General features: G+C 57.1%; 4 protein-coding genes across 12 annotated transcripts; 3 read left to right on the forward strand and 1 right to left on the reverse strand.

Moving 5' to 3' along the window:
* Positions 1-3118: 3118 nt before the first annotated feature.
* Positions 3119-16818, forward strand: GPAA1 (glycosylphosphatidylinositol anchor attachment 1). 3 transcript variants are annotated; one of them, XM_073329816.2, is made up of 13 exons: positions 3119-3184; positions 5477-5585; positions 6018-6197; positions 6649-6760; positions 7412-7559; positions 8196-8297; positions 8528-8724; positions 9009-9205; positions 9551-9704; positions 10088-10183; positions 10715-10911; positions 14068-14238; positions 15884-16818. In XM_073329816.2, the coding sequence occupies exons 2-13, from the start codon at positions 5512-5514 to the stop codon at positions 16125-16127; spliced, it is 1872 nt and encodes a 623-aa protein (XP_073185917.1). In that variant the 5' UTR covers positions 3119-3184; positions 5477-5511; the 3' UTR covers positions 16128-16818. The 3 variants fall into 3 exon arrangements, with proteins under 3 accessions (XP_073185917.1, XP_073185916.1, XP_073185918.1); XM_073329815.2 differs by lacking the exon at positions 3119-3184 and adding an exon at positions 3945-4050; XM_073329817.2 differs by lacking the exon at positions 3119-3184 and adding an exon at positions 4349-4422.
* A 2726-nt stretch (positions 16819-19544) lies between these two features.
* CYC1 (cytochrome c1) lies at positions 19545-28415 on the forward strand. 2 transcript variants are annotated; one of them, XM_073329821.2, is made up of 8 exons: positions 19590-19678; positions 20680-20748; positions 24655-24848; positions 25189-25315; positions 26448-26605; positions 27049-27209; positions 27720-27820; positions 28053-28415. In XM_073329821.2, exons 3-8 carry the CDS (start codon positions 24661-24663, stop codon positions 28155-28157), a joined length of 840 nt encoding a protein of 279 aa, XP_073185922.1. In that variant the 5' UTR covers positions 19590-19678; positions 20680-20748; positions 24655-24660; the 3' UTR covers positions 28158-28415. The 2 variants fall into 2 exon arrangements, with proteins under 2 accessions (XP_073185921.1, XP_073185922.1); XM_073329820.2 differs by lacking the exon at positions 20680-20748 and having other exon boundaries at positions 19545-19678.
* Positions 23135-79406, reverse strand: SHARPIN (SHANK associated RH domain interactor). 3 transcript variants are annotated; one of them, XR_012157050.2, is made up of 15 exons: positions 79102-79406; positions 67934-68108; positions 62306-62422; positions 61552-61693; positions 60972-61062; positions 58888-59167; positions 56680-56816; positions 55913-56086; positions 37626-37786; positions 37207-37318; positions 36402-36581; positions 32544-32642; positions 30764-30907; positions 29915-30051; positions 23135-24868 (listed from the first exon to the last, which is right to left on the reverse strand). XR_012157050.2 is itself a non-coding variant. In XM_073329819.2 (15 exons), exons 1-15 carry the CDS (start codon positions 79348-79350, stop codon positions 29971-29973), a joined length of 2193 nt encoding a protein of 730 aa, XP_073185920.2. In that variant the 5' UTR covers positions 79351-79406; the 3' UTR covers positions 28275-29970. The 3 variants fall into 3 exon arrangements, 2 of the variants coding, with proteins under 2 accessions (XP_073185920.2, XP_073185919.2); XM_073329819.2 differs by lacking the exon at positions 23135-24868 and adding an exon at positions 55385-55435 and having other exon boundaries at positions 28275-30051; XM_073329818.2 differs by lacking the exon at positions 23135-24868 and having other exon boundaries at positions 28275-30051.
* A 2138-nt stretch (positions 79407-81544) lies between these two features.
* Positions 81545-121206, forward strand: MAF1 (MAF1 negative regulator of RNA polymerase III). Of its 4 annotated transcripts, none has more exons than XM_073329825.2 (8): positions 81545-81799; positions 108623-108766; positions 113319-113447; positions 114042-114207; positions 116476-116597; positions 117171-117290; positions 118229-118348; positions 118695-121206. In XM_073329825.2, the coding sequence occupies exons 2-8, from the start codon at positions 108684-108686 to the stop codon at positions 118714-118716; spliced, it is 762 nt and encodes a 253-aa protein (XP_073185926.1). In that variant the 5' UTR covers positions 81545-81799; positions 108623-108683; the 3' UTR covers positions 118717-121206. The 4 variants fall into 4 exon arrangements, with proteins under 4 accessions (XP_073185926.1, XP_073185923.1, XP_073185925.1 ...); XM_073329822.2 differs by lacking the exon at positions 81545-81799 and adding an exon at positions 84840-85146; XM_073329824.2 differs by lacking the exon at positions 81545-81799 and adding an exon at positions 84840-85142.
* Positions 121207-121896: the final 690 nt, after the last annotated feature.

A 121896-nucleotide genomic window follows, 5' to 3' on the forward strand; every position in this document is an offset into this window, starting at 1 on the left:
TGGAGTCAGCTGAACCTAATTGGTTCTCTAGCAACCCCTTTTCAGCTGAACCTTATTAACCTGTGGTTACCTCTCCTCAGTGGATAGGGAGGGGCCTCATCCACAGAGCCAGTTATCTTGTCATCTAAGGCAATTAGATTAGTCAGGCATGACCTTCCCTTGGTGAATCCATGCTGACTGTTCCTGATCACTTTCCTCTCATGTAAGTGCTTCAGGATTGATTCTTTGAGGACCTGCTCCATGATTTCTCCGGGGACTGAGGTGAGGCTGACTGGCCTGTAGTTCCCAGGATCCTCCTTCTTCCCTTTTTTAAAGATTGGCACTACATTAGCCTTTTTCCAGTCATCCGGGACTTCCCCGGTTCGCCACGAGTTTTCAAAGATAATGGCCAATGGCTCTGCAATCACAGCCGCCAATTCCTTTACCACTCTCGGATGCAACTCGTCTGGCCCCATGGACTTGTGCACGTCCAGCTTTTCTAAATAGTCCCTAACCACCTCTTTCTCCACAGAGGGCTGGCCATCTATTCCCCATGTTGTGATGCCCAGCGCAGCAGTCTGGGAGCTGACCTTGTTCGTGAAGACAGAGGCAAAAAAAGCATCATGCTTGCTGGAAGTTCACCCCAATAAACATTGAATTGTTTGCACCTTTGGACTTTGGGTATTGTTGCTCTCTGTTCATGCGAGAAGGACCCGGGAAGTAAGTGGGTGAAGGAATAAGCCCCCTAACGAAAGACAGTAAAGAATTGGAGGGAGCTCTGAGAAGAGGAACAAAATTAATCCGGAGGCTGGAGGGGGTCTGGTCTCTGAGGAAAGACTGGAAATGTGGTTCAATACATAGAACTGGGCTAAGGGATGGCTAAAGTGGGGTGGGTGGGCATGAGGAAATGCTGCTCATGTCTGAAGGGTGTAAACCCCAAGGAAGGAAAGGGATTATTGACCACAGTAAACAGGGAGCACCCAGAGGGCTATAGGAGGAAATTAAGAAGAGAAACGTTCAGGCTGAATATCAGTCAGTGGGAGCTGGGGATGCTCAGCGCCCTGGAACATTAGCCTGAGGTGTTGCAGGATTGGTGCCCCAAAATGGCAACTATCCGGGCACTTTTTGAAAATGTTTTATATTTGATCCGTCAGTTGTGGCTTTTCCTTCATCATGCTGGGCAACCATGAGTAGGGTTACCACCTTTGAAATGCAAAAATCCAGCAGTTCCGCCACCCCCCACAAAACAAGCCCTATGCAACCCCACCCACAAGGCAACTCCGCAATCTCCCTCCCCCTTCAACAGCCACTTACTGTGTCTAGAGAGCTAACGCATGTAGATAAGTTTGATGACATCATTTTCTTAAACTGCAGAAGTGGGAGCATTGCAGCATCATCAGCTGGACACAGAAACTTTTAATATCAGGTATCCCAATATACTGTGATAATAATGGAAATCTTTAGACCCATGTAAAAAAACCCCAGCAGATTAAATTATTTTTCTGCCAACTGGCCATGCCATAAAAAAACTGGCCAGACCAGTCAAATACTGGCCCTGCCAGGTGGTAACCCTAATCACGAGGGACTCAGTAATACAACTGTAAGAGTCTGGTTTCCTGTTCATCTCTCAGAATGCGGACAAAGGATGTAATTGGCTGGAGCAATTTATTTCCAGGTAATACAAGGTCCTCATTTTAATCCAGAAAGTCCATTCATTGGGATGGCTCCCGAGGAGTTCATTTTTCCACAGTGTCTGTGGATTTTAGAAACTTTGTGGCGACCTTTTCTGAAGCTTAGTGCTGTTCTTACTGGGACTCAGCTGTTGTAAGGCTTGTGACAGGAAACTGACCTCTTTGGGAGATCTTCCTGTGTTACAAAGTTTATGTATCATTGTGAGCCAGGGACTGGATGTAATTCCATTGGGGAGGGTGACCACAGCTCCTGCAGGAACTAAGAATGGGGGGCAATTTGGCAAATTCACTGAGGGTGTAACACCTTCAGAGAGGTGACCCCACGGGAGACACTCCAATATAGTAGTTCAAACTGGATTCTCCAGAGACAAAGAGACAAAGAACAGACTTTCGGATGAAAAGCCTGACTTTGAACTGACTCCGGGCCGTCTTTGCATTCACTGTTGTAGCCATGTTGGTCCCAGGATATCAGAGAAACAAGGTGGGTGAGGTATTGTCTTTTATTGTACCAACTTCTGTCAGTGAGAGAGACAAGATTTTGAGCTTACAGAGAGCTTTTCTTTGGGTCTGGGAAAGGAACTCAAAGTGTCACTGCTGAATACAAGATTTGAGTAGATTGGTTAGCAAAAGTAAACTCCTGTTGAACGGCCCTTTGAAATATATGTTACCTGCTTGTGCTAAACCATCTGTTCAAACCTTGTGACACTTTGAGTTAGTTTTCCAGACCTGAAGAAGAGCTCTGTGTAAGCCCCTAACTCAGGAGCAGAGGGAGGCCCAAGGAACAAGGAGGGGCTGCCAGGCCAGTTACTGTTTCCCAGGGAGTGCAATGCCCCACTGTGCCCGGATAGCCCTGGGGGGCGTGGGGCAGGGCAGCGTCCCAGCTCCCTGCACCCCGGCCCGGGGACTCTCCCCACAGGTGCACGGCTGCACTCGGGCCCAGGAGCCCCTGAGTCACGCTGGGTGGCCAAGCCCCGGGTTTGCGCATGGACCCGTAGACCAGCTCCTGGGGCTCAGGGCCCAGCTTCCACCCCGGGACAGGTCGGGGAGGGGAGCGATCCTGGCTCCTCCTTCCGTGCCCTGGGTGGGACGGGCTGAGCTTGAAAGGAGGGGCTAGAGGTGAAAGTAAGAGGGTATGCCCGGGTACGGCCTACCAGCAAGAGCAGCCCAGCTTCCCCGGGGGACAATTTAAAGGGCCTAGGGCTCCCAGCAGTGGCTGGAGCCCCAGGCCCTTTAAATTGCCTCCAGAGCCCAGCTGCTGGAGCCCTGGGGGAGCGGCTGCGGGGCTTGGCGGCTATTTAAAGGGACCCGGGCGCCCCTGCTTCTACCACCCAGGCCCTTTAAATAGCCGCCGGAGCCCCGGGCTGCTGCTGCTACCCTGGTGGGGGTGGGGGAGGGGGGGGCACTTACCTTACAGGGTGGGCTGGGGCTGGCTCTGGCTCTGACCCTCCTCAGCCCCGCCCCTTTCGCCCGAGGCCCCGCCCCTTCTGGGGTCCAGAGCTCGCCCCAGCACACCGGTAAGTCACTCCACTTACTTTCACGCCTGGCCCCTGTGGGGTCTCGCTGGGCCCGTGTCGGCGGGGAACAGCGCAGCCAGCCGCCGGGGAGCTACTCGGCAGCGGGGCCAGCCCCGGCGAGCGGAGACTCTCCATGGAGACCCGGCCCCTTTGCCGGGCCACGTGCGCCGGCTCCGGGGTTTAGCCCCAATCCAGCGGGGGGGGGGGGCTGTTGCCCTCTGGCTGCCCCCCCCGGGCTGCGTCCTCTGTGTGCCATCGGGACCGCCTGGGGCGAGCATCTCCGCCCCCTCCCCTTGCACCCCCATCTCCGCCCCCTCCCCTTGCACCCCCATCTCCGCCCCCTCCCCTTGCACCCCCATCTCCGCCCCGCCCAGGAACAGCAGGGGCAGCCTGAGCGCAGAGCTGTGCCGGGGAATCTCATTTCCATATAGCCATGGTGCATTGCGTGCAGGGAAGCAAGTCCCTGGCCAAGGGGCTGATTTTGCTCCCAATGTCCCCGATTCCGACGATCAAACCCGGGATTTAAATCGGTTCAATTAAATCCCCCCCCCCGCGCCCACCCCCTGCGCCCACCCTCCGTGCCCTGCGCCCTGCGCCCACCCCCTGCACCCCCTGTGTGCACGCCCATCCCCCGCCCCCCCCCCTCCGCGCCCCCCCTCCGCGCCCTGCGCCCAGCCCCCGCGCCCCCCCCGCCCCCCCCTGCCCCGCCCCGCCCCGCCCCGCCTGGGCGCCCGCGCGCCCCCTCCCGGCTGCTGGGAGCGAGGCTCGTCCCGGGGCGGGTCCCCTCGGTGGCTCTGAGCTCGATTGCTCAGTGGAGCGGCCGCTCGGCGCTGGATTGAGCGGCCTGGGCCCTCGCGCCGCGGCCGGTAGGTGCGGGCCGGGTGCAGGGGACTGGCGGGGGGAGGGGCGCCCCCCCCCCTCGGGCTGACCGCGGGGCTCGTGCTGGAGCTCGGCTCGGGGGGGGGGGGTCGCTGCGGCGCGACTCCCCCCCCCGGAGACCAGCCGAGCGCGTCTCCCGCCAGGCGGGTTCCCGAGACCCCCCCGGCACTCGCCCCCCCCCCCGGGGGCCCGGCCCCGCCCCCCTCCCGCCGCTCGGGGACCGGCCCCGCCCCGCTCTAGGGCGGAGCCCCCCCCCCCCCGTCCAGCTGCGGGCCCCGGCCCCGGCCCCGGCGAGCCACACGCCGCGGGGGCGGCGCCTGTAGGGCCCCGGGGGGGGCACGGACCGACCGGCGGCGCCTGTACGTCCCGGGGGGCGTTAAACGTACCTGCGGCCCCGGGGGGGGGGCACATGGACATGCCTGGGGGGGGCGCGGCCCCGGGGGGGGGCACATGGACATGCCTGGGGGGGGCGCGGCCCCGGGGGGGGGCACATGGACATGCCTGGGGGGGGCGCGGCCCCGGGGGGGGCACATGGACATGCCTGGGGGGGGGCGCGGCCCCGGGGGGGGCACATGGACATGCCTGGGGGGGGGCGCGGCCCCGGGGGGGGGCACATGGACATGCCTGGGGGGGGGCGCGGCCCCGGGGGGGGGGCACATGGTCATGCCTGGGGGGGGGCGCGGCCCCGGGGGGGGGGCACATGGTCATGCCTGGGGGGGGGCGCGGCCCCGGGGGGGGGCACATGGCCATGCCGGGGGGGGGGGGCGCGGCCCCGGGGGGGGGCACATGGCCATGCCGGGGGGGGGGGGCGCGGCCCCGGGGGGGGGCACATGGCCATGCCTGGGGGGGGGGGCGCGGCCCCGGGGGGGGGCACATGGCCATGCCTGGGGGGGGGGCGCGGCCCCGGGGGGGGGGCACATGGCCATGCCTGGGGGGGGGGGCGCGGCCCCGGGGGGGGGCACATGGCCATGCCTGGGGGGGGGCGCGGCCCCGGGGGGGGGCACATGGCCATGCCTGGGGGGGGGGGCGCGGCCCCGGGGGGGGGGCACATGGCCATGCCTGGGGGGGGGCGCGGCCCCGGGGGGGGGCACATGGCCATGCCTGGGGGGGGGGCGCGGCCCCCGGGGGGGGCACATGTACAGCCCGGGGGGGGCACACGTACCTGCGGCCCGTGGGGGCGTTGTGCACATGTGGGGACGGTGCACCTAGGTGGGCAGGCAGGAGTCCGGGTGGGGGTCGGGGTGTCCCCGGGGGGGTCAGCGAGGGGCATGGGGGGGCTGTCGGGAGCTGGGGAGCAGGGGCTCGGCCCGGGCAGGGCCGCTGGCCGCATTGTGCCCTCGCCCCTCTGGCCGCGCCTGCCCCAGGGGGCTCCCGGGTCCCTGCCAGCTGGAGACGCTGCCCTATTCTCCGCAGTGCCCCCAGGAGTCCGTGGGCCCCGGCCGTCCGCCATGGGGCTCCTGTCGGACCCGTACCGCAGGCGGGCGCTGTCCCGGCTCATCCTCCGCCTCAACACCCCGCTCTGGTGAGTGCCCGGCCCCTGGCTTCCTGGGCTCCCTGCCGCAGGCTCTGTGGGGAGCTCTCTCTGTTTCCTCCCATCCCCACGCTCTGCTCTCTCCTTCCGTCCCTCTTCTCCTCTCCCTCAGGGCCACCCGTCAGCAGGGCGGGAAGTGGCACACAGCACGATCTCCCCCAGGGCCCGGACACAGCCCTCCTTGCCCTAGGAGTCCAGGGATGGGGGCCAGGCATTGAGCCAGCATTGCCTGCCTGGCAGTGCCAAGTGCTGCACCCCAGAGAGGGAGGGAGCCCAGCTGGGGCTCAAAGCCGTGGCCCCCACGTGCACAGATATCCTCCCTGTTAGACCTGACCCCTTCTCTCATGGGGCAATGGGGCCTGGGCAGGGAGTGCGGAGGGGAGCAGCCTGGGGTCTTCACCCCCTTGTGTTTCCTGTCTGCAGCATTCTCAGCTACCTGGCTGGACTGGGCTGGTTCTTGGGCCTGGCCTCCCCACCCTTCACCCTGCGCTCATACATGTCAGAGAACGCCATGGGCTCCACCATGGTGGAGGAGCAGTTCGTGTTTGGCGAGAGGGCACTCTCCTACGCCCGGGAGTTCGCTGGCCACAAGAAGAAGGTGGGGTGAGTTCAAGCCGCCAGTAGTCGGGGGAGCCCTGGCCAGGGTACAGGCCAAGCACTTCTCCGAAGGCCCCAGGCCAGCAGGGGAGGAAGGGTGGCACCCCGTGCCAGCTGCCTTTGTAATACACAGGAGTGTCCTGCCAGGGCCCAGCCTGCAGCACTCAAGGCAGGTGAACTGTATGCTGGGAGTTGTAGTCTCTAGGTGCTAATGGAGGGGGTGGCTCCGCAGGGCCCTGCAGTTTGCTCTCCTTGTGCATTGCGCTGGTGTGTCTCACTCTGCAAGGCCGGGCAGTGGCACTGGGCAAGTCTGTGCCTGTGGGTGGGTAGAGTGTGGCCCTGGGCTCTGAGAAGGACAATCTGGGGTTTGCTATGCGCGCTGGGCTCTAGCGTTACCCGTCCCCCCGGGCAAGAGGGCCCCGTTCCAGCCCATCATGCTTCCTGTCTCCTTTCCCAGGGGGATCCCCGTGGCCTGGCTGGAGAAGACCATGTGGAACCTGGGCCTGGAGGTTTATAAGCAGCCCTTCTCCCGCACTCTGCCCTTCCCCGACGAGACACGTGAAAGATACGTACGTGCCAGGCTGGGACCGCAGTCCCTGGGAGCTGCCCCATCTCTGTCCTGGGGGTAGGGCACAGATGAGCTGCAGGCACTGGGGGTTGGGGAGTTTCCCCCCTGGGCTGGGGGTTGGTGCAAAGGGACAGATGCAACCCCTACGCCCCGTGGGCTAGCACCTCTCCACAGAGCTCTGGGGCTTCTCGCAGGATCCTGGCCCTTCCTCATCTCCATACCATGTGTGCTGATCCAGCAGGTCTGCTTCACAGAAAAGGGGTAGCAGAACTGAGGGGCTGACAGCACTTGAGGGGCCAGGGCCAGTCACTGGGCAAAAGGCAGGAGCTGAACTAGCTCGCTGCATGCAGCTCTGCACCCAGTCCCAACCCACAGCCTCTGCTATCCCAGTGCTGGGCTCCCCCCTCCTCAATCCCAACCTGAGCCCCCTGCTATCCCTGCCATGGACTTCCCCCCTGCCGCCAGTTGCTGGTGCTCCTCAGCCCCCTGCTCTCCCCATTCTGGGTCCCTCCTCAGCAGACACCACGATGCTGTGTTTGGCTCTGGGGTGGGAAGAAGCCCCTTCCAGGGCCTGGCTCCCTGCAAAGCCCACTTCTTTTGTGGGTGGGGCTCGGTTCCACTGTCCTGCTGAGCCCTGGTTCCCTCCCTGCAGATGGTGAAGGGTACGAATGTGTACGGGATCCTGCGGGCACCACGTGCGGCCAGCACAGAGTCCTTGGTCCTGAGCGTGCCCTGTAGCATGGGGCAGCACAACAACCAGGCCGTGGGTCTCATGCTGGCCTTGGCTTCCTACTTCCGGGGTAAGTGAGTACATGCCTGGGGGGTGGGGCCTGTGGGAGTGGCAGGGAGGTGCTGAGTCAGGTGCACCTGAGTGTGGCTTGCTGCTCAACAGTGCATGGGCCAGGCCTTTGTGTGACCTGGTGACGGAGGTCCTGTGGCCCAGGAATCTGGTGGGGTTCCTAGGGCTATATCAGGCTCCCGGGCAGGGCGAGGGGGGTTCCCGGGACTGTATTGGGCTCCCCCATGGCCTGACGAGAGGGTTCCCTGGCCCATATCAGGGTCCCTCCCACCCCTGGCCCAGTGAGGGGCTTCCTGGGGCTGCATTCCCCCCGGCCTGGTGAGGAGGGTTCCTGGGGCTGTCAGGCTGTTCAAATCAGACTCTCATGTCTCAGCCCCTCCCCTTGGCATCTGTGCAGTGTGTAGAGCACGGAGGCCTCTGCCCTGTTCACAGACGCCCGGGGGCCCAGCTGCAGGTAAGTGGCGGGTTCCTCCTGGGGCTGCTTCAGGCCAATCGCCCTGTGCAGGACGGGGTGTGTGGCTGACTAGGCTGTAGTCCCCAGGCATCTGCTGACACGGGCCCCGCCGTGGTGCATACTGCTCCCTGGGGCCGGCTGGCCTGGCCCTCGCTGACACGGGCAGTGCTTGTCTGCTTGCAGGTCAGATTTACTGGGCCAAGGACATCATCTTCCTGGTGAACGAGCACGACCTGATCGGCATGGAGGCCTGGCTGGAGGCCTACCACGATGTCAATGTCACCGGTGAGGCCAGAGGAGCTGTGGGGGCAGGGCTGGGTGGGGCGCAGCAGGGGGGCCCTGGGCTAGAGTGCAGCACTCTGGTGAGTCGCAGCCAAACACTCACTGAGCAGGCACAGCTGCTCGCTGCTCTGAGGGGCTGTTTCCAAACCGGGGAGCTGGCTGGGGCTTTCTCCCCGCAAGCTGGGTTCTGGGCAGTGGGGGCTGCCTGGTCTGAGCTGCTGCTGTGCTGGCAGAGGTGCTCTCCTCGGGGATGCTGGGCCGGGCCGGAGCCATCCAGGCGGCTGTCTCGCTGGAGCTGAGCAGCGACGTCATCACCAGCTTCGATGTGGCCGTGGAGGGGCTGAACGGGCAGCTGCCCAACCTGGACCTGGTCAACCTCTTCTACGCCTTCTGCCAGAAGAACGGGCTGCTGTGCACCATCCAGGGCAAGGTGAGAGTTGGGGGTGGGGAGCCCAGCACCATGCATGTCAAGGGGGTGGGGGGTGTTCCTGGCACCATCAGGGCAAGGAGGCAGGGGCAGCACCATCCAGGGCATAGTGAGATTGGGGGTGGGGGGAGTGTTCACAGCCAGACTCCTCTCCCTGCTGGTTTCTCCTGACCCCCTCCCCCACTTTCCCAATTGCACCCCCGGCCAGGCTCCTTGGCTGTCAGGGCAGGGGTGGGGTGGACTGCATGGGGGGGCAGGGGGCAGGCCCTGATGTCTCTGCCCTGCAGCTGCAGCGCACGGACTGGGACACGCTGCCGGCCTATGTGCATAGCCTGCAGACCCTGCTGCTCATGGTGCTGAAGCAGGGCTCCGGCCGGCCCCAGGGCGACCATGGCCTCTTCCTGCGCTACCATATCGAGGCCATCACTGTGCGTGGCATCAACAGCTTCCGGCAGTACAAGTACGACATGGGCACCATGGGCAAGTGAGTAACACCCCTGCGGGCAGGGGCCCCTGCTCCCCCAGTATGCAAGAGCCGGGACGGAGGGGCTGGCCTGGGCAGCAGGGGCGCTGCGGGTCAGGACTGAGGAGCACCAGCTGGGCTGGGGGATGGAAGGAGCCCAGGGTTGGGATGGCCGGGGGGCTGTGGATCAGGACTGTGGGCTCTTGGCAGAGCCAAGGCCTGGGGAGCCTAGGGGAATGCTGGTCTAGCTCAGTGTGGGGACTGGCCAGGGATGGGACTGAGAGGCTGTGCCCCCCGTTGTCCCACACTGCCACCCCTGGGCGAGGACGGTGCCAGCATCCACCCTGCTGAGGGCCTGCCCCGCAGGACGCTGGAGGGGATGTTCCGCAAGCTGAACAACCTGCTGGAGCGCTTGCACCAGTCCTACTTCTTCTACCTGCTGCCCTCGCTCGCACGCTTCGTCTCCATCGGCGTCTACATGCCGGCCGTCGGCGGCCTCGTCCTCGTCCTCGTCCTCAAGATATCCCCGGTGCCGCAGCTGCAGGGGGAGTGGGAGAGCTCTGGGCTGCAGCAGGGTCAGGCCTAGGGACGGGGGCGCAGGTGGAGTCTCTGCTCAGACTCAGGTTGGGGAGGAGCCGGCGTTTTCCACGAGGCCGCTGAACTGCGCAGCCCTGCCTGATGGGGGAAGGGGGCGCGTTCCCAAGGCTGACAGGAGGGGACCCCTCACCACTCTGCAGTGCCCCCTCTCCACAGCCTGGGTCCCGGTGAGGAGCTCGCTCTGGGAGGCAGGGGCTGCGCCTGTCTCTGGGGAGCAGGGATCTGCCCGTGGCTGGGTGAGGGTCGGCGCAGGGGCCCAGTGGGTCAGGGGGTGCTGTGTGGTTGGTTTCCTTGACTCTGCCCCACGCCCTCGACCTGTGGATGAAGCTGAGTAAATGTGATGCGGGTGCCGAGGAGCCGCTCTGCGATGGAGACAAGGGTGCTGCCCACGCTGCCGCCGAGGTGAGGGGTTGCAGGGCCCTGCCCTGGCCGCTCCTGGAGCTCTCCAGGCCCAAGGGCAGCTACTGCCTTCCTCCCCTATCCCCCATGGACTCCCCCGCCGTGGGTTCTCAGGTTCCTGGCCATCTAAAGGACGTCTATGGTACCTGCTACCGCAGTATGCAAGCGCCTCCCAATCTTTACCCTCATCACCCTGCACAGATCAGGACCGGGGACCTGCCCAGGGTCCCCAGGGCGTCTGGGGCAGGGCAGAGAGCTCCTAAGTCGAGCGATCACCCCACTGGGCTGCCCTGCTGTGTAACCCTCCCCACCACAGCTCCTGCCCCTTGGTTCGATGGGCCCAGCCCCTCAGGAGATGCTGCTTTGGGGCTGGGCTTGAAGTTGCCCAGGGCCCTTTCCCCGGGGCAGGGAGGAAGATTTGGGGTCCCCTTTGCCCCAGAAACTGGGATTCCTCCAAGGCTGAGGCCTGATGGGGTTGGCTCTGGCCCTGGTTCAGCTGCCCCTGCTTAGCTTCCTCCCTTCCCCGCCCCGCAGGAGTCGCGGCCTGGCCTGCTCACCCTGGTGCCACCTCTGCTGATCTGCCATGCCACAGGCCTCACCCTCTACTTCCTGCCTGTGCTGGGCCAGCACGTGGCCACCCAGCACTTCCCCGTCTCGGAGTCGGAGGCCGTGGTGCTGACGGTCACGGCCGTCTACGTGGCCGGGCTGGCGTTGCCACACAACACGCCCAGGTACGTGCGGGTCCCGGCAGGGAAAGGCAGGGCGATGCGACGAGATCCGGCGCTCACCCAGGGCCAGCAGCAGGTTGTGCTCTGGGGTGAAGTCAGTGGGCCAGCAGGAACACAAACAGGCCTAATACGCATACACAATGACTCCAGAGCTCTCTCCCCCAGCAGGGGGCGCTGTGGGGAGCAGGGCGCTGGCTGTGGGAGCCTGTCCCGGGGGGGGCCCTATGGCATTCTCCAGGGTACAGTCTGGACTGCTGAACAGCTGTCCCCCCTCAGTTCTCCAGCCTGGGGTGCCTCTTACACCGCCACTCCTGGTCTGCCCACACAGCCTCCAGCATGTAACTCACTCCCGGCTGAGTTACATGAGTGCTCTAGCCAGCCACTCCTGAATTATATAACAGAACAACACAAGCAAATTCCCAATCCCAGACTTTCCCCACAAATGTGCGTCTTGTACTGCCCAGCTCTTTACTCCTAGACAATACAAGCTCATAGAAAGTCTGTCATTTCATTAATAGAAAATGATATGCACAAATCCTGCTATCTCAAATGGAGTACCCCAGACACTTCAGTACAAGCACACACTGGTTTAGATAAAACAATAACACAAGTTTATTAACTACAGAAAGATTTTAAGTGATGAGGGATAAAAGTCAGAACTGGTTACAAAGAAATAAGATACCTAACTTAGCAAGCTATGCAAACTTAAAGCAAAAGGTTTTCTCTCACTATGTGTTCTAGCAATCTTACAGCCAGGATCTAGCTCCAGTCCAGTGATGCTTCCTTTGTCTTTCAGGTGTTGTTGGTGCTGTGAGTAGAGATGAAGGGAGAGATAATCTGGGGAGTTTGTTCCCCTTTCTTACAGCAATTCTCTTCTTTGAGAATCCTCTCCAGCTGGGGTCCAGGTGGCCAAGTCCCTGGGATGGGAGCTTCCAGCTGTGTCTGTGCCAAGATGTAAATTTCTCACTCACACCCTTTTTCCTGATAAAGAATGCCTGCTTAGCCAGGTGATAGTCCATTGGAGTTTGTTGACACCTGACTGAGGCATCAGTTGGCCTTTTATCTTTGAGGAACTGGTTTGTGCCTGCTTTTTTAAATTTGGAGCGTATCTCAGTAATGTCATACAGTAGAATTTTATAATCGGACTTTATATAAATGACTGCCTAGCAAGGAGTACTGCAGAAAGGGATCTGGGGGACACAGTGGATCACAAACTAAATATGAGTCAATAGTGTCACACTGTTGCAAAAAAAAGCAAATGTCATTTTGGGCTGTATTAGCAGGAGTGTTGTAAGCAAGACACACAACGTAATTCTTCTGCTCTATTCTGCATTGATTAGGCCTCAGCTGGAGTATTATGTCCAGTTCTGGGCATCACATTTCAGGAAAGATGGGGACAAATTGGAGAAAGTTTAGAGAAGAGCAACAAAAATGATTAAAGGTCTAGAAAACATGACCTCTGAGGGAAGACTGAAAAACTGGGTTTGTTTAGTCTGGAGAGAAGAGAAGACTGAGGGGGAACAAGAGTTTTCAAAAACACAAAAGGTTGTTACAAGGAGGAGGGAGAAAAATTGTTCTCCTATCCTCGGAGGTTAAGGAGAGGAAGCAATGGACTTAAATTGCAACAAGAGGGGTTTAGGTTGGACATTAGGAAAAACTTCCTAACTGTCAGGGTGATTAAGCACTAGAATAAATTGCCTAGGGAGGTTGTGGAATCTCCGTCATTGGAGATTTTTAAGACCTTGTCTACACTTACCTGAGGATCAACGCTGCGGCAATCGATGCATCAGCAGTCAATTTAGCGGGTCTAGTGAAGACCTGCTAAATCAGGGGCGGGCAAACTTTTTGGCCTGAGGGCCACATCGGGTTTCAGAAATTGTATGGACGGACAGTTGGGGAGGCTGTGCCTCCCCAGACAGCCAGGCGTGGCCTGGCCCCTGTTCCCTGATGGCCTCCTGCCCCTATTCAACCACCCCTTCTCCCTGACCGCCATCGGACCCCCCCGCCCCTAACTGCCCCCCACTGCCCCGTCCAACCCCCCCCGGACTTCTGCCCCATCCAAACACCCCTTCTCCCTGTCCCCTGCCTGCCCCCTGCCACCCCATCCAACCCCTCCTCTCATTCCTGACTGTCCCCCAGGGACCCCTGCCCCATCCAACCACCCCTTCTCCCTGACTGCCCCCCGGAACCCCTGCCCCCATTCAACCCCCTTGTTCCCCGCCCACTGATCGCCCTGACCCCTATCCACCCCCTGGCCTCTGACCACCTCCCAAACTCCCCTGCCCTCTATCCAACCCCGCTCCCTGCCCCCTTACCATGCTGCCTGGAGCACTAGGACAGGCAGCTGCGCCACCCAGCTGGAGCCAGCCACGCAGCACAGAGACCGGGTCAGGCCGGGCTCTGTAGCTGCACTGCCCCAGGAGCTCAGAGCTCCCCCGCCCAGAGCATCGCGTTGGGGGTGCAGTGAGCTGAGGCTGCAGGGGAGGGGGAACAGCGGAGGAGGGGCCGGGGGCTAGCCTCCCCAGCCAGGAGCTCAGGGGCCAGGCAGAAAGGGCCCGCAGGCCGTAGTTTGCTCACCTCTGTGTTAAATCGACCGCCAATCGCTCTCTGGTTGACTCCTGTACTCCACCTGATGGAGAAGGGTAAAGGGGAGTTGACGGGAGAGAGTGTCTCGTCAATGTTGCGTAATGTGGACCCTGCAGTAAGTAGATCTAAGCTACATTGATTTGAGTTACGCTATTCACATAACTCAAATTGCGTAGCTTAGATTGACTTTTCCCTTTAGTGTTGACAAGGCCTAAGAGCAGGTTGGACAAACACCTGTCAGGGATGGTCTAGGTAATACTCAATCCTGCTGTGAGTGCAGGGGACTGGACTAGATGGACCTCTCAAGGTCCCTTCCAATTCCATGATTCTATGAACTTTACCTACAATGTTGCCACACATTTTACCGGGACAATAATGATCAGCACATGATGAGTTTTCACAATACCTCATAAGGCATGCTTTATACAGAATTGTGTAAAAAGGGTGAACATAGCGCCCTGTGACAGTCTATAGAAAATGGTACCTTTGGTTCTCTGCTGTTTCTCAGCCCTGGCCAGAGCGGGGGCTAGGCAGGTGTCTGTGGGGCCTGACAGTCATTTCTCTGCTCTGCAGGGTGCTGACTGGCTGTGGGAGTGAACGCGGCTGGATGACCCTGAAGCTTCTGTCCCTGCTGTACCTGGCCATGCAGCTGGGCTGCATTGCCCTTATTAACTTCTCCCTGGGCTTCCTCCTGGCTGTCACCATGGTGCCCGTTGCAGCCATCGTCCAGCCCAAAGGCCCCAAGTAAGTGGCACCTGTGCATTTCCCATGGTATCCAGTGAGGCGGCCCAAGGTCACCTAAGCCAGGCCTGTCCATGAGTGGCCGGGGCTCCATGGCCAGTCTCATCCTTGGTGGGCTCGCTCTGCAGGTGCCAGGATCCTTATTCTTTATCCTTTATTCTTGCCAGTAAGTTAAAGAAGTATGGGCTGGATGAATGCACTATAAGGTGGATAGAAAGCTGGCTAGATTGTCGGGCTCAACTGGTAGTGATCAATGGCTCCATGTCTAGTTGGCAGCTGGTATCAAGTGGAGTGCCCCAAGGGTCGGTCCTCGGGCCGGTTTTGTTCAATATCTTCATAAATGATCTGGAGGATGGTGTGGATTGCACTCTCAGCAAGTTTGCAGATGACACTAAACTGGAAGGAGAGGTAGATACGCTGGAGGGTAGGGATAGGATACAGAGGGACCTAGACAAATTAGAGGATTGGGCCGAAAGAAATCTGATGAGGTTCAACAAGGACAAGTGCAGAGTCCTGCACTTAGGACGGAAGAACCCCATGCACCGCTACAGACTAGGGACCGAATGGCTCGGCAGCAGTTCTGCGGAGAAGGACCTAGGGGTGACAGTGGACGAGAAGCTGGATAGGAGTCAACAGTGGGCTCTTGTTGCCAAGAAGACCAATGGCATTTTGGGTTGTATATGTAGGGACATTGCCAGCAGATCGAGGGACATGATCGTTCCCCTCTATTCGACATTGGTGAGGCCTCATCTGGAGTACTGTGTCCAGTTTTGGGCCCCACACTACAAGAAGGATGTGGAAAAATTGGAGAGAGTCCAGCGGAGGGCAACAAAAATGATTAGGGGACTGGAACAGATGACTTATGAGGAGAGGCTGAGGGAACTGGGGATGTTTAGTCTGCGGAAGAGAAGAATGAGGGGGGATTTGATAGCTGCTTTCAACTACCTGAGAAGTGGTTCCAAAGAGGATAGTTCTAGACTATTCTCAGTGATAGAAGATGACAGGACAAGGAGTAATGGTCTCAAGTTGCAGTGGGGGAGGTTTAGGTTGGATATTAGGAAAAACTTTTTCACTAGGAGGGTGGTGAAACACTGGAATGGGCTCCCTAGGGAGGTGGTGGAATCTCCTTCCTTAGAAGTTTTTAAGGTCAGGCTTAACAAAGCCCTGGCTGGGATGATTTAGTTGGGGATTGGTCCTGCTTTGAGCAGGGGATTGGACTAGATGACCTCCTGAGGTCCCTTCCAACCCTGATATTCTATGATCCTTGCTTGGGTACAGGCAGGGTGCCTTGAGAACCAACAGCCAGTCCAAGGGATGGGCTGGAAATCCCCTCCCCAACCAGGGACCAGGCCCATATGCTGGTATTGGTAATCTGTCTACCACCAGCCTCTCCCAGCATGGGGAGCTGTAGGCATAGGCGTTCCCTGCTCCTCCATCCTCTCAGAGCACCCCCTGCTCAGGGGACTAGGGCAGGAGCACTGGGAGTTGTTGGGGAGCTCCTGGCCATTCCAGCCCCAGCCTCTCCCAGCAGGGGGCGCTGTAGGGAGTGGGGCAGGAGTGCTGGGATTTGCCCCTTTTCAGCCCAGCCCTGCTGGCTGGTGCGCCCCAGGCTGCCCCACTCTGATCCCTGCCTGCGTCTGTCTCCCAGGTATCTGTATGCAGTGCTACTGGTCCTGGTCACTCCAGCTGTCACCCTCCTACTCAGCATCATCCTGTACCAGGAGCTGATCGAGTACCCCGTCTCAGCGCTGGAGTGCTGGCAGCTCTTCCTGCAGGCTGTGTCTGAGGGCCTGCTGGACCACTACCTCTACGGCTCCATAGTCTTTCCCTTCATCGCCCTCTTCGTCTACCCCTGCTGGCTGCTGCTCTGGAATGTGCTCTTCTGGAAGTAGCTGGGCCCCTCTGCCTGGCCCTATGTCTCCTGGGGGAGGAGGCTGCTGACTGGGCCCCCGCCTGGCAACTGGATCCCAGGATCTGGGTCTTGCCCTGGAGCCATCCCATGTTCTCAGGCTGGAGCCTTGCACCTTTGTTCTGGAGGGAGAAGGCTGTTCTGGGGCCTGCAGCAGGAGTCAGTTCCCCTCCCTTGTGCTCAGTGGCCTCAAGAGGGCCTGGGGTGCCCACTGCCTGCACTCCACTGAACTCAGCTGTCCTTGGGCTTCGCATGCTGGGACCTTTGCCTTCGGGGGGCATCTGCCAGCTGGTGCACAGGGGAGGGGACACGGCACCGGGCTGCGGGCATGGGAGCAGTGATGCTTTGGCCTTGCTTGTTCCCACAGACAGAAGGCAGATGGCGGGGCTTAAGCTGGGAGAAGCAGGAGGCAGTACTGGAGAGGCAGGTCCCCTTGAGTCCACATAGGTAGGGGAGTGGAGGGTGCTCCCCACTCTTCCTCATGCATGGGCTGGATATGCCTTCCTCAGCATTGGGGGAGGAGAGGAGTGGGGCATTCAGGTTTGCATACTCCTCCACTGTATACAGGTGGGCCAGGCCCCTACAGCAGACTGGGCTGGGGGAATCCACAGGGATTGGAAAGGCAAGTGCGTGCCAGGAGTGTTCATCTTTGTAATAAAATAAGAAGAAAAGCCTTTGGCAAGTGTGGTGAGGGTGGTTCATAGCTGGTGCTGGCGGCACCCACAGGCCTCCATCCTTGGGCTGGGTCCTGACCAACTGTAGGTAAATAAGATGATCCAGCCTTGGGGAGCTTACGAGTTAGGAAGGGAGCTGCTCAGCAAGGGGGGAGAGAGTCCAATTCCGCGTACACTGCAAGTGAGGGGTAGGGGGTTAGGACAGCAGCGCTAGCTCTCCCCATCTGGCACGTGACAGCAGCATGGCAGAGGCAGACCTTGGAAGGACAGGTCAGGGAGGGGGGTTCCTGCGGGAGGTCAGGCAGAAGGCAAGGAGGTGGTTGTGGAGGTCTTGTGTCAGCAGAGGAGGCCGGGCCAGATGCAGTGAGAGATGTGGGGTGAAGTCAAGTTTAGGGGGCAGCCCAATTTACACTGCAAATCAACATCCCCCATGAAGCCACTGCTGTGGTGGTCCGAATGCAGCAACACCAATCTCTGTGCCCAGCTTCTCTGTGCCTGGTTGTGAACTAGGTCCACGCTGGGGAGTACAGGCCCCCCCTTCCGATGTTCAGAGCTTTCAAGGGCATTGGCCCCCTCTCCTCAGAGGACACCTTTCCCCCTGCTGCTGTGGCCTTCCCCCACCCTGGAACCACTGGCTGCGAGGGGGAGGTTCATGAGTGCAGGAGCCAGAACTTGCCCCGGAGTTGAAGCGAGGGAGTGGACTTCTCCCCAAGCCTCGGCGACACTGAAAACTCAAGTCGACCTTGAGTTGGTCAACTTACAGCCACTGCAGTTCGTGTGCGCACTGATGGTCTGTCGGGTGCCTGTCCGCACCTGGCGTGAGGGGGCAGTGTGGGGATGAGACCCGTGGCTCGCAGCTCCCCCCCGCCCCCGGAGCCTGGCTATCCCCCCCTGGCTGGCAGCTCCCCCTGGCTCATAGCTCTCCTCCTACTGTCCCAGGATCCTGGCTCTGCCCCCCGGAGCCTGGCTATCCCCCCCAGGTCGCAGCTCCCCCCCCCCCCGAGCCTGGCTATCCCCCCTGACTGGCAGCTTCCCCCCCCCGACTGGCAGCTCTCCTCCTACTGCCCCGGGAGTCTGGCTCCGCCCCCCGGAGCCTGGCTATCCCCCCCCAGGTTGCAGCTCCCCCCCCCCCCAGAGCCTGGCTATCCCCCCCGACTGGCAGCTCCCCCCCTGGCTCATAGCTCTCCTCCTACTGCCCTGGGAGCCTGGGTCTGCCCCCCGGAGCCTGGCTATTCCCCCCCAGGTCGCAGCTCCCCCCCCCAGAGCCTGGCTATCCCCCCTGACTGGCAGCTCCCCCCCCCCCGGCTCATAGCTCTCCTCCTACTGCCCCGGGAGCCTGGCTCCACACCCCGGGAGCCTGGCTATCCCCCCCAGGTCGCAACTTCCCCCCCCCGAGCCTGGCTATCCCCCCCGACTGGCAGCTCCCCCCCCCCCGGCTCATAGCTCTCCTCCTACTGCCTCAGGAGCCTGGCTCCACGCCCCGGGAGCCTGGCTATCCCCCCCGGAGCCTGGCTATCCCCCCCGACTGGCAGCTCCCCCCCCCCCGGCTCATAGCTCTCCTCCTACTGTCCCAGGAGTCTGGCTCCGCCCCCCCGGAGCCTGGCTATCCCCCCCAGCTTGCAGCTCCCCCCCCCAGCCTGGCTATCCCCCCCCGACTGGCAGCTTCCCCCCCGACTGGCAGCTCTCCTCCTACTGCCCCGGGAGTCTGGCTCCGCCCCCCGGAGCCTGGCTATCCCCCCCCCCCAGGTCGCAGCTCCCCGCCCCGGAGCCTGGCTATCCCCCCCGACTGGCAGCTTCCCCCCCGACTGGCAGCTCTCCTCCTACTGCCCCGGGAGCCTGGCTCCGCGCCCCGGAGCCTGGCTATTCCCCCCCAGGTCGCAGCTCCCCTCCCCCAGAGCCTGGCTATCCCCCCCGACTGGCAGCTCCCCCCCCCGGCTCATAGCTCTCCTCCTACTGCCCTGGGAGCCTGGGTCTGCCCCCCGGAGCCTGGCTATCCCCCCCCCCCCAGGTCGCAGCTCCCCCCCCCCCGAGCCTGGCTATCCCCCCCGACTGGCAGCTTCCCCCCCGGCTCATAGCTCTCCTCCTACTGCCCCGGGAGCCTGGCTATCCCCCCCCAGGTCGCAGCCCCCCCCCCCGGAGCCTGGCTATCCCCCCCGACTGGCAGCTCCCCCCCCGGCTCATAGCTCTCCTCCTACTGCCCCGGGAGCCTGGGTCCGCCCCCCGGAGCCTGGCTATCCCCCCCCAGGTCGCAGTCCCCCCCCCCGGAGCCTGGCTATCCCCCCCCCAGGTCGCAGCCCCCCCCCCGCAGCTCCGCGCTCGCCCCCGGGCTCCCCAGCGGGGCAGCCCCTGGAATCTCCCCTCCCTGCCCGGAGCGGGGGCCGGGGCCGGGGCCGGGGGCAGGGAGCCGGGCGGGGAGGCCCGAGGACTCTGCTGGGGGGGCCGGGCCCAGAACGGCGCGGAGGGGGAAGGGCTGGGGGGGCGGAGTCCCATGGGGTGGGGGCGTGGCCCAGGCCCGACCCGGCCCAGCGCTGCCGCAAGGCTATGACCCCATGACCTCCAGCGCGGGGGCTGTTTCCGGTGGGGGCGGTGCTTCCGGCTCGGCGTCGCGATCCACGTGACCGGATATCAGTTGTGCCCAGAGGCGCTGCAAGCTCCGCCCTTTCCGCGTCTCCTGCCGAGCCCCGTCCCCTCCCCACTCGGCCGCCGTAGGCCCGGCCCGCGCGGTGCACCCTGGGAAGGAGGCGGACCCCGGCTCCTCTCCAAGATGGCGGCGCTGTCGGCGGCGCGGTGCCTGGTGCTGCGGACCCGGGGCGGCTCCCTGCTGCCGCCGCCACCCGGGCCCCGCCTGCGGCCCCCCCAGGTGAGACCCGCCGGCCGCGCCGCGCCCCGGGCCGCGCCCCCCAGGCTCTGCGCCCTGCCCGGCCCTGAAGGTCACCGGGGCGCGGCGCCCCCGCCCGGTCGGGCCCGGGGCCCCGCAGCTGGGGAGCGGCCGCTGGCCCTCGGGGCGCTCCGGGCTGGGTGTGGCCGGGCGGGGACCCCCGGCGGGCGCCTCTCTCGCCTCGGCAGGCCGCGGGGCGGGGGCGGGGGCGGGTCTCTCGGCGGGGGCCGCGCTGCGCGGATCTCGCCCCGCAGGCGGCTGCCGGGGGGCCCCGCAGGAGCGCGGCCGCCTCCTGCTGCGCGCTGGGGAAGCGGGAGCCTTCGGAGGGGTCAGGTCGCCGCCCTCAGCTGCGGGCTCCGGCTCCCTTTCCCTTCCTAAGCGTGTCTGCGAGCCTTGGCTGTCCCCTCCCGCACGGGCCTGGGTCTCCCCAGGGAGCGAGCCGCGGGGCTGCCCCTTTCCCGAGAGCCGCATCTGTTACCGGGGCATCGTCCCCTGTACGCTCCTGCAGCTCGTGAGAAGGCATTTGGCCTTCCCAGCACTGAGGAATTATGAACGAACCCTCCTCTCTCTACTAAGGTGTGTCAAGGTCATCACTCCCGTCTTCCAGTCAACAGGGTTTTATTGGAAACTGGATGTAATTAAACCTGAGTTTATTCTTTTCATCGATTCCAAGGTCCAAAAGGATTGTTGTGATCATGTGGTCTGACTGCCCGTGTAACACGGGCCAGACACCTGCCCCAAGATCATTCCTAGAGCAGAGCTTTAGAAAAACAGCCAGTCCTGGTTTAAAAAATCACCAGTGATGGAGAATTCACTGCGACCCTTGGGAAATTGTTCCAGTGGTTAATTACCCTCCCTGTTAAAAATTTACGCTTTATTTCCTGTCAGAATTTGTCTAGCATCAGCTTCCAGTGACTGGATCATGTTAGACCTTCCTCTGCTAGATTGAAGAGCCCGTTGTTAAATATTTGTTCCCCATATAGGTACTTACAGACTGATCAAGTCACCCCTTAAACTTCTCTTTGGGAAGTGAGATTGCAAGTTTGATAAAGGTAACTACATAGCTGTAATAGACTTAAATTTTTGTAAGGTTTTTGGCTAAGTAGCAGACAACATTCTGATAAACCAGCACTGTATGGGATCCGAGTACGTGTCCTGTGAAAACATACAGAGAAAGACAACAAAATGATTAGGGATATGGAACAGCTTCCATATGAGGAGAGATTAAAAAAACTGGAATTTAAAAAGTTAGAAAAGAGATGACTAAGGGGGGATATGATAGAGGTCTATAAAATCATGAATGGTGCAGAGAACATGAATAAGGAAGTGTTATTTACTACTTCGTATAACACAAGAACCAGGGGTCACTCAATGAAATGAATAGGCAGCAGCCTTAAAACAAAAGGAAGTATTTCTTCACACAACGCACAGTCAATCTGTGGAACTCGTTGCTTGAGTTGTTGTAAAGGGCAAAAGACTGACTGGATTCAGAAAAGAAAGAGAAGTTCCTGGAGGACAGGTCCATCGATGGCTATTGGCCAAGATGGTCAGGGATGAAACCGCATGCTCTGGGTGTCCCTAAACCTTTGTCTGCCAAAAGCTGGGGTTGGACAACAGGGATGAATCACTCAATAAATTGCCCTGTTCTGTTCATTCCCTCTGAAGCATCTGGCATTGGCCACTGTCAGCAGACGGGATACTGGGCTAGGTGGACCATTAGTCTGCCCCAGGATGGCCGTTCTTATGTTAAATGGACTAACAGCGGGCTAAGTGAGAGATCTAAGAAAGTAGTTGTTAGGGAGGGAACCACTCTTAAATGGGAGAGTCTGGTGGTGGTCCACAGGGATTAGTACTGGGCTTGATGCTATTCAACTTGTGGGGGATAGCTTAGTGGTTTGAGCATTGGCCTGCTAAACCCAGGGTTGCGAGTTCAATCCTTGAGGGGGCCATTTAGGGATGTGGGGCAGAAATTGGGGATTGGCCCTGCTTTGAGCAGGGGGTTGGACTAGATGACCTCCTGAGGTCCCTTCCAACCCTGATATTCTATGATAAGTGTAATATAAGATCACTGCTAATAAAACTTGTGGATGACACAAGGGTTGGCAGAGTGGTAAATAGTGCTGAGGACAGGCCAGTTGTACAGAGATCTGGATCGCTTGGTAAGATGGACCCATTCAAACAAAGTGCAACCAAATGGAAAGTTACACATTTAGGAAACAGCAATGCAGGCCTGACCTACAGGCTGGGGGATTGTATCCTGGACATCAGTAACTTTGGAAAAGATCACAGGGGATGAGCAACTGAACAGAAGTCTGCTGTGTCAGAAAGGGCTAATGCAATCCACGGATGTATAAATGGGGAGTAGAAGTGGGGAGGGGATTTTACCTCTAGCCATGGTGTTGCTGAAATGGACCCTGGAACGCTGCAGCCACTTCTGGGGGCTACGTTTTAAAAAGGATGTTGAAAAATTGGAGAGGTGCAGAAAAGAGCCACAAAAATGATTCACAGGCTGGAGAAAATTCCTTAAGGAGCTCAATCTGTTTAGTTTACAGAAGAGTGAGAGATGATTTGATCACAGTGGGTAAGGACTGTCACAGGAAAAAACACCAGGTGCTAACGTGCTCTTTGATCTAGTAGGGTGGCATCTGGAAGCTGGCGCAAGATAGTTAGATGAGAAACTAGGTACAGATGTTTAGCAGTGAGGGTGGTGAACCACTGGGACAGACTCCCCAGGAACGTATAGAGTCTCCACCTATGTCTAAGTCCTCACATCCATGCTAGTTGCCTTTCAGGAAGCATCAGCCAATCAGTTTACTGGGCCCAATATTGGGTAACTGGGTGGGATTCCCTGGCCTGTGCTATACGGGGGATCAGACTGGATCCCTTCTGGTCTTAAACTCAGAGAAGCAGCAGCATGGTGAGACACCATGACTTGTCCAGGTCCAGTGCTTAAATCAGCATGAACTGGGTTCCTGGCTCCCAGTCCCCATGCTCAGATTAGTGCTTTCTGCAGAGGTGTTGGCGTGTGGTGTGCTGCAACAGGCATCGCTGTAGTTAGTGTGGCTGCAGCTGGCTGTGAGGTGGTCCGAGTGGGTATTGAATGGTGCTGAACTCTGCTTTGTGGTTCCTTGTGTTGGCATGGCTGCTTCCCTTGCCATATTGGTGACAAGGCGCTGCAATCAAACAGCAGCAGCTGCCCCGGAGCTCAGTGGGACTTGCTGAGATGGGACCATGTGCACTCATGTGACACTCCCAGCGCTGGCCTCTCTGCCTGTGTCCACTGGCCTGCAGTCGGGGTGGGTAACAATCAGTGATGACAAACATTGGATTTTTTTATTTAAATTAAATACCTTTGTTTTAAAAAATCTATTTAAAATTAAATTTGAAATTGACAGTCTATGTTAAGGCTTAAACTTACTGTAATCTATTAATCGTTTAATCTAAATATAAAATATAGTGTTAAGCTGTACACATTTATCACTGAAGTTTTAAGGAATATCAAACCACTGAACTGGTGGAGTCTCTGGCTAAGCACTGGAAACCAGAGTTTGTCGAAGCGCTAAACCTGCTTTTGACAGCGGCAGCCTGTTTTGCAGGTGCAGAGGGAATATTGTCTTAATTTCAGTCTATTCCTCGAGTTCAGTTCAGTGACTAGTTCATTCAAAGGTAAGAAACCAATTGGGAGCTGAAAAAGCAGGAAAACTTTTCCCCTCTTCCAATCTATGAATAAAAACAAGGTGAGAGAGGATGAGATCTACTAGCTCTAAAATCCTGACTGTTTCTGGTCACCACATTCATCAGTTCAATTAATTAACTACAGATAATACGTCCTTTGTTTAACACCTGAGTTAGTTTTAAATACAACACATACATAAGGCAAACAATTGATCGAGGTGTCCACCACACTCAAGTTAGTTTTATTTAAACTAATAAAAAGATTAAAAGTACTGTTTTGTGCACTTCAATTAAATTCCAAATTCTATCCAAATCGAGCTTGATCCAAATCACAATACAAATGTAACCTAGTAAATAAATGCACCATTTGCAATTTTCTAATTTAATAAATCAGGAAAGGTAGGGTCTGTTCTGGGTCTGGCGTGGAGCACGGTGTAGTGGTTATAGACAATCTAGCCACTCCTGTGAATGTGGCACATGCCTTGTGAGAGGCTGTGTGGCTAAGAGTTGAGCCCGTCACCTGCTGTCCATGTCTCACCCCTTCACTCCCGCCGATGTGGAGGGCTCCACTGTGTGACACTGCCCACGAGATGCTGTGGGGCTGGGCCTGGTTACTGTCCTGCCCTGCTGTGGGAGCTCTGTGCCCCCTGCTCACTCCCACCATGGATGCACATGGGTCAGCTCCCTTGAGGGCTATTGGGCCTGGGCTTTCCGTAGTCCTGCCCACTGCTCCCCTTGTAGAGAAGAGGGGAAGTTGCTTGTCCCAGTGCCCCAGAGACCCCCATCTCTGTGAGGGGTGGGCTGAGAGGCCTGGACTCGCCCCATGTGCCTGGTCCTGGCTGGCTGGCTTAAACAGAATCCATCCAGCAGGGAGCTCTGGAGAGCCACAGCCCACCCACCTGCTGCTTCCCACCCGTACCCCTCCGGTGCAAGTGCTCCAGGGCCCCCGCTGGGGGCTGCCGCTCAGACAGCTGAAATTTCAGCTCCAGCTCCTGACCCCGCTGGGCCCTTCCCAGTCTGTGTGGAAGGGGGACTCTGCTTCCTTCTGCTCGGGCGGGAGCAGGCCAGTGTCTCCTGCCTGTCGGGGGAGATGGAGGCACCCGGCTGAGCAGGCTTGGAGGCATGTTGCATCCTGTGCGCCCACAGGCTGCTCCCCCACCCTCCTCTCCTGGGGCGTGGGAAGGTTCCAAAGGCCCCGCCGGCGTGGACTCTGGGGAGTGTGGCTGGGGGCGGGTGCCCCTTGCTGGAGCTGGCAGGCTGACCGGCGCTCGTCTGTGTTCCAGGCCAGCATGTCGTCGCTGTCGGGCATGTCCCGTGGCAGGAAGGTGGCGCTGTCCGCGCTGGGCGTGCTGGCGGCCGGCGGGGCTGGCCTGGCCCTGGCTCTCCACACGGCTGTGAGTGCCAGTGACCTGCTGCTGCACCCTCCCAGCTACGCCTGGAGCCACAATGGCCTGCTGGCCTCCCTGGATCACGACAGGTCGGTGAGGGGGGCGCCGGCTGTCCTGGGGATGGAGTGAACCCATGGCTGGAGGGAGGGCAGCCCGGGGGTGAGCTGCCAGCCCCCTGCAGGGGGTCAGAGCACAGGCAGGTGGGGAAGCTGCATCCCAGGGGTGACAGGTCAGCCCCACAACTCTTGGTTCTCGCTGGCCCTTGGCTGATGTTCAGGCTCCCCCAGGGAATGCTGGGGGCTTGGGGTCTGGCTATGGCACAGGGGCTTGCTGTGACTCTCCTCCTCCAGCCCCCTCCCACTCAGAGCCATGGGGAGCAGATAAGGTTAGGCCAGGCAGAGGGGCTCACGGCCTCCTCCCTCTTCCCAGCATCCGGCGCGGCTACCAGGTGTACAAGCAGGTGTGTGCCGCCTGCCACAGCATGGAGTACCTGGCCTTCCGCAATCTCATCGGCGTCTCCCACACCGAGGCTGAGGCCAAGGCCCTGGCCGAGGAGGTGAGACTGACAGCGGTGGGGACTCTCCGAGGGGGGATCCACACCCCAGTTCTGGCAGCTGGCTCTTGCTAGCTGGTGTGTGTTGGAAGTGGGGGGAAGAGCTGGACTCGCTGCCATGTGCCCTCCCAGGCCCTTGGTGATGGGAAGCTCGCCCCTCACAGTCATGCACTGTGGGCTGCCTGGGCCCCAGCCCAGTGCTCTGCGTCTGTGAGAGACAGAGGCCCCAGCCTGGTGCTCTGTCTCTGCGACCTGGTGGGATGCAGTGGGCCCCTGACCCCAGCTCAGTGCTCTCTGTGGGATGCGTGGGGGCCCCTGGGCCCCAGCTCGCTTCTCTCTGTGGGGTGGGAGGGCCCCTGGCCCCAGCTCCGTGCTCTCTGTGGGGTGGGCCCTGGGCCCAACTGTCTGCAGCCTGGTAGAATGCTGGGGCCCCAGGCCCTGGCTCAGTACTCTGTGGGGTGAGCTGGGCCCCAGCTCAGTGCTCTCTGTGGGACGCGGGGGCCCCTTGGCCCTGGCTCAGTGCTCTCTCGTGCCAGGCGGGACGCGGGGGCCCCGGGCCCCGGCTCAGTGCTCTCTGTGGGACGCGGGAGCCCCGGGCCCCGGCTCAGTGCTCTCTGTGGGACGCGGGAGCCCCGGGCCCCGGCTCAGTGCTCTCTGTGGGACGCGGGGGCCCCTTGGCCCTGGCTCAGTGCTCTCTCGTGCCAGGCGGGACGCGGGGGCCCCGGGCCCCAGCTCAGTGCTCTCTGTGGGACGTGGGAGCCCCGGGCCCCGGCTCAGTGCTCTCTGTGGGACGCGGGGGCCCCTTGGCCCTGGCTCAGTGCTCTCTCGTGCCAGGCGGGATGCGGGGGCCCCGGCTCAGTGCTCTCTGTGGGACGCGGGAGCCCCGGGCCCCGGCTCAGTGCTCTCTGTGGGACGCGGGAGCCCCGGGCCCCGGCTCAGTGCTCTCTGTGGGACGCGGGGGCCCCTGGGCCCCGGCTCAGTGCTCTCTCGTGCCAGGCGGGACGCGGGGGCCCCTGGGCCCCGGCTCAGTGCTCTCTCGTGCCAAGCGGGACGCGGGGGCCCCTGGGCCCTGGCTCAGTGCTCTCTGTGGGGCGTGGGGGCCCCTGGGCCCCGGCTCAGTGCTCTCTCGTGCCAGGCGGAGGTGGTCGATGGCCCTGATGAGAACGGCGAGATGTTCACGCGCCCAGGCAAGCTCTCCGATTACTTCCCCAAGCCCTACCCCAACCCTGAGGCGGCGCGAGCAGCCAACAATGGGGCGCTGCCCCCAGACCTGAGCTACATCATCAGCGCCAGGTGAGGCCCCCTCCAGTGCGCCCTTGGGGGGCTGAGCAGCTGGTAACAGGGCAGCCGGGGAGGAGCGCAGGGCCCAGCTGGCTGGGCCAGGTCTCAAAGAGATGCTGGAGCAGTGCATGCTGGGACTAACTCAAGCGGCTGGAGCTCCCATGCACAGATGGTGCTGGGGACAAGCTGAGCCCAGGTGGGTGCTCTGTGCTGCGGGCCCTAAGCACACCTAGTGAGGCCTAGGGCCCACCCCCAGGAGAATCGGAGGCTCCTTTCAGGCCCTCCCACTTCCTCCCCCATCTCGGGGTGTCAGTGGGTCGGAGGCCGGGATTTCACTGCCGAGGGCCCATCGCCCTGGCCTGAGGGGCAGGGCAGCCACACAGCATGGCTGCTCTGGCCTGGGGGCAGCTGGGTCTCAGCCAGGGCCTGGGATCTCACCTGGCCTTGTCTTTCAGGCACGGGGGTGAGGACTACGTGTTCTCCCTCCTCACCGGCTACTGCGACCCGCCCACTGGGGTGGTCATGAGGGAAGAGCTGCATTACAACCCCTACTTCCCGGGGCAGGCCATCACCATGGCGCCCCCCATCTACAACGAGATCCTGGAGTTTGAGGATGGTAAGAGGTGCTCTGTGCCGGGAGGCCCCCAGCCTGTCCCGGAGCGGGGTCCTTTCCAGCCAGGGGCTTGTGGAGGGTCGGCTGAGGTGCCTGTTGCCTGCACAGCTGCAGCACAGAGCCAGGGCCTCGTGCCCCAAGCAGCCTGGAGTCCCTTCCTTGTTGGCTGTGCTCTGTGCTTCTCCCCAGGGGCCGGCCCCAGCCTGCTCTGGGCCTGTGCTCGGGGCACCATGGACCCTGCTCTGGGCCTGCGCGCGGGGTGGGGCAGGGCAGAGCGCCCGCGGACCCTGCTCTGGGCCTGCACGCGGTGGGGCTGGGCACGGGGTGGGGCTGGACACCCGCAGACCCTGTTCCGGGCCGCACGCGTGGGGTGGGGCTGGGCGCCCGCAGACCCTGCTCTCAGCCTGCACGCAGGGGGTGCCCGCAGACCCTGTTCCGGGCCGCACGCGTGGGGTGGGGCTGGGCGCCCGCGGACCCTGCACACGGGGCGCTGCTGACTCTGCTTTGTCCCAGGGACCCCGGCCACCATGTCCCAGATAGCGAAAGACGTGTGCACGTTCCTGAGGTGGGCAGCAGAGCCGGAGCATGATCACCGCAAACGCATGGGAATGAAGGTCAGTGCCTGCCCCCAGGGTGCTAGGGACAGGGGCTCCTCTCTGGGGAGCCTGGGGAGTGCCCTGGACTGGAGGGAGGAGCCCAGCCTGGCCTGCTGGCAAGGCTGGGTATGTGTCTGAGCGATTCCTGCCGGCCCTCACCCTGGCCAGTGCCTTGGGTCCATGCACTACTGGGGGAAGGTGCTCGGAAGCAGGGCAGGGCCTGGCCTAACCCCTTCTCTTCCCTTCCCAGATGCTGATCATGGTTGGCCTCCTGGTGCCCCTCATCTACTACCTGAAGCGCCATAGGTGGTCTGTACTAAAGAGCAGAAAAATCGCGTACCGGCCCCCTAAGTAAGAACTGGACCGGAGCCTGCCACCCTGTGGGCCTTGGCCACCCAGCCGCCGCGCGGCACCTCCCTGGACAGGAATGTATGTACAGCTGGACAGACAGACGGGTACAGCCCACTCCTCATGACGTGTTACTCTTATTTAATGTCCTCTCCCTTGGACACAGCCGCTCGTCTGCTAGGCCTGGGAAAGGACTCTGGGAAGGGGGGCGGCTGCTGTCTGCACGTGCCCGCTGCGGGGGGCAGAAATAAACCTTCAATCTTCAGTGGGGAGGTGTGGTGTGGTGTGTTGGCCTAGGCCCTGCCCGGGGGGCCCTCACCTTCCCCTGGCCCTGTCACTCCCACCTGCTGCCCTGCCCTGCCTCCTTCCCACCCCCAGGGGAGCCCAGTACAGCCCGAGGGGAAGGCCTGTGCCCTGCAGCCCCAGCTTCCGGGGGGCCTGTGTGTAATGGTGGCATTTATTCAATGGTTCTGTCCCCAGAGCAGCATCTGTCTGAGTTGTGTGGGGGTCAGCGGGGGACGCAGCACTCACTTTACTGAGGGAGGTGCCTGATAGAGGCTGATTCTCCCCCCCCCCTCCCCACACACACACATGGCAGTGTGGAGGGGCCCCTCTCCCTCCCTCAGGCTTCATGGAGAGCTGCCCTGTCCCTCTCCCTAGCATGCTGCATGGTAGGGCACTGCCCAGAGGCCTGGCTGGGGTCCTCCGTGCTCCCTCCCCGGGCAGTGTGGGTGGGGCAAATCAGTTACCCCAGCTCTTGGCCACTGCCGCTAGCATCTCAGGGGCTGCAGTGCCCTGCGGCATGGGCACCAGCTGCTGCCCCGGTGCCTCCAACAGATGTGTGTGTTGCTGTGCAGTGGCCCTAACTGCCTCCCCGAGCCAGACCAGCCTGGCACAGGCCCCATCTCCACAAGCGTGGGCTCTCCTGCCATGCCAGCTGGGGGTGGCACCGTTCACAGCCTGAGCTGCCCAAAGGGGCAGAGAGCCCAGCTGGGGCCTTTTGGGGCTGCTTCCTTGTACCAGCTCCGGCAGGCCACAGCCACCCTCAGGAAGTAAATCCTTCAAGCAGCCTGGCCATGAGCTGGGCAGTGCCAGGCTGCCCCCAACAGCTCAGCCCGAGGGGTGAGAGGGAGGCCAACCTGGAGCAGCTTGTGCTATGCTGGGCATGGGGGGACTGGGCCAGGGCCGAGGGATGTCTCTGCCCCCCACACATGACAGTAAGGGATAAGTGTGCAGCTTTCCTGGGCCCCGCGGGGCTGGTGGCTCCTGGACCTGCCCCTGCAACCCAAGGATCCTCCCAGAAGTGGGGAACAGCCAGCCTCTGTAAACCCCTGCCCCCCGAGGTTGTCACGGGGAGCTCCCTGTGTTGGGGGAGGCACTCAACAGCCACAGGAGAGGGTACAGGGCAAGTGAAGGCAAGGCCCAGGTTAAATTGCAGGGGGGCTGAGGACCTCTCTACACCAGGAGCATTTCCCCACCCCCAGTTACCCCAGCCCTGCATAGCTCCAGAAGCACAAATATAGCCCTGGGGCCAGGCAGGCAGGTGCAGAGGCAGCAGCTGCTCTGAAATCCTGACCCCAAACAGCTCCCTCCTGGGCCTGCCTGGAGCTGCAGAGACAGGCCCAGCCTAGGGCTCAGCAGGAAGAAGGCCCTGGGCCAGGTTCAGAGTGGGAGGTGAAAGCCCCCCAGAGCAGGGAGGAGCCCCTCAAGGCACTGCACGGGCAAGGGCTAGGCGCTCCCCCAGGAGCAAGGCACCTGCCTGACCTGTGCTGGGGCTAGGGGGCTGCTGCGTGGGGAGGCCCAGGCTTGGCTCCGCGTGCTCAGTGGCAATTCTGGCAGTGCGGGTGGCACCTCTGCCCATTGACGTTACAGCGGCATCCTCCACTGGTGTCACCAGGGCCCTGGAGGGGAGGAGAGTGTCAGGGGGGGACGCCGACGACGGACAACAGAGACACCTGCCCCCAGCTGCCTGTGGGGGGGAGGGTTCAGCAGCATCTCCCCACCTCTCCCTGGGGGGCTGCATTCAAAGGTAAGAGGAGCCAGAGCCAGCTGCCCCCCTCCAGCCCCCAGGAGCAGCATGCCAGGGCCAGGGAGGGTCCCACCAGCAGGAACAGCTCTGGAGCCAGGGTGGGGGCTGGGGGAGGGGAAGGCTGCTGCTCCCACATGCACGAGCCTCAGGGCTCCCTCCAGGGGGAGGGTTGGGGGCACCAACTCTAGTTCTGCCTGGCTCGAGGGGCGGCTCCCCTCCTGCCCAGAGCCCAGGCTTCTAGCCCATGTGCTGCCCTGAGCGCCCCTCTTCTAGCAGCTGGGGCAGAGCCTCGGGCACCGGAGCCCCATGGCCTGGCAGGGGGCCAGGTCAGCTTTTCCCTGCCTGGTGCAGTAGCTCACGGGAGGGGAAATCTCCCTCTGGAGCCAAGGGGAAGGGGCAGCCACACAGCCAGGCGGAGGAGCCTGCTCCTTGCACAACCTGCTACTCCCCCAGCCATGGCCCAGCTTCCCCCACATGAGCTCCTGGGGGAGGCAGCAGAGGCCCAGCCTGGCACGGCCGGTGCAGTTCCCTGCCCTGGGGACAGGCGCTCGGGGGCCAGGGCTGCCGGTCCTGTGACAGCTCACCCCAGGCCCCCAGCGTGGCCCCTTGGTCACCCAGCAGATCTCCGTCTGGCAGACGGTGCAGCGGATCCAGTCACAGCCGTCCTTCTTCTGCACGATGATCCGGCATACGGGGCAGTGCATGGCCTCGCCCATCTGCACCAGTGTCTGCGAGGGGAAGGCAGCAGTCAGAGGAGACAGAGCTGGGGGGAGCCCAGGGCTGGACAAGCAGGGGGCTGTGGGTTGGGATGAGAGGTGTTGGGAGAGGGGGGAGCCCAGGGCTGGGCTCGCTGGGGCTGCAAGTCAGGAGTGAGGGGCCCTAGTAGAGCTGAGTGACAAAGTGGGACTGTTCTTAATGTTTCCTCTGAATAGTGTGGGGGTGCCTCAGTTTCCCCTAGGCAGTTCTTAAGTATCTAGGTGGTGGGATAAGGGTGTATGATTGCTGCAGAGCCCTAGAGGGCAGGTGTGTGCAGGGGTCTGGACACAGAGAATGGCCGACACCCTGTTTCCTGGCAACTGATGGCCTGGGCCCTTCCCCCTTGCAAGGTGAGAGCTAAAGGGTTGAAGACAAAGAGATCAGGTGACCTCCTGGCCCGAGAAAGGGACAAAGTCCAGAGGAGGAGGGGCTGGAGAGAGTCCGTTTGGGGCTGGCTGGGGACATGGAGTGAAGGGCAGACATGGTTGTCTGGCTCACAGCCCCCCAAAATGGACCCGGCTGAGGGGTCCTGTTCTCTGCACCTACAAGCTCTGTGTCAGACCATGTTCCTGTCGTCTAATAAACCTTCTGTTTTCCTGGCTGGCTGAGAGTCACGTCTGACTGCGGAGTTGGGAGGCAGGACCCTCTGGCTTCCCCAGGACTCCACCTGGGCGGACTCGCTGTGGGAACCACACGGAGGGGCAGAGGAGGCCGAATGCTCCGAGGTCAGACCCAGGAAGGTGGAAGCCGGGTGAGCTGTGTGTCCTGCAGACAGGCTGCTCACAGAGAGGAGACTTCCCCAGAGTCCTGCCTGGCTTCATGGGGGGCAGTTCCAGAGCATCGCCCGGGGGATGCTGTGACAAGCTGTGGGGGTGCCCGGGGCTGGGCTAGCAGGGGCTGCGGGTTGGGAGTGAGGGGCACCGGCAGAGCTGTGGGGGTGCCTGGGGCTGGGCTAGCAGGGGGCTGTGGGTCAGGAGTGAGGGGCACCGGCAGAGCTGTGGGGGTGCCTGGGGCTGGGCTAGCAGGGGGCTGCAGGTCGGGAGTGAGGGGCACTGGCAGAGCTGTGGGGGTGTCCGGGGCTGGGCTAGCAGGGGGCTGCAGGTCGGGAGTGAGGGGCACTGGCAGAGCTGTGGGGGTGTCCGGGGCTGGGCTAGCAGGGGGCTGCAGGTCGGGAGTGAGGGGCACCGGCAGAGCTGTGGGGGTGTCCAGGGCTGGGCTAGCAGGGGGCTGCAGGTTGGGAGTGAGGGGCACCGGCAGAGCTGTGGGGGTGCCTGGGGCTGGGCTAGCAGGGGGCTGTGGGTCGGGAGTGAGGGGCACTGGCAGAGTTGGGGGGCAGAGTGTAGGGCTAGGCTAGCAGGGGGCTGCGGGTTGGGAGTGAGGGGCACTGGCAGAGCTGGGGGGTGCCTGGGGCTGTGGGGAGCCCAGGCTGGGAGTGAGGCTGGGACCTGCTAGCCCTCTTTTACAGGTGGGGCACAGGCCTTCCCCAAGACCATACAGTAAACCATGCCAGAGCCGGGAAGAGACCCTCGGTGCCCCGCTCCCCCTTGACCTGCAGCACGGCCAGGGGGTCTCCTGGGCTGGGCCCGGCGCCCGGAGCCATGCTCCCACCTGCAGCATGTCGCTGGTCTGCCGGGCCGCAGCGTTGTCCTGGGCCTGGAGCTGCAGGTCGTCCTGGTACTGGCGGCAGTCCTTCCCCTCGTGGATGGCCTGGGCGGGGGATGAGATGGGCAGCAATCAGCCCCTGTTCCCCTGCAGCAGCCTCTGCGTGGGTAGGCCCTGGGCCGGCTGAGAGCCCCACACAGCAGCTCCCAGCTGGCCTGGCACTGCGCCATGGGCCCCTGCCTATGGTGCTTGGTGGGGGGGAGCCAGGGAGGCTGGGCTTTGACCCTGGGGCAATGGCCAATCCCCTCTCAGTCTCCAGGGCCCCCTCTGCCATGGGAGCTCGGCGCCCCGCCAGGGGATACAGCATTCTCCCAGCCACAGGGCAGGACCCAGGGCTTGGATATTAAGTGACTGACTCACCCCCTGCCCCCGCAACGCAGCAGCCCTTGGTTCTGCTCAAGCCCTCCCCCAGAACCTGCACCTCAGCCCCCCATGTCACCTCCTCCCATGCTGCACCCTGCCCCAGAGCAACCTCCCACCCTAAAATCCTGACAGGGCCCTGGGATGAAGTAGGAATTATTTGTATAATTTTATGATGCCTTTGTGTGCCTCAGTTCCCCTCTATACTTTGATTCACTCCCCAGTGGAGGAAGTGGGTGACGGCTGCTCATGCGGGGCAGCACAGAACAGGGTGGGGGTGATGCCTGGCTGTCTGGGCCAGGAACTGGACCTGCTGGAAGCAACCCCATGTCAATGCAGAAGCTCACAAGGCGACTAGGAAGCCCCAACGACTCAGAGGAAGGTGACATCTCCACTGCTCAGCAGGGAAGTGGAGCAGAGACCCCAGCTCCAGCCGTGAGCAGCAGGGGATGAAGCCTGGGGCTCTCCAGGGGCAGACTGAAGAGGTCAGAGAGAGACGGTCTGGGACGCAGCCCCTGCAGCTTGGCTAGCTGATTGCTCCAGCTCAGCAGACAGATGGTGCTTTTACCCTCAGTTCTTGGTGCTGAGCTAGGGCCAGCCCCAGCTGCGTCCCAGCTGACTAACAAACCCTGCACTGCCTGGTTACTGCAAACACTGGCTGGTGAACTCATCCCCCCCAGACTCTCTCCCAGGGTCTGTCTCAGTGGGACTTGCAGGCCAGCACTCCCGGCATGACGCAGCAGAGCTGGAGCCCCCCGGGAGCTCAGTCCAGGAGGTGGTGAGACTGCGGGGGACCCCATCACACTGAAGGGCGCCTCCAAGGGACTGTTCCCAAGCAGGGGCATAGCACAGAGCCTGTAGCTCCATGACAGTCCCAAAATCCGGAGATCACGAACCCCTCTGCGTTAGGAAAAAAGTCATTCTACTTTTTGCCCAACAGAAGGCGCTGGCGTGTTGTGTGGGGAGCCCACGGCTTTGCCCCGTTGGAGCGGCTCAGTGTCCCTGTTTCACAGCCGGCTGGAGCAGGCACAGCTCAGCTAGATCCTAAACTTGGTGGTCGTGCTGAGAGGACCCTTCTTGAACCCTATGAGCGTCTTGGCCTTCACAACATCCGCTGGCAAACAATTCCACAGGTTGACTGTGTGTTGTGTGAAAAAATACTTCCTTTTGTGTGTGTTAAACCTGCTGCCTGTTACTTTTACTGGGTGACCCCTCACTCTTGTGTTATGTGAAAGGGTAAATCACACTTCCTTATTTACTTGCTCCACACCTGTCATGATTTTATAGACCTCTATCATATCCCCCCTTAGTCGTCGCTTTTCCATGCTGAAAAGTCCCACTCTTATTAATCTCTCCTCATATGGCAGCTGTTCCAGACCCCGAATCATTTTTGTTGCCCTTTTCTGAAACTTTTCCAATTCCAATAGATTGTTTTTGAAATGGGGTGGCTACATCCGCACGCAGTATTCAAGGTGTAGACATACCATGGATTTATACAGAGGCAATAGGATCTTTTCTGTCTTACTCTCTATCCCTTTCTTAATGATTCCCAACTTTCTGTTCGTTTTTTGGCTGCTGCTGCACAGTGAGTGGATGTTTTCAGAGAACTCTCCCCAATGACTCTGAGATCTCTTTCTTGAGTGGTAACAGCTAATTTAGAGCCCGTCATTGTATATGTATAGTTGGGATGATGTTTTCCAATGTGCATTACTTTGCATTTATCAACATTGAATTTCATCTGCCATTTGGTTGCCCAGTCACCCAGTTTTGTGAGATCCCTTTGTAGCTCTTCGCAGGCTGCCTGGGACTTAAGTATCCTGAGTAGTTTTGCAAAAAAGAAAAGGAGGACTTGTGGCACCTTAGAGACTAACCAATTTATTTGAGCATGAGCTTTCGAGAGCTACAGCTCACTTCATCGGATGCATACTGTGGAAAGTACAGAAGATCTTTTTATACACACACAAACCATGTATAAAAAGATCTTCTGTACTTTCCACAGTATGCATCCGATGAAGTGAGCTGTAGCTCACGAAAGCTCATGCTCAAATAAATGGGTTAGTCTCTAAGGTGCCACAAGTCCTCCTTTTCTTTTTGCGAATACAGACTAACACGGCTGCTACTCTGAAACCTGTCATTGAGTAGTTTTGTATCATCTGCAAATTTTGCCACCTCACTGTTTACCCCTTTTCCTAGATCATTTATGAATATGTTGAATAGGACTGGGCCCAGAACAGACCCCTGGGGGACACCACTATTTACCTCTCTCCATTCTGAAAACTGACCATTTATTCCTACTCTTTGTTTCCTATCTTTTAACCAGTTACCAATCCCTGAGAGGAGCTTCCCTCTTATCCCATGACAGTTTACTTTGCTTAGGAGCCTTTGGTGAGGGACCTTGGCAAAGGCTTTCTGCAAATCGAAGTACATTATATCCACTGGCTCCCCCTTGTCCACATGCTTGTTGAGTTCTCTGGACACCTCCCCTCCCCTCACTCTCCAGACCCCCTCCTCTCTTCTCTCCCCCTGTCCTACCCCCCACTGCTCTGGGCCACCCTACCCATCCTGTATGTCCCACCCCCACTGCTCTGGACCCCCTCCCCATCCCCTGCACAGCTCCAGTGCTCTGGACCCCCCCCCCCATGCTCCAGACCCCCCTGCTTCAGACCTCCCCTCCCCAACCCCCTACTCTGCTGCCCTCTCCTCCCATGCTCCTGCTGCTCTGTATGTAGCCCTGGTACAAGGGCTGCTGGAATCTTGGGTCCAGTTCTGGTGTCCACAATTCAAGAAGGATGATGATACATTGAGGAGGGGTCAGAGACGAGCCATGGGAATGATTACAGGGTTAGAAACCTGCCGTACAGTGAGAGACTCCAGGAGCTCCGTCTGTTTAACATAACAAGGAGCTGGTTAAGGGGTGACTTGGTCACAGTCTATAAGTACCTACGTGGGGAACAGAGATTTGATCATGGGCTCTTCAGTCTAGCAGGAAAAGGTCTGACCCGAGCCAATGGCTGGACGTTGAAACTAGACACATTCACACTGGAAATAGGACGTACGTTTTTAACATAGAGGAATTAACCACTGGAGCAATTTCCCAAGGCTCATGGTGGATTCTCTGTCACTGGCAGTTTTTAAATCCAGACAGGCTGTTTGTCTAAAAGCTCAGCGCTAGGAATGACCTGGGCCTGTTCCCGGGCCTGTGCGAGGCAGGAGGTCACTAGAGCATCACAATGGTCCCTGCTGGCCTTGGAATCCCTGCTGCAGAAATGACCCATCCCAGCATGCACCGTTCCACCCAACTGCGCAGGGCCTGGCTGCTGGAGCACTGCGCGGCAGTCTCAACAGGATGGCAGCAGCTGCAGGCAGGGCCCCACGTCCATCCCCACCGGAGAGCAGAGCGGCCTGCCCCCCCGGGCCTCCCCCGCAGGGCCCCCGGGGGCTCACCTTGCAGAGCAAGCAGTTCAGGCCCCAGCAGATGGGGCAGCGGAACTCGTTGACGGCGTCCTCGTAGATGCACCAGCCCTGGCAGTCTGCGGTTTTGCAGTGATAGCTGTTCTGGGTGCGTCTCTCCGCTGCCACCAGGCCCCGCTCCAGGAACCGCTTGTACTCCTCTGCTGACACCAGCTGAGGGCCCAGAGCCCTGAGGAGGTCACGCCACTGCTGGCCATGCCCACCCCATCCAGAGCCGCCAGGGGCAGGGACAGGCTGCAGGGGCCCCTTCTGGGAGCTCTGCCCTGACAGAAGGTGGCTGTGGGGCAGGGGCTAGCCTGGCTTAAGTGTGCAGGTCCCCAAGATCCAAGGGGGGAGGGGAGAAGGGGGCCAGGCCTCTGGGATCTGATGGCGGCGCGGGGGGGTCAGAGCCTCCCAGCAAGTCCCTGGGGGCCCAGGCATTTGTCTGATAACATTTCATAGAATCATAGAATATCAGGGTTGGAAGGGACCCCAGAAGGTCATCTAGTCCAACCCCCTGCTCGAAGAAGGACCAATTCCCAGTTAAATCATCCCAGCCAGGGCTTTGTCAAGCCTGACCTTAAAAACCTCTAAGGAAGGAGATTCTACCACCTCCCTAGGTAACGCATTCCAGTGTTTACCCCACTCCCCCCATCTCCCGCTGTGCCTCCCCTCGAGCACTGGGGCTGGTCCTATGGAACCAGCCGAGATCCTGCCCCACACCCGCTCGCCCACCCGCTGGGGCCTGCAGGCCAGCTCTTGGAAGCTGGAGCCCTCCTTGCCCACTGCAGGGACTCACCGCCCGGACCTCCCGTTCCTGGAGCTTGCTGCTGCAGGCGTAGGTGTCATCGCGGAAGGGGCAGGACACCTGGGGTTCCTGGCTGTAGATGATCACCTGCCGCAGGCAGTCTCTGTGGGGACAGGGTGCAGTCACCCCAGGGAACCCCTCCCCTGACCCGGCAGCTGTGGCCCCATGGTCTGAGCTCTCAGCCCTCGCAGCCCCGCGAGGGCCCAAAGTCTGGCTCAGACGCAGGCTCCCAGCACAGGGCCTCAGGGATGGAGTCCAAGCGCTGCATGGCAGGGACCAGGGAATGGACACCAGGGAGGAGCTGGTGGCTCCGGCCCGATCCCACCCTCTCCATCCCCCGGCTCTGCAGCAGTCTCTGCCTCGCGGCGCCCACACACCGTGGCCTGGGGGTGCCGGCTGGGCAGCCGTACCTGCAGAAGTTGTGCAGACACTCGCGAAGCAGCACCCCGTCCCCTGGAGCCACGGGCAGGTAGCAGATCCGGCACTCCATGGCCTCCTGGCTGGGCACCAGCAACTCCTCCTCCAGCTGCAGCAACTGCCGGAAGTTCTGCAGCCGCTCGTCCTCCAGGGCCTGCAGAACAGAGCCAGGGAGAGGTCAGGGCACCTTGCCCAGCGGGGCCGGAGCTCCCCGCGAGAGGGGCCAGGCCGCCCAGCGGGGCCCGGAGCTCCCCGCGAGAGGGGCCAGGCCGCCCAGCGGGGCCCGGAGCTCCCCGCGAGAGGGGCCAGGCCGCCCAGCGGGGCCCGGAGCTCCCCGCGAGAGGGGCCAGGCCGCCCAGCGGGGCCCGGAGCTCCCCGCGAGAGGGGCCAGGCCGCCCAGCGGGGCCCGGAGCTCCCCGCGAGAGGGGCCAGGCCGCCCAGCAGGGCCCGGAGCTCCCCGCGAGAGGGGCCAGGCCGCCCAGCGGGGCCCGGAGCTCCCCGCGAGAGGGGCCAGGCCGCCCAGCGGGGCCCGGAGCTCCCCGCCAGAGAGGGGCCAGGCCGCCCAGCGGGGCCCGGAGCTCCCCGCCAGAGAGGGGCCAGGCCGCCCAGCGGGGCCCGGAGCTCCCCGCGAGAGGGGCCAGGCCGCCCAGCAGGGCACCCCACCGAGAGGGGCCAGGCCGCCCAGCGGGGCCCGGAGCTCCCCGCCAGAGAGGGGCCAGGCCGCCCAGCGGGGCCCGGAGCTCCCCGCCAGAGAGGGGCCAGGCCGCCCAGCGGGGCCCGGAGCTTCCCCCCAGAGAGGGGCCAGGCCGCCCAGCGGGGCCCGGAGCTTCCCCCCAGAGAGGGGCCAGGCCGCCCAGCGGGGCCCGGAGCTTCCCCCCAGAGAGGGGCCAGGCCGCCCAGCGGGGCCCGGAGCTTCCCCCCAGAGAGGGGCCAGGCCGCCCAGCGGGGCCCGGAGCTCCCCGCCAGAGAGGGGCCAGGCCGCCCAGCGGGGCCCGGAGCTCCCCGCCAGAGAGGGGCCAGGCCGCCCAGCGGGGCCCGGAGCTCCCCGCCAGAGAGGGGCCAGGCCGCCCAGCGGGGCCCGGAGCTCCCCGCCAGAGAGGGGCCAGGCCGCCCAGCGGGGCCCGGAGCTCCCCGCCAGAGAGGGGCCAGGCCGCCCAGCGGGGCCCGGAGCTCCCCGCCAGAGAGGGGCCAGGCCGCCCAGCGGGGCCCGGAGCTCCCCGCCAGAGAGGGGCCAGGCCGCCCAGCGGGGCCCGGAGCTCCCCGCCAGAGAGGGGCCAGGCCGCCCAGCGGGGCCCGGAGCTCCCCGCCAGAGAGGGGCCAGGCCGCCCAGCGGGGCCCGGAGCTCCCCGCCAGAGAGGGGCCAGGCCGCCCAGCGGGGCCCGGAGCTCCCCGCCAGAGAGGGGCCAGGCCGCCCAGCGGGGCCCGGAGCTCCCCGCCAGAGAGGGGCCAGGCCGCCCAGCGGGGCCCGGAGCTCCCCGCCAGAGAGGGGCCAGGCCGCCCAGCGGGGCCCGGAGCTCCCCGCCAGAGAGGGGCCAGGCCGCCCAGCGGGGCCCGGAGCTCCCCGCCAGAGAGGGGCCAGGCCGCCCAGCGGGGCCCGGAGCTCCCCGCCAGAGAGGGGCCAGGCCGCCCAGCGGGGCCCGGAGCTCCCCGCCAGAGAGGGGCCAGGCCGCCCAGCGGGGCCCGGAGCTCCCCGCCAGAGAGGGGCCAGGCCGCCCAGCGGGGCCCGGAGCTCCCCGCCAGAGAGGGGCCAGGCCGCCCAGCGGGGCCCGGAGCTCCCCGCCAGAGAGGGGCCAGGCCGCCCAGCGGGGCCCGGAGCTCCCCGCCAGAGAGGGGCCAGGCCGCCCAGCGGGGCCCGGAGCTCCCCGCCAGAGAGGGGCCAGGCCGCCCAGCGGGGCCCGGAGCTCCCCGCCAGAGAGGGGCCAGGCCGCCCAGCGGGGCCCGGAGCTCCCCGCCAGAGAGGGGCCAGGCCGCCCAGCGGGGCCCGGAGCTCCCCGCCAGAGAGGGGCCAGGCCGCCCAGCGGGGCCCGGAGCTCCCCGCCAGAGAGGGGCCAGGCCGCCCAGCGGGGCCCGGAGCTCCCCGCCAGAGAGGGGCCAGGCCGCCCAGCGGGGCCCGGAGCTCCCCGCCAGAGAGGGGCCAGGCCGCCCAGCGGGGCCCGGAGCTCCCCGCCAGAGAGGGGCCAGGCCGCCCAGCGGGGCCCGGAGCTCCCCGCCAGAGAGGGGCCAGGCCGCCCAGCGGGGCCCGGAGCTCCCCGCCAGAGAGGGGCCAGGCCGCCCAGCGGGGCCCGGAGCTCCCCGCCAGAGAGGGGCCAGGCCGCCCAGCGGGGCCCGGAGCTCCCCGCCAGAGAGGGGCCAGGCCGCCCAGCGGGGCCCGGAGCTCCCCGCCAGAGAGGGGCCAGGCCGCCCAGCGGGGCCCGGAGCTCCCCGCCAGAGAGGGGCCAGGCCGCCCAGCGGGGCCCGGAGCTCCCCGCCAGAGAGGGGCCAGGCCGCCCAGCGGGGCCCGGAGCTCCCCGCCAGAGAGGGGCCAGGCCGCCCAGCGGGGCCCGGAGCTCCCCGCCAGAGAGGGGCCAGGCCGCCCAGCGGGGCCCGGAGCTCCCCGCCAGAGAGGGGCCAGGCCGCCCAGCGGGGCCCGGAGCTCCCCGCCAGAGAGGGGCCAGGCCGCCCAGCGGGGCCCGGAGCTCCCCGCCAGAGAGGGGCCAGGCCGCCCAGCGGGGCCCGGAGCTCCCCGCCAGAGAGGGGCCAGGCCGCCCAGCGGGGCCCGGAGCTCCCCGCCAGAGAGGGGCCAGGCCGCCCAGCGGGGCCCGGAGCTCCCCGCCAGAGAGGGGCCAGGCCGCCCAGCGGGGCCCGGAGCTCCCCGCCAGAGAGGGGCCAGGCCGCCCAGCGGGGCCCGGAGCTCCCCGCCAGAGAGGGGCCAGGCCGCCCAGCGGGGCCCGGAGCTCCCCGCCAGAGAGGGGCCAGGCCGCCCAGCGGGGCCCGGAGCTCCCCGCCAGAGAGGGGCCAGGCCGCCCAGCGGGGCCCGGAGCTCCCCGCCAGAGAGGGGCCAGGCCGCCCAGCGGGGCCCGGAGCTCCCCGCCAGAGAGGGGCCAGGCCGCCCAGCGGGGCCCGGAGCTCCCCGCCAGAGAGGGGCCAGGCCGCCCAGCGGGGCCCGGAGCTCCCCGCCAGAGAGGGGCCAGGCCGCCCAGCGGGGCCCGGAGCTCCCCGCCAGAGAGGGGCCAGGCCGCCCAGCGGGGCCCGGAGCTCCCCGCCAGAGAGGGGCCAGGCCGCCCAGCGGGGCCCGGAGCTCCCCGCCAGAGAGGGGCCAGGCCGCCCAGCGGGGCCCGGAGCTCCCCGCCAGAGAGGGGCCAGGCCGCCCAGCGGGGCCCGGAGCTCCCCGCCAGAGAGGGGCCAGGCCGCCCAGCGGGGCCCGGAGCTCCCCGCCAGAGAGGGGCCAGGCCGCCCAGCGGGGCCCGGAGCTCCCCGCCAGAGAGGGGCCAGGCCGCCCAGCGGGGCCCGGAGCTCCCCGCCAGAGAGGGGCCAGGCCGCCCAGCGGGGCCCGGAGCTCCCCGCCAGAGAGGGGCCAGGCCGCCCAGCGGGGCCCGGAGCTCCCCGCCAGAGAGGGGCCAGGCCGCCCAGCAGGTCCCGGAGCTCCCCGCCAGAGAGGGGCCAGGCCGCCCAGCAGGTCCCGGAGCTCCCCGCCAGAGAGGGGCCAGGCCGCCCAGCGGGGCCCCAGAGCTTCCCCCCAGAGAGGGGCCAGGCCGCCCAGCAGGTCCCGGAGCTCCCCACGAGAGGGGCCAGGCCGCCCAGCGGGGCTCCCCACCGAGAGGGGCCAGGCCGCCCAGCGGGGCTCCCCACCGAGAGGGGCCAGGCCGCCCAGCGGGGCTCCCCACCGAGAGGGGCCAGGCCGCCCAGCGGGGCTCCCCACCGAGAGGGGCCAGGCCGCCCAGCGGGGCCCCGGAGCTCCCCCACGAGAGGGGCCAGGCTGCCCAGCGGGGCTCCCCACCGAGAGGGGCCAGGCCGCCTAGCAGGGCCCCAGAGCTTCCCCCCAGAGAGGGGCCAGGTCACCCAGCGGGGCCCCGGAGCTCCCCACCGAGAGGGGCCAGGCCGCCCAGCGGGGCCCGGAGCTCCCCGCGAGAGGGGCCAGGCCGCCCAGCGGGGCCCGGAGCTCCCCGCCAGAGAGGGGCCAGGCCGCCCAGCGGGGCCCGGAGCTCCCCGCCAGAGAGGGGCCAGGCCGCCCAGCGGGGCCCGGAGCTCCCCGCCAGAGAGGGGCCAGGCCGCCCAGCGGGGCCCGGAGCTCCCCGCCAGAGAGGGGCCAGGCCGCCCAGCGGGGCCCGGAGCTCCCCGCCAGAGAGGGGCCAGGCCGCCCAGCGGGGCCCGGAGCTCCCCGCCAGAGAGGGGCCAGGCCGCCCAGCGGGGCCCGGAGCTCCCCGCCAGAGAGGGGCCAGGCCGCCCAGCGGGGCCCGGAGCTCCCCGCCAGAGAGGGGCCAGGCCGCCCAGCGGGGCCCGGAGCTCCCCGCCAGAGAGGGGCCAGGCCGCCCAGCGGGGCCCGGAGCTCCCCGCCAGAGAGGGGCCAGGCCGCCCAGCGGGGCCCGGAGCTCCCCGCCAGAGAGGGGCCAGGCCGCCCAGCGGGGCCCGGAGCTCCCCGCCAGAGAGGGGCCAGGCCGCCCAGCGGGGCCCGGAGCTCCCCGCCAGAGAGGGGCCAGGCCGCCCAGCGGGGCCCGGAGCTCCCCGCCAGAGAGGGGCCAGGCCGCCCAGCGGGGCCCGGAGCTCCCCGCCAGAGAGGGGCCAGGCCGCCCAGCGGGGCCCGGAGCTCCCCGCCAGAGAGGGGCCAGGCCGCCCAGCGGGGCCCGGAGCTCCCCGCCAGAGAGGGGCCAGGCCGCCCAGCGGGGCCCGGAGCTCCCCGCCAGAGAGGGGCCAGGCCGCCCAGCGGGGCCCGGAGCTCCCCGCCAGAGAGGGGCCAGACCGCCCAGCAGGGCCCGGAGCTCCCCGCGAGAGGGGCCAGGCCGCCCAGCGGGGCTCGGAGCTCCCCGCCAGAGAGGGGCCAGGCCGCCCAGCAGGGCCCGGAGCTCCCCGCCAGAGAGGGGCCAGGCCGCCCAGCAGGTCCCGGAGCTCCCCGCCAGAGAGGGGCCAGGCCGCCCAGCGGGGCTCCCCACCGAGAGGGGCCAGGCCGCCCAGCGGGGCTCCCCACCGAGAGGGGCCAGGCCGCCCAGCGGGGCTCCCCACCGAGAGGGGCCAGGCCGCCCAGCGGGGCTCCCCACCGAGAGGGGCCAGGCCGCCCAGCGGGGCTCCCCACCGAGAGGGGCCAGGCCGCCCAGCGGGGCCCCGGAGCTCCCCCACGAGAGGGGCCAGGCTGCCCAGCGGGGCTCCCCACCGAGAGGGGCCAGGCCGCCTAGCAGGGCCCCAGAGCTTCCCCCCAGAGAGGGGCCAGGTCACCCAGCGGGGCCCCGGAGCTCCCCACCGAGAGGGGCCAGGCTGCCCAGCGGGGCCCCGGAGCTTCCCCCAAGAGGGGCCAGGCCGCCCAGCGGGGCCCCGGAGCTCCCCACCGAGAGGGGCCAGGCTGCCCAGCAGGCCCCGGAGCTCCCCGCAAGAGGGGCCAGGCCGCCCAGCAGGGGCCAGGCCGCCCAGCGGGGCCCCGGAGCTCCCCCACGAGAGGGGCCAGGCTGCCCAGCGGGGCTCCCCACTGAGAGGGGCCAGGCCGCCTAGCAGGGCCCCAGAGCTTCCCCCCAGAGAGGGGCCAGGCCACCAAGCGGGGCCTCAGAGCTTCCCCCCAGAGAGGGGCCAGGCCACCCAGCGGGGCCCCGGAGCTCCCCACCGAGAGGGGCCAGGCTGCCCAGCAGGGCCCCAGAGCTTCCCCCAAGAGGGGCCGGACTGCACCGCCCAGCAGAATGGAGGAACTCCCCCCGAGAGGAGCCAGGCTGTCCAGCCAGATGGGGGAGCCTTACTGGCTGCTGGAGCACTGCTTGTCCTGTGCACGGGGACAGGATCCAGGCCAGGCTCTAGGGAGATGCTGTGTACAGGGGCCTGCCCTACTGCGAAGATATGGAGAGGACAAGGTAGGGCAAGTCCCCGGGGAACAGATGCATTTTGTGTGGGGGAAGCAGGACGTGTTGAAAGGCCCTAAGAAGAGCCTCACCTCTGGGCAATTGGACAGGAGCAAAGGGAAGTCTGGGGCCCCAGCAATAAGCAAACCTGGGGCTCCTGGGACATAGAGTCAAAAGTGGGAGAATGGCAGCAAGGTTTGAGCTCCCATTTGGCATGAGGAGGTACAACAATGCTGCTCTCAGCCCAGGAACCTGCCTGTCCAGTCTGGTAACAGGCTCATGACAGGTCCAGGAGGCAGCTGAAGAAGCCAGAGGTGCTCAGGAAGAAAAGGGTTCTCTGACTGTGGCTGCCGGGAAAGAACAAATTAGCCAAGAGGAAGACGCCAGGGCTCACGGTCCAGGCTGCAGAAGGCAGATGAGGGACTGCATAGAGAGGCATGCAAGAAGCAGGATCTCAGGGCTGGGTGAAACACGGAGGCTGAGAAGAGCCACCTCGGAGAGCAGCTGAATAAAGGGAAGGAGAAAAAGAGGAACCCAGAGAACCCGATTTCTGCCCTTTCCCAGCGGGCAGCTCCAGAATAACGAAAGCTCAAGGCTGCAATGGCTCCGGCAAAGCACAGAAGTAGGTAGCCAGCCGCAGAAAGTCTCTAGCTCGGAAGAGAGGCAGAAAGAACTGGAGCTGTCACTAGCTGAGAAGACCCTCCCTGCCCAGTACACGGGGGGAAGACGACTGTGCTCAGGCAGAGGCTAGGAGAAGAAGCTACAGGCTTCTCCCAGAGCAGAGCAGGGAAGGAAGCTTTGGACCAGCCGGGAAGCTGGAGCAGCCCCTCAAATAGTGACAGGTGGGGGTCAAGGACTCAGCGGGGTCCAGAGCCTCACTGAGAGACAGCCCAGCAGCGAAACCGGTGAAATGGCCCCGAGGGCAGAGGAAGCCACACGGCAGAGAATGCTGGCCCTGAGCGGAGAACCGGAGCACACCCAGGGATGTACAGTGGAGCTGTGAGGCTGGGCTCAACGCCGAAGCAGCAAGGGACCAATAGGGACTATGGGAGACTGTTTCAAAGAAGGGACGTAGAGGGCCACCAATGGAAGGGGTGTCCCATAGCGCAATCGGGGAGACTGGGCAAGGTAGGCGTGGCCCCGCAGCCAGACTGGGGAGATCAGAGAGAAGGGTTAGTGTGGCTGATGAGCACTGGGCTGAAATCCTCTCACAAAAACAGCCAGACTCACTCGACAGAGTGCTGGCAAGCACAGGGAGGAACAAGGGATGAGATTTTGACCCAAGCCGTCCAGAGAGAGTAGGAAGTGACCTGCCTCAGAGGAGAGGAACAGGGGAGAGAGCAGCAGTTGCAAGAGGAGGTGCTGTCCAAGCTCCATACTGAAATGCTCCTGCAGAGCCAGTCCATTGCAGAGAAGAGGGGGCAGCTGGAGGGCAGGTGGCTGCCCTAAGGGAAATATCTGAGCTCTGGGGTATTTGCCGAGGAGGGGCTGTGCTGCAAGGCAGGTTGGCTGACAAAGGGGAGCCCCATTACACAGCTGATGCACATGCAGGGATCACATAGCAGGAGGCCAAGGCCCCTTCCTGAAGTAGGACGGTGGAAGCCTGGGCACATCAAAGACCAAGAGGTCTACCACAACAGGAGAGAAGGGCAGGCTCAGCCCATGCCCGGGATCCTCGCGTGGAGGAGGGATGGCAGAGGGGTGTGCACATTCTGCAAACGTTAGGGCTTACACCCGCGCTTGACTGGGGGAGAAAATAAAGACCCAAGCATCTGACTCCAATTAACTACTCCTCTCTGATGCTGCTGGAGTGGGCAGGGTCTGTATACGCCAGAGCCAGCTCACTGCAGTGAGAGAGGAGGCTGAAGGTGCACCGAGGGGAAAACCACTCCAGAAGGGACAGGAGACAATCACCTTGAAAAGGGGCTGAGTTTGGGGAGCCTGGGTCCAGGCTGGGACCTGCCTCCCTAGCCACCTGGGGTGTGAGTGGTCAGGCCCACTAGTTGAAATGAGAGTTTGGCTACCAGGTTGAGCTGGCTCCAGGGTGGGCAGAGCCCTGGAACAAGCCAAAGGTCAGGGCCGGAGGGACAGAAGCCAGATCGGTCCACCTGGACTATAAGGTGGATAGAAAGTTGGCTAGATTATTGGGCTCAATGAGTAGTGATCAACAGCTTGATATCTAGTTGGCAGCCAGTGTCAAGCAGAGCGCCCCAAGGGTTGGTCCTGGGGCCAGTTTTGTTCAACTTCTTTATTAATGATCTGGATGATGGGATGAATTGCACCCTCAGCAGGTTCGCGGATGACACTAAGCTGGGGGGAGAGGTAGATACGCTGGAGTGTAGGGATAGGGTCAAGAGTGACCTAAACAGATTGGAGGATTAGGCCAAAAGAAATCTGATGAGGTTCAACCAGGACAAGTGCAGAGTCCTGCACTTAGGAAGGAAGAATCCCATGTACTGCTACAGGCTGAGGGCCGAGTGGCTAAGCAGCAGTTCTGCAGAAAAGGGGATCACAGTGCATGAGAAGCTGGATATGAGTCAACAGTGTGTCCTTCTTGCCAAGAAGGCTAACTGCTTATTGGGCTGCATTACTAGGAGCATTGCCAGCAGATCGAGGGAAGTGATTATCCCCCTCTATTTGGCACTGGAGAGGCCACACCTGGAGTATTGTGTCCTGTTTTGGTCCCCCCACTACAGAAGGGATGTGGACAAATTGGAGAGAGTCCAGCGGAGGGCAACGAAAACTATCAGGGACTGGGACACATGAGTTATGAGGAGAGGCTGAGGAAACTGGGCTTGTTTAGTCTGCAGAAGAGAAGAGTGAGGGGTGATTTGATAGCAGCCTTCAGCAACCTGAAAGGGGGTTCCCAAGAGGATGGAGCTCGGCTGTTCTCAGTGGTGGCAGATGACAGAACAAGGAGCAATGGTCTCAAGTTGCAGTGGGGGAGGTTTAGGTTGGATATTAGGAAACACTATTTCAGTAGGAGGGTGGTGAAGCATTGGAATGGGTTCCCTAGGGAGGTAGCGGAATCTCTATCCTTAGAGGTTTTTAAGGCCCGGCTTGACAAAGCCCTGGCTGGGATGATATAGTTGGGGATTGGACTAGATGACCTCCTGAGATCTCTTCCAACCATAATCTTCTATGATTCAAATGCCAGAGCCGGAGGGTAAACCAGAGTCATCAGCCAGAGACGGAGCTGCTGCTTTAGGAGCTGTGACCACTCTCAGTTCCAAGGCAGGGCAGCTGGGCTCATCAGTGGCCTATCAGGAAGCTAGTCAGGGAGCCAGCCAGCGGCTCCTGCACACCCAGGAATCTGCGGCCTTGCCTGAGCAGTAAGAGGCTTTATGGGGAAATGGGACTGAAGACGTGAGGTGTGTCCGTGTTCCGTTTATCAGTCGCCTACTGCAAGACCTCCTGCACTCTGGTGTCGTTTCCCCCCACCTCTCTGGGGCCTGCTGGCCTCCTGGCCCACCAGGCAACGGTGACACTTGAAGCTGTGGGATTAACTGAGAGTCAGTCACCTTAGTGACCATCTGCTAAATTCCCCAGGGCCGGTGAGAATCCGTCAGGTCACAGGGGGAAGAACCCCTGGAGCTGCCCCCTGCTTGGAAGGGGACCCTTCTGCAGCCTACCACCCAGATCTGGGGGAGAGCCCCAAGAGGAGCAGAGAGGAAGCTGGGGAACAGAATTGCTGGAGGAGCAGGGGACAGGCAGATATGGGGGTGAGTGCTCCTGCAGCAGGGGCTGAAGTCCCCTTAGTACATTTGGGACCACTGGCAGCACTAATTGTCCCCCCCAAAATCATGACATCAACCCCTCATTCATCTCTTTCCATGAAGTCTCATGACTTCTGGGCCCCCCATGAGTCCTGGGGTCTGACTCGCAATCTTTGAGCCTTTCTGGTTGGCAGTACCATGTCTGTTGGGTCCCATAGGGCACCTGCCACATGATCAGCACTAGACATGGAGGCTTCCCAACAGAATGAGAGGCCAAGGAGCCAGGGGCTGAGACTGGCCCGGCAGCTCCCAGATCCCTTTCCAAGCCCCACAGAGCGCTGTCTTCTTAAAGCCAGTGTGGGGCAGCCTGGCCTTTCAAGGGCCAGAGGCTGGGAGCTGGCCAGCCCTGTCCAGTGATCCCTGCCTGCCACACCCGGGGTGGGGCCTGGGTTTTAATCAGTAGAGCCAGCTGGGGTCAGAGGAGCTGTTTCCCCTATAAAGAGCATCAGGAGGGGGGTGCTTAGGGGGAGAGACAGACAGAGTGAAGCCTCATCTTGCAACAACCTCCTCTTGGGACAATCCAATCAGGTCAATATCATGGGCGAAGCACAGCTGACTAGCTTGTTCACCTACGCGTACTCTCTCCTGGAGGTTTCCACCAGTGGGTCTTAAGATGTCTTCAGGATAACTGCTGAAGAGGATCAGTGATAACCAGCAGCCCTGTCTGACAGTTATCCTCAAGTTGAACCAACTACTTTGCTCATGCCCGGCACGCCCCAGAGCTGCTGAACTTCCACAGAGATTTTGTATCGGCCTTATTACATTTTCACCAGCTCCGAGCAGCCACCTCAAGAGGTTTGTGCCAGATGCTGACAAACGCCTTAGCAAAATCCACCGAAGCGTGGAGCAGCTTCCCATCATTCTCCATATCACATACGGACTGAACATTTGCTCCACTGTACTTCATTGGGATCTAAGTGCCGCTTGTTCTTCAGACAGAAACTGCCCTCTTCTGAGAGCCTTCTCTTCAGAATGATGCATAGCAGACTTTTTACTACGGGCGTCCAGAATGAGACTGTGCAGGAATTTCCAGAAGCAGCAGAGTTCCCAAGTCTTGGGCCATCTTCCAGGCTCCCAAATGGCACTGACAAGTTGGGATGGGGGCCGCTCCACCCCTTTGGATTTGTTCTGTTTGTATGTTGTCCACTTCAAGGACTTCACTGCTTTTCAGTGTCCACACTCCATCCACAACTTCTTCAGTTGCAGGAGGAGGTTCACAGGGATAAGTCAAACTTCTCACAGATATCCCCTCTGCTTTTTTCACTTCCAGCGTAACATTTGTTTGGGTTACAATATACAGTTCCTGGCACATGGGGGTGAAAAGGTGTGTTTCCTGTCAGAGAGAACTTTCAAGAGTGTCTTGACGTTTTGGCAGGCCTTCCTACTGGCATTTGCCACAAAGCCGTTCTGTATATCACTGCACTGTTGTTCAAGCCAATCTTCTTTTGCCACTTTAATCAGTGCATTTATTTCTGGCATCATAAGGGAATATTGATCTTTTGCTGTTTAATCCATCTTCCATTGTGCTCTTAGCTTCTTTCGTTGATCACACAACTCAATCTTCTCCGTGATCCAAGGTTTCTTCTTTAGGATCTGTTTCCCCAGGAATTCATCCACCATCTCTGTAGTGCAGCAGACGATGTACTCTATTTGATTTACGCTACTTGCGCAGAAGCTCAACTGTTTGCAGCTTTTGTTCAATTGTCTTCTTGAATTCCACTTGTTCATTGGACTTTCAGTTTGTCGACATTATAACAGAGCCTGAAGATACCTGCAGGTCATTCTTTCTTTGCTGTTTGATCTTAAGTTGGCTATTACTACGTTATGATCAGATCCTGTCTGCCTTCTAGAAGAATCAACTCCCCATCACACCGCCTGTTCGAAATTACAATGGAGTCAGTGTGGTTCTGAGTCCCCAGATACAGCACTGTCCACACCCACTGCCTGGACAGTTTGTGCTTGAACAAGGCATTTGCTAATTGCACTGAGTCGCAGTCCTCTGCTGCCTGGCCATGCCCAGCTTCCCGACACAGCGGCACCATTCTAGGGAACTCTCAGGACCAATGCAGGCATTCCAGTCGCCTGGTCCAATTAACTGGTCCGGTGAGCAGCTGCTAACACTGTCTCAGACTCTTCATCATCACAGTCAGTGGCAGGGCAGAACACTAGACAAGTCACATGATGAGGACAGGCTGCCAAGCTGAGGTCATTAACCTGCTGCTGATCAACTTATAGGGGCTGATCTACTTCCTCACCGGCAGTGCACCCCCATGCGCTCACATTCTGTCATCGCCACCCCAAATCAGCACATTTCCTTCCACTCCCAGTCCATCACAGCCCCTTACCAGGAGAGCTCATGTTGTAGTAGCAGGGGGCAGCCTGCTCTCAGGGCAAAAACATGCTACGGGCCAGTGGAGAACACTTGCTTGACCTCTTGCTAGCCTCCTAAAAGGGCTATTAGGGCCAGGATGGGGTTGGGGATAGGTGTCCAACTCCTATAAAATGTCCCAAATGGCCAGCGAAACCTCCGACCAACAGCCAAAGTCATCATCACTTGCCTTTGTGAAGCAGAGGGGTTTCTATTAAAAGCAGGGGTGTGAAAGGTCGGTGGCTGGCACCTTGAAAAGAAACCAGACCACTTCAGCTGGGTGGAGCTCTTCAGCCTGTGGGGGCAGCCCCCCCAAGCAGGAGAAACTCCAATTGCAAATCAGGAATGCCACATTGCTCCAGGCAGATGACTGTCCTTCAATGACAACCTCCGTGGATGTTAGACATGGATGCCACCAGCATTACTGTCCATAATCATTCACGACATCATCATTGGCGAATGCACCGAGGGGAACTGTGGTTTTGCCTGGGTAATTCCAGCAGTGCATTTGAGAAGGTGTCTGAACTACAAGTGAATTAAACTGGCCTCGCAAGTGTTCTCCACAGGCCCATGGTTAGTTACCCTCACTGTTAACGCCTTATTTCCAGTCTGAATTGGTCTAGATTCAAACTCCAGCCATTGGATCATGTTCGACCTTTCCCTGCTAGATCAAGGAGCCCATCACCAAATATTTGTTCCTGCAGGGATGGAAGCTCCGTGCGAATGGGGAGCCAGACAGATAAGAATGGGGAACAAGAGAGCTACTGAGCCTTGGTGGGGGTGGGGTGGGCAGCCTGCTCTAGGCTGGGAGGAAGGGTCCTGGGAGTTCCTACCCGCTCCAAGGCCTGTTCTGGCCTCTCCGGGTCCCACTTCCCATCCCAATACCAGATACTGCAGAGATAAAAGAACCTCTCCCCCCCTACTCAAGATTCCCTTTTATACACCCAAGTTAAGTATCCATCAGTGAGTTCTGGGTTTTGGTGTTTTATTCCCAGCACACATGCTGCTCAGCCTTTGCGCTGGCTGTACGACTGGCTCAAGGGCGAGGGCTGGTGGGTGAGATTCTGTGGCCTGCGTTGTGCAGGAGGTCAGACTAGATGATCATAATGGTCCCTTTTGACCTTAGTATCTATGAATCTATGATTTATTAACAAGCTTCCAAAAAGGATTGGGCATTTCTAGGGTTAACACAAACATCCAGAGTTAGAGTAGCAAATGCTAAGAGAGGAGCTTTAGGAGAGAGATGAAACTTGCTGCTTTTGGGGCTGAAGCCAATCTCTAACCAACAGAGACCAGGAGATGGGGCCGGGGGCAGATTATCTCACGTCTCCTCTTGCCAGTTCTTGCACCTTCCTCTGCAGAAGCTAGTGGGCCACCTGGAATCTAACATTCCTGCGTGTACCCCGAAACGTGACAGCACCGCAGTCAGCCATTTCGTACGTGCAGCACTGCCAGCTGAAAACCAACCGTCACATCGCTAGGAACAATCTTAGGCCTTTGTGAGACAAGGTCAGACAGCCGCATACTTGCAGTTTGTTAATCAGAATGGGAGGATGGGCGAGAAAGTTATGGAAGACAGTGAGTGAAGAGCCCATGGTTTTAGGTGCCCCTGACGTATTGTTGTTATGGCTGGAAATATTAGAAATGTTTGGAGATAATGAGTAGTTTGTTGAAATTAGAAGAATTGGTGACCCAGTAGAGGTTGTTATATACCGACCCACTAGGAGTCACTATAGGTTCTGTGGTTTGTTAAAGATAGCTATAAAAGATTAGGGACCGGGCAAGGAGCTGACATCTAAACTCCCTGTCAGCTGGACAGGAAGAGGGCCCCTGGAAGCCCAGCTGGTGATCACTTGACACCATCTCAGACTGTGGGTAACTATATCTGGGATGTCTTAAACCTATTGCATATGCGTGTGTGCGCTTAATATCTAATAAACAGTAGTTTTAGATAAGAGCACATTTGCTTTTATCAATTGTTTATCAGACAGAAGCGCTGGGTTCCCATTGATTTATTCCTGACACCGCCTGGAGAGAAACAGTCATGTTACCACTGCTTTGGGTTCTGAGAAACCCCAGGTAACACTGTGCGAGACTGGACCCCAGGCTAGATGGACCTCAGCTCTGATCCTATCTGGCTGTTCTGTGTTGCTAGGATTGGCTCCTTTTGAGTTAGCGTAATCCAGTAAAAAACTATTAAACTCATCCAAATCAGCCCCTCAAGGCACAAGAGCACCTAGCCAGGGCCAGCACCCCTTTGGAAACACCCCTTTAGTCCAGTGCTGCACATCTCTGTGCAGACCAGGCCAAAGTCCCTGCCGGCTGCCCAATAACACACTGGGACAGATGTGCTCTTTAGAGAAACCTTTAATAGACCAAGGAACTCAGGTGTGAACTCTTCCAGTACCTGCAGCTGAGCAATCACTGTCCACCACACTCCATACAAGGAACTGGCCACAGACTGCACCACAAGAGGTTACAGGAGAGGAGGGCAGCCACAGAGACTACGGGTTCCCATCCTGCTCCTCCATCATACTCCCAGCTGCCATGGCACTGAAGCATGGCCTGCTGGGAGCTGTAGTCTCTGCAGGCCAGACCTCCCCACGAAGGATTTGATGCCAAGGAGCCTCAGCCGGATCCCACATGGCGCCCCTGAGCGCACTGGTGTCAGAGCCAGGCTCTCCAGGCAGGGGAGCAGCATGTGTCTCACAGATGCTTTGGCCACGTCCATCCTACAGCCGGTGACTGGCTTTGGGCTGAGATTTCAAACACAACGTGCAACACAGAAGAAGTGAATCTGGCCCACCCGCCCTCACAGTATCAGTGCATGCAAGTAACGAGAGGGGCTTGCATCATCTCTTCCCCGAGTAAAGTGCTATTGGGATGGGGGCTCTTTGTTTCACAGAAGACACACAGACAAGGTGTGGCTGGACATCAGCACTGGGCCCACCACAAGAGGCTTCTGACTTTGGCCTGGGATTCCCATCCCATCTACACTGACAGCTTTGCATTGCTGCTTCCGTACCTCCAGCAGAGTGGCCACACCCTTCACCTTCCTCCGTAGTAAAACCATGACATCTGACAAACGCTGGGAGACCTCCAGGCCCGGCTTATCTCTGGTCTATTCAGCAGGTGGCTCCCTTACGCTCCCCACGCTGCAAGCCAGGCCAGTGTCTGACTGCAAGTCCTGTCACTCTTGGAGAGAAGTTCTGTCCAGTCCCTGTTCACATGACACTCTGCCACTCATATCCCCTAACCAGAGTCAAACCACATGCAGAGTCGCCAAGTCTCCTCTAAGCCGCAGCTCTAGCTCAGGGCTCTTTCGGGGGGAACTCCTCCTGCTCTAGCATTTGTCAAACCCTCCTTCCTTAAGCAGGAAGTCACTTAAGCACTCACCCCCCTCCCCAAGCTGAGTATGCATGCGACCCTGCACCAAAGTCCAGCCCCAAGGGCCTTACTAGATTGAGCACAGGAGGCTCTGCCTTTCCACTGCATGTGGGACTCCAGAACTCCGAAGGCAGGTGCAGGAGTTCCCGAGCTGGGGGGCTGGCTCCGTCCTGCATTTTTCCCGGAGGGGGTCCTGGAGCTGCACGCCAAATGGCTACGCAGGAAGTGTTTGTGCAGGTGTCCCACGCATGGTTGGCAGGGCAGGTGTAGCCCACAGCAGCTCCCCACTTTAATACAGCACTGCATCGCAGCCTCCACCTGCAGCGGTGGGACCCTGGACTGGCCAAGGGCTGCACCTTCAGCTGGCTTTATTCTGTGTCGGTTCAGCACAACTCTTGGCTGGGCAGTTTGGCTCCCGTGGTTTAGTGCAAGGCACTGCAATTCCCAGGGGCACAAGAGGCTTGAAGCTGGCCTGGCAGGGATCAGGCCCCATGCCCTGGGGAAATGGGCCCTTTTCTAGCTCCTGGCCAACAACCTCTGCAGTTTTTCTGGACTGGCTGGACGGAGGGCGACCCCAGCAGCACCCATCCCCCTTGCTGCCTGTAAGCCTAACGGAACAAGCAAGCACCCTGAAGCCTGGGATGAGAGTGGTTCTCTGGGAGGCGCACACAGACGCTCCCCTTCCTTCCCCCGCTCTCCCAACTTGCCTGGCAGCACTGACAACTGCAGTGTATAAAACAGGACGGGAGGCAGGGGCTTCCTGGGGAGAGATACCGGGGGGACCCACCCTCCCCTCCCGTCTCCCCATGCTGACAGAGGTCACAGCAACAGCACAGCAGTGACCGATGGCAGCAGCTGCCCAAGCGCGCTCCCCCACAGCGGCCAGCGCCGCTCGGCAGGGGCGTCAGATCTGCTTACGCTGCTCTCCCCTAAAAGAACCAGGCAGAGACCACAGAGCCCTCGCCCCACAGCCTCATGGCGACAGGGGAAGCGGCCTGGTCCCCCAGCCTTCCTAAGGAAGCCCTGTGGGGCAGCTGCCCAAAGCGCGTGGCCTGTACGCGCAGGAGAGAGGCAGCCCATTGGCGCAGGAGCTGTGCTTTGCCCACAGGCAGGGCCTGGGCCTCTGCAGAGACGGTGTTGCGGGTGAAAGCAGCCATTCCAGCCAGACAGGGAGGTCTGTGCAGCCCTCCTCGGCAGGGACGAGCAGGGCTGCCAGGACCAGCCACGGAGGGTGGGGAAGAGCTCTGCCTGCACCACCAAGGGCCCTCACCCCCCAAGCCATGGGAGGCAGCACAGCCGCTCCAAGCTGCAGCCTTCCCATGGCCTGGCCCTGGGCCAGCACATACTCCACTCGCTCCATCTCTCAGCCCATCTAAGCTGTAGAACCCGCAATGCGGTGAAGCACCATCGCCACACTCGTGCAGGGAAGACACAGACCGATGTGAAACTGCTTGAGAAAGCTGCCTCACTCCCGCCGGGCCAGACCTAGCTCAGCCAGAACCTCAGCCCTCCAAGCCACCAGGAAAGAGGCCTCTCTGCGCAATGAGACCCATGCTCTCGCTTGGGATCCAGCCCTCTTGGGGCAGGCCCTAGGCCAGTTGAAGTGGCTCTGCCCATGGCTTGGCAGCCCCACGGCACAGTCACCGGTGTCACAGTATAACGCCGCGGCCTGCCCGCTGCTCTCCGTGTGGGAAAACGACTACCATACTGATTCTACAGTCTGACCAAGTATGGTGACCCGGCACAAACAGACGCCCCAGGCCAGCGCAAGAGTGGCTGGGGTGGGGCAGCCCAGGGTGGCCAGGCATGAGACGTGGCTAGCAGAATTCCGAGGAGAGGTGGATGAAGTCATCCAGGGAGCCTGGGCTCCGGGTGTAGTGTGTGGCCGAGCCATCTTCTCTCCTTCCCTTTTCCTAGTGAGATTCCAGCACGAGAGAAAAAAGAAAGCAGAGAAGAGTTTTGTCAGTCGCTGAGCCTGACTCGCTGGAGCCCTGCGGCACTCCGGGCCTTGGCTGGGGTAGCAGGTGGAGACGCAGTTCCCAACAGGGGCAGGGCCCCTGGCTGAAGCCACAGCACAGCCGAGCCTTGCTTACACTGGGGCTTCTGCTGGTGCTGTCACCCCTATGGGAAATACAGCTCCACCCAACTAGCCCAGCCAAGACCTCGAGAGCCCAGCCAGCCCGACCGCAGCTCTTTCCACTCCTCACCATGCCGCACGTGACAAAGACGTGCCCGCCCCCGGGCGCTGGCGCATGGAGCTGAAAGAGAAGGGAAGGAGCTGCCAGTCCGTGTCATGCCAAGCTCCGGCTGCAGTGCCCACACCCACAGCTGGAAAGCCCTCAGCCCCTTTGAACGGGGCCCTAACCAAGGCCCTGCTGTAGAGGCCTGGGCGAGGGAAACACCGCCGGGGTCCCACTGTGGCATGGCCAGTGGCTGCCCTCACCTGGAACAGCCTGGCTGGAGGGGCCAAGGGCCACAGGCTCCCTGCGTGCTGGACCCTGCCAGCTCCCTGCCTGCCTTCGCTATTAGAGAGGAGGGCAGCTCTCCCTGACTCCACTTGGCGGGGCCCCTGGCGAGTAGATGCCCTTGCCAGGGCATCCATGCACCCAGGAACCACCACCAAGTGGCTGCTGGTAGCCGACTACTATAGATTCATCCTCCCCTGGTGCTGTCCCCGCACAGAGCGGCGAGGGCAGCAGGGCTGCCCCCCGGGGCAGAGCTGCCTCCAGAGTTACCTGCTGGTACTGCAAGATCCCCTTTTCCTCCTGCTGCATCCTCCAGAGCTCCGTCTCATCCGGTTGATAGCTGCCCGGCACCACGTATTCCACCGGCCGGTCCGTGCTGCACATCTCGCAGCCCGGCCGCGTGGGCTTGTTGATGTAGGTACATTTTGCACACGCCCAGCCTGTCTGCAGAGAACAAGACAAACCCTTCACCCACACAGCACTGAGCGAGCAGAAGAGGCAGAACCACACTCCCAGCACCCGTGGGAGCACACGGGTTAATGGTCTGCCCTGCAGGTTCCCGGGGAGGTGGACTCCGAAGTTGAAGGATGTGCAATAGACAAAGAAGCAGAGAAAATCCACCTCTGAAAGAAGGGGGTCAGTCCCCTGCCCAGAGTTGTGTGTGCACTTTCTCCCAGGGGACCAGGCCTCTGACCACGATGCCCCAAGGCAGCGCCAGACAGCGTCAGTGTCTGCAAAAGGCGGGCCTGGGAGCAGGCGGGTCTGTTACTCCACTGCACGAGGACTGTCCTCACTCACTGCTCTTCACACCTGCCCTGTTCAGGCCTGAGTCCATGGGCTCCTGAAGGGGAGGGTGGCGCAGCCAGACAGGGTACGAACCTTCACAAGTGAGAGCAGAGGAGGGACAGAGGGGGTGGGGTGGGCGGGTCAGATGGGTGCATACCACAGAGGTGAGGGCAGGTTGGGGGTAGGGATCAGACGGGTGCATACCTGCATTGGGAGAGGACAGGAGGGGGGAGGGTCAGACGGGTACATACCTGCACAGGGGACGGTGGAGCAGCGGCGGCTGGGGGGACTTTGGGCTGGCTGGGTAAGGGGTTGGTGAGCTGCAGCATGCCCAGCTGGCGGCTGATTTCTCCGATATTCATCTTCCCGCTGTTGTCAGCGACCCACGCTAGAGGGGCAGACACCAGCAAACAGACACGTTACGAACACCCCCACAGGATGATGTGAGACCAGGTCTGAAATGCACCAGGCTGAGGCAGTGCAGTTCAGCGTAACACAGGCGGTCGCCAAGGCGTGGCTGGGCGGGAGTGCAGGGAGCTGTGCCACCACAGACCACGGCACGGGGTAGGGGTCCTCTCATTTGCACCATGGCTGCACAGTGAGATGCTGGGAACAGCACCGTTTGCAATGCCCTGAGCTTCAACTGTCCCCCACCCCCACTGGGGGGCAGAGCACTCAGCCCAAGCAGGAGCAGCTCACTCTAGAGGGGAGCTGACAACTCCCCTTCCTCCCATTTCAGTGTTAGCAGCACAAATGGGGGGGTCCAGGGCCAGCCTCTCCCCAGCCCCCATCACTCACCTGGCAGTTAACTGTCAAAGAGACAGCTGTTAGTGAGAGGGGGAAGAGAGAGCTGGGGTAGGGCTTTGAAACTATCTGTACCGCTCCGTGGTAGGCTCTGCCTCAGACTTTTACACTTGACTTGCCAGAGTTTCAGCTCTTTTCTATTTACCTCACTTGGATTTGACTTCCCATTTTTAAAGGGTGCCTTTTTGCCTCTAACTGCCTCTTTCACTCTCTTGTTTAGCCATGGTGGCATTTTTTTGATCTACTTACCTTTTTTTTATTTGGGGTATAAATTAAGTTTGAGTTTCTATGATGGTGTTTTAAATAGTCTTCATGCAGTTTGCAGGCATTTCACTTTTCCTTTTAATTTATATTTAACTAGCTTTCTCATTTTTGTGTAGTTCCCCTTTTTGAAATTAAATGCTACAGGGTTGGGTTTGTTTGGGGTTTTCTTGGCATTTTCCCCCTACAAGGATTTTAAATTTAATTACATTATGGTCGCTATTACCAAGCAGTCCAGCTATATTCACCTCTTGGACCAGATCCTGTGTGCCACTTAGGACTAAATCAAGAATTGCCTCTCCCCTTGTGGGTTCCAGGACTAGCTGCTCCAAACAGCAGACATTTAATGTGTCTACAAATTTTATCTCTGCATCCCTTCTTGAACTGACATGTTCCCAGACAACATGGGGACAGTAGAAATCCCCCATTATTATTGCATTTTCTGCCTTTGTAGCTTCTCTAATTTCCCTGAACATTTCACAATCACTGTCACCATCCTGCTCAGGTTGTCAATAGTATATTCTGACTGGTATACGGTTATTGGTCAAGCATGGACTTTTTATCCATAGAGATTCAATGGTGTAGTTTGATTCATTTAAGATTTGTACTTTATTTGACTCTCTGCTTTCACATATAGTGCCACTCCCCCACCAGCATGACCGACTCTCTCATTCCTGTATATTTTGTACACTGGTATTACCATGTCCCATTGATTACTCTCATTCCACCAAGTTTCCACAATACCTATTATATATCGACATCACCATTTAATGCCAGGCACTCTAGTTCACCCATCTTAGTATTTACACTTCCAGCATTTGTATACAAGCACTTGTACATTCTGTCAATATTGTTAGATTTAAATGGGACTCTTACATTTGACTGTTCCTCACTAGCTCCTACCTGTGCTTTACAAACTTCCATCCTCTCCACCTTACAAGGATATAGGGAATCTCCATTAATAGATCCTCCCGTGAGGGCTGTCTCTGTCTGAAGCATACACTCCTCCGGACCTATCGGCTTTCCCCCAGCCCTTCAACCTTTCGAATTGTACACACCAGCAATCTGGTTGTGTTGTGAATTAGGTGGAGCCCATCCTTCCTGCGTGGGCTCCTTTCCCAGAAGGTTCCCCAGTTCCTAATAATCCTAAATCCTCCTCCCTACACCACCGTCTCATCCACACATTGAGACCCTGCAGTTGTTCCTGTCTCTCTGGCCCCACACCTGGGACTAGAAGCATTTCAGCAGTAACAAACCCCTGGCCCAATCCTCAGCTAGTCAGGGTGGCTGGCTCCCCTGTCTTGAGGGAAGCTGAGCCTGTTCACTCCAGTAGAGGATCTGGCCCCAACCACACCTAGGGTTCCCGTTTGTGAGCAGTAAGAAGCACATCAGACCTTTCTTTGGAGCCACGTTTGGCAAGGTGCTGTATTTGCGTTTCTCGTCGGTGCCAGAGCTGTCTGGGAGCGAGGGGGCCGGGGGCAGCATGACCAGCACTTTGTCCTCTTCGCAGCGCTGCTCGGACAGGTTGGCCCTCTTGGCTGACAGCAGATAAAGGAAGGCTGTGTCTCCATCCTTCCGAATGCCATACGAGCCTATCGTCCGATCATCCACGCACAAGCACTGGCCGATAATCCACCGCTGCACGCTGGGGTGGAACCCGTAATCCTGGAAAACCTGCAGGGCGGGAGAAGCCGACAAACATTCCACCATGAGGGAATCATAAGAAAGGCCATACTGGGTCAGATCAAAGGTCCATCAAGCCCAGAATCCTGTCCTCTGACAGTAGCCAATGGCAGGTCCCCCAAAGGGGATGAACAGAACAGGTATTCATCAAGTGATCCATGCCCTGTCACCTGGCAAACAGAGGCTAGGGACACCATTCCTGCCCATCCTGGATAATAGCCATTGATGGACCTATCTTCCATGAATCTATCTAGCTCCCTTTTGAACCCCGTTATAGTATTGGCCTTCACAACACCCTCTGGCAAGGAGTTCCAGAGGTTGACAGTGCGTTGCGTGAAAAAAATACTTTCTTGTGTTTGTTTTAAACTTGCTACCTTGTTCGTGTATTATGGCCCCTTGATCTTGTATTATGAGAAGGAGTAAATAACACTTCCTTATTTACTTTCTCTATACCACTCATGATTTCATAGACCTCTATCATACCCACCCTTCATCATCTCTTTTCCAAGCTGAAAAGTCACAGTCTTATTAATCTCTCCTCATACGGAAGCCATTCTATACCCCTAATCATTTTTGTTGCCCTTTTCTGAACCTTTTCCAATTCCAATATATCTTTTTTGAGATGGGGCAACCACATCGGCACACAGTAAAGGTGTGCACGTACCATGGATTTATACAAAGGCAATAGGATATTTTGTGTCTTATTATCTACCCCTTTCTTGATGATTCCCAACATTCTATTCGGTTTTTGACTGCTGCTGCACACGGAGTGAATGTTTCCAGAGAACTATCCACAATGACTTCAAGATCTCTTTCTTGAGTGGTAACACCTAATTTAGACCCCATCATTGTATATGTATAGTTAGGATTATATGTTTTCCAATGTGCATTACTTCGCATTTATCAACATTAAATTTCATCTGACATTTTGTTGCCCAGTCACCCAGTTTTGTGAGATCCTTTTGTAGCTCTTCACAGTCTGCCTGGAACTTAACTGTCTTGAGTAGTTTTGTATCATCTGCAAATTTTGTCACCTCACTGTTTACCCCTTTTTCCAGATCGTTTATGAATATGTTAAAATAGGACTGGGCCCAACACAGATCCCTGGGGGACACCACTATTTACCTCTCTCCATTCTGAAAACTGACCATTTATTCCTACCTTTTGTTTCCTATCCCATGACTGCTTATTTTGCTTAAGAGCCTTTGGTGAGGGACCTTGTCAAAGGCTTTCTGAAAATCTAAATACACTATATCCACTGGATCCCCCTTGTCCACATGCTTGTTGACCCCCTCAAAGAATTTTAGTAGATTGGGGAGGCACGATTTCCCTTTACAAAAACCATGTTGACTATTTTCCAACAAATTATGTTCATCTATGTGTCTGGCAATTTTGTTCTTTACTACAGTTTCAACCAATTTGCTCAGTACTGAAGTGAGGCTTACTGGCTTGTAGTTGCCAGCCCCCACACAGCACGCCTCCCAGAAGCTTTCAGCTCCACCCTGTGGCTTTGCGCCAAGCTGGGTTCAAATTAGTGTCCACCAGCGTTCCTCGTACCCCAGTGAAGAACCACCAGCCCTGCTAGAGGAGAGGAGCAGACTGGATCCCCAGCTCTCTCTCCAGACATGGAGCCGGAAGCCGTTCAGCGCGGCTAACAATTTACGGCTGGAGCATTTCTGAGCAGCTCTGCTAAAAGGCAGGCGATGGACTCTGTGGGCCAGTGGGACTTGGCATCCCATGGCCCAGCTCCTCCCGGCAGTCACAGGAGGGGAAGTGCCTTAGCACTGCATCATACCTGCTGCCTCAGTGTCCCGATGGACATGTGCGCATGGACTCTGATGGTGATGTTGGCGGAGCACGTCGCATCTTCCACTCCAACCTTCATCCTGAGAGGAGAGACCAGGCCCGTCAGCAGGGTCTGTGTTAGTGCTCCACTGGCTCTAGAGGCTCCCTGAAGGCCAGGGACGACCAGGTTGTAGGGGGCAGAGAAAGCCCAGCGCTGCCTTGGCCAACACGTTACTCCCAGGCAGTACCTGTTCGTGGCGGCGCTGCTCCCACACACGGTGCCTGCACCAGGGCTTTCCAGGAAAGACGCAAGTGGCAAGGCGGAGGGGCCAAGGCGTGCTGAAGGTGAGCTCCCCGCATGCCCCAGCAGGGGGCAAGCTAGCTCAAAGTAAAACCCTTTGCTCTGCAGAGCATTAGGAGAGGAGAGAGGCTTACTGGCCGTTTCCAGTCTGGTGGCATCTGAAGGCCCCAGTCCGGCCAGGGCCCCAGGGCACCTTTGGAAGGGCTGGATGCTCAGGGCGGGAGTAAGGAGCAATGGCAGAGCGAGGGAGATCGGGCATTGGCACCCTGCAGGGTGCGAAGGCGCTCACCTGATCTCGTTGGTGGGGTAGCTGGATTCCTTCGGGAGGATGCGCAAGGAGGCCTGCTGCCGAGCCAGCGCCACGGCGCACTGCGAAGCTGCCTGTTCGTCCCCCAGCGCAATGGCTCTAGCCAGGCGGAGCGCTAACTCCTCTAGGAAAGGCAGGAGACACAGAGCAAGGGGGAGCCTGTGTCAGTGTGTCGCCACAGGGCACCACCCTGCCTTGAGGTGGGCACTGGAGTGCGGCTTCTGGCCTTGCGTGCAGGCGAGCGGCTAGTCCAGGAGCAGCGCTCAGGCTCCACGGAGAGACTGGGGACGCGCTCCTCCCACGGGGTCAGCCCGGCTCTAGCCACCCAGGGATGGGTGTGCAGCCCCCAGAAGGAGCAGCAGCCCACGGCTGCACTGCAACAACCCCTCTGGGTGCCTCAGCCGGCGTGGCCCTGGCCCTTGCTAGAGGGGCACACGCAGGGTGGTAGGAGAGAAAAGGGGACTTTGTGGGAGCAAAGAATGGCGCTGGCTGAAACAACCCATAGTTTAGTCATTTCTGTCAAGCTGAACTCGGCTGACCTGAGCGTCCAAACCGAGCCCCCCGCCACGGGCTGAGCGCCCAGGCTCTGATCTCTGGCCATTGTGTCCCAGGACAACAGAGCTGGCAGCATTCAGAGAAGAGTCTGGCAGCCTGAGCATGGGGAGCTGCACCATGTCCGTGCAATGACAATTCCTGCCCTACGCGAAGGGCCAAGGAATCCTCCACTCTTCCCTACCTTTATTGGAGAGCTCCAAGGGCTGAGATGCGTCCGATGGCGGCGCGGGCAGGGCATTCCCGCTGGCTGAGGGCAGGGGAGAGGGCTGGGACACCAGCACACTGGGACTCTCGGCAGCTGAAAGAGAACCAGGAGAGTGTCGGTGGGGACACTGTAGCCCTAGGAGACAGTGCAGCCAAGCCAGCACTATCCCTGGGAAGCAAGGAAAAGGTGGGTCAACGTGGGGGCTTCCTGGCGGGGCTGCAAATGGCAGGGGTGCAATCGCCATCTGCCCCACCCAGGTGTCCGGCAACCAAAGGGCTAATGTCAGCTCACGTGTGCACGGTCTGAAGTGCTTAGCCCGCCACGGTCACAGTTACCCCGACAATCACCGTACCCAAGGGAGCAGGCACACGTTTTTTCCCTTGGTCCTCAGGGCAACCCTTTGGGCAGCGACAATGTTTCTGCTCCTCCCGTCCTGGGGGAATCCGTGCAGTTACTCCCAGGCCCCTTCCCATCTCTCCAGACCTTCTCCCACCATTTCAATCTCAGATTCCCACTTTCCAGGTGATTCCCCTGGGATGCTACAACCCCCAACAGCACACGCTCTTCCTCCCCATCTCAAAGGGCCCCTCTGTAACAGACCCTTCCTCTAGACCCCCTGCTCCGCCCTGGCTTCTTCAGACTGCCTGGGGAGCAGTGGGGGAGAGGGTTGTTAGAAAGTGACATGGGATCCCTGCAACATTCCTTGTCCCACCAGCCCAAGCTCAGTCCCGAACTAACATGTGCAGACACCCCCCTTCTGCGAGTCTGCTTTGCCCTCAGCCTCTCGCTCCCCGGCTTTGTTTCCTCCCCACCCATAGCACTTCAAGGGGCAGACACCTCCTCTTGCACCCTGCTGAGGAAGTGCAGAGCAAGCCGTGCCGGGAGGTGCCCTCTCCTGGGGATGCCATGCGTCTACACTAGAAAAAAAGGTGTTTTCTTACCACAAGGTAACATCTAGTGTGGACACAGCAGTGCATCGCTTCCACACGGGTTAGCACTGGGGTTCATCTCAACCTGCTAACATGTATGAAAACTCCAACGGCCTCCTCCACCCTGGGATGTCACCACAAGTTCGCTCCCTCATGGTGAGGCTTATCTTCCCTCCTAGCAAAGGCAAGGCCAGGGCGGGAAGAAGAGACTCTGGGCAGCTGCTGGAACAAGGAGTCTCTCAATCTCACGCCAAGGCGCTGGCAGAGTGCTGCAGGGAACCAGCCAATGCCATACCCAGCCCCAGCAGTCCCTGGCTTGAATTGGCACTAAATCCACTGACCCATCTGTACTAAAATGTACAGACAAGGCAGTGAGTTCTCTCCATGGCTGACTGCAGCCCGAGAGAAGATACATGGCACCCTCACCCTGCTGCAAAGCTCTGGCACTCAGAGGTCAAGCAGAGCTGGCTGGTGGCTGCTCAGTTTGCCGGTACTCCTGAGGGCTGCCACCGTGGGCTCCAGAATCTCAGCTAGCATTACAAAAACACAGATATCTAAGTCTCTAGCCCTTACAGTTGTGAGGAAAACCTTTGAAACGTGAATCAGGAGTACACACTTCGTGGCGAACCGGGGAAGTCCCGGATGACTGGAAAAAGGCTAATGTAGTGCCAATCTTTAAAAAAGGGAAGAAGGAGGATCCTGGGAACTACAGGCCAGTCAGCCTCACTTCAGTCCCTGGAAAAATCATGGAGCAGGTCCTCAAAGAATCAATCCTGAAGCACTTGCATGAGAGGAAAGTGATCAGGAACAGCCAGCATGGATTCACCAAGGGAAGGTCATGCCTGACTAATCTAATCGCCTTTTAGGATGAGATTACTGGTTCTGTGGATGAAGGGAAAGCAGTGGATGTATTGTTTCTTGACTTTAGCAAAGCTTTTGACACGGTCTCCCACAGTATTCGTGTCAGCAAGTTAAGGAAGTATGGGCTGGATGAATGCACTACAAGGTGGGTAGAAAGCTGGCTAGATTGTCGGGCTCAACGGGTAGTGATCAATGGCTCCATGTCTAGTTGGCAGCCGGTATCAAGTGGAGTACCCCAAGGGTCGGTCCTGGGGCCGGTTTTGTTCAATATCTTCATAAATGATCTGGAGGATGGTGTGGATTGCACTCTCAGCAAATTTGCGGATGATACTAAACTGAGAGGAGTGGTAGATACGCTGGAGGGGAGGGATAGGATACAGAAGGACCTAGACAAATTGGAGGATTGGGCCAAAAGAAATCTGATGAGGTTCAATAAGGATAAGTGCAGGGTCCTGCACTTAGGACGGAAGAACCCAATGCACAGCTACAGACTAGGGACCGAATGGCTAGGCAGCAGTTCTGCGGAAAAGGACCTAGGGGTGACAGTGGATGAGAAGCTGGATATGAGTCAGCAGTGTGCCCTTGTTGCCAAGAAGGCCAATGGCATTTTGGGATGTATAAGTAGGGGCATAGCGAGCAGATCGAGGGATGTGATCGTTCCCCTCTATTCGACATTGGTGAGGCCTCATCTGGAGTACTGTGTCCAGTTTTGGGCCCCACACTTCAAGAAGGATGTGGATAAATTGCAGAGAGTCCAGCGAAGGGCAACAAAAATGATTAGGGGACTGGAACACATGAGTTATGAGGAGAGGCTGAGGGAACTGGGATTGTTTAGTCTGCAGAAGAGAAGAATGAGGGGGGATTTGATAGCTGCTTTCAACTACCTGAAAGGGGGTTCCAAAGAGGATGGCTCTAGACTGTTCTCAATGGTAGCAGATGACAGAACGAGGAGTAATGGTCTCAAGTTGCAGTGGGGGAGGTTTAGATTGGATATTAGGAAAAACTTTTTCACTAAGAGGGTGGTGAAACACTGGAATGCGTTACCTAGGGAGGTGGTAGAATCTCCTTCCTTAGAGGTTTTTAAGGTCAGGCTTGACAAAGCCCTGGCTGGGATGATTTAACTGGGAATTGGTCCTGCTTTGAGCAGGGGGTTGGACTAGATGACCTTCTGGGGTCCCTTCCAACCCTGAGATTCTATGATTCTAATGCACGCTGAGCCTACAGCCAACCTGAAACCACCGCCCGAAGATTATGGACTGCACCATTCATCATAGCTGAGTGTTAATTCAGAACCCTAATCCCTGCAGTGTAAATGTTAACCGTCTCTTGCTGATCACAGCACAGAGAGGAGTAGCCGCCACATGAAGAGCTATATAATCTGTGAGTGGCGACTCCTTCTGGTGTCAGAGTGGGTGGTGCTTGGGAGAGCATCAGTTCTGCTGCCTGCTTCTCCCCAGCTGAGTCCCGCTGACACCCAGCCTGTAAGCACCTGCCAGACTAGAACCTGGGACCATGGAGGTTCTGGGCTGCCGCAACTTCTGCCTTGCCATGGGACCTCAGGCCAGTTTCCTGCTGGGGGACCCTGTGAAACTAGGCACTGCCGGAAGTACTGTAGCCTCCTGATTGCCAATGCCGGGATACAAACCAGGAAGCCAATCAGGGGCTGTCTGAGCACACACAGATTGTGTGCTTACTTCCACTCCAGCCCATACCTTGCTTTGGCCCTGGACTCCAGCTCCTGACCCTGGTTCGTCTCTGATTCCGCTACTTGCCTCCTGTCTGTAACCTGGTGCCTGACGCTGACTCCTTGGTAGCCTGATCCAGCTCGACCCCGACTCCTGTCCCCAGCTTGGTAACTGACCAGTGCACACCAGCCGCCCATAGCCCTGCCCTGACACAAACACCACCTGCCTGCTTGCATCCCACCACAACCAGTGCACAGCCCAGCCAGAGACAGGCCCCTGCTCTCCTGGAGCCCCCAGCGAGCACTATTCACCGGATTGCCACCGCTGACAGAGCAAAGCCAAGCTGCTGCTTACCGCCAGAGACCCGCTGTGCACCTCCAACGACACGCACCTCACCGTCCGGACCCAGCGGGTGTGAGAGGCGGAGGCTGCAGTGATACCCAAGTGAGCCACTTTAACAGCAGCACCAGGCCTGCCTGCTGTCCCTATCCCCATATGAGAGGGTGTGACGGAATGGGGAGTATTGGCCTGGTGTGACAAAGTGGGAATGTTCTTAATGTTTTCTCTGAATACTGGGTGGGTGCCTCAGTTTCCCCTATGCATTTCTTAAGTATCTAGGTGGTGGGATAAGAGTGTGTGATTGTTGCAGAGCCTTAGAGGGCAGGTGTGATGCTGTCTGCATAGAGAATGGCCGACACCCTGTCTCCTGGCAACTGATGGCCTGGGCCCCTCCCCTGCAAGGTGCCATCTGAAGGTGTTGGAGAACAAAGAGATCAGGTGGTCTCCTTGCCTGAGAGAAAGACAAAGGCCAGAGGAGGGGCTGGAGGGAATTTCAGTTTGGAGCTGGCTGGGGAAACGGAGGGAGGCCCGGCATCGGGGTCTGGGCTCCCTGCCCCACAAGATGGACTTGACTGAGGGGGTCCTGTTGTCTGTACCTACAAGCTCTGTTTTGAACTGTGTTCTTGTCATCTAATAAACATTGTTTTACTGGCTGGCTGAGAGTCATGGTGAATCGCAGGAAGTGGAGGTGCAGGGCCCTGTCTCCCACACACTTCGTGACAACTGGTGGTAGCGATGGGATTAACTGCACACCGTGGATGGCGCTTCCTTCAGTAAGTGACTGGGAAGCAGTTAAAAGAAGGGGGATTAACGAGGACCAGACGTGCTGAAGGCTCAGAGAGGAGCAGTTTCGGGGGTCAGAGAAGCTACACTTAACCCCTGGGAGTGTATGACTAGTGAGAAGGACTGTTGCAGGAATGGGGTCCCCCTGTGGACTGCGGTGAGCAATTCCAGGGGCAGAGGAGTCTGTGGCTTGACCCTGGGAGAGAGAAGGACTGTTGCAGGAACAGGGTCCCCTTGGTGAGTGGTTCCAGGGACGGAGGAGCCTGTGGCTTGACCCTGGGGAGAGGTGGTTACCTGGAGAAGGGCTGGCACAGCAGGGGTTCTTCCTGGAAATTGTGGGGAGCTGAGAGCACACAGGCCTGCAAGTCCACAGCAACTTGGGAACAGCGGGAAGATGTATAACCATCTCCTTAGAGGGACCTAGTAGAGCTGTGCAGGCAGAGGGGGCTGCGCACTGGAAAGCTCACCAAAGAACAGCTGATTGCCCAGCCGGAGGAGGAGGATCACTCAGAGGAGCTGATCCCTGTCCCTGAAGGAAGAAGCCCAGCAGATGCAGCACGGGCACCGGTGCCTGTCCCAGCTGGAAGGGGTCAGACTGCTGCCGAGGGCCTTCCGAGGCCCCTCTTCCCTATGGATAGGGGAGGGACTGGAAGGAGCCTGGTGAGCACCGGGGGCACCGTGACCCACACGGCTAGCAGGGGGTCCTCACGGCGGAGCTCCCCATCGCTGGAACTGAGGCACCTACCCAGTATTCAGAGAAAACATGAAGAACATTCCCACTTTGTCACACCAGGTCAATACTCCCCACTCTGTCACAGAGGGATCTGCAATCTGCTCCTTGTTACATACAGCGGCTATGGCCGTGGGGCTCTGGGTGAGGTGCCAGCTGCCCTGGGCCAGGAGAAGCCTGGCATTGCCCCTGCATTACACCCCCTGCGTCTCTCTCTGTAACACATGAATGTTACCCGGACACAGCCAGCCCGAGAACCCGGCCTGCCATTGCTGACCTTTCTGCACCTCCCGCAGGGAGCTGCTGACAACAGTCCACCACTTCTGTGCCTCCCGCTCATCTTCGAAGTGAAACACCATCGGGTTGTCTGAGCTGCTAAGGACCGTCAGCTCGTGGCACGAGGTGTTCTTCACCGAGTACGAGATGTCTTTGAGGTTATACTCAGCAATGCTCTGGGGACAGACCAAGGAGAGGGTCATGAGGCCACCCTGAGGCATGAGCAAGGCAACATGCCTTCCCCCTCCCCGCCACATACACACTGCTCTCTGGCCCACATCTTTGGCCAGGGCTCCAGTAACCTGGGACATTCCAGAGACCCTCTTACCAGGTGTTAAGGGCTGATGCTGTACTACGTGCTTAAGAAAACTGCTGCAAGTGAAGTTAAGCAAGTGCCTAAGTCTGCAGGATCACGGCCAACAGCAGCTCCATCCCGAGAAGCTTCCATGCTGAGCGTACACGAGGACGTGCTACTAAAATACTGGCAGTGCACAGCTCACACGTTACCAAAACAGAAGTGTTCTGCAATCCTCCGCCTGTCCTGCACCACCTCAGCCCAAGGTCTCTCACAGGAGCGTATTTCAGCAAGACGCAGCTGGCTCCATCACCACACAGTGAGGGCACCACCCACTGCCACTTCTATTTGCTACCCTCTGGGCACAACAAAACCACAACAGGCATCTAAAAAGAGTGAGACCTAGAAATGCCCTGTGCAGTGGCTCTTAGAGGAGACCTCTCCCCCAATCCCGAGGCCCCTCTGTAACAGGGTGGCCTTCCCCTATAAGGGCCACAAGGCCTGGGGCTGGCCAGCCCTGTCCAGTTAGCCCCACCTGTGCCATAATTTAGTTGCCTCCCAGGACTAATTGGGGTCAGGTGACAGCCTGAAACACCCGGGCCTCATAACAGGGCCCAGAGAACTCAGTTTGGAGGAGGAGGAAGCCTGGGGGCAAGCTGAGTGGCTGTGGAAGGTCCTGAGGGAAGGGCTGGAAGAAGGAGGAGACTCTGGGAAGCAGCCTGGGAGTCAGCCTTCTACCCCAGAGCAGAGAGACTTCAAGGTAGTCCAGAGCGGAGTCTGGAGGTGGGTGGGAAGAAGCCCAGGCAGGGCAGAAGAACCTTTGCTTGTCTGGACTTGTATTACTTTGGAAGGGAGCTGGAACTTCAAGTGACTGAGCCACGTGAATCTCCCAGACAGACAGAAAACCCTGGTGAGGAGAAATTGAGGAGGTTTGCAGTGCCATGTTCTGCCAGCAGGGGGTGCTACAATTAAGGCCAAAGCAGACTGCAAAGAGTGCCACAGGGATCTCATTACAGTGGGTGACAACAGAGCAGATGAAATTCAGTGTTGATAAATGCAAACATGAGAAAGCACAAACCCAACTCTACATACAAAATGATGGGGTCTAATTTAGCTGTTCCCACTCAGGAAAAAGATCTGAGAGTCAGTGTGGCTAGTTCTCTGAAAACATCCACTCAATGTCTAGTGGCAGACAAAATAAGCGAACAGAAAGTTAGGAACCATTAGGAAAGGGATAGATAATAAGACAGAAAATACCATAATGCTGCTATATAAATCCATGGTATGCTCACACCTTGGACACTGTGTGCAGGTCTGGTTGCCCCATCTCAAAAAAGATATATTAGAATTCGAAAAAGTGCAGAGAAGCGTAACAAAAATGACAGGGGGATGGAATGGCTTCCGTCTGAGGAGAGATTAAAAAGGCTGGTGCCGTCCAGCTGGGGAACAGACGGCCCAGGAGAGAAGTGACAGAGGTCTATACAATCATGCCTGGGGTGGAGAAAAAGTGTGATTTACCCCTTCACCCAACAAAAGAGCCAGGGGTCACTCAGTTAAATTAACAGGCAGCAGGTTGAAAACAAAAACAAGTACCCCTTCACACAACACAGTCATCCTGCGGAATTGCTTGGCTGGGGATGGCTTGAAGGCCAAAACTACAACTGGGTTCAAAAAAGAACTGGGTAAGTTCCTGGAGGATAGGTTCATCAATGGCTATTAGCCCCATGCTCTGGCTGTCTCTCAACCTCTGACCGCCAGAACCTGGAACTGGATGACGGAATGGATCACTCAAATTGCCCCGGTTACTGTTGGAAGACAGGATACTGGGCTAGATGGACCATTGGTCTGATCCAGTATGGCCATTCTTTGGTTCTAGCCACACCTATGACAGCGTCTCCTGTTTGTCAGACTGTCCATGTCCAGTCATCCTCTCTTCTGTCTAACCTGAGACTGAACTCCAGGGGGCAGGGACCTCACGTCTATGGCCTCTGACGGCCCATGCACAGCCATGGCCCAATATAAATAACTTGTCTGGAAAGTCTCACTAGTCTAGCCTTACTTCAGGTTAAAGCTACCTTTGGTGAAAGCCAGGCAGCTCTGGAGAGCTGGCTGTCCCTGCTGCCTCTCTCAGAAAGGGGAGAGGAGCTCTGCAGGGCCTCACTGCTTTCCAGATCTACCAACAGGCCATGCATTGCCTCTCACAGTTCAACCAGGGGCAAGACAACAGGAGGGCAGTGCAGGCACCTGGCTGCGTTAGGTTTTAATGCTGCATGTAAAAATGGGGGAGGCGAAGGAGGTTCAAGGGACATTGTCTGTCTTTTCTTGTTTTAAGTTTCACTTTCTGTATTAAACACCCCCTACCCCAACAGTTACTAGAGTTGAACATTTGAATGTATTCCTCCCCGCAGCAATCCACGAAGCAGGGGTTTTCTGTTTCTTCTCAGTTGGGCCCATGAAATTAGACCCAGGCCATTTCACTTTCTGGCTCTTGCATGCAAGCCCAATGCTGGAGCCTCAGCCACCATGGATGCAGGTGGGGGAGATTAAAAGGAGGAGTGACCTGGGTATTAGCTACTGTACTTGGTGATGAAGTGAGCTGTAGCTCACGAAAGCTCATGCTCAAATAAATTGGTTAGTCTCTAAGGTGCCACAAGTCCTCCTTTTCTTTTTGCGAATACAGACTAACACGGCTGTTACTCTGAAACCTGTACTTGGTGAGTAACTGGAAGCTGTATCGTGCCTGAGCCAATGAGAAGCCAGAGAGAGCAATCAATGACAGCCACACGCACAGCACTTGGCAGCAGGATCCTTACAGTGAAGCCATCACACAGAAGAGTGGGCAGGAAGGAGACCTCCTCTGAGGAGCGTGAGAATTCACACCCCATGCAGTATGACTAAGGGGACTGTCAGGATGAGCACATGGCTGTCCTTCCTCATCCAGCCTCCTGGCTGCTTGTTACACCTGCTCCTAGAGCTGCCTCAAAGAGGAGACTAAGCGCTGGGGGGCAGGAAGCTCGTCTGTCCATTTGCTGCATTAAGGACCCAGCGCACCTCTGGGTGCTGTAAAAGGCAGGGAGTCCTGAGATCATTTCTATCTGCCTCTTAAGCAAAGTCTGTTGTGACGGCTGTAAAACCTGGCAAAGGCCCAAGATAGGGATCCTCCCAAGAGGCGATGGGCAGGTCTCCAACCTAGCAGGTGCTCTGAGCAGGACAGAGGTCAGATATGGGAGAGGAAAGGGCCTGTGGTTGGAGGGAGTGGCTTGAACTGGCTGTGAGAGGAGAGGTGTCAGAGGAGCAGCCGTGTTCGTCTGTATTCGCAAAAAGAACAGGAGGACTTGTGGCACCTTAGAGACTCACCCATTCATTTGAGCATGAGCTTTCGTGAGCGACAGCCCACTTCCTCGGAGAGAAGAGAGGAGAGAAGCCCTGCTGAGTTGGCCGGGCGGCCGGTAAGATCTGGGAGCGGCGAGCTACCCTTCCAAACCATGTCCGGTCTGAGCGTTACCCGGTGGTTCCACAGCCTGGCTGTGCTTGTGGTGGAAGACGGGCTTCCATGAAGTGCCCTCACATGTCTTTACATTCACTCCCAGTCCCACCAGCAGAGGAGAAAGTCGTTTGCCACTTGCTTGCAGCACTGGAGCTAGGTTCATTGCCCTGCAGCCTGACCCGGCAGTGTCACCAGCCTGATGTGTTGCACAAGCCAGGAAAACCTGTTTCTTTAAAAGGGCAGATGACCGAAGTGCCATTGTGGGGCGGGCGCTGAGCTACACTGACTCAGCCTGTGCATTTCAGCTTAGAAAGGGGGGCACTGTTAAGCCTAAGATGCTACAAAGGAGGGTTTTTAGTGCACTCCCCTGCTCGTCCTGTAAATAACAGTCCAGTAGCAGCCTTACAGCCCGAGGGAAAATACCCCCAGCCAGGGTTCTGCTGACGCAAACCCACCCACCCACCCTGGAGGTCAGCTGTGCCAAGAGATGGGGTAGGGAAGGGGATTCACTTAAGAAGGCTCTTTTTTGAAATCCAACCCCAGACAGAAGCGAACTTGTCCAGAGTCCCCAGGTAAGCGATCAGAGAGGGAGACCGAGCCAGCGGAAGTACAAAATGAAACTTGTCTCCTTTCCATTCACCCCCACTGGAAATACTGCAACACCCTCTACTAGGGGATGTCCCTTGCCCTCTATAATCCAGCACACACACGAGCCAGGCATGCAGCAGAGAGCAGGCTCCTGTCTCATGGAAGGTAAGGGGCTGCACAGACACAGCTAAGCTACCAACGCAGCACAGACAGCAGCGAGCAGGGAAGGTGACATGACCTCAGCTTGCCCGGCCTAGGGAACATTTCCAGTGAAAGCTGAGAGGCCCTGGCCTTTTCCAGATCACACTTCCTGTAGCAGCCTCCACACACTCAGCAGTGTCCAGAGAGCCCCCCACACACCAATGGAAATGGAAAGCTTAGAGAGTGGGAGGGACTTGGAGGCAGATGAGCATCAGGCAGATGAGACAGCATAAAGGAAAGCACCCCTCAACTGAGAATCCCAGGGGCACTCTGCCCCTTTTCGGGCACCAGAGGGAGCACTAGTGCAGACAGGGCACAAGCGTTTTTACCTGCTCTGCCCGCATTAGCGCTCAACATGACAATACTAGTGGGGCGGGGGTGATTTCCTATCGAACAGCAGTGCGCACGAGGCGAGCGGGGCAGGAGCCCCAGTCTGGAGCAGAGCAGTGCAGGGGAGGCAGGTGGCTAACTCGTTCCAGGCAAGCAGGGCGGGAAGACAGAGCTCTGGGAACAGGAGGAAGCTGTTTGATTGTATTTGGAGACAGGAGGTCAGGGAAGCGGAGAGAAGAGGTGAGGGGAGAGTGGACAGGATGCCCTGGCAGAGGCTGGAGGAGAGGTGGTCCTGCTCCCAGGCTCCAGCATCCTGGACCACCTGGAGTTGAGGGTGGGGGATTTAGGAAGAACGAGAGGGAATCCCAAAGCCCCCTTTACTGCTGGACCCAGCTCTTTCGCAGCTGACGTCCCATGGGAATGCCAGTGTGGATGTGCACGCACCAGCATGAGGGGCATATCTGCCCCCAGACTTGGGGCTTCGGCAGCAGTGAGGCAATCACCCTGAACGGGGATCTCCTCAGGAGCCACGGTTAGGGTGGATGCCCCGGCGTGTCCCAGTGACAGACAGACTGTCACGGGAGTGTTATGTGTCTCATTGTGGCACCTAGAGCCCTAGTCATGGACCAGAGCCCACTGCACTAGGCACTGTACAAACAGACCAAAGAGAGAGTCCCTGGCCCAAAGAGTTATAACCTAAGGATAAGATGAGACATTAGGTGGATACAGACAGACAGACTGACGGACGAGGAGGAAGAAACAACAAGAGTTATGCGTTGATCAGCATAAGCTGTGCTCTCAGCACATCATGCCCCACCTGTCAAGTATTTTGTAGGCATCAGGACAAAGGAGAGCATTAAGGATGTGGAGGAGGAAATGAGGTAGCTTTACAGATGTTTACAAGAAGCTCCTCCCCAGAGTGAAGGGCAGCACAGGAGAAAGCAGGAAGGGGCTTGTTTGAAAATTCAACAAGCGGGTGATGGAGGCTGGAATCCTGAGCTGACTGGAGGCAGGACTCAACCTTTCAGTACTGACTGAGAGGTGACAGGTAGTATGGGGACAGTCAAAAGGCCCTGAAAATGTAAACAAATAGCGTATGGTTGATGAGCTAGAGAAGGAGGAGCCAGTGTAAACATGCAGGTGGGTGGTGACACGGTCAGAGCTCCGGGCTGGGACAACGATCCTGGCAGCAGCATTTTGAGTGGACAGGAGCAGGGCAAGACCTCATGTGTGACGACAGAGAGAAGGCGGCAATGAGAGAGGACATGGTGAGAGCCTGGGTAAAAGTTTAGCTGTGTGGATGGAGAGGAAAGGCTGGATCTTAGAGACATGATGCAGAAATGTTGTGCATGATCTGTACAGTCTGGACGCGAGGCTCTAGAGAGAGGTCTGAGTTGAAGATGACACCCAGGTTACGGGCCTGCATGACAGGCAGAATGGTAGTGTTGTCCACAGTCATCAAGGAAGGAGGTAGCAGGGAGGGTTTGGGGAAGGGTGGAGATTAAGAGCTTAGTTTTAGCCAAGTTGAGCTCGAGCTGCCAGCTAGATAGCCAATGTAATAAGATGAGGCCCTGAAAAATAAACCCTTGGTATCAGAGGCCCGGTATGAGACCTAAGGCCTGAGCTAAAGTAATGGTCAAGACTTTGCTGACATAAAGCGAAGTTCAGCTCTGAGCCAGAGGCAGGCCCTGCTCACAGACGCTGGCAAGGAAAGGGCTGATGTTGCATAAGGATATGCTGTTGCATAAACCTATATCTAAAGTGCATTGGATACCAGAGCCATACACAAATGGTACAAGAACATTCTTATACCATCCACATAGATAACAAGGACAGGGGCAAAAGGCTATGATGATGGATAGGGTTGTTTTGTTCTAACCAACGTGTACAAGGTGAGAGGCGGCACCTTACTGCGTAGAAGGGTGGTGCATTGTTACGTAAAGGGGTTGCACCTCAATATGTCAGGAGTGTTATGTAACTTGTTTGTACCTGTGTATAAGAATACATCCCTGGGTCCGGCCTAGGGGGCAGTGGAGTGTCCCACCCCTGACTGAGCTGTGTCCATTACAGGGACACATATTCGTAGTACGTCCTGTAGAGTCTATAGGGAACTATTACTGTGTTTCGTTGGACAATAAACCGGGCCAGGTGCCTTCGTACCTTACCAGAGTCTGTGGTCTTTGGGGGTTCTCTCGGGGTCTGCTGTGCCAGCCTTCTGCACAGAGCTGGGGCAGCACACAGAGGGAACACACACGCAGCCGACTGTTATCATCAGTTGGGGGGAGGGATAGCTCAGTGGTTTGAGCTTTGGCCTGCTAAACCCAGGGTTGTGAGTTCAATCCTTGAGGAGGCCATTTAGGGATATGAGGCAAAAATTGGGGATTGGTTCTGCTTTGAGCAGGGGGTTGGACTAGATAACCTCCTGAGGTCCCTTCCAACCCTGATATTCTATGATCATCGAACAAGAGCAGAGCACCACACCGGTAGCTACTGACAACATCCATGAGAAGAGGTCACAGAGACAGGCCAAGATTTCAGTTTGGAAAGAGGGAAACAGGTTTGGGGCAGAGAGGTAGATGTCAGAGCGGGGAGGCTGAATTTGTGTTTGCAGATGAGGTTACCAGAGATAAGGTACAGAGGGAGGCAAGATGGGGACCAAGGACAGAGCCCACTGGAACTTCCACAGAAAGCTGCAGGCGGATGAGGAGGATCCCCCAAAAAACACGCAGAGGGAGTGATTAGAGAAGCAGGAGAAGACAGTCATGGAAGCCAAGGGAGGACACGATTTCCAGAAGTGCACGGACAACTGAGCTGAAGGCGGCCAACAGGTCAAAGAGAGGAAATGACTGTTCTGAGCTTTAGCTAGGAAGAGGTCATGAGAGACTTTGGGAATGCTGTTTCAGTGGAGAGTAAGGGGCAGAAGAGAGAGGAAAGGGTTCAACTCGGGAAGCTCTTCAGACTGAAGTATCCAGGGCTGGCAGAGAAGGGGGAGGAGGAGGCAGTCAGTGCAGAGGGAGATGGAGTCAGGTGGCATCTCCACAGAAACCATGTGATGGTTGAAGCTGGGAAAGTTCAAGTCCAAGTCGGTGCTCCCAGAGGATAGGAAGAGCGAAGATGGAGCCTTCTGACAGCACGCAGCTATCAGCACTCAGAGCTGAATGAGTAAAGCCTCCATCAGAGAGTTAAAAGGAGAGGTTAGAAAGGTGAGTTACAGCAGGAGAGGTGAGTGCTGTGGACACTGGCCTCTTGGCTGAGGCATTCATGGAAGACAATGGCCAAGATCTTGGTCCGTATCTTTAATGTGCTCCATGGCCTGGGCCCAGCGTAGCTAAAAGAGCCTAACGTTCCGGGATGAAGACCACAGTCGACAGCTCCACTCCTCTGGCACAATGGACTCTCTGCAATAAGGGTAAAACTTGCCTGTGCAGGAGACAGAACTTTCTCCGGGCCAGCCTGAGCCTGTGGCCTGAACTCCCCCACAACATACGGACCATCCTAAACCTCCCTACCTTCCACTTCAAGAGTCAGGCACATTTCTCCAACCGGCCTTTGCTGGCAGACACAGAGCAGTGAGTATGCTTAAACTACCAAAACAAAGCACCCCCCTGCACACACTTCTCCCCTGGAGAGAGGATGAGAGAACACACACCCCAGAACAGAGGCTGGTCGTGTCGTTTCATACAAGGCACTCAGACCCTACAGGCATGAGCACGGCATAAGAACGGACATAGAATACATGTCAGGCTGGGACCCAGAAGGATGTGAGGGGCAAGAGAGGGAAAGCTGACGTTCCTGTTTACCTAACAGAACTCTGCTTCTCCGATGCAAACGCAGCTCCTTCTCCTCACCAGCCTTGCCGTACACTGGGGGTGAGACAACCCTTCAGAATTCCCGTCCCACCAGACATCATCCTATACAACGGCCAGGAACTCAATCCCCTCAGTCAGAAATGCACACAAACCTCTGTTCTCACACACAGCAGAGACGAAGGACTTTATCACCTGAATTATTTTGCAGAACCCCTCAGGGCTGCCTCATCCTGAGTTACTGTACATGATCCACAGCCATACACAGGTGGGGGGAATGTATTTCTAGCCCAGCCTTGAAGCAGAGAATGGCTGCTGCCCATGACGCTCACAGGGAAACCTGACAAGTGTTTGTAAAGATTGTGTGTAAACATGGACACTTGTGACCAGTGATGGGGGAACACCTCTGGCCTCTGGAGGCCTCCCATCATCCCCAGAGCTGGGAGAGTGCAGAGCTGCCTTCCACACGGTCCCCAGTAGCTGCCTCGCCTGCCTTGGAGGAACCGAAGGCTGAGAAGAGAGTTCAGGCTCCAGGGTCTATTCAGTCCTTGGCTTTTCTGCTGACACTGCCAACAAGGGGGTCAGCGGGGGCCAGTCTAGGTGGGTCCCTGCTGGGGGCATCGGCTCCATGGGGCTAGTCCCACATGGGACCCCTAAGCAGCCACAGGATGGGAGATTTCAGTCATGAAATCCTCTTCTGGAAGCAGGGTCAGTAACCAGGTTCGGGCAGCACAGACCTGTGTAACTCCTGCCTCAAAAGCAGCTGAGCAAACGGGGCCCCTTCCTTCGGGGGGGTGGGACGAGTGGCGGGCCCTACCGGGGTGCAGAAACCCCAATGCTGAGGCAGAGAGAGAGGGGCTGGGATGGAGGAGCAGGCGCTGACTGACCCTGGAGAGGAGGGGGTAACTGTCCTCTTCAGACCCTTCCGGCCACAACCCCTGTAACCTCCAGTACCTGCCCTCTCCCCAACCCCTCAGTGCTTACCCCCTTCCTAGCTCCCTCACTATGTGTCCCCGCCCAGGCCCTCCGCTTCCTGCCTCAGTCTCCCCCCACCCCCCTCTGTTCTTATTGCCCCCCAGCCTGCCTTGCCCCCACCCAGACCCCCACCCCTCAGGTCATACCCCTCCAGGTCTTACCCTCCTCACCCTGACTCCTTTGCCCCACCCCCTCAGGTCATACCCCACCAGCCCCCCAGGTTCTTACCCGCTCCTCACCATGACTCCTTTGCCCCACCCCCTGAGGTCATACCCCACCCAGCCCCCCAGGTTCTTACCCCCCCCTCCTCACCCTGACCCCTTTGCCCCACTCCCCTCAGGTCATACCCCACCCAGCCCCCCAGGTCCTTACCCCCCCCTCACGCGGACCCCCTTACCCCACTCCCCTCAGGTCATACCCCACCCAGCCCCCCAGGTCCTTACCCCCCATCACGCGGACCCCCTTACCCCACTCCCCTCAGGTCATACCCCACCCAGCCCCCCAGGTCCTTACCCCCCCTCCTCACCCAGACCCCTTTGCCCCACTCCCCTCAGGTCATACCCCACCAGCCCCCAGGTCCTTACCCCCCCTCCTCACCCGGACCCCTTTGCCCCACTCCCCTCAGGTCATACCCCACCCAGCCCCCCAGGTCCTTACCCCCCCTCACGCGGACCCCCTTGCCCCACTCCCCTCAGGTCATACCCCACCAGCCCCCCAGGTCCTTACCCCCTCCTCACCCTGACTCCTTTGCCCCACTCCCCTCAGGTCATACCCCACCCAGCCCCCCAGGTCCTTACCCCCCCCTCCTCACCTGGACCCCCTTGCCCCACCCCCCTCAGGTCATACCCCACCAGCCCCCCAGGTCCTTACCCCCTCCTCACCCGGACCCCCTTGCCCCACTCCCCTCAGGTCATACCCCACCCAGCCCCCCAGGTCCTTACCCCCCCTCCTCACCCGGACCCCCTTGCCCCACCCCCCTCAGGTCATACCCCACCAGCCCCCCAGGTCCTCACCCGGACCCCCTTGCCCCACTCCCCTCAGGTCATACCCCACCCAGCCCCCCAGGTCCTTACCCCCCCTCCTCACCCGGACCCCCTTGCCCCACTCCCCTCAGGTCATACCCCACCCAGCCCCCCAGGTCCTTACCCCCCCTCCTCACCCGGACCCCCTTGCCCCACCCCCCTCAGGTCATACCCCACCCAGCCCCCCAGGTCCTTACCCCCCCTCACGCGGACCCCCTTGCCCCACTCCCCTCAGGTCATACCCCACCCAGCCCCCCAGGTCCTTACCCCCCCTCCTCACCCTGACCCCTTTGCCCCACCCCCCTCAGGTCATACCCCACCCAGCCCCCCAGGTTCTCACCCGGACCCCCTTGCCCCACTCCCCTGAGGTCATACCCCACCCAGCCCCCCAGGTCCTCACCCGGACCCCCTTGCCCCACCCCCCAGGCTCTTGCCCCCGCGAGCCCCCCGCCCGGCCCCCCGTACCACGCTCCGGCGGGCGTCCGTGTGGCGCAGGGCGAGGCGGAAGAGCGGCTCCCCGGCGGGCCCGGGCCGCACGCTGAGCTGCAGGCGGAGCAGCGCGTCCCCGGCGGCCGAGGCCCCGGCGGGCGGCGGCAGGAGGCCGAGCGGCCGCGCCGCCCAGACGCGCACGGACATGAGCACGGTGGGGGGCGGCGCGGGGCCGCTGGGGGGGCCGCTGGGGGGCCCGGGGGCCGGCGCGCCCGGCAGAGCCATCGCCGCCGAGCCGAGCCGAGCCGAGCCGAGCGGCCGCCGCACTTCCGCGCCGGCCGGCTGGAAACACGCCCCGGCCGCAGCGTTCCGGGCCGCGCGGGACACGGGGCGCGGGTGGGGCAGCGGGCGGGTTGGGGCAGCGGGGACGGGCACAGGCGGGCAGCGGGCGGGTTGGGGCAGCGGGGACGGGCACAGGCGGGCAGCGGGCGGGTTGGGGCAGCGGGGACGGGCACAGGCGGGCAGCGGGGGGCGGGTGGGGCAGTGGGGACGGGCACAGGCGGGCAGCGGGGGGCGGGTTGGGGCAGCGGGGACGGGCACGGGCGGGCAGCGGGGACGGGCACAGGCGGGCAGCGGGGACGGGCACAGGCGGGCAGCGGGCGGGTTGGGGCAGCGGGGACGGGCACAGGCGGGCAGCGGGGACGGGCACAGGCGGGCAGCGGGCGGGTTGGGGCAGTGGGGACGGGCACAGGCGGGCAGCGGGCGGGTTGGGGCAGCGGGGACGGGCACAGGCGGGCAGCGGGCGGGTTGGGGCAGCGGGGACGGGCACAGGCGGGCAGCGGGCGGGTTGGGGCAGTGGGGACGGGCACAGGCGGGCAGCGGGCGGGTTGGGGCAGCGGGGACGGGCACAGGCGGGCAGCGGGCGGGTTGGGGCAGCGGGGACGGGCACAGGCGGGCAGCGGGCGGGTTGGGGCAGCGGGGACGGGCACAGGCGGGCAGCGGGCGGGTTGGGGCAGCGGGGACGGGCACAGGCGGGCAGCGGGCGGGTTGGGGCAGCGGGCGGGTTGGGGCAGTGGGGACGGGCACAGGCGGGCAGCGGGCGGGTTGGGGCAGTGGGGACGGGCACAGGCGGGCAGTGGGCAGATTGGGGCAGTGGGGACGGGCACAGGCAGGCAGCGGGCGGGTTGGGGCAGTGGGGACGGGCACAGGCGGGCAGCGGGCGGGTTGGGGCAGCGGGGACGGGCACAGGCGGGCAGCGGGCGGGTTGGGGCAGTGGGCGGGTTGGGGCAGCGGGGACGGGCACAGTCGGGCAGCGGGCGGGTTGGGGCAGTGGGCAGATTGGGGCAGTGGGGACGGGCACAGGCGGGCAGTGGGGACGGGCACAGGCGGGCAGCGGGCGGGTTGGGGCAGTGGGGACAGGCAGCGGGCAGGCAGTACAGGGGACTGTGGGCTTGTTGAACAGGCCACGGGCAGGTACATGCAGCGGGACGCGGCTGATGGAGAAGCCACCACACCCCTTGGTAAATTGGTCCAATAGTTAATTACTCTCACTGTTAAAAATGTATACCCTATTTCCGATCTGAATTTGTCTGGCTTCAACTTCCAGACATTGGATCGTGTTAGACCTTCCTCTGCTAGATCAAAGAGCCCATTATGGTCTAGTTATTACTTAGTCCTGCCTTGAGTGCAGGGGATTGGACTAGATGACCTACTGAGGTCCTTTCTAGTCCTACGCTTCTGTGATTCTATGGTTATTAAATATTTGTTCCCCTGGTAGGTACTTATAGACTGTGATCAAGCCACCCCTTAACCATCTCTTTTATGCTATAACAGATTGAGCTCCTTGAGTCAGTCTCTATAAGGCAGGTTTTCTAATCCTTTAATCATGTTCATGGCCCTTCTCTGAACACGCTTCAATTTTTCACCATCCTTCTTGAACTGTGGGCACTAGGCTTGGACACAGGACTCACACTGGTGCCAAGACAGAGGTAAAATAGCCTGTCTACTCCTACTCAAAATTCCCGTTTATGCATCCACGAATCATATAAGCCCTTTTGGCCAGAGCATCAGACTGGGAGCTTGTGTTCAGCTGATTGTCCACCATGACCCCCAACTCTTTTCCAGAGTCCCTGCTTCCCAGGATAGAATTCCTGATCCTGTGAGTATGGCTGTGACAGTCTGTATCCTTATGTTCACCCTTTTTACAAAGCTATAATAGATTTTGTACAAAGTATGTCTTATGAGGTACAATTTGGAAACTCATAATGTGCTGATCATTATTGTCCTGGTAAAATATGTGTGACAACGTTGTTTGTAAAGTGATAAGACTCTACTATATAACATTACTAAGACATATTCCAAATTTAGAAGAGCAGGCACAAACCAGTTCCTCAAAGACAAAAGGCAAACTGAGGCCTCAGCCAGGTGTCAACAAAATCAAAATGGACTGTCACCTGGTAAAGTGGCCATTCTTTGGCAAGAGAAAGGGTGTAAGTGAGAAATGTACATGTTGGCAGAGAAACAGCTGGAGGTTCCTGTCCCACAGACTGTCGTCTCCTGAACCTCAGCTGACTTTCAAAGAAACAGAGCTATAAGAAAGGGGAACGGCGGCGCCAAAATCTCTCTCCCTTCATTTCTACTCATGGCATCAACAACACCTGAAGGACAAGGAAATGAACACTGAACTGGGGGAGGGGTCCTGACTGAAAGGATTCCAGCCAGCAAGACTGCTAAGGTATGTGGTGAGAGAAACCTTTGCTTTGAATTCACATAGCTTGTTCAGTTAGGTATTAGATACATTTTTCCTTTTATTTACTTTGTAGCCAATTCTGACTTTTATGCCTCGTTATTTGTAATCATTTAAAATCTATCTGTAGTTAATAAATTTGTTTTTGAAGTTTTACTCCATCTGCGATAACAAGGTTTGTGCCTTTCATTTTCTATTAATGAAACAACGGACTTTCTATGAGCTTCTCTTGTTCAGGAGGGCACTAGGCAGTACCAGATGCACATTTCTGGGGAAAGTCTGGGACTGGGAGTTTGCTGCCGTTGCCTGTAAGGTAATTCAGGAGTAGCTGGCTAGAGCACTCATACAGTGTAGCTGGGGGTGATTTACATGCTGGAGGCGTGTGGACGGACCAGTAGTAGTGGTTGTCACAGCGAAGCAGTGTAAAAGGCACCCCAGGTTGGAGAATTAAGGGACACAGCTGTCCATCAGTCCAGATTGTACCCTGGGTAATGTGACAGTGACCTACAGTCTTTGTTCCTAGATGTCTGACCTCACATTTGGCCATTTAAAAATGCATCATGTTTGCTTGTGCCCAGCTTATCATGTGATCCAGAGCACTGTATAACTGACCTGTCCTCTTCATTATTTACTGCTCACAAATGTTAGTGCACAAATGTTTGCCCAGGGGTTCCTTCCACCTGCCTCTGAAGCATCTCTGACAGGCTACTGTCAATGACCGGCTACTAACCTACCAGGACCACACTGGCTTTTATGAACTGCTTTGTCATTGTAATAAAAACATAAGAGTAGTTAATTGGCTAGCTTGTATGTGCACCACTGCCCAGGTCGAAGAGAAGCACAACTGCTCCAGTGTGTGTCATGGGCCCTACGCTGGTCTCTGCTAAAGGAGATTCTTCTGTAACTCAAGTAGTAGGGGCCTATGCAGGAGGAACTAGGGGTCTCCTTGCTGTTACTGCAACGTTGTGAGTAGCCACACCATGTGCATGTTACAGCTGCATGTTCTCCATTAGGAGCTCACGGAGCTTGGCTGGGAAGCACGAAAGACCTGTCCAATGCAAGCCCTCAGAGTCAGCCTTGCAAACATTCATTCTTGCCTGTTTTGGTCTGGCAACATCCAAGGAAAATCATATTCGCTCAGTTGGGGCTGAAATCTCACACCTGCCCACCCCTATTTTCCCCAGGCAGGGTCATAACCCTCTTGATTTCTTGTTGGCAGAAAACAAAATAGAAAGTGCTTGGGCTTATCTCAACTGTGGGGTTTGACGTGGTATGCCAGGGTGCACAGCCCCCTACAGAGCTGGCAGAGAGGGTTAATCATCTCTTCCCAGCCAGAGGAAGGAGTACAGCAGCAGTACAAATGGACATGAAATGAATACGCCGTCCTCAGGGAAAAGAATGTCTAGGTTCTGATTTGCAGAGTGTCAAGCTCCCATCTAAGTGCCATACAACAATTAAAGATCACACCGAGTGGCCGTTTTCTCACAGTTTCCTTTGTTCCTGAAGCCATTTCTGGGTGGTTGGCTTTTTTCATTTATTTTTTAAAATTCTTTCTTCCCTTCTACTTCTTCCCCTCTAAAGTCCCCAGTTCTTGGCTGATCTGTTAGTGGGATGTGTCATGTGGTCCTTATCAAAGAGGCGGGCCTTGCGTTCAGATTGGGACATGGTCAGGTTCATTTTCAGCTGCTCTCCTAGGTGTCCCATAGCCGGGTCCTGCCGCTCGAAATGCTGTGTTCCATGCACCTGTCTTATCTCAGTTCTTGGTTTAGTGTTCCTGTCGAGCGCAGCTGTCTGTGAAGCTCATAAGTGTCTGCATAGTTTTTGAAGCAGCTCACACCATTGAGTACCTTTTAAATCAGGACCTAACTTTAAATTCACCCTGGAAAGAGACAGCCAGTTAGCCAGCCAGCATCTGTGCAGTCTGCACTCTGCTCAGACCTCTGTTGACTAACACAGCTGCTATGTGCTAAGTTTCAACTTCCTGATGTTACCCTATGGTGCAAAGGCCCTTATCCGAGAGCAAAGGGTGTGAGCTCCTACATCCTATGCCAGGGATAGGCCAGCCTGAGAGGCTGGGGCTGGTATCAGCTGCTGGAAAGGATGGGTCCCCCAAGGGGGGGAGAGGAGTTATTGGGCAAGAGGTGAAATAAGGGTGGGGAATTGATGGGGAATGTGTGCAACGGACCTGGGCGGGGGCAGATCTGGCTGGTGGGTGAACCCCCACTCTGTGGAAGGGGTGGGGGGAAGCAGTGCCTAGGCTGCTCCTGTCAAGGTAAGGAGGACAGGCCCCTCCCTGGGGTGCCGTGTGCCTAGGCTGCCCCTATGGGGGGTGCAGCAGACTGACCCCTCCCTGGGGTGCCGTGTGCCTAGGCTGCCGCTATGGGCGGTGCAGGGGCCTGGCCCCTCCCTAGGGTGAGGTGCCTAGGATGCCCCTATGGGGGGTGCAGGGGCCTGGCCCCTCCCTAGGGTGGGGTGCGTGGGATGCCCCTATGGGGGGTGTAGGGGAATGGCCAATCCCTAGGGTGGGGTGCCTGGGATGCCCCTATGGGGGGTGTAGGGGAATGGCCAATCCCTAGGGTGGGGTGCCTGGGATGCCCCTATGGGGGGTGTAGGGGAATGGCCAATCCCTAGGGTGGGGTGCCTGGGATGCCCCTATGGGGGGTGCAGGGGCCTGGCCCCTCCCTAGGGTGGGGTGCCTAGGATGCTCCTATGGGGGAAGGCAGGGGACTGGCCCCTCCCGGGAGCCGGGGCAGGGACACGCCCCCTGAAGCCTGTCGCCCCCTCCCCCTCTGTCTCCCCGGCCGGAGCAGCGGGGCGAGGCCACCCGCACGGGACTGACAGCGGCTCCGGCTTTGTCCCAGCCAGCCAACCAGGGCCTGAGAAGCCGCAGCCAATCAGATGCAGGCTCTCTCCCGTCGGTAGGGGGGGCCTCTGAGTTTGATTTGCATCCGTTCTAGCCAATACGAGGTTACGAGTCCGATGATTGGCCTTTCTCTCCTCCAATAGGAATGGGCGGACAGAGGGGGCAGCGGGTCAAACGCGGCGGGGGGGCGGGGCTCTTGTTGTCGTCCGGCGCCTGAGGAGACGGGCCGGTGACCGCCGCTAGCCAGGGGAGTGCGCGCTCCGTCGGTCAGTCGCTCCACCCCGGTTAGCCGGGGACATGTCGAGGCGGGCGGAGGCCCGGCGGGCCGCGGCGAGGAGTCGGACGGCGGCCGAGGCGGAGGCGCCCTGCTCGAGCTTTCCCCGCCCGCTCTGCCGCTTACAGGCGCCCAGGGAGTGAGGGAGCCGCCGCCGCGGGGAGACCGGCCGGGACTGAGCCAGCGAGACGCGAGTAGGTCCGTGCCCGACCCCTCGGAGCCGCGGGAGCCCGAGGACTACAACTCCCAGGCTGCAATGCGCCGCACGGGACAGGGCGGGCGGAAGAGGCTGGGCCCGGGGCCACGCTTTGCATGCTGGGAGTTGTAGTCTGATCACTGGGCCTCAGGCTCCGGTGACGCACGGCGCGCTGGCAGGTGCATCCTCCCCCCGCCCCCCACCGTGAGGTTCGTAGCCTTCAGGGGCTGCGTTCCAGGGCCTCACGGCGTGGTGCATGGTGGGAGCTGTGGCCCCCTGGGGCTGCACCCCTGGAGGGAGGGGCTGGAGCGTTGCACGGTGGCAGCTGCGGACCTCCAGGCCCGAGGCGGTGCCCTCTGGGATGGAGCGCAGCATGCAGCTGGGAGCGCCTGGGGTGTGTGTGGTGGGGTGGGGGGGGGTGCTAGGGTGGGATGGAGCATTGCATGCTGGGAGTTATGGGGCTGCCATGGGTGGGTGCCTGCCTGCTTTGAGGTGTGCCTCAATCCGGATCTTGTGGCACTGTTGGGATGGAAGGTCTCACGCCCCTTGCCTGCCACAGTGCAGTGAAATTTGCACTCGCTCTGGATTGTATCATCCTTGAGGTCAGTATCTCAGCATTGCCCACAGTGACTGCCCCCACTGACAGTATCCACAAACCAATTCTGCTTGTCTCAAGAGTAGGTTTTATTGGTAAGTGACAGAGAGCGGAAAAACGTACATTCAAGGATAGGTACTAGGTATTTAACTGGGAATTGGTCCTGCTTCGAGCAGGGGGTTGGACTAGATGACCTTCTGGGGTCCCTTCCAACCCTGATATTCTATGATTCTATGATTCTAAGTGAAGCTTTGTTGGGTATTTATGTGGCCCTATCACCATGCTAGATAGGGAGGCTCTAAAGTTCAGCTACAAAGTTTTGCATGCATCAGAAATCTTAGATGACAGGATAAAAGTAATCTCACAGCCTAAATGCTGCCTCAGCGTCCCTGCCAGTCTCCTGTCCCAAGGAAGTGTTCTGTCTTTTGGTAAGATAAGGCTCTTGCATCTAGGGAGGCAGGGTACCTGTTATATCAGCTACCAAAACCAATTTCTTCTGACCTCTGCTTCTCCCCAACAGGTATTGAGGTTGGGCAACATCCTTGTTAGATTGCCACTTCTGTTACCATGGGCAGAGCCATCCTCCTTTTACTACCAATAAACACACCTAAGGCACATCTGGGACAAATCCCTGAATGCGCAGTGCCTGTAATTAGACTTAGTCACATGTAAGATATATGGTATATTTTATGGCACTGTTGGCTCAGAGCTATCCTTGCTTGATTGAGTTGATTCCTTGGTTGTTAAATTTGACAGTAATGCATTTTAGGCACAGGTGTTTTTAGTAAAAGTCATGGACTGGTCACGGACAATAAACAAAAATTCACCGCATGTGACCAGTCCGTGACTTGTACTGTATACCCCTGACTAATCTTGGGGAGGGGGGCAGCCTGGGGGTGCTCAGGGGAGCCGGTGGACTTGGGTGCCGCAAGTGCTTGGGGGAGGGGGGTGGCCTGGGGTGTGTGCGCCATGGGCCCTCAGGGGAGGGGGCGACCTGGGGGACGGGGGCAACGCGCATGCTTAGGGAAAGAGGGGTGGCTGGGGGGTGCCCAGTGCCTGTGCTGGGCATGGGTGGTGGCCTGGGACCCACGCTGGTGCTGTGGGGGAGGGTGGGTGATGGTGTGCGGCCCGGGACCCACAGTGCTGGGTGGGGGCAGGTTGGCGGGGCTGACAAGCTCCCTACCTGGCTCTGTACGTCCCTGGAAACAGCAACATCCCTCATCCCCTAGGCAGAGGCGTGGCCACGCAGCTCTACATGCTGCTTCCTCCCTGACCGCTGGCTTCGCAGCTACCATTGGCTGGGAACTGCGGCCAGTGGGAGCTGTGGTGGCGGTGCCTACAGGCGGAGGCAGTGCGCAGAGGTCCCTGGCCATGCCTCCCCCTAGGAGCCAAGGGATGTCGCTGCTTATGGGGAGCCCTCAACCTATGCCGTGCCCCAACCCCCACTCAAACTCCTCCTGCTGTTGGGGAGGGTGCAGTGGCTGGTACAGAGGTCACAGAAAGTCACAGAATCCATGACTTCCGTGACAAACTCTCATCCTTAGTAATAAGTCTTCAGGACCAGATAGTATTCGCCCAAGAGTTCTGAAGAAACTCACATTTGAAATTGCAGACCTACTCACTGTAGTATGTCACCTATCTCTGAAACAAGCCTCTGTACCAGATGACTGGAAGGTAGCAAATGTAATGCCAGTTTTTAAAAAGGGCTTCAGCTGTGATTCTTGCCACTTGTAGGCTGGTAAGCCCAATGTCAATACCGGGCAAATTGTTAGAAATTATATTAAAGAACAGAATTATTAGGCAGACACACACACAATTTGATGGCTTTTGTAAAGGGAAGTCATGTTTCACTAATCTATTAGAATTATTTGAAGTTGTCAACAAGCACATGAATAAAGCTGATTCAGTGGATAAAGTGTACGTGGATTTTCAGAAAGCCTTTGACAAGTTCACTCACCAAAAGTTCTTAAGGAAACTGAGTAGTCATGAGGAATCTCTTCTCATGGATCAGTAACTGGTTAAGAGTTAGGAAACAAAGAGTAAATGTAAATTGTCAGTTTTCACAGTGGAGAGAAGTAAACCATGGGGTTCCCCAAGGCTTGTACTGGGACCTGTGCTGTTCAACATATTCATTAATGATCTGGAAACAAAAGTGAACAGTGAAGTGGCAAATTTGCAGATGATATAAAATTACTCGAGGTAGTTAAGTCCAAAGCTGACTGCAAAGAGCTACAGGAGAATCTCACAAAACGGGTAACTGGGCAACAAAATGACAGATGAAATTCAACACTTAAAGTGCAAATTAATGTACATTGGAAAAAATAATCCCAGCTACACATATATAATGATGATGGGTTCTAAATTAGTCGTTACTGCTCAAAAAAAAAATCTTGGAGTCATTGTGGACAGTTCTGTGAAAACTTCAGTGCAATATGCGGTGGCAGTTAAAAAGGCCAAGAGATTGTTTGGGACTGTTCGGAAAGGAATAGAAAATAAGACAGAAAATACCATAATGCCACTGTATAAATCCATGGTGTGCACACAGCTTGAATACTGTGTCCAGTTTTGGTCACCTCATCTCAAAAAGGAAATTAGAACGGGTTAAAAGAACGGAAACAAAAATGATTTAAGGGTATGGAACAGCTTCCATATGAGGAGAGACTGAAAGGATTAGTGCTGTTCAGCTTAGAAAACAGATGACTAAGGCAGGGGGTGTGTGTGGGGGGAGGAAATTGTACACGGTGTGGAAAAAGTGAATAGAGAAGTGTTGCTTACTCTCTCCCACAAGACAAAAACCAGCAGTCAACTGATGAATTTAATAGGCAGTAGGTTTAATATAATCAAAAGGAAGTATTTTTTCACACAGTGCTCAGTTAACCTGTGGAACTTACTGCCATGGGATGTTATGGTGACCAAAACTGTAACTGCTTGGTTCAAAAAAGATCTAGATAAAGTTAGTGGAGGATAAAGCCATCAATGGCTGTTAGCCAAGATGGTCAGGATAGCAACCCCATGCTCCAGGCAACCCTAAATCTCTGACTACCAGTCAGAAGGGGAAGACTGGGTGGATCGCCAACTGACCTGTTCTGTAAACTTCCCTTGACGCTCTGGTACTGACTACTCTTGGAGACAGGATACTGGTCTAGAAGGGCCATTGGCCTGACCAAATAGGGCAGCTCTTAGGTTCTTAGGAGTTCCTGTCCTGGGAGTCTCCAGAGTTTTGCTCACTGTAACTGAATCAGCTGTTTTGTAGTTGGAGGCATCTTCTGCTATTCCTGATTCTGGACAAGCTAACTAAAGATTTAGGGTGAAAGGGGTTGTCATAAACATACAGCTAAGGGTAGCATAAAATCCCTTCTTTACCTGTAAGGGGTTAAGAAGCTCAAATAACCTGGTTGACACCTGACCAAAAGGACCAGTAAGGGAAGAAGATCCTTTCAAATCTGTGGGGGGAGGTTTTTTGTTTGTGTTTTCTTTGTTGCTCTCTCCGGGACAGAGAAGGACCAGAGCAGGAAAAAAACATCTCCTAAAACCCTACGTGAAATAAGCATCTAAGATTACAAAAATTGTAAGGAATAGCAAGGAAATGCGTTAGCTTATCTTTTGTTTTAGCTTGTGAATTTCCTTGCAGGACTTAACTACTCTGCCTGCAGGCAAAGAAAAAAAAAACAAAACTGCAGCTGCTCTCAGCTAAAAAAAAAACAACAACAAAAAAAAAAACCAATCCCCTCCCTGGCTTTCAAGCAGCCAAAAGAAAAAATGTGTCCTTTTTAAAATACTAAGGTCTGTGCTTCTGATTCAGAATTATCCCACCGCTCTGCCACCATGTGAGGGTTCCCTCCCCACTCTGAACTCTGGGTTACAGATGTGGGGACCCGCATGAAAGACCCCTTAAGCTTATTCTTACCAGTTTAGGTTAAAAATTTCCCCAAGGCACAAATTCTTCTTTGTCCTTGGATGGTATCGCTGCCACCACCAAGTGAGTTAGACAAAGATTCAGGAAAAGGACCACTTGGAGTTCCTGTTTCCCCAAAATATCCCCCCAACCCCTTCACCCCCTTTCCTGGGGAGGCTTGAGAATCATTTACCAACCAAATAGGTAAACAAGGTGAGCACAGACCAGACTCTTTGGTTTTTAGTGTCCTAAAAGTCCATCAGATTCTTAAAAACATAACTTTATAATAAAGAACAGTAAAAGAAGCACCTCTGTAAAATCAGAATGGAAGGTAATTTTACAGGGTAATAAGATTTAAAACACAGAGGATTCCCCTCTAGGCAAAACTTTAAAGTTACAAAAAAACAGGAATAAACCTCCTTTTTAGCGTAGGGAAAGTTCACAAGCTAAAACAAAAGATAAGCTAACACATTTCCTTGCTATTCCTTACAATTTTTGTAATCTTGGATGCTTATTTCAGGTAGGGTTTTAGGAGATATTTTTTTCCTGCTCTGGTCCCTCTCTGTCCCGGAAAGAACAACAAAGAAATCATCAACAAGAAACCTCCCCCCACAGATTTGAAAGGACCTTCTTCCCTTATTGGTCCTTTTGGTCAGGTGCCAACCAGGTTGTCAAGGTTCCTTCCCCACTCTGAACTCTAGGGTACAGATGTGGGGACCTGCATGAAAGACCCCCTAAGCTTATTCTTACCAGCTTAAGTTTAAAAACTTCCCTAAGGTGCAAGCTTTGCCTTATCCTTGAACAGTATGCTGCCACCAGCAAGCATTTTAAACAAAGAACAGGGCAAGAGCCCACTTGGAGACGTCTTTCCCCAAAATATCCCCCCAAGCCCTACACCCCCTTTCCTGGGGAAGGCTTGATGATAATCCTCACCAATTGGTACAGGTGAACACAGACCCAAACCCTTGGATCTTAAGAACAATGAAAAATCAATCAGGTTCTTAAGAGAAGAATTTTAATTAAAGAAAAGGTAAAAGAATCACCTCTGTAAAATCAGGATGGTAAATACCTTACAGGGTAATCAGATTCAAAACACAGAGAATCCCTCTAGGCAAAACCTTAAGTTACAAAAAGACACAAAAACAGGAATATATATTCCCTCCAGCACAGCTTATTTTACAAGCCATTAAACAAAAGAAAATCTAATGCATTTTCTAGCTAGATTACTTTTACTAACTTTACAGGAGTTGTAAGGCTGCATTCCTGATCTGTTCCCAGAAAAAGCAGCACACAGACAGACCCAACCCTTTGTTCCCTCCACTCCAGATTTGAAAAAATCTTGTCCCCTCATTGGCCATTTTGGGTGAGGTGCTAGTGGGGTTATCTTAGCTCCTTAACCCTTTACTGGTGAAAGGCTTTTGCCTCTGGTCAGGAGGGATTTTATAGCACTGTATAGAGAAAGGTGGTTACCCTTCCCTTTATATTTATGACACAGGTTATTTGAGCTTCTTAACCCCTTACAAGGGGAGTGATTTTATGTTACCCTTAGCTGTACATTTATGACAGGGGTCCAGGAGGTGGGGAAGTGGGGAGGGGAATCCCTGCTCTGATGAGTAACAGCTGTACTGAAAAGCAAGAAGTCCAAATAGTGGATTTTGGTATCAGGGAAACCACAAGAGCAGTTCCTGTCAGACGAGTCCATTCCTATTGCCTGACTAAAAGATCAGCCTTTACCCATTCTCTAACTGTTACATGTTCCCTTTGCTTTCTGCCTTTCCTGGTCTCGTCTAGTCATGGTTGGGCTGTTTGCTAACTTGACTTTATCAAGGTTTGGCTTCTGTCCATTCCTGTATGGGGTTAACTTCCATTGTTTCCCTTTTGCCCATGAGTTTGCTCATGAATCTCTTGGTGTCTGAGCAGATGGTATCTTTCTCTGACAGACAGTTTAGACAATGGCTCTGGCTGGCATCTGCCCAGAATGAGTGGCCTTGGTCCTGCTTCACCCCCTTCCAAACTCTCTCTCTCTTTCTCTCTCTCATTATTCGGTGTCTGGTAACTCAGTGGGGGTACAAATTCCATGACATGCTCCTGGTACTCGGATATGAAAAACTAGTGCAGACTTCTGGGCTATCTGTTCTCCAAAGTCCCATATATGCTGCAGTAATGAGATTACAGCTCCCAAAAATGGATCTACATTAAATATTCACTTATATTTCATGGAAAGTTTAACAAAACGCTTCAGTTAGGGGTGACTTGATTTCAGTTTCCCAGTGTTTCTCTTTCTTGCTCTCTTACTGGGGTTATAAAAGATCCTTCTCTCTCATGGGTGACGAAGTTCTCAGATGTGAGATTTTCAGCCTTAATGCTTCACTAATGTAGCACACTGAACTGCGTAGATATTTGGACTGTAGAATTTCTCTTCTCTCAGAATCTCACTCCTGTCTCACCATAGCACCATTTTTCTTAGTTTCCTGAATCAGCTACATGTCTAGTCATTTAGCAAGATAGTGATCATGTGACCTTTATTAGTTTCCTGTTTCATTACCTAATTGGTCTTTTTTGGGAAGCATTTCCGACTATTAATTCTTAATGTTTCCTGCTTTCGATCTGATTGTTCTGTCCTTGTTTACTACATATAAATGGTCCTCATAGCAGGGAGCCCTATTTCCCTCGATGCTTGATGGAGGTACTCTCACAGCTGTCTTTCTGTAGTGGCAAAATTAACTGAGGCTCTTTCAGAAATTTGTGGAAGTGGGTCATAGTCCCACCAGCTCAATGCAGGGTTGCTGGAATCCCATCTGTTCCTCTAGTCTGGACATCTTCACTGTTCCTCTGAGGGACAATAGCATTTTGCCCCTTCTGCCTCAGGAGCACTTCTCTAGCAGGAGAATGGAACTGACATGGCTGCTCTAACCGGTGAAGGGCCTGTTCTTGAAACTAGGGATGACAGATGCCCCGGCCTCCCCCATTCCCCAGGACAGGGACTGGATGATGGGCATGGATGACTGCACCAACTGAGGATTTCCCCATGCTGTGGGAATCTTCCACTGGTGGCAGCTTTGTGCTGCTGGAGGAGAGCTGAGGATCGGGTCTCTAATCCTTTTAAATGAAAGAGGAGGTTCTTCAGGAGGTGCTGGGGAACAGCTGCGCTCCAGGGAGAGCTTTCTGCTTGGCCCCAGAGAAGGGATTTACCAAGACCGGCGAGAAAAAGAAACTAGTTCTTAAATCAAGTCTTCAGGTACCGTATTTACAACTAGCTGTGTGCCTGGCTTCATGACCTGGCTGAGGTGGGGAGCGGGGCACCTGCACCTTGTATGCTTTATTGTCCGCAGTAAAATATCTCCCTGGCTGGAGGCTAATTGGTCTGTGCAGTGAGCTCAGAGCTCAAAGGTTCCTTTTGGGACTCTGCCTACAAATATTTTTAGCCTCTTTTTGCCTTTGGCACAAATTGCTCATTCTCAGATTTTACCTTCTGAACAGCTTCTTGCTCTCACTTACTTCCTCTGAGAGAGAGAAGGGGACGAGGCAGTATTTTTTTTTTTTTTTTCCCTGTTGGTGAAAGAGACAAACTTTTGAGCTACCCAGAGCTCTGTGGGTCTGGAAAAGAGACTCTGGGAGTATCACAGCTAAACACGAGGTAGAACATAGTGTTTAGCATAGGTACTTACCACATATTTAGGGTCCGTTGTTTTTCAGTTCTTATTTTATTTAATTTTTCCCATGAATTTATTGGTGTTTATTACTACAACAACAAAAACAAGTGAAAATTGGTGGAAAAAACTATTAATATTTCTTGGTAAGTATTGAGGTTTATTTGGTGGATGGAAGTACAAGGGGAAAAAAGTATTCAGTAGATTAATGCTTTGATGAATGGAATTCAGTGTGGTTTGTTGCAGAACTAAAACAAACACCACCTCTGGGTTTAAGAAAACAATACATCTCTAATCCCCAAATAACTTTTCATTTGAATAAAAAAGTTTACTGTTGTAGACGCAGAACTATTAGCCTGTAAATATTTAAATTGAATAATTGGGCCACACCATTTGCAGCACATACACTCAATGTTGTCCTTTTCTCCTGTGTTTTTTTAACTTTCGAATACTTCCTTGTGTTCTGAAATGTATTCTGATACAGATTTTTGTTTTCTTCCCATTTTAGCATGTCATATCTTTAAACCATTATCTGCTAATAGCTTAAAATGTGTACGTAGTGGGTGTGAGTAATCAATACGTTCAGATGCACACATACTTCAGAGCTTGCGTGCGTGCCTGTTTGTATCTTCTAGCCTTACTTCAGCAGGCAGCTTTGCATATACACACACACTAATGTATTATTGAACTACAATACATTGCATGAGATATATGTATTTTCCTAATAAAACAACTTATTTTTATATATTTGAATGATACAAAAGTGGGGTGAAAATCAGAAATATTTTTTTTTGTAAAATCTGGGATTTTTTTCGGTAAAAACAAGTTTAAACTGAAAACTAAGGGGCTTACACATGTTGTAAAAGACCATTCAAAGTGAAGATCATTCAATATTGTTGCAGTCAGAAGACAAAAAAGGAAGGTTAGTGGATTACAGGTTGTTGTAACGAGCCATAAATCCAGTAAAAAGAAAAGGAGTACTTGTGGCACCTTAGAGACTAACAAATTTATTTGAGCAGAAGCTTTCGTGAGCTACAGCTCACTTCATCGGATGCATTCAGTGGAAAATACAGTGGGAAGATTTATATACATAGAGAACATGAAACAATGGGTGTTACCATACACACTGTAAGGAGAGTGATCACTTAAGATGAGCTATTACCATGGGGGGGGGGGGGAGGACCTTTTGTAGTGATAATCAAGGTGGGCCATTTCCAGCAGTTGACAAGAATGTCTGAGGCACAGTGGGGGGGTGGGTAGAGGGAAATAAACATGGGGAAATAGTGATCTTCCTGAAAATACTATCCTGGCCACTGTGGATGTAGAAGCCCTCTACACCAACATTCCACACAAAGATGGACTACAAGCCGTCAGGAACACTATCCCCGATAATGTCACGGCTAACCTGGTGGCTGAAATTTGACTTTGTCCTCACCCATAACTATTTTACGTTGGGGACAATGTATACCTTCAAATCAGCGGCACTGCTATGGGTACCCGCAGGGCCCCACAGTATGCCAAAATTTTTATGGCTGACTTAGAACAATGCTTCCTCAGTTCTCGTCCCCTAACGCCCCTACTCTACTTGCGCTACATTGATGACATCTTCATTATCTGGACCCATGGAAAAGAAGCCCTTGAGGAATTCCACCATGATTTCCACAATTTCCATCCCACTATCAACCTCAGCCTGGACCAGTCCACACAAGAGATCCACTTCCTGGACACTACAGTGCTAATAAGTGATGGTCACATAAACATCACCCTATACCGGAAACCTACTGACTGCTATTCCTACCTACATGCCTCCAGCTTTCATCCAGACCAGACCACACGATCCATTGTCTACAGCCAAGCTCTATGGTACAACCCCGCATTTGCTCCAACCCTTCAGACAGAGACAAACGCCTACAAGATCTCTATCAAGCATTCTTACAACTAAAGTACCCACCTGCTGAAGTGAAGAAACAGGTTGACAGAGCCAGAAGAGTACCCAGAAGTCACCTACTACAGGACAGGCCCAACAAAGAAAATAACAGAACGCCACTCGCCATCACCTTCAGCCCCCAACTAAAACCTCTCCAACGCATCATCAAGGATCTACAACCTATCCTGAAGGACGACCCATCACTCTCACAGATCTTGGCAGACAGGCCAGTCCTTGCTTACAGACAGCCCCCCAACCTGAAGCAAATACTCACCAGCAACCACACAACAGAACCACAAACCCAGGAACCTATCCTTGCAACAAAGCCCGTTGCCAACTGTGTCCACATATCTATTCAGGGGACACCATCATAGGACCTAATCACATCAGCCACACTATCAGAGGCTCGTTCACCTGCACATCTACCAATGTGATATATGCCATCATGTGCCAGCAATGCCCCTCTGCCATGTACATTGGTCAAACTGGACAGTCTCTACGTAAAAGAATAAATGGACCCAAATCAGATGTCAAGAATTATAACATTCAAAAACCAGTGGGAGAACACTTCAATCTCTTTGGTCACTCAATTACAGACCTAAAAGTGGCAATTCTTCAACAAAAGAACTTCGAAAACAGACTCCAAGGAGAGACTGCTGAATTGGAATTAATTTGCAAACTGGATACAATTAACTTAGGCTTGAATAGAAACTGGGAGTGGATGGGTCATTACACAAAGTAAAACTATTTTCCCCATGTTTATTTGCGCCCCCCCCCCCCCCCGCACTGTTCTTCAGATGTTCTTGTCAACTGCTGGAAATGGCCCACCTTGATTATCACTACAAAAGGTACCCCCCCACTCTCCTGCTGGTAATAGCTCCTCTTAAGTGATCACTCTCGTTACACCCATTGTTTCATGTTCTCTATGTATATACATCTCCCCACTGTATTTTCCACTGAATGCATCCGATGAAGTGAGCTGTAGCTCATGAAAGCTTCTGCTCAAATAAATTTGTTAGTCTCTAAGGTGCCACAAGTCCTCCTTTTTCTTTTTGCAAATACAGACTAACATGGCTGCTACTCTGAAACCCATAAATCCAGTGTCTCTCTTCAGCCCATGATTTTTATTGTCTAGCAGAGTTATGGATTTAAGATCCCAAGCTTGTGTCTGGAAGGTGTGCAGATTTCCTTGTCCTTGAGCACAAGGACTGAGAGGTCAGACATGGAGTGATCATTTTGTGAAGTGATCATTTTGTGAAGTGTTCGCCCATAGGTGATATGGTGTTTTTTATCTTTCTGTCATTTTCCTGTGCAAGTTTATTCGAGAACATAGTGATTGTCTGGTTTCACCCACATAGTTGTTGTTGGGACGCTTCGTGCACTGGATAAAGTATATGCATGTTGTGATAGGCATGTGTAGGATCCATTGATCTTGAAAGGTGTGTTCTAGGGAGGTTGATCTTCATAGCAGTGGAGGTATGTCTGAAGGTTTTGCATTGGTTATTCTGGCCAGGTCTGGTTCCACTTTGAATTGGTGTGTCCTGGTCTGTGGGGAGCTTGCTTCTGATGATATTGAGTAGTTGTTTGACGGCCAGAAGAGGAGGTTCAGGAAAATTTTCTGTCAGAATTTGGTCCCTGTCAAGAATGGGTTGTAATTGTTTAATGATACCCCATGTTTTATTTCCTCTTAACAGCCTAAGTGCCTCCATAATGCTCTGTCACCTGGCCAATACTGCCTTTTCAGATGCTAACCCAGTCCCTCTGTGCTTGGATGACTGGGTTTATGGTAACTCAGGGTATGGCTGAAGTGCAGCCCGTTGGCTAGATTCAGCCCATGGGGCAGTTGAGGGCAGTCTGTGGGTGTGGAAAAAAATGGGGGCGCTAAAGCCTTGGCTCTCTGAGCATATGTTACCACTTAAGAGGTAGGAAGACCTTTCACCTTTGGGCAGATTATTCCCTGTCTCCAGCAGGGTTCAGTGCTCTCTCTTCTGCAGCAACGCATACTGTCACCGTTGGAGACGGGATATGGTCACGTGAGGTCCATGTTCCTTGAGGTCCCAATGTCCAGAACTCTGCTGCTCGATCGTCATTGCCTGGTGCTGTGGAGCTATAAAATCTTGTATAACTACACCTCCAGGACTGAAACAAAGGCCCTTTTGAATGAAGTTAATGTCGTGACTTAGGATTTCTCTCTGTGGTGATGCCATGTCTCTCAGTAACTTCATGAGATTAGCAAGTCTTTTGGAAGTCTATCCCTTCCCTGCCGATTCCATTGCAGGAGTCATGAGCCACTAAATGCTTTCAAAATAGAACACGGCTAGGGAGCATGCGTAGGATGCTATCCCAAGCAATGCTTGGGATGCTATTCTGGACCCAAGGCTATAAAAGCCCTATGCTGCTGTTTACTTATCCCTTCCCCCTCCTCTATGTCAGAATTAGGGTTGGCTTTCACTTCCATAGAGGCTGTGTGTGCATTAGGATTTTTTTGCTAGACTTTCCACTGCTGTCATGGATGTGGTCAGTGGTTGGAGAGTTAGTGTAAACAGGGCTCCAGGTGTCTGCTGGTATTTTAAGCACCATGTTCCTTAACGCAACTGAGGACGGGTGTTTGCAGCATGAGCACCCAAAAGTATGCATCAGGAGCAAGGTGTCGGAAGAAAGCTAATGTTGGGCCAATTTTTAAAAAGGGTCAACAGTATAACTAGGGTGATAGGCATTTGATCCTGTGCAAAATAATGGAGCGGCTGTGGGATTTGATTAATAATGACCTAAAGAAGTGTAATGTAATTAATAAAAAGAAAAGGAGTATTTGTGGCACCTTAGAGACTAACCAGTTTATTTGAGCATAAGCTTTCGTGAGCTACAGCTCACTTCATCGGATGCATACTGTGGAAACGGCAGAAGACATTATATACACAGAGACCATGAAACAATTACCTCCTCCCACCCCACTCTCCTGCTGGTAACAGCTTATCCAAAGTGACCACTCTCCCTACAAACCCAACCCCCCCACACCCCACCCCCACACAAACTCACTCTCCTGCTGGTTGGGTGAGAAAACCTGGATTTGTGCTGGAAATGGCCCACCTTGATTATCATACACATTGTAAGGAGAGTGATCACTTTAGATAAGCTATTACCAGCAGGAGAGTGGGGTGGGAGGAGGTATTGTTTCATGGTCTCTGTGTATATAATGTCTTCTGCAGTTTCCACAGTATGCATCCGATGAAGTGAGCTGAAGCTCACGAAAGCTTATGCTCAAATAAATTGGTTAGTCTCTAAGGTGCCACAAGTACTCCTTTTCTTTTTGCGAATACAGACTAACACGGCTGTTACTCTGAAATGTATTGTACTGTACTTAGACTTCTCTCAGGTGTTTGACTTGGTACCTCCCAACGTTCTGATGAAAAACCCCAGAATGATATAAAATTCACAAGGCACATATTAAACAGATTAAGGCCAATGTAATTGTAAACAGGGGATCGCCATCAAGCAGATTGTTTCTAGCAGGGTGCTCAAGGGAACGGTTTTTAGCCCCATGCTATTTAACATTTTTATCAATGGCCTGGAAGAATTTGCAGAAGACCCAGGTGGACTGGTAAATCATGAAGAGGACAGGTCACTGACCAGGGTGGATTTGAGTTAAATCAAATTGATTTAAATCATGATTTAAATGGAGTCTTCCTGTCTAGTGATTTAATCATGGATTTCTACATAAAAGTGCATTCTTGTTGGTTGTTATAACCTTAATACATATTCTTCACAACTCAGAGAGAGAGGTAGGTTTCATTTTTAGAAGGTACACACTATACATTTTTAAACAGTGATTTATTCTGAAAACTCTTCAGATTAGTTTTACAGCTATATCAGAAAATGAATGATTGGTTATTTCATTTACCAAAGGTAATTGAAGCAGATAGTTCACCTCCCAATGACTTCATAAATATCTCCAGTTCAACAGGTTAATCATTAATATTTGGAGGATTTTCTTGCCATGCTGTATTAGGAAGAGAACATCACCAGACAGACATTTAAATTGTTTTATTTAACTAAAACTACAATGTTAAGTATTCTGGATCTTTTTCTTCAACAGCAAACATATAATATTTTAACAAAAAAGCATATGTCCCTCGCTTCTCACATTTATGTCAGGACTTCTCCTTCTCCAGATCTATTCCGCCCCCAACAATCTTCTATTCATTGAACTTTTTGAAACTTTGCACTTTTAAAGAGAGGTAAGGGATTGACTCTGTGTACACACATTTGCAGAGGAACAATAGAGTTGAGGTCTGTTATTTCTCCTCTATATATTATTTATTTATTTTAAAACATTTTTGCTGTTAACAAGTGTGTTGTCTCTGGAGACACAAATCCACAGTTTGAGAACTGCTAAACTAAGCATCTCTGATGGTATCTTCTAGACTGAGCAGGAGTCCCATTGGGTAGATAGAAAGATTAACCTAAATAATCTATACAGAAGCCCCTGGAACCCCATAAGATTGGGTCACTAATCCATAAACTATTGGAACTCATTTACAAAACTTTTCTTAAACATTACATGAATATATTGTCTCAAACTATAGAATTAGAATTTATAATCCCTATTCCATGATGATATATTTGAGCTATAATGTATCTTAATTAAAACTATCTTTAGATAGGTGTGTTTTTCCTCAAAAAGCATTTTATCAAAAAATATCTGATTTAATTAAAAATCAGATTTTAAAAATTAAAAAAAAAAATCATTGATTTTTATCCACACTGACACAGAGCAATCTGGATCACTTGATAAGCTGGAGGCAAGCACACAATATGTGACTTAATAGGCTAAATGGCAATGTCTGCATCTAGGAACAAAGACAGTAGGCCATGTTTACAGGATGGGGAATTCTATCCTGGGAAGCAGGGACTCTGGAAAAGATTTGGGGGTCATGGTGGACAATCAGCTGAACATGAGTTCCCAGTGTGACGCTGTGGCCAAAAAGGCTAACATGAGAACGGCCATACTGAGTGAGACCAGTGGTTCATCTAACCCAATATCCTGTCTTTTGACAGTGGTCGGGGTCTGTGTGCACTAATGTAGCAATGTTACCCAAGTATCTTCTCTGTGCTTGAGGCCGCAGCGTCTCGTCTGCAACACTCTATTTGTTAGGTTTTTTCCCCTGATGGTTGTTTCCTGTGGTAGCACCTGTCCCAGTAAGGGGAAGTCTGCTTTTGTTCAGATTGATGCTGCCTCCCTGCCCTGCAGTAGCCATTCTCACAGTCTGTCCGAGACTAGGTTTGTAGGTGCTTTGTGACTCTCCCCGATCCTGGAGTTGACAGTCGAGGTGGTGCTCCTGCAATCTGAACCAGGATGTAGCACATGGCTTGATTTGTTTTTGACCCTCCCCCTGATGGTGCTGCTGAGGGATTGTGGGAGCTCCCTTTCCTGCTTCAGCCCCTGTTGAGCCAGGGACCAAACTAGTCCCAGACCAGTGTGAATGTTTGGGGTCATTAGAGCTCTGGTGCTTCTTACTGAGTTAGCAGCTTCCTCTCCACCTGGAAGTCTGCCCTCCCCTCCACAGGGGCTCGTTCCTTTCTTCTGGCCCAAGCTCCACGGGCACCATTAGGAAGAGTTTAGGTAGGACTGATCCAGGCACTGCTGGGAAATGCAGGATTCCCCTTGTCGGGGACTGACGGGGTGTCTGCATCCACGTGAGTCTGAAGAGACTGGGCTGGGGGAATCCAAGGGGTCAACAGGAAGAACTGGAGTTCCTGAGGACTTTGTTTTCCATCCTGGCTTGGCCCCTTTGTAGGTAGCGGCTGTCACAGTAAGGGGAGTCTGCGAGAGTTCCCAATCCCACCTTGGGAGGCTGTGTTACCTGCTGGGGCAGTCAGTGTTGGTGTGGGGCAGGGAGCTGTCGAGTATTTGCTGCATCCTGGAGTGTCTGCACTGAGGCCATCTGTTGCCCTTCCCTAATCCTGGTGCTCTGTGGCCCCCTGTAATGCTGGGGCTGGAGGCTGGCTGTTCCTTGCAGGGTCCTTGGGGCTGAGGCGATGTGACGAAGCGGGACTGTTCTTAATGTTTCCTCTGAATATTGTGGGGGTGCCTCAGTTTCCTCTATGCAGTTCTTAAGTATGTAGGTGGTGGGGTAAGGGTGTATGATCATTGCAGAGCCCTAGAGGGCAGGTGTGTGCAGGGGTCTGGACACAGAGAATGGCCGACACCCTGTTTCCTGGCAACTGATGGCCTGGCCCTTCCCCCCTGCAAGGTGAGAGCTAAAGGGTTGGAGAACAAAGGAATCAGGTGACCTCCTGGCCCGGGAAAGGAACAAAGCCCAGGGGAGGAGGGGCTGGAGGGAGTTTCAGTTTGGGGCTGGCTGGGACACGGAGTGAAGGGCAGACGTGGTTGTGTGGCTCACTGCCCCCCAAAATGGACCCAGCTGAGGGGTCCTGTTCTCTGCACCTACAAGCTCTGTTTTAGACCATGTTCCTGTAGTCTAATAAACCTGTTTTCCTGGCTGGCTGAGAGTCACGTCTGACTGCGGAGTTGTGGGGCAGGACCCTCTGGCTTCCCCAGGAGCCCCGCCTGAGCGGACTTGCTGTGGGAAGCGCACGGAGAGGCAGAGGATGCTGAATGCTCCGAGGTCAGACCCAGGAAGGTGGAAGCTGTGTGAGCTGTGTGCCCTGGAGACAGGCTGCTCCCAGAAAGGAGACTTCCCCAGAGTCCTGCCTGGCTTCGTAGGGAGCAGTTCCAGAGCATCGCCCGGGGACTCCGTGACAGGCTCCACTGGGGATGTCTGGGGGAGCGGACTCAGGGTTGTGTGGCTAATGCTGAGGCAGTCCCTCAGATGGCTGCTCAGCATGTCAGTGCAGTAGCATGTGCCTGTGCTAATCTCCTCTGGGTTATGTCAGGGAAAGAACATCCAGCAGCCTCAGTCCGGGAGCAGCTGACCTCCCTTTGACCTTGCTGGGCGGACAGGTTCCCTAGCCTGGTGCTTCTTCTCTATCCAACTATACTCTGAGCCCAGCAGAAGCAGCTGTCCTATCTCGGGGCCTCTCCTTCTGCCCCTCCACCCCCACGAACATGATACAGTTCTGTGGTGACCTACAATCCTATTTTCGACATCTCCGACTCAAGAAATATTTCCAACATACCTCTGAACAACATACTAACCCACAGAATCCTTCCTACGAACACTGCAAAAAGAAGGATTCTGGGTGGACTCCTCCTAAAGGTCGAGACAGCAGGCTGGACTTCTACACAGAGTGCTTCTGCCGACGTGCACGGGCTGAAATTGTGGAAAAGCAGCATCACTTGCCCCATAACCTCAGCCGTGCGGAACACAATGCCATCCACAGCCTCAGAAACAACTGACATCATAATCAAAAAGGCTGACAAAGGAGGTGCTGTTGTCATCATGAATAGGTCGGAATATGAACAAGAGGCTGCTCGGCAGCTCTCCAACACCACTTTCTACAAGCCATTACCCTCTGATCCCACTGAGAGTTACCAAAAGAAACTAGAAAAGGAGTACTTGTGGCACCTTAGAGACTAACCAGTTTATTTGAGCATAAGCTCACGAAAGCTTATGCTCAAATAAATTGGTTAGTCTCTAAGGTGCCACAAGTACTCCTTTTCTTTTTGCGAATACAAACTAACACGGCTGTTACTCTGAAACCTGTCAAAAGAAACTACAGCATTTGCTCAAGAAACTCCCTGAAAAAGCACAAGATCAAATCCGCACAGACACACCCCTGGATCCCCGACCTGGGATATTAGAATCATAGAATATCAGGGTTGGAAGGGACCCCTGAAGGTCATCTAGTCCAACCCCCTGCTCGAAGCAGGACCAATTCCCAGTTAAATCATCCCAGCCAGGGCTTTGTCAAGCCTGACCTTAAAAACCTCTAAGGAAGGAGATTCTACCACCTCCCTAGGTAACGCATTCCAGTGTTTCACCACCCTCTTAGTGAAAAAGTTTTTCCTAATATCCAATCTAAACCTCCCCCACTGCAACTTGAGACCATTACTCCTCGTTCTGTCATCTGCTACCATTGAGAACAGTCTAGAGCCATCCTCTTTGGAACCCCCTTTCAGGTAGTTGAAAGCAGCTATCAAATCCCCCCTCATTCTTCTCTTCTGCAGGCTAAACAATCCCAGCTCCCTCAGCCTCTCCTCATAAGTCATGTGTTCTAGACCCCTAATCATTTTTGTTGCCCTTCGCTGGACTCTCTCCAATTTATCCACATCCTTCTTGTAGTGTGGGGCCCAAAACTGGACACAGTACTCCAGATGAGGCCTCACCAATGTCGAATAGAGGGGAACGATCACGTCCCTCGATCTGCTCGCTATGCCCCTACTTATACATCCCAAAATGCCATTGGCCTTCTTGGCAACAAGGGCACACTGCTGACTCATATCCAGCTTCTCGTCCACTGTCACCCCTAGGTCCTTTTCCGCAGAACTGCTGCCTAGCCATTCGGTCCCTAGTCTGTAGCTGTGCATTGGATTCTTCCACCCTAAGTGCAGGACCCTGCACTTATCCTTATTGAACCTCATCAGATTTCTTTTGGCCCAATCCTCCAATTTGTCTAGGTCCTTCTGTATCCTATCCCTCCCCTCCAGCGTATCTACCACTCCTCCCAGTTTAGTATCATCCGCAAATTTGCTGAGAGTGCAATCCACACCATCCTCCAGATCATTTATGAAGATATTGAACAAAACCGGCCCCAGGACCGACCCTTGGGGCACTCCACTTGATACTGGCTGCCAACTAGACATGGAGCCATTGATCACTACCCGTTGAGCCCGACAATCTAGCCAGCTTTCTACCCACCTTGTAGTGCATTCATCCAGCCCATACTTCCTTAACTTGCTGACACGAATACTGTGGGAGACCGTGTCAAAAGCTTTGCTAAAGTCAAGAAACAATACATCCACTGCTTTCCCTTCATCCACAGAACCAGTAATCTCATCCTAAAAGGCGATTAGATTAGTCAGGCATGACCTTCCCTTGGTGAATCCATGCTGGCTGTTCCTGATCACCTTCCTCTCATGCAAGTGCTTCAGGATTGATTCTTTGAGGACCTGCTCCATGATTTTTCCAGGGACTGAGGTGAGGCTGACTGGCCTGTAGTTCCCAGGATCCTCCTTCTTCCCTTTTTTAAAGATTGGCACTACATTACCAGTCAGCCTCACCTCAGTCCCTGGAAAACACACTATCAGAGGCTCGTTCACCTGCACATCCACCAATGTGATATATGCCATCATGTGCCAGCAATGCCCCTCTGCCATGTACATTGGTCAAACCGCTCCTATCTGAAACCAAATTGGCTCCCTGTGTCTGGGGCAGTGGCATGGCTGGGCCTCCCAGATTAGTCCTGTGAAGGAATACTGCTTCCCAAGAGCCCTGGCATGTCCCTGCTGCTGCTTGTTTACAATCTCTCCTGTTACAAGCCAGGATGGCGCAACAGGTCCCAGCTGGAGAGAGGGTGGGGCACGGAGCTCTTGAGCAGGGACTTCTCCTTTGTAGCCAGCAAAGATTTTAGGGATCCCCTCGCTGAAACTGACAAAGTCTATATACTTCAGAGAGAGCCTGTCCAGGGTGAAACTGCACTGATGGAAATAGGTCTCTGTCTGGCAGCACTGTAGAGTGAGACCCAGAGCCCTCTTCAGCTGCCATCTCAACCAAATATCCTTAGGAATGTGTCCTTAAAGGCCCCATAAGGAGTGAATTCTGGAGCCAAGACCCTTTGCTGGGGCTGCCCTGTCACCTCCAGGAGCATTTTGGCTGGTTAAAGCTGGAGCCAAACTGGGGACAGAGCCAGGACGGGGATAGGGGCTGCACTGGGGGCAGCGAGGCTGGGGGCCTCCATCAGAGACATCCCCAGGGGGTGAGGACAGGCCAGTGCCCTTCCCACTGCGCCAGGCGGTGCAGGCAGCAGGCAAGGGCCAGACATGGCACCAGTAGGGGGATGGGGAGGTGTGTTGGGTATTGGGAGCGGGGGCAGGGTGCATGGATGGGGGATGGGGCAATCATAGAATATCAGCGTCGGAAGGGAACTCAAGGAGGTCATCTGGTCCAACCCCAACTAAATCATCCCAGCCAGGGCTTTGTCAAGCCTGACCTTAAAAACTCCTAAGGAAGGAGATTCCACCACCTCCCTAGGGAACCCATTCCAGTGCTTCACCACCCTCCTAGTGAAAAAGTTTTTCCTAATATCCAACCTAAACCTCCCCCACTGCAACTTGAGACCATTACTCCTTGTTCTGCAATGCATGGGGGAGGGGAGTGCATGGAGGGCAGAGAGGGGCAGGATGCATGGACAGCAGAGGGAGGTGCATGGGTAGGCAGGGTGCATGTTGGGGAATGGGGGCAGGGTGCACCAGTGTCGGGGTGGAGAAAATAGGGGCATGACATATGGGTCTCTGAGAATCTGGGTGCTGCGTGGGAGGGCTGCAAGGGGGCTGGGTGCATGGACAGCAGTGTGGTTCATGGGCACTATCAAGGTTCCTTCCCCACTCTGAACTCTAGGGTACAGATGTGGGGACCTGCATGAAAGACCCCCTAAGCTTATTCTTACCAGCTTATGTTAAAAACTTCCCCAAGATACAAACTTTGCCTTGTCCTTGAACCCTATGCTGCCACCACCAAGCGTGTTAAACAAAGAACAGGGAAAGAGCCCATTTGGAGACTTCTTCCCCCAAATATCCTCCCAAGCCCTACATCCCTTTTCCCGGGGAAGGCTTGATAAAAATCCTCACCAGTTGGTACAGGTGAACACAGACCCAAACCCTTGGATCTTAAGAACAATGAAAAATCAATCAGGTTCTTTAAAAGAAGAATTTTAATTAAAGAAAAGGTAAAAGAATCACCTCTGTAAAATCAGGATGGTAAATACCTTACAGGGTAATCAGATTCAAAACACAGAGAATCCCTCTAGGCAAAACCTTAAGTTACAAAAAGACACAAAAACAGAAATATATATTCCCTCCAGCACAGCTATTTTACCAGCCATTAAACAAAAGAAATCTAACACATTTCTAGCTAGATTACTTACTAACTTTTTACAGGAGTTCTGAGCTGCATTCCTGATCTGTTCCCAGCAAAAGCATCACACAGACAGGCAGAGCCTTTGTTCCTGCCCACTCCAGCTTTGAAAGTATTTTGATCAGGTGCCAGCAAGGTTATCTTAGCTTCTTAACCCTTTACAGGTAAAAGGGTTTTGCCTCTGGCCAGGAGGGATTTAAAGGTGGTTACCCTTCCCTTTATATTTATGACAGGCACCAAGGTGCTGAAGGGGGTGTGGAGAAGCTGGAGACAGGGGACAGATGGAGGTGCTGCTGAGTGCATACAGATGGAAGTTGGGGAGCTGGGTGTATGGCAGTGGTTTTCAAACTTTTTTTCTGGTGACCCAGTTGAAGAAAATTGTTGATGTCTGTGACCCAACAGAGCTGGGGATGAGGGGTTTGGGGTGTGGGAGGGGCTCAGGGTTGAGGTGTGGGGGTGAGGACTGTGGGGTAGGGCTGGGAATGAGGGGCTCAGGGTGTGGGAGGGGATCAGGGCTCTGGGCTGGGGGTGCAGGCTCTGGGGTGGGGCCAGGGATGAGAAATTTGGGGTGCAGGAGGGGGCTGTGGGTTTGGGAGGGGCTCAGAGCTGGGGTAGTGGGTTGGGGCATGGGCTAACCTCAGGCGACTCCTGATCAGTGGCATAGTGGGGGTGCTAAGGCAGGCTTCCTGGCACCGCGGACCGTGCTGTGCCCTGGAAGCGGCCGGCAGCAGGTCCGGCTTCTAGGTGGAAGCGCACAAGCAGCTCTGCGCAGCTCTTGCCCACAGGCACCGACATCTTCCCCCCTCCCCCAGCAGAGCTGGTGATCAGGGTGGGAACAGCGCACGGAGCCCTGTGGCCCCCATGCCTAGGAGTGGGACTTGCTGCTTGCCACTTCCAGGGCACAGCATGGTATCAGAACGGGTAGGGGCTAGCCTGCCTTACCCAGGCAGCACCGCCAATGGGACTTTTAACGGCCCGGTCGGTGGGGCTGACCAGAGCCTATGCGACCCAATGCCTTACATTTCGCGACCCAGTACTGAGTCGCAACCCGCAGTTTGAAAACCACTGGTGTATGGGAATCAGGGGTCAGTGCAGGGGTCGGGGGGACTAATCTTTGAGGCAGAGTGTGGATGCAAGCAGGGGCCCTTTTTGGGACTGTGAATAAGGGGATGTTCTTGCGTGTGAACAGCCACTGGGGGCACCAGGGAGGCTGCTGACGCAGATGGTGAATGGGGGCTGCTGGGGCGGTTACATGATTGGCAAAGTGATTCCTTCAAATCTGTTTCTTCAGTCTTTTGTGGTGATGTTGGGGTGGGGGTGAGCATGGGGGGGTTCACTGTGCCTTTGAATTTGCAGGGCTGGTTGTGAGAACCCTCTCCCTTAGGGTCCTAGTGCAGGTAGTGTCTAGGCACAGGAAGCTGTTCTTGTGCCAAATCCTGCTGCCCTGCTTTGTATATGGGATGGGCGTGTACTTGGGACCAGGTGTGCACCTGGCCTGGGCAGGAATGTTAGCTAGTGGTTCAGCCATGATGAAAACACTGTCCTCGGTTTGTGCCCAGCAGTCACTTGGGTTGGTCTGTTGAGTATGGAGGTGAATTTGTTTAGCTGCAATGCTGCCTCTGTAGAGAATAATAAAAGAGGGGAGGAAACTCCTTTATATGGAAGCGTGGTGCTTTAAAACAGGGAGAACTTGTCATGAAATTACCTGTTCTGTTAGCCACTGTCAGAAGACAGGATACTGGGCTAGATGGTCCTTTGGTCTGACCCAGTATAGACGTTCTTATGTTCTTATATTGGAGTGTTGGGTGGAACAGGTCAGAGGTAGCTTCACAGAGCACAGACTCTTGCTGAACTGGGGGAAATGATTCCCTGTGGGTTAGGGGTGGGAGAACTAGCCTTTGGGTCTGAAGGGGGAATGTATAGCAGCCGTGCCCTCCCACCCCCCTCGTGGATTGCAAGCTCTGGGTGCTGGCAAGGAGCCTATTGCTAGGGGGTGAGAATGCGGTTGGCACACTGGTGTGAGGGTGGATGTGGAGAGCTGCAGGCCAGCTTGCCCTCCGCAGGGAATGGTACATCAGTCACCTGAGAGTGGGATACCACAGTGTGCGATAGGGTTAGCCTGGGAGGCTGCCTGGCTCCTTCCTAGGAACGTGAGATCTGTTCTTGTTCTCCCCACTTAACAGGGTGTCTGCCTCCTGACCTCTCCTGCCCCTCCCTGTCTCTGTGTTGGCTTATCACCTCCCTGCCAGACTAGCCAAACCCATTCCATGCTGCAGGGGCTGGGCTCACCTGGAATCAGGGCCATTCTCACCTTGTCTGCAGTCTTGCTGTGCTGCTCTTGGGATGGGCAGCTGATGGAACCTGTTTCTCTGTGCTAGGTCGTACCAGCTTTGCAGCAGGTGTTGCACTGAGAGTCGCTCTGCAGCCGAAGGTGGGACAATGAAGCTGTTGGAGAACTCAAGTTTTGAAGCAATAAACTCTCAGCTGACAGTGGAGACGGGAGATGCTCACATCATTGGCAGGTGAGTGTTGTCAAAGCTTCCTTCTGTGCTTCCCCAGGGACTTGAGCCACCTCTTCCCGTGCCCTTCCTGTGGTGCAGAAAGTCCCCCCACAAGGGGGACCAGACAAGCTTGATAGCTCTGGCAGTGAGATCTATTCAGCTGAGGAGCACCCCACCGCCAGGTGAAACACTTCAAGCTAGAGTGGCCAAGGCACTAGGCACCATACTGACATGGGTGAGTGGGAGAGCATCGCATGGGTGCTCTCCAGGTACTTGCCGCTCGCATGTGTGTGGGGGGCGGAATGGACTATGTAGACTTTACAGGCCTTTGCTCTCTGCCTCTGCCCAGCTGTCTGTGAAGTTCCAACCTGCCACAGGCTTTGCAGTCTCAGGGCACGCACAGCTCAGCTGTCTGCTTCCAGGCCCTCCGCAGTCACCCTAGGGAGTGTCCCCTCAGCTCCCATGGACAGTCCCATCTACCAGGATTGTTTCTGCTCTAAATGTCTTGACAGGTGGAGTGAGTGGGAAGAGGAGTGAGTCAGTCTGTGTGCACAGGTACCACAAACCCCACCTTGCATACATGCTGCAGTGCAGGGCGCAGGTCTCTGGGCTGAGCCTTCCATCTCCGGCTAGGGGGATCCCAGATGTGGGAACAAAAGGCTACCGCTGTGCTCCCCTGTCCTTAGCGCCTCTGCCTGCCTAGGTGTTGCTGTTTGCCTGGGAGGTCCTGCTCCTGTCAGAGGATGGCTGGGAAGGAGGTGGCAGGGCTCATCCAGCACTTGCTCTCCAGGCATGTTTACAGGAGTCATAAAAAGCAGTGATGTGAGACTCTTGGCTGGGCCTCTCTCCACTTAGCCTGGGAGAGCAACTGGAAGGTGCTCCAAGACCACTCAGCTGAGGACTCCCTGGCCATTGGATCAGCAGAGGCAAGCCTGAGCACCTGTAGCCCCTGGGTGTCTCCTTTCTGAGCCCCATCTAGCTGTGGGAGTGGGGAAGGCAGGGCAGAGGTGCCAGTCCATCTCCTCTCCAAGCTTATGAACAGTGACTTGGGTCCTAGGTACAGGCTGTGACTTTTGTTTTTGCCAGTGGGTGCTCACTGCTCTCTGCCCCCTCCCCACTGTGCAAGTGGTGGGCAGGCCCTCAGGGGGAAGAGGCCAAGCAGGGGTGGGGCCTCAGGGCAGAGCATGGGCAAAGTGGGGAGCGGGACCACAGCCCAGGGGCTGGGGTCCACAAAAGATTAATTCAGCCCTGCTGTGGGTGCGGAGCACCCCCTATTTTTTCAGTGGGTGCTTGATCCCCAGAGCACCCATGGAGTCAGCACCGATGGTCCTAGACACTTGTGCTGCAGAAACTTCCACCCAAGTGCAAGCTGTGGTATGCAGTGTAGGGGTGGGGATAGGTCAGCTCCTGTGGGCTCCCAAGCTCTGGTTCTCGTGCTCTCACTGGCCCTGCACGCTTCCTCCCTTTGAATCTCTCCAGTGGGTGGAGCAACGCACTTACCCTCAGCCTGGCGTCTGTGCTGTGAAGAGACATCTGCTCTCAAGGCAGGATGTTTTGAGCTGCAAGAATGGAACCAATCGGCCAATGGCTTCCGTTCTTGGGCAGCTGCACAAGTGTGACCAGGCTGAGAGACTGGCTGGACCAGCCTGTGCTCATCACACCCCCATCAGCTGTGGAGCATGAGCTATGCAAGGCCTGTGCTGGGACAGTGATGATGTGGAACAGGAGGAGGAGATGGCAGTTCTTTGGGCCCAGCAGGGGCTCGTCCATACAGCAGCCTAGGGCATCTAGGCTAGTAGGCATCTCCGTTGTAGACTGCTGGGATGGAGCAGCCAGACCAGAGCTCCATATGGGCTTTTCCCTGGTCAGTGCTGCTTGCCCAAGGAGGTTAGCTTGGGGGCAGGAGACTGCCCCTTGCCCACAGCTAGCAGGAGTCTGACAGTGACATGCCCCTTTGTATGGCAGGCTAGCGTTGCTTCCCCATCAATTGCTCACTGGTTCAAGCAAAGAGCTAGGAATCAGGACTCCTGGGTTCCATCGCGAGTCCTGACCTTGGTTCGCTCTGTGGGCTTGGTGCTTCCCTTTCTGTCTGGACCGAGGAGAACTCCAGCCAGGGGGTGAGCTGAGCAAACTTCAGGAGACCATTGGCAGTTTCCTGAATCGGTGTTTCCAGGTTTTGGGCTTTATTTGAAACCCATAGTTGGCCAGGAATGTGAAGTTTGGGAGTTGAGGTCTGATTGACTGTGGGGCTGGCTGGCATTGCCCAGCAGGGTAGGTTTGCTCAGTCTGTTTCTGACTGTGGCTGGGCTGCTCACATGTGGCTGGGCTGCTCACAGGCTCTGACTGTGTCTGTATTGGAGCACGTACCAATGAAATGAAACTCCATCTTGCTGCACCATGCGGAACCCTAACCCGTGTTTAGGGCGCTTTAAATGGCATTGAAACCTGGATAGCTTGATCTGGTCAGTTACTGCTTTCGCTGGCTGATCGAGACAAAGCCGAAGTGAATCTGTTTCCCAACTGGCCCAGGCGTAGGGTAGGGGGTGCTCCACACGCTCTCTGACCGGCTTTAGCATTGGGCTTTTCAAGCACTTCACGAAGAGCTGGCGTTCTTGGCTGACAGCAGCTAGAGAAGGGCAGAGTGGTCAAGAGGGTGCTGCAGACATTCCCCAGAACGTGCCCCAATCCCCGCTTCTTTTTCGGTGTGACCATGGGGCGTAGGCTGCTGCTGCCCTTCAGGAAGCGTGTTTGCGTTACCTCTGTCCCAGCCGATTGTGGGGGCCATGGGAGCTGGACAGGACCATGTCTGTCTTTTCTGCCTCTGTCCAGGCTGCTGGTGGAACACATGCTGCAGAGTTGAGGGGGAGAAAGCCCTGCTCTGGGCTGGGTCTCCTGCCCTTCCTGAAAGGCTTAGTCTGTGTGGATTTGGTTTGTGAACTGAGGGCACAGTCTAAGAGTCGGGGTTTGCAAACCGTCTCACATCCTTCCTGCAAGCCCCAGGAGCACACTTCCTGCTCACGCGCTCACCTCCTGGGCAGCGTCTGGGAGCCCTGGCAGGGCCTGGGTGTAACTTCTGACTGGAGGCTGCCATTACTGGGGCCTTGTCACCCTGCTCTCGTGATGCTGTCAGTGTCCGCAGCTCTTTCACAGGGGAGCCAGAAGGTGGGGTCTGCCCAGAGTTTCTAGGGGGGCCTATAGGAATGTGTCCATGAACAGATGACAGTGGATGTGTCTGCCTAACAACCCTTCCCCCACCCCCCTTGAGCCCAGACACCACAGCCTGGAAGTGACAGAATCAGAAGTGAAACTTACTAGCCTGTTGTTACACAGGATAGAAAGGCGAACAGGAAGGAGTGGCGTGTCAGGGCCAGCGATATGTGATGTGTGACTGATCTCGGTGTTGGCGGCCCTGGCAGCGGCATGTCTCCAAGGCCATGTCTAAGCGACAGCTGCTACAATGGCACAGTTAGAGCCCTGCAACTGTGCCCGCCATGCCCTGGCATGAACACGTCAGGGGAGTTAATCCACCTCTGGCAGGTGGTAGCTAGTTCGATGGACGAGTTCTTCCAGGTCCTGACCAGGAGTTAGGCCGACCTAACTATGGCACGCCGGGCACAAAAAGCTTCACAGCCCAGAGCAATGTCGCTAAGATGATCACAGGGAGCTATGGGATGCCTCCTTGCCACTCATTCACCCTTGAGCTGAACCTGGGGAATGGGACCCACAAGCTTTCCCAGGGGCCCTGCCTGGCACGTCTGCTCTGTTGTACCAGGAACTGATGGGTCAGTGGCAATGGCTGGTCAGTCATCGTCCCCCTGAACCAGAGGTAACGCTGGCTAGTTGCCAGTGCAGAGGGACTGAGCCTGTTGGGGGGAGGTGTGTGCAAGGGGGGGCCTCAGTCCTGGGGGCAGCATGGCCATCAAATCATTTCCAGCACTGGCTGGGGAGCCCTTTTCTGACAACGTTACTGGCAGCAGGTGAACTCCCTGGTACGGGCAGAACCCTACTTTGATCAGGATGCTGCAGTGATTAGCTGGGTTTCCTGCGCCTTCTTCTGTACCCTTGGTGAGGCAGGCCAGGAGCGGCGGAAGGGGAGGGAGGGCACATAGGAGCTCCTTAGAACAGCTCGTGGGCATGTTCGTGGTCAGAGTTCATGGAGAAAGTTTGCTGGATCCTGTTCAGCCCACCTCTCCTCCCTCTCCCATGCACACTCCAGACCCGGCAGCCAGTTCTGCAGGGTGTTGTGGTGGTCACATTTAAATTTCTCTGAAACAGCAGTCCCTGTAGCTCTGGGCAGAGCCGGAACAGCCTGGCAGAGAACATTAGGCTGCCTTGGGGATTCCCAAAATCCCTGTGTCTGTGCTGGACATGTCTCCGCTCCTGTTGGCCTGTCCCTTCTCAGCACTCAGTGCCAGTGTTGTGAAGGGTGATCTCTGTCTGCGCTGGGGCTGGGCACCCAGTGTTGCTCCTCCACTTGTCGCTTGTCATGCTTGCTCTGAGGAGCAGGCGTGGGCCCGGGGGCCTGCTGTGCTGTTCCCCGGCGGGCCTCACACATGGTGTTGTCTCTCTGCAGGATTGAGAGTTACTCATGTAAGATGGCGGGCGATGACAAGCATATGTTTAAGCAGTTCTGCCAGGAGGGCCAGCCGCATGTCCTTGAAGCCCTGTCACCCCCTCAGACCACAGGAATCAGCCCCAGCAGGTACGTCAGCCCTCCACTCTGGGCTGGGGACTGGGCGGCATGGGACTTCTGCATGCTTCAGTGGGGCCCCGCATAAGAGGTAGCCATGGGCTGGAGCCAGAGCCCACTGAGGGAAGAGAAATGGGGGGTTGGCCTCAGGATGCCCCATACATTGCAGCTGGCCTCGCCCCAGTCTGGGCCAGCAGCCTGGGGTTAGTGCTCTCTGTTCCTGAGCCTCTGGAGCTGAGATGCAGCAGTGCACGCTGGGACTGATGATCTCCCAGGCCAACCCTCTGTGCAGGTGAGGTGCTCTGTCATACCTAGCTGCCCCTGGATTAAGTTGGGTGTGCGTGTGCATTCCCTCCTGTGCCTGTGTGTGCATTTGGTTAGGGCCGTGTGGCACATCCCCACTGGGAAGTGTCCCTGCCCACTTGCCCATCCTAGGGTGTGTCTGAGCCCTGTTTGCTGGGTTCTGGCAGTATCCCTGGGGCTGAAGCTGGTTTCCACAGGATTCCTGTCCTGGGGTGTGGGGTGGGGCTGCCGGGGGCCTCCCTCCAGTGTGTTGCTTCTGGGCAGCTGGTAGCAGCTGCCCGCCTAGCTGTCTTGTGTGTGCAGGCTCAGTAAGAGTCAGAGTGGAGACGAGGAGGGGCCTCTGAGTGACAAGTGCAGCCGCAAGACTCTCTTCTACCTGATCGCTACCCTCAACGAGTCCTTCCGGCCCGACTACGACTTCAGTGCTGCCAAGAGCCACGAGTTTAGCAGGGAGCCGAGCCTCAACTGGGTACGGGATGGGCTCCCTTCAACACTGCACAGGAGCCAGCTACTGATGGTGGCTGGGGTCAGAGTGCTCCTTGCCATGGAGTTTGGCAGGGACCTTCTGAGAGCAGCCGAGATAGGGCTCCCTCCAGCTCGGTGTGGTGGGGGACCCCAGGGACCCAGCCAGTGGGGTTTAGATCTATGAGGCCCACCTGCTCCGAGAGGGGCTGCAGCCAGACCCTTCCCCAGGAGATGCTCTGCCACCTCCAGACCCACCCTCCAGTGAGACACCCTCCCCTTCTGCCCTCTCAGCCACTGGAGTGAAGTCCGTCCCCCCCCCCGTCCCGCGCAGGCTATCAGGATCTGTCCTGCTGCCCATCACTGCAGAATCTGAGCACTTCCCACATAAAATCAGCAGCCTCAGAACAGCCCCTGCCAGGCTCCAGGGCCCCTCTGGCCCTTCTCCTTTGTGGGATGCTGTGCCTGTGGGTGGGGTTTTGACTTCCCCTGGCTGTGCCAGCTGGGCTGGGTTGTTTCATGGTGGTGGTGTTGGGGTTGGTTGTGGGGTGGGGGTATGGTACTGCTTTTCGTTGGGTAGAGGCAGGGGCAGGGTTTGAGCATTTTTCAGCGTTTTGAGAGCCACCCAGACTGGGTTACCCTGTCCAGCCTCCCAGGCACCATGCTGAGGAGTGGGCAGAGCTCCATCCTGACTAAGCAGAGGGTGCCCAGAGCTGTGCCTGCTGGCAGGAGGCCGCCTTCCTCGGCCTGCGGCAATGCTCCCTTCCCAGACAGCTTCAGGGGAGCCACGTGCAGCTGTAGAGTCTTTTGAACTGGCGTCTGTGGGATCCTGTGGCAGGTCCAACCACCCCCACCTCTGCTTCTATTGCCCCACAATGCATTTCTGTATTTCTCCTGCTTCTCCCCACGTTTTCCTGAATCTAACGCTGGGTGCCCATTGGTCTGCATCTGTTCCACACACACACTTGTGTTCTAGGTTAGACTTCTGTTTTTCCTCCCATCCCAAGAGTACCCTTGCAGCAGCTTCCCCTTCACGGAAGGGCTGTGCGACAAGCGAGGGCTTTGCCAAAGCTGTTAGCTTATCACTTCCGGCGTGTGCCATGGGAAACAATGGCTCCTTCCCGCTCAGAGGAGCGAGCCTTTGGGCAGGGCTGGATTAACTCTCCTGTGGGGGCTGGGGCTATTAGATTTTGTGGGGCCCCTGTATACAAGTCTCTTTCCTAATTTAAAACAAAATTATCACAATTATGGCATCAAAGCTATTAACGCTATACTAAACTTGCCTTTTAATTAACATAAAGGTGTTCTGTGGTTACATTTCACTCTTAAAACATGTAGAATATAGTTAAGTTAATTCAAAATAGCCTAACAGAACAGCTGTTATATTTGTTTTTCTGGGAGGGAGTTTGGGTGCAGGAGGGGGCTCCAGGCTGGGGCAGAGTGTTGGGGTGCAGACGAGGGTGAAGAATACAGGCTCTGGGAGGGAGTTTGGTGCAGGAGGGGATTCTGACCTAGGACAGGGGGCTGGGGTGCAGGCTCCGGCTGGGAGGCACTTACCACAGGCGGCTTCTGGCCAGTGGCCCAGCAGGGCTCAGGCAGGCAGGCTGCTTGTGTGCCGTGGCCCCACACTGCTCCTGGAAGCAGCCAGCTGCTGGCATGTCTCTGCGCACCCCTGGGAAGAGGGGGGACAGCGTAGTGCGTTGCCTGCAAGCGCTGTCCCCGCAGTTCCCATTGGCCGGTTCCCAGAAAATGGGAGCAGCAGGAACAGTGCTGGGGGCAGGAGCAGCACACAGAGCTGCCTGCCCCCCTAGGGGCCGCAGAGATGTGCCAGCAGCCAGCCGCTTCTGGGAGCAGCCTGCCTGAGACCTGCTGTGCCCCTGGACTTTTAGCAGCCCGGAGATCACAGTCGACTGGCAGAGGCTCCAGGTTCGACCAGTCAATCGCAGTCAACAGGTTGGTGACCACTGAATTGTATATAATTATGGATTTATTTTTGCAGGGCTCCCCTTAGCCCGAGGCCCTGGGCTGCACCCCCAAAGTCCCTGCATTAATCCGGCCCTGCCCTCGGGGCCAGCCAGTGTTCCAAACCCACCCTTCCAGACTCTCTGGACTCCCATCTGGCCTCCCCAGAGCAGAGGAGTTGGGCCCTGTCCCAGGCATCGTGGACACAGCACAGGGCCCCTGGGGAGGGGCTGCCTGCTTCCCTCTGGAAAGCTGCAGGGTCCTGACTCCCGTGTGTCCAGCCCAGCCCAGAGTGTGTCTTGGTCTCCTCCAGGTGGTGAATGCTGTGAATTGTAGCTTGTTCTCAGCGGTCCGGGAGGACTTCAGAGCCCTGAAGCCTCACTTGTGGGATGCTGTGGATGAAGAAATCTGTCTCTCGGAGTGTGACATCTACAGGTCTGTTCTGCCTGCCCGCTCGGCATAGGGCAGCCCCACGCCCTGGAGCAGCCAGGCCATGCGCCGCTGGGGAGTACAGAGCCGGGGCTCTTCCTCAATGCTGGGCCGACATAGTGTGGCCAGTAGTGGATCTGGGGAACATCCTACTGATTCTGGCCTGCCCTGCCTATAGGGGTCCCTTTGCCAAGGCAGATAAAAGGGACGATCCCATGCCTTCCCCTTCCCACCCTGGGCACACCATGAGCTTGCGGCTAAGGGAGCTGACTGCCTCACTCCTGGCTCTGCCTGGGGCTGCTGGCCCAGTGGGCTAATAGCCTGCCTCCGTTTCTCCCTGCACATCGTTGATTCTTGCACCCGCCTGCCTTGTGGGGTGTGCTGGGTTGGCGGCTGGGTCATTACCATTTGTGCTGCGCTCTGACCACCAGGTGCCAAAGGTCGGTTCTGCTCTGTCACGCTGGTGTCAGGCCAGAGTGAGCAGCGTGCCTGGACTGAGTGAGAGTCTGGGTGCTGGGAGCCCTTCTTGCACAGGCAGCTCTAGGCAGGGTGTTTCTCACCCCGCCACTGGTTTTGCAGCTACAACCCAGATCTGGACTCGGACCCCTTCGGCGAGGAGGGCAGCCTCTGGTCCTTCAACTACTTCTTCTACAATAAGAGGCTGAAGAGGATTGTCTTCTTCACCTGCCGCTCCATCAGGTCAGGCTGTGGGACCGCGGGGAAGTGCGACCTGTCTGAAAGCTGTGCCTCCTGCTGGGGGAGCCCCCTCGACCCAGCACCCCCAGCAGTGCCCTGAGCTAGAGCTGCACTCCGCCTAAGTTCCCTGTCAACTGTGTGGCCGTGCAGCAGCCTGTTAAGTGCCACGCAGGCGCTCAGGGAACCTACCCAGCTGGGACCTGGGCGCCCCTCCTCTAGCCCCAACCTAGCCTGGCCCCCAACCTTCTGCAGCCAGGGGAGGGGCGCCTATCCCATGTCCCCAGCCCCGGAGCTGCCATGGCAGGGAGAGGCACCCCTGCCCAGGTGCTGCCGTGGGGAGAGAGACAGCTGGGGGGAGTCCTCTCTCCCCGCCATAGCCCTGGGGCAGCCTGCACCCCAAACCCCTCATCCCTGGTCCCACCCCAGAGTTCGCACCCCCAGCTGGAACCCTCTGCCCCACCCCTGAGCCCCCTCCCACACTCTGAACCCCTCGGCCCCACCCCTCCCACATGAATTTTGTTATGTGCACCAATATGAAGGTGATGTGTCACACACTACCTCCATATAGGTGCACATAACAAAATGCATTCCGCACATGGGTGGGAAAACTTAGAGGGAACCCAGAGCAGCCAGGCCCCTTTGATCTGCCTGCAGCATACAGCTTCGCTTCCACACTGACGTACAAACTGGATGGGAGCCGCGGCCTGGCAGCCTGACCCTCCCTCTCCTAATGGCATGGGTGCTTGGCCTCCCACAGGGAGGGTCCCTGCAGCCCCTCCTCCCTCTGGCCGCTGGGGGGTTGAGTTGGCCGGATTGGGAGCCCTTGCTCAGCGTAGCCAGGATTCATAACGGGAGGCCAGTGCCTTAGACTGGTGCCAATGGGGCTGTGCCTTAGCTGTGGGGAGCTGGCTGATGCTCACTGCTGCCCTTTGTCTCTCCAGTGGGTCCACATACCCTCGCTCGGAGTCAGGGAACGAGCTGGACATGGATCTCGGTGAAGAAGACCAGGGGAGGAGCATGGATGCCTATGACAAGGAAAGCAGCAATATTGAGGAGGACAGGTGTGTGAGCTCGGCTGGCAGGGACATGCCGAGTGGGGCGGGATCCTGGCTGTCCCCTGCCCACAAAGCATGACTGTACCCGTTTCTCTCCAGCCCGTCTGCGTGATGGAAACAGAGCTTCTGGCCCTGGCGGGCCCTGGAAGCACGGGGCCTGGCCCTGTTGAATTGAAACTTGTGAAGGTGTCACCCCTTCTGAGAGGGACTCGAGGCTGCCTGGCCATGGCCAGTCTCTGTGGAGCCCCAGCTGGTGTGCGCCCGGGGCGGGGTGCCCGGCTCTGAGCTGCAGCCAGCTGTGCTTCCCCCAAAGCATGTTGGGCAGAGCTGTGACAGCTGTGCTTGTTTGCAGGGTGCAGGTTATCTGCATGTGAGTGTCCAGATGAGCTCCAAGAAGTACTCAGCCCTGCTGAGCCAGCCTTCCAGTCTCCAGTCCATCAGCATTGAGGATGGGCCAGCCCTGGCCGCTATGTGAACTACCCCATGCCCAGAGCCTGCAGCATTGCTCTGCCCTTTGGCGCTGGGGGCTCCAGAGTGCCCCAGCTTCTGCCCCACAGCACTGCATGTGGAAAGCAGCTGGTGCTTCTGGGCTGCAGATGTCCTCCAGCTGCAGGTGCTGCCCGAGAGCCCGTTCCCTCCAGACAGGTGCTGCGTGATTGGTCAGCAGAGGCCACGCTCTCACTGCCGGCCTGGGCTCCAGCTTGCCAGATGCTTGCGCAGGGCCTTTGGGATGGTTCAGTGCGCTTTAGGAATTGATTTGCTGGCTGCACTGATGTCCTGCTCCTGCTGGCTCTGAAGCAGGGCAGGCTGCTCCTCGGGCCCTTTTCTTTACCGATGGCGACGCAGCAAACTCCGTCCGGCCATAGCAGCGGCAGGGCAGGGCATCCTCGTGTCCTGGATCTCCTCTTTCAGAACTGTTGGTGACCCACCCCTCCCCCCACGTCACTGGCCCGCTCCCTGTTTTTTTGCGGGGGAGGAGGGTTGCTTGGCTCCTGCTCACCTCACAGGCTCAGTTTGCTCTTTTCCAAGGCTGTAGCAGCCACCCTGTGGCCCCATGCTGAGCACTGCTCCCCTGTGCAAAGGAACTGGCTGGGAGAGCGAGCTGAGGCCAGAGGGGCTGTTTGGTGGTTGGTTTGTTTGTTTTTGTTTTGTTTTTAAACCACAGATGACTTTTGGCATCAGCTGTGCTCGAGCTGGGCAAGAGCGCGTGTGGGGCGGGGCGGGAGGGGGTGGCTGCTGCTGGGAGCCTGCTCCATCCGGGAGGGCTGCAGAGCCTGTTTTCCTCTTGTTGGCAGCTCAGCCCTGTAGGCTCTGACTCATGCTCTGGTTTAACTGCATCCTCCCCTCTGTCCCCCATGGCCAGTTCCACAGCACTGGCCCTCCTAGTGCAGGCTGCTGGGCCCGATGCCAGGATGAATATACGCTGTCCCAGGGCCATAGCAGGACTGGGGTGCAGAGCTGCATGGGCACTGGATCATATGGGGGGGCGGAACCTGGCACTAGCATGGTGTCTGCAGAGGGCAGCAGCACCAGGTCTTGCTCCCTGCAGCTCCTCCTCTGGCCTCACTCGCCCTGGCAGGTTGCACCGGGTAGCTGGTGTAGTGCAAACCCCTAGTGGAGATGTGCTGGCAGAGGATCTGGGCCCAACTTCTCTGCTGCAAGGGAAAGGTGGAGAGGGGCTAGCCCAGCACAGTCAGGGCCTCTACATCTCAGCCAGCCGAGGAGGGCTCCGGGAGCTTGCCTGTGGAGCCGCACACTGCTAGCCTCAGGCCTGCGGAGGGACGTGTAGCTGGCCCATGCACCAGCCTCGTCCACCTGAGCCTGCTCGTCACCCAGCCTTCTTCACTGCTGGAATCTGCCACAGGAATGGAGTTGGTGCCCCAGGGGCTCTGGGGTGAGCCATAGCTTTCCCTACAGCTAGGGGACCGTGTGGGGTTGCCAGCTGCCCCCAGAGCCTCCCCTTCGCTGTGGGGCATTGTCCCTTCACCTGTCCCCCATGGGCATTTGGTCCAAGGCGAGCTCGTCACATCTGCCCAGCTCAGTGCTTTAAGGGCCAGCAGGTGCCTGTACATGGGTGCTGGCAGGAGCTGTCTTGGCAGTAACCATCTGCCTCCTTGAGCGTGCAGGGTGTGCCCAGGGCCCTTGCTGGCCTGTGGAGGATGAGGGGAGGGGAACCTTAAGCTCAAAGCATCCTGTTTTACCCACCTGTGGCCTAAGGAGGCTGCTCTCCCCAGCGCTGGGAGCCATGGCTATACCCTTCTACCCTCGAGCAGGGGGCCTGTGTGCATTGACCGTCTCTGCTAAAGCGCTGCAGCCCCAGCTAGGCTCTGGCTGGAGCTCGCAGCATTTGGGGCTCGTTGGCAGGGGCTCGTGAGCCTCTGAGCTGTGCCATGGCTGGCCAGCAGGGTGAAGGGCACCCTGGTAGCTTGGACTCCTGCCAGATGCTCCGCATGGCCTGCGTGGGTGTCTGCAGTGGTGCCCGGGCAGAGGGCTGGTGAGCACAGCAAGCTCCACCGCATTGCTCAGTCTAGGCAAATGTGGCCCGTATCCATGGTTGAGATGGGGCCCTGGCCAGGAACCATGGGGCCAGATCCCAGCCCAGCTACCGAAGACCTGGCATTCCCGCTCCTGCCTTTGCCCCTATGTTCACTGGCCTGAGTGGTGCATAGCCGGCCTCTTGGCAGGGAGCCCCTGCTCCAAGGGGAGGGCACAGCTGCTGTTCCCCTGCGCTGCTTCAAGAGTTTGTGCCTCTAGGCTCCTGCACGGCGGGTGGGGAGCTGGGGTCAGTTTCATGTTTGAGTCCCTGTGAGGTTTGACTTTACTGCATAGCAATGTATCGTTACACCAATAAAGTTTATCTGTGACTGATGCCCCTTCCTTTAGAGAATCCATCCCGTCCATGGGGCTGGAAGAGGGAGCCTCTGCAAGTTGAGGGGGCAGGGGCCGTACCAGAAAGGTGCTGGCCGTTCCTGCTGCTCGACGGGTTCCCAGCTGGGGAAATGGCAGCTACGCAGGCAGGGCTGGCTCCTCCTTGGGGCCTGCTCGAGTGTCCCTTCTGCACTCACTATCCCCCTCCCAGCCCTGCGCAGCCCCTTCCCCAGCACGTGCTCAGGAGCCTTTGGAGAGTCAACCTGAACGTTCAAGTGCACCGTGTCCTCCCATTCGCCGGTGTCCTGCCTCCTGTGTTTGCACCTCTGCAGACGCTGCCCTGGGCTGCTCTCCCCTTTCTACCCTTTACGTGTGGCTGGGAGCCGCAGGGCCCCGTTTGCGAGGTGGTGTGCAACCAGACCAGAGCTTGCTGTTTATGTGTAAAACAAGCTGCCAGCGAGAGCTGGCCAGGCGCCAAAGTAGACGCGCACACAGCCAAGCAGTGGGCTCTCACCCCCGCAGCCCAACCCTTGTCAAGGTTTGTGACCATCCCCCCAGGAGGGCTGTGGCGGGGACAGTGAGGTCGGTTTGCAGTCTGGGGCGGGGCAGCAGTGGAGAAAGCACAAAGGGAGCTTGTTTGCAAATGTTAATTTCTGCGCCCCCCCCTCCCCCCCCAGCTGCTTCTC

Source organism: Lepidochelys kempii, chromosome 2, assembly GCF_965140285.1.
Source record: "Lepidochelys kempii isolate rLepKem1 chromosome 2, rLepKem1.hap1, whole genome shotgun sequence".
Taxonomy (NCBI): domain Eukaryota; kingdom Metazoa; phylum Chordata; order Testudines; family Cheloniidae; genus Lepidochelys; species Lepidochelys kempii.

Bases quoted from the DNA above. Each gene is read 5' to 3' on its own strand.
- CYC1 (XM_073329820.2), top strand. From the start codon at position 19,583: ATGGCGGCGCTGTCGGCGGCGCGGTGCCTGGTGCTGCGGACCCGGGGC. The intron at 24,849-25,188 runs GTCGGTGAGGGG...CCCTCTTCCCAG, and splicing joins GCCTCCCTGGATCACGACAG to CATCCGGCGCGGCTACCAGG. The intron at 27,821-28,052 runs GTCAGTGCCTGC...TTCCCTTCCCAG, and splicing joins GCAAACGCATGGGAATGAAG to ATGCTGATCATGGTTGGCCT.
- GPAA1 (XM_073329816.2), top strand. From the start codon at position 5,512: ATGGGGCTCCTGTCGGACCCGTACCGCAGGCGGGCGCTGTCCCGGCTC. The intron at 6,198-6,648 runs GTGAGTTCAAGC...CTCCTTTCCCAG, and splicing joins GGCCACAAGAAGAAGGTGGG to GGGGATCCCCGTGGCCTGGC. The intron at 9,705-10,087 runs ATATCCCCGGTG...ACTCTGCCCCAC, and splicing joins TCCTCGTCCTCGTCCTCAAG to GCCCTCGACCTGTGGATGAA.
- SHARPIN (XM_073329819.2), bottom strand. From the start codon at position 79,350: ATGGCTCTGCCGGGCGCGCCGGCCCCCGGGCCCCCCAGCGGCCCCCCC. The intron at 68,109-79,101 runs GTACGGGGGGCC...GTCTGTCCCCAG, and splicing joins CGGACGCCCGCCGGAGCGTG to AGCATTGCTGAGTATAACCT. The intron at 55,436-55,912 runs GTAACTCTGGAG...CTTCTCTTTCAG, and splicing joins GGATCTTGCAGTACCAGCAG to CTCCATGCGCCAGCGCCCGG.
- MAF1 (XM_073329825.2), top strand. From the start codon at position 108,684: ATGAAGCTGTTGGAGAACTCAAGTTTTGAAGCAATAAACTCTCAGCTG. The intron at 114,208-116,475 runs GTACGGGATGGG...GGTCTCCTCCAG, and splicing joins GGGAGCCGAGCCTCAACTGG to GTGGTGAATGCTGTGAATTG. The intron at 117,291-118,228 runs GTCAGGCTGTGG...TTGTCTCTCCAG, and splicing joins TTCACCTGCCGCTCCATCAG to TGGGTCCACATACCCTCGCT.